Below are 140,532 nucleotides of genomic sequence, written 5' to 3' on the forward strand. Positions count from 1 at the left end.
CACTGCACAGACCTGGCAACCCTGTGCACTGCACACACACACTGCACCTGCCCACGCATGCACTGCACAGACTCGGCATCCCCGTGCACTGCACACACACACTGCACCTGCCCATGCACGCACTGCACACACTCGGCGTCCCCATGCACTGCACACACACACTGCAGCTGCCCACGCACGCACTGCACACACTCGGCATCCCCGTGCACTGCACACACACACTGCACCTGCCCACGCACGCACTGCACACACTCGGCATCCCCGTGCACTGCACGCACTGCACCTGCCCACACACGCACTGCACACACTCAGCATCCGCATGCACTGCACGCACGCACCTCACCTGCCCACACACACGCTGCACACACTCGGCATCCCCATGCACTGCGCATACGCACTGCACCTGCCCACGCATGCACTGCATGGACACGGCATCCCCATGCACTACACGCACGCACTGCACCTGCCCACGCACACACTGCACACACTCGGCATCCCCGTGCACTGCACGCACGCACTGCACCTGCTCACGCACGCACTGCACACACTCGGTGTCCCCGTGCACTGCACACACACACTGCACCTGCCCACGCATGCACTGCACACGCACAGACCCTCGCTGCTCCACCCTGCCCACAGCCGCGCTGCACCCTGCGGACCGTGCACCCACGGGGCCTGCAATTCAGCCGCGGTGCCCCGTGCCCACCCACTACCCCAAGACCACCCCATGGGTACGGGGACTGCGTGCCCGCGACATCACCCCTGCAGGGGCACGGCCCCCAGCCCCTCACGTCGCAGGTACCTGCGCAGACAACGGCAGCATCCTCCCGGTGCTGGCAGTTGGTGACACCCCAGGGGGAAGCCGGGCACTCCAGGAGGGACGACTCATTCCCTTGGCACCGCACATCGTCCAGCCAGATGGGCCCGGTGCCCTCGCCAAAAAAAGCTGCTCGGGGTGCGTCGAGGGCGGCCCCGCAGCCCAGCTGCCGGCAGACCACCGCCGCGTCCGGCAGCCCCCACAAGTCGTCACAGACGGTGCCCCAGTGCCCAGCGTGGAAGATCTCCAGCCGGCCGGCGCAGCGCCCCGTGGCCCCCACCAGCCGCACGGAGAGGCCCCCTGGGAGAGAGGCTGGGGTCAGCGCCAGCGTGGGCCCCTGGGACCCACGGGTGGGGGGGACCTCTGCACACTGTGCCCGTGCACACCTCACCTGTGCACACCCTACCTGTGCGTGCTGTACTCGCGCATGCTGTACCCATGCACACCCTACCTGTGTGTGCTGTACCCGTGCACACTATATTTGAGCACCCCCTACCTGTGCATGCTGTAGCCGTGCACACCTCACCCGTGCACACCCTACCTGTGCACACCCTACCTGTGTGCGCTGTACCCATGCACCCCCTACCTGTGCGTGCTGTACCCGTGCACACTATATTTGAGCACACTCTACCTGTGCATGCTGTATCTGTGCACACCCTACTGTGCATACTGTACCCATGCCCACCCTACCTGTGCACACCCTACCTATGCATGCTGTGCCCGTGCACACCGTACCTGCTGTACCCATGCACACTCTACCCGTGAACACGATACCTGTGCGTGCTGTACCTGTGCACACTATATTTGAGCACCCCCGACCTGTGCATGCTGTACCTGTGCACACCTCACCCGTGCACACCCTACCTGTGCACACCCTACCTGTGTGCGCTGTACCCGTGCACGCCCACCTGTGCATGCTGTACCCGTGCATGCTGTACCCATGCACCCCCTACCTGTGCATGCTGTACCCATGCACACTATATTTGAGCACACTCTACCCGTGCATACTGCACCCATGCACACCCTACCTGTGCATGCTGTACCCATGCACGCCCTACCTGCTGTACCCATGCACTCTACCCATGCACACCCTGCCTGTGCGTGCTGTACCTGTGCACACTATATTTGAGCACCCCCTACCTGTGCATGCTGTATCCGTGCACACCTCACCTGTGCACCCTCTACCTGTGCATGCTGTACCCGTGCACACTATATTTGAGCACACTCTACCTGTGCATACTGTACCTGTGCACACCCTACCTGTGCATGCTGTACACACGCACACCCTACCTGCTGCACCCATGCACACTCTACTCGTGCACACCCTACCTGTGCATGCTGTACCCGTGCACACCTCACCCGTGCACACCCTACCTGTGCATGCCGTACCCGTGCGTGCTGTCTGTGCACACGCTGTAGCTGTGTGTGCTCTACCCGTGCACACCGTACCCTTCCATGCTCTACCCGTGCCTGCTGCAACCTGCACGTGCTGTACTCGCACACGTCATCGCTGTGCGTGCTCTGCCTGCGCACACACCTGTACACGCTGCACCCGTGCACGCTGTAACGGGTGGCTGGGTGACGGTGGGCGGCGGCGTGGTGGTCCAGGGGGGCTCGGTAGTGCCCGGGGGCTCGGTATTGCCCAGGGGCTGGAAGCGGTGAGCTGTGGGGAGCAGCAGTCAGGCGAGGGGTCCCCAGCTCGGCCCCCCTCTCTCCCACCCCGCCCGCCGCAGCCCACCTGAGCAGACGGCGCTGGCATCCTCTTCGTGGGCGCAGACGTGAGGACGCCAACCCCGGTGCCGGCACAGGGCCAGGCGCTCCTCGGTGCCCCGGCACCGCAACCCGTTGAGCCAGATGGGACCCGAGCCCTCTCCGAACCAGGCTCCCGCCGGGGCGGCCAGGGCGGTCCCGCAGCCCAGCTGCCTGCAGACCACCGCCGCGTCCGGCAGCCCCCAGTCGTCGTCGCAGACGGTGCCCCAGCGCCCGCCGTGCTGCACCTCCACCCGCCCGGCGCAGCGCCCAGGGCCCCCAGTCAGCCGCACCGGGAACGGCCCTGGGGACAGCCCGCGCTCAGGCCTCGGGGCCAACGGCGCCCACCAACACCCGCTGGGACCCACTGGGACCTGCTGGGAGCCCAGCACACACCGGGACCCACTGGGCTCCTTTGCGTGCACTTGGGACCTGCTGGGACCTACTGGGAGCCCTGCACACACTGGGACCCGCTGGGACCTCTGCGCACGTTGGGACCCCCTTGTATCCTTTGCACACACTGCGACCTGCTGGGACCTACTGGGACCTACTGGGACCTACTGGGAGCCCAGCACACACTGGGACCCACTGGGACCTCTGCGCACGTTGGGACCCTCTTGGATCCTTTGCACACACTGGGACCTGCTGGGACCTACATGGACCTACTGGGAGCCCAGCACACACTGGAACCTGCTGGGACCTCTGCGCACGTTGGGGCCCCCTTGGATCCTTTGCACACACTGCGACCTGCTGGGACCTACTGGGAGCTCTGCGCACACTGGGACCCGCTGGGAGTCACCCAGGACACACTGGAACCCACTGGGAACCCTGCACACGCTGGGACCTGCTGCAACCCACTGGGATCTTCTGCACACACTGGGACCTACTGGGACTCTCTGGGACCCCTGTGGGCTCCAGCGACCCCTGCACAAACTGGGACCTACTGGGACCCACTGGGACCCCGGCACATACTGGGACGTACTGGGACCCACTGGGATCTCTGCACACTGGAACCTGCTGGGTCCTGCTGGGACCTACTGGTAGCCCTGCACCCACCGGCACCTGCTGGGACCTTCTGGGACCCCAGCACGCACTGGGACCCACTGGGACTCGCTGAGACCTCTGCACACTGGAACCTACTGGTGGCCCTGAACCCACCGGGACCTTCTGGGACCCCAGCACACACTGGGACTCACTGGGACCCCTGCATACCGCCCCCCCCCCCCCCAGGGACCCCTTCACACCCTGGAACCTGCTGGGAACCACTCAGGACCTACTGGAACCCACTGGGAACCCTGCACACAATGAGACCCACTGGGATCCTTTGCACAAACCGGGACCCCGGCACATACTGGGACCTGCTGGGAGCCCAGCACACAGTGTGACGTACTGGGATCTTTTGCACAAACTGGCACCCACTGGGATCCCTACCCACACTGGGACCTGCTGGGATCCTTTGCACCAACTGGGACCCACTGGGATGCTTTGCACACACTGGGACATCCTGAGCCCCACTGGGACCTGCTGGGATCCCTGCCCACATTGGGACCCACTGGGCTCCTTCGCACACCCTGGGACCCACTGGAAGCCCTGCACACTGGGACCCCAGCACTCACTGGGACCCCCTGGGAGCTCTCCCTCACTGGGACCTAATGGAAGTCACTGGGCCAGCCCCTCCCTTCTCCCACTCCCCCACCTCCCCCCGCCCCCCCACCCCAGTACCTGTGCTGCGGGGTCCCAGCAGCCCCACTGGAGACCATGCAGAGAGGATGAGTGAGGGGACCCAGGCGTCCAGGCACCTCAACCCTGTCCTGGGATCCCCAGACCAGTGCCCAGTGCCCAGTTGCCAGCGCCCCATGCTCTGCCCAGCACCCAGCATGGCCCACGGCGCCCAGTGCCCTTCCCAATACCCAACGCCCAGTTCCCGGTGCCCTATGCCATGTCCAGTGTCCAGCGCAGCCCACAGCGCCCAGTTCAATTCCCACTGCCCAGTGCCTAGTTCCCAGCGCCTCACATCCTGCCCAGTGCCCAGCACAGCCCATGGTGCCCAGTGCCCTTCCCAGTCCCCAGTTCCCAGTGCCCCATCCCCTGCCCAGTGCCCACCATGGCCCATGGCACCCAGTGCCCTTCCCAATGCCCAGTGCCCAGTTCCCAGTGCCCAGCACAGCCCACGGAGCCCACTTCCCAGTGCCCCGTGCTTTGCCCAGTGCCCACCATGGCCCACAGTGCCCAGTGCCCCATGCCCTGCCTAGTGCCCAGTACAGCCCACAGTGCCCAGTTTCCAGTGCCCAGTTCCCAATGCCCCGCACAGCCCACAGTGCCCAGTTCCCAGTGCCTCATGCTCTGCCCAGTGCCCAGCATGGCCCATGGTGCCCAGTGCCCCGTGCCCTCCCCAGCGCCCAGCACAGCCCACGGACCCCATTTCCCAGTGCCCCCGTGCTTTGCCCAGTGCCCGCCATGGCCCACGGTGCCCAGCACCCTTCCCACTGCCCAGTTCCCAGTCCCCCATGCTCTTCCCAGTGCCCAGCACGGCCCATGGTGCCCAGTGCCCCATGCCCTGCCCAGCGCCCAGCACAGCCCACGGACCCCATTTCCCAGTGCCCCCGTGCCTTGCCCAGTGCCCGCCATGGCCCACAGTGCCCAGTGCCCTTCCCAGTGTCCAGTTCCCAGTGCCCCATGCCCTGCCCAGTGCCCAGCACCACCCATGGTGCCCGATGCCCAGTGCCTGCCCCCCTCCCACAGTGTCCCACAGCCCCAGCTGGGCGCAGTGCCCCATGCAGCGCCCAGCGCCGTGTCCAGCCCCTTTGCAGTGCCCTGCCCAGTGACCCCCCCCACCAGTGCCCAGTCCTGTGCAGTGCCCGGGACAGTACCCAGACCGCTCCCCCGCGCCATGCAGTGCCAGTGCAGTGCCCGCTGCAGTGCCGGAGCCACGTCCAGCACTGTGCCTGCGCAGTGCCAGTGCCGTATCCAGCCTCCCCTCCCAGCACCCACACTGCACCCGCGCTGCAGCCGTGCCATATGCACACCCGGCCCCCGTGCAGTGCCCGTGCAGTGCCCGTGCAGTGCCCAGCGCTGTACCCAGCCTCCCCTCCCAGCACCCACACCATACTCAAGCCATAGCCGCGCCGTCCGCACACGCAGCCCCACACAGTGCCAGTGTGGTGCAGTGCCGGTGCGGTGTGGTGCCAATGCAGTGCCAGCGCAGTGCCCAGCGCTGTACCCAGCCTCCCCTCCCAGCACCCACACCATACCCAAGCCGCAGCCGTGCCACGCACAGGCTGACCCCGTGCAGTGCCCGCGCAGTGCCAGCGCCACGTCCAGCGCCGGTGCAGTGCCAGTGCAGCGCCCGGTGCCGTACCCAGCCTCCCCTCCCAGCACCCACACCATACTCAAGCCATAGCCGCGCCGTCCGCACACGCAGCCCCACACAGTGCCAGTGTGGTGCAGTGCCAGCGCGGTGCGGTGCCAATGCAGTGCCAGTGCAGTGCCCGGCGCCGTACCCAGCCTCCCCTCCCAGCACCCACACCACACCCGTGCCGTAGCCGTGCCGTCTGCCCACCCAGCCCCGCGCAGTGCCTGTGCCGTGCAGTACCAGTGCAGTACCAGTGCAGTACCAGTGCCGTGCAGTGCCAGTGCAGTGCCAGCGCAGCGCCGGCGGTGCCACCGGGCTCACCAAGGAGCAGGAGGGCGAGGGCCATGGCGGGCCGTGGTGGCGATGGGGGCGGCGAGCGGGAGGCCGGGCCGGGGTGGCCGGGCCAAGGATGACTCAGTCGGTCCGACGGGCCGGGGCTGGGCTGGGCCGGGGGCCCGGGGACCCTCGGGGCTGGGGGAGGGGGGGGGGGGGGGTTGGGGGGGTGTCAGGGTGTCCCGTTTGTTGGGTGTCCCCTGCCCCGGTGGGGCTCGGACGGGGCAGCTGGGGGTTAACGCCGGAGCCACGCGGCGCCCAGGGGACACACTTGCGGCGCCCACGCGTGTGCACGTGGCCTCCCGGCGCCCCGAGACACACGTGCACACGTGGCCTCCCGCCTCCCCGACACGCGTGGGCACGCGTCCACCCGCCGCCCCGACACGCGTGCGCACGTGGCCACCGTCCAGCCTGACGCGCACGGGCACGTGGCCTCCCACCGACACGCGTGCGCACGTGGCCTCCCGCCGCCCCGACACGCGTGGGCACGGGACGTGCTGCGGCAGGTGCACACGGGAACGGGGCACACGCAGCCGCTGGACACTCACGTGTGCACAGGTGGGCACATGCATGTACATGCTCACTTGCACACGCGTGTTCATTCATACCTGCACATAGATGTGCACACGCATGCACACACATGCGCACACAGATGTACATATGCACACACACACTTGCACACAGACGTGCACATATGTGTGCACACACATGTACACGGGAATGGCACACGCAGCCGCTGCACACTCACACGTGCACGCTCACTTGCACACACACTCGCACACGCGTGTTCATGCACACCTGCACAGAGATGTGCACACGCACGCACACTCGTGCACGCACATGCGTGCACAGATGTACAAATGCGCACATACACACACTTGCGCACACACTTGTGCACATGTGTGCACACACACATACCTGTGAACACACGTGCACACAGGAGCACACGTATGCACTCGTGTGCACATACATGGATGCAGGCAGACACATGTGCACGTGTGCACACACACACAAGCACGTGCGGGCATACACACGTGCACATGCACACGTGCGCACACACACAAGCACATGCAGGCATACACCCAAGCACACACGTGCACACACACACACATGCACACACACAAGCACGTGCGGGCATACACACACGTGCACACGCACACACATATGCACACATGTGCACATGCACACGTGCACACACACACAAGCACGTGTGGGCATACACACACGCGCATACGTGCACACGCACACACGTGCACACGCACACACACATGCACACATGTGCACACGCACACACACATGCACGTGCGGGCATACACACGCACACACACACGCACACACACATGCACACACACACGCACACACAGGCATACACATACTGGGAGTCAGTGGGGCTGTACTGGGGCAGCTCCCGTGCCGTACTGGGGACACTGGGGCCATACTGAGGGTGAGCTGGGCTATCCGACAGGTCACAAGCTGAGGGGGGGAGCGGTGAGTGGGGCAGGGTTCGGGAGGTGCTCCTTGGGTGCAGGGTTCAGGGTACCCCTGTGTCCCCCATCCCTGGCCATCTTTGTCCCCCAGAGCCCTCCCAGTGCTCCCAGTAACCCCCCTACTACCGCCCTCCCCCCGCAGTGCTCCCCCCATGGACGCTCCCGCACCCCCACGCTGCCTATGGACCCGCCCAGGCCACGCTGCAACGCGCAGGCGCCGCCCTTCACCCCGCCCCCTCGCCATCGCCGCCGGGCAGCCAGCCCACCCCTGGCAACGGCCTCTGTCCTCGCGACCGGCCCCGCCCCTAGCAACGGCCATTCCCATAGTGACAGCCCCGCCCCTAGCGACGGCCTCCCCACTAGCGAGGCCCCTTCCCATAGCGACCAGCCCCGCCCCTAGCAACGGCCATTCCCGTAGCGGCAACCCCGCCCCTAGCAACGGCCTTTCCCATAGCGACAGCCCCGCCCCCTAGGCACGGCTTCCCCCCTAGCGAGGGGCCTTCCCCATAGTGACCGGCTCCTCCCCCTAGCAACTGGCCCCGCCCCTAGCGACGGCCCATCCTTACACCCCCCCCCCCCCCCGTGCCTGTTGCCCCCCCCCGCCCCCCCCTCCGAGAAGGAAGAGCCGCACGGTGGGGGGGCGGGGCGGCCACCGTTTATTGACCACGCCCACAGCGGACCCAGGCATCCAGGGGCTCGACACCACCCCCCACCCCCCCCCCCCCGCCCAGCTCCGGCTCCGCAAGGGTGGCTGGGGAAGGGTCTCGGGGGTCCCATGGGGCATCCTGGGGGTCCCGGGGGTCCGGCCCCCCCCCCAAAGATGTGCATCAGTGGGACCCCGGGGCTGAGCCACCCCCAGCTCTGGCTCCACAGGAGGGGTCTGGGGGGATCCTGGGGGGTGTCGTGTGCCCACCCCGCCCCCCCTCAGAAGGTGTGAACCAGTGGGACACTGGGCAGCTCCGGAGCAGGGGGGCCCGTCCCCGCCGCCCCCCCACCGCTGCCACCCCCAGCCACCCCCCGGGCTGGGGTGGGGGGCTGCCCCCCACCACTGCCCGCCGGCACCGGCTCACCCCGGACCAGGAGGATCCGGGGGGGTGCAGCGGGGGGGGGCAGTTGGGCCAGTGCCTGCAGGCAGAGGCGGGCAGGTCCCCCCCCAGCCCCCCGCAGCAGCAGCACGGGGGGCAAACCCCCTGCTGACCCCACCACTGCCAGCCGTGGGGACAGGGAGGGGGACGGCCCCCCCCCGGCCACGAGCACCTCGGGGGGCTGCGGCTGGACGTTAAGCACCTCGGTGGCCTGGAGATGGACATTTGTCACCTCCGTGGGCTTGAGTTGGGCGTTGGGCACCTCCACGGTCTTGAGTTGGATGTTGGGCACCTCCATGGTCTTGAGTTGGACATTGGGCACCTTCATGGTCTTGAGCTGGATGTTGGGGACCTCCACGGTCTTGAGTTGGACACTGGGTACCTCCATAGTCTTGAGTTGGACGTTGGGCAACTCCATGCTCTTGAGTTGGACATTGGGCACCTCCACGGTCTTGAGCTGGACGTTGGTCACCTCCTCCATGGTCCCGAGTTGGACATTAGGCACCTCTGTGGTCTTGAGTTGGACACTGGGCACCTCCATCATTTGGTGACAGGCGTTGGGCACCTCAGGGGCCTGGAGATGGACATTTGTCACCTCTACTGTCTTCAGTTGGATGTTGGGCACCTCTGTGATCTTGAGATGGATGTTGGGCCCCTCCATCATTTGGTGACAGACACTGGACACCTCGGGGTCTTGGAGATTGACATCGGTCATCTCCGTTGTCTGGAGATGGACGCTGGGCACCTCAGTGGTTTGGTGACACACACTGGGTACCTCAGTGGTCTGGAGATGGACACTTGGCACCTCTGCAGCCTGGAGATGGACATTTGTCACTTCCATGTTTTGGGGATGGATGCTGGGTACATCAGGGGCTTGCAGCTGGACAGTGGTCTCCTCCGCATCCTGGAGATGGACGCTGGGCACCTCTGCGGCCTGGAGATGGACACTGGGCACCTCCACGGTTTGGTGATGGATGTTTGTCACCTCGGTGGCCTGCAGGTGGACATTGGTCACCTTCATGGTCTGGAGATGGATGTCGGGCACCTCTGTGGCTTCAAGATGGACATCGGGCACCTCTGTAGTCTGCAGCTGGATGTTGGCCACCTCCATGGCCTGGAGCTGGATGTCGGGCACCTCCGTGGCCTGGAGATGGATGTCAGGCACCTCTGTGGCCTCAAGATGGACACTGGGGACCTCTTTGGTTTGGAGAGGGACACTGGGGACCTCAGTGGTTTGGAGATGGATGTCAGGCACCTCCGTGGCCTGGAAATGGATGCTGGGCACCTCTGTGGCTTGGAGCTGGATGTCAGGCACCTCTGTGGCCTCAAGATGGACACTGGGGACCTCTGTGGTTTGGAGAGAGACACTGGGGACCTCAGTGGTTTGGAGATGGATGTCGGGTACCTTGGTGGTTTGGAGATGGACATTTGCCACCTCTGTGGTCTGCAGCTGGACATTGGGTACCTCCGTGGCCTGGAGATGGACATCTGTCACCTCCGTGCCCTGGAGATGGACGCTGGGCACCTCTGAGGGCTGTGGCAGGGCTTGGAGCTCGATGTTGGCGATCTCAGAGGGCTGCGGCAGGGCTTGCAGCTGGACATTTGTCACCTCAGCGGCCTGCAGCTGGATGTTGGTGACATCCAAGGGTTGTGGCAGGGCTTGGAGCTGGATGTTGGTCACCTTGGAGGATTGTGGAAGGGCTTGCAGCTGGACATTAGTCACCTCGGTGGCCTGCAGCTGGATGTTGGTGACCTCAGAGGGTTGTGGCAGGGCTTGGAGCTGGATGTTGGTGACATCCAAGGGTTGTGGCAGGGCTTGCAGCTGGACGTTTGTCACCTCTGCTGCCTGCAGTTGGATGTTGGTGACGTCCGAGGGTTGTGGCAGAGCTTGGAGCTGGATGTTGCTGACATCTGAGGGTCGTGGCAGAGCGTGGAGCTGGATGTTGGCCACCTTGGAGGGCTGCGGCAGGGCTTGTAGCTGGACATTTGTCACCTCACTGGCTTGGAGCTGGATGTTGGTGACATCCAAGGGCTGTGGCAGGGCTTGCAGCTGGACATTTGCCACCTCAGCAGCTTGGAGATGGATGTTGGTGATGTCCAAGGGCTGCGGCAGTGCTTGGAGCTGGACATTGGTCACCTCGCTGGCTTGGAGCTGGATGTTGGTCATTTTGGAGGGTTGTGGCAGGGCTTGGAGCTGGACATTTGTCACCTCACTAGCTTGGAGCTGGATGTTGGTGACATCCAAGGGCTGCGGCAGGGCTTGGAGCTGGACGCTTGTCACCTCCGTGGCTTGGAGCTGGACGTTTGTCACCTCGGCCGCCTGGAGCTGGATATTGGTGACCTCCAAGGGTTGTGGCAGGGCTTGGAGCTGGACATTGGTCACCTCGGCTGCCTGCAGCTGGACGCCGGTGACCTCAGGGGGCTGCGGCCCCCGTGGCGGCAGGACGCCACCGACGCCACCCCTCAGGACGATGACACTGGACCCCGCCGGGGTCCCCGCCACCGCCTGGAGCTGGACGCCGGGCAGCGCCTGCCCTGTGCTGGGTACCAACAGGATGCTCTGCCCGGTGGCGGGTGGTCCCGATGCCCGGGGACCCTTCCCCACCCGGGGCGGGGGACCCTCGGTGGGCAGGAGGGTGAAGGCAGGGGGCTCGGCTGGGGGGCTGGGGAGCAGGAGGAGCTTCCGTGGGGGTGCCGGGGGGCTGGGGATGAGCTGCAGGCCCTGGGGGGTCTGCACCAGCAGGAAGGTCTGAGCTTCGGGGGGGGATGGAGGGGGGCGGCGGGGGGTGCCGCGGGGCCCAGGGGCGTGGGTGCGGAGGTGACGCTGGAGGTAGGAGGCCATGACGAAGGCCTTGGGGCAGAGCGGGCAGCGGTAGGGGCGGGCGGCGGAGTGGGTGCGGCGGTGGAGCTGGAGGTTGGAGGAGTGGGTGAAGGTCTTGCCGCACTGGGGGCAGGCGTAGGGCCGCTCGCCGGTGTGGACCCGCTGGTGTTGCCGGAGGTTGGAGGTTTGGGCAAAGGCTTTGCCGCAGACGGGGCAGGCGTGGGGCCGCTCGCCGGTGTGGAGCTGGCGATGGCGGCGGAGGCAGGAGGTGTTCTTGAAGGCCTTGGGGCAGTCGGGGCAGCGGTAGGGCCGCTCGCCGGTGTGCTGCCGGAGGTGGTACTGGTAGTGGGACGCCCACTTGAAGGTGAGGCCGCACTGGGCGCACTCGAAGGCCCGCAGCCCCGTGTGAACCCGCTGGTGGATCTGGAGGAGGGAGGAACGCTTGAAGGCCTTGCCACACTCGCGGCAGGAGTAGGGCCGCTCGCCCGTGTGGTCCCGCATGTGGTACCGCAGCCCCGAGGAGCCCTTGAAGGCTTTGCCGCACTCAGTGCATTGGTAAGGGCGTTCTGGGGCGGGCTGGGGTGCCGCCGGGGGGTGAGGAGCCTCGGGGGGGACACGTGGTGGGACAGTGGCAGGGTGGCTGCGTTGGTGGCCCAGCAGCCCGGCCAGCTGGGTGAAGGTCTTGGGGCAGACGGCGCACTTGAAGGGCCGCTCAGCAGCGTGGCCGTGCCGGTGCCGGGCCAGCCCCGAGCTGTTCTTGAAGGTCTTGCCGCAGGTTGGGCAGCGGTGGGGGACAGCCGGGGGGGTCGCCGCTGTCACCGCGTGACTGCCTTGGTGGCCCAACAGCTCCTCCTCGCTGGTGAAGCTCAGCGGGCAGGCAGAGCACCTCCACAGCGTCTCCGGTGCCGCGGCGGGCGCCGGGAGGAGCGGCGGCATGGCGGCGTGGCCGGCGTGGCTCTGCAGGTGTTTCTGCAGGCAGGCGTCGGAGACGAAGGCCTTGCCGCAAGTCGGGCACTCGTGGGGCCGGGCGCCAGCGTGGGTGCGGCGGTGGAGGAGGAGGTTGGAGGAGTGGGTGAAAGTCTTGCCACACTGGGGGCAGGCGTAGGGCCGCTCGCCGGTGTGGACCCGCTGGTGTTGCCGGAGGTTGGTGGCTTGGGCGAAAGCTTTGCCGCAGACGGGGCAGGCGTGGGGCCGCTCGCCGGTGTGGGTGTGACGGTGCCGGCGGAGGCTGGAAGAGTTCTTGAAGGCCTTGGGGCAAGCGGGGCAGCGGTAGGGCCGCTCGCCGGTGTGCTGCCGGAGGTGGTACTGGTAGTGGGATGCCCACTTGAAGGTGAGGCCGCACTGGGCGCACTCGAAGGCCCGCAGCCCCGTGTGAACCCGCTGGTGGGTCTGCAGCAGGGAGGAACGCTTGAAGGCCTTGCCGCACTGGGGGCAGGCGTAGGGCCGCTCGCCCGTGTGGCCCCGCTGGTGGTAGAGGAGGGCGGAGGAGCCCTTGAAGGCCTTGGGGCACTCGGGGCACTTGTAGGGCCGCTCGCCCGTGTGGCTGCGTTGGTGGTGGGCCAGGCGGGACGACCACCTAAAGGCCTTCCCGCACTCCCGGCAGGCGTAGGGTTGGTCGGCCGTGCCGGGACCCCCAGCTCGGGACCCGGCTGGCCCCGCTGCTGGCGTCGCTCCCGCCATGCTGACAGCCCTGGCAAGGGACACAAGGAAGGGGGGGGGAGGCTGGGCAGGGCGCGACCCCCCGCCACCCCCAACGGAGGGACCCGGCCCAGCCACACGGACCGGCTGAGGGCGGGGGCGTGGCCTCAGCGAGAGGGCGTGGCCTCACCGGCAAGAGAGGAGTCGCCCCCACCAGCCAGGGCTCCCCTCCAGGCCCCGCCCCCGCCCGCCAACTTTCCCCTTCCAGGCCACGCCCCCGCCGTCCCTATAATCCCTCAGGCCCCGCCCCCGCCGCCCCTCCAGCCCCTTCAGGCCCCGCCCCCGCCCCGCTTTTCCCTTCAGGCCCCGCCTCCGCCGCCCCTCCAGCCCCTGCAGGTCCCGCCCTCGCCGCCCGCCCCGCGCAGGCGCCGCCGCCGCCGCCGCCCCGGCCCCACCGCCGCCACCGCCGCCGCCGCCCGCCGGTGCCCGCTCACCTGCCGGGAAGGGCGCGGGGAGGCGCCGCCGCGGCGGGGCAGGGCAGGGCCGGGCAGGGCAGGGCCCGTTCCGGCCGCCCGCCGCCGCACGCCCGCCCGCCCCCGCCGCCGCGCAACGACTGGGCCGCGCCGCTCGCGGAGCCACGCCCCCCCCCCGCCGCGCCGCGCGCAACCGAGCGGCCGGGCCGGGCCCGCGCGGGGGCTCCTGGGAAATGGAGTCCGCGGCGCCGCCATCTTGGAGCGGCGAGGGAGGGAGGTGAGGGGCGCACCGCGTGTCCCCGCCGTAACGGGTCCGGGTACCCAGCGGGTCACCGCGATCGGGGGCCGAGTGTCCGGCGGGCCGGGTGTCCCCCCCTGGGGAGCGGGGGGGCAGGAGGTGGGGGCTGATGGAGATTTGGGGGGCTCAGAGGCGTTGAGAGAACCTGGGGGGCAGGAGTTTGGGGATGATGGGGATTTGGGGGGCTCAGGGGTGGGGGGGACTGGGGGGGCAGGAGGTGGGGGGCTGGTGGGGATTTGGGGCAGCTGGTGGGGATTTGGGGGGCTCAGAGGGGTTGGGGGACTGGGGGGGCAGGAGGTGGGGGGCTGGTGGGGATTTGGGGCAGCTGGTGGGGATTTGGGGGGCTCAGAGTGGTTGAGGGGACTGGGGGGGCAGGAGGTGGGGGGCTGGTGGGGATTTGGGGCAGCTGCTGGGGATTTGGGGGGCTCAGAGTGGTTGAGGGGACTGGGGGGGCAGGAGGTGGGGGTCTGGTGGGGATTTGGGGCAGCTGGTGGGGATTTGGGGGGCTCAGAGGGGTTGGGGGACTGGGGGGGCAGGAGGTGGGGGGCTGGGGGGGATTTGGGGCAGCTGGTGGGGATTTGGGGGGCTCAGAGGGGTTGAGGGGACTGGGGGAGCAGGAGGTGGGGGGCTGGTGGGGATTTGGGGCAGCTGGTGGGGATTTGGGGGGCTCAGAGTGGTTGGGGGGACTGGGGGGGCAGGAGGTGGGGGGCTGGGGGGTATTTGGGGCAGCTGGTGGGGATTTGGGGGGCTCAGAGTGGTTGGGGGGACTGGGGGGCAGGAGGTGGGGGGCTGGGGGGGATTTGGGGCAGCTGGTGGGGATTTGGGGGGCTCAGAGTGGTTGGGGGGACTGGGGGGCAGGAGGTGGGGGGCTGGTGGGGATTTGGGGCAGCTGGTGGGGATTTGGGGGGCTCAGAGGGGTTGGGGAGACTGGGGGGGCAGGAGGTGGAGGGCTGGGGGGGATTTGGGGCAGCTGGTGGGGATTTGGGGGCTCAGAGTGGTTGGGGGACTGGGGGGGCAGGAGGTGGGGGGCTGGGGGGGATTTGGGGCAGCTGGTGGGGATTTGGGGGGCTCAGAGTGGTTGAGGGGACTGGGGGGGTAGGAGGTGGGGGGCTGGGGGGTATTTGGGGCAGCTGGTGGGGATTTGGGGGGCTCAGAGTGGTTGAGGGGACTGGGGGGCAGGAGGTGGGGGGCTGGTGGGGATTTGGGGCAGCTGGTGGGGATTTGGGGGGCTCAGAGGGGTTGGGGGGACTGGGGGGGCAGGAGGTGGGGGGCTGGTGGGGATTTGGGGCAGCTGGTGGGGATTTGGGGGGCTCAGAGGGGTTGGGGAGACTGGGGGGGCAGGAGGTGGAGGGCTGGGGGGGATTTGGGGCAGCTGGTGGGGATTTGGGGGGCTCAGAGTGGTTGGGGGGACTGGGGGGGCAGGAGGTGGGGGGCTGGGGGGGATTTGGGGCAGCTGGTGGGGATTTGGGGGGCTCAGAGGGGTTGGGGGGACTGGGGGGGCAGGAGGTGGGGGATGAATGGGATTTGGGGCGCTGATGGGGATTTGGCGGGGCTGATTGGGCTTTGGGGGCTGGGGGTTTGGGGTGGCTCGAGGGCGCTGTGAGAACTGGTGGGGCAGGGGTATGGGGAGGGTTGGGGGGAGGTGGGAGAAAGGGCTGAATGAATTTGAGGGAGGGGCACCTGGTGCACTATTGGTTGGGGGGAACTGGGGGGCTGGGAGTGACTAGGGGGGTTGGGGGGTCCCCCAGGGTACCCCTGGGACCTGGTGCCACTGGGATATAGGGTGGAGTCAGGAACAGGCAGGATCCCAGGACCCCTGTCACCCCGTCTCCTTTGTCCCCAGTCCTCCTGTCCCCCCAGTCCCCCCAGTCCCTTCTCCCACCAGCCACCCCCTCCCTGGGCCGTGGCACCGAGAACACAGTGATGGGTGCAGGACACGAGCCCCCCCCCCCCCCCCCCCCCAAGAAGCCCCTGGAGGGGGACAGCAGCCACCCTGGTGAGCGTGGCTGGGGGGTCCCCTTTAACCCCCTCCCCCACAACTTCCCCCCCATGTCCCTTGGGAGAAGCCCATCGCTTGGGCAAGTTGCCATCAGAAAGGGGGTGGGGGTCCCCTTGTTGCCCTCCACTTACAGCCCCCCCCCCCATCTTGCCCTTCTCCCCCCTGTTGTTGCCCCCCCTTGCTCACAGCCCCCACAACTGGGACCGAGGACATCGGAGCCACCAACATGTCATCTGTGTCCCCAGGGGCAGGTGGGTGACGGCGGGGGGAGCGCAGCATGTCTCTGGGGACCTGGTGGCCCACGTGTCCCTGTGCCTGTGGTGCCCCGTAGTCCCCTGGCGGGGGCTGGGGGAGCTGGACACGAGGCAGAGGACCCTCCTATGGGTGCTGGCCTGGGCCACCGGTACGGGGGGGCTGCCCTACACCTGCCTGCCCCACATCTCCCCCTTTGCTCCTGCACCCCCTCCCTGTCCCACATCCACCCCTGTTGCTCTCCTGTCGCTGCGTGGCCACGTGCATCTTCTCTGTCCTTATGTTGTCCATCCTTATATAGTCCTTCTAACATCTGCTCTTGTTTCACCCATCTTGAGATCATCCATTCTTTCATTGTCCATCCTTATGCACCCCCTGGCTTTGGTAATGGCAAGTGTCCCCAGCTGTGCCCTATAGATCCCTGAAAAGCCCCCCCAGCAACCATGGTCTCCTCCTGGTTCTTCCCAGCAGCCTAGATCTCCTCCTGCGTCTTCCCAGCAGCCTGGATCTCATCCCAGCAGAGGAGGAACTCAGGGAGACAACAAGGTCATTCACCTGGCCAGACCTCAGGATCAGAACGTGCTTCTGCCCACCTTCCCTACGCACGTGGAGCACGCCACGTGTCCCTGTCCTCCAGCCACCTCTGCACCCTTGGGGACCTCGCGTAGGATGCGAAACACCTGACCTGCCTGCGAGGCTGGAGATGATGCTGGAGGTGATGCTGGAGATGCTCCAACACAAGTTTCCCTGCCCACGTACACGTGGCATTGGCTGCACCAGCTGATTCAGTGGGCCATCTGAAACGCTTGCTCTTACCCCTGCTCCTCCGTGACCACCGGGGTGCCACCTTCCCTGGAGCAGGAGGCTTCTCCAAGCAACAGAAGCATTGGACAAGCACTTTTCCTTCCCCGTGAGGTGTTCCCTGCCTCCGACGGTGGCTACTGCTCTCGGTGCAACGTTTGCAAGAGGATCCTCGCCTGAAATCGGCACCCTGTGCAGAGGGGCAGCGCAGGAAGTGGTTTGAGACGCAGGCAAAGCGGGTACAGCAAGTTATGGCTTCATTTCTTCATTCCTTGGTGCCCATTTCTACCTCATTCAACCTTATTTTATTTTATTTAAACGACCTTCTACCCTCCATACGAAGGTGTCCCCCGATGTTTGCCACGAGGCATGCATTTCTGTGCCTGGCTGATACCAAGCGGCCACCACCAATCTCCATTGGCCGGCTGCGGGCTCCAGCTCACCTTCAGCAAAGCCCAAAACTGAATTCGTAGCTTAGTCAGAGCTTCGTTGTGGTGAACCCAAGGTTTCTTCCCGAGGTTGAATCCTAAAAGCAACCCCAAGTCGATGCCTGCCCCAGCCGTTTTTGACTGATGAGACTCCGTTGAAGTCCTCATGTCAACTGTGGAGACCCCACCTGAGACCTGGGTGAGCCAAAGAGGAGGGAATAATCACGAGGAAGATGTCAGCTTAAGCCGAGCAAGAAAGGAGAACAAGAGCTAGGCAGGAAGACGCGGTGTTTGGCATCCTCTGCTCAGCAGTTGATAACTGGGAGATCCTTGACTGACCTGCTGCCAGTTGTGGTCCCACCGGCATGTCTGCAGCCTCACCGCCCGTGTTTGCCTGTGGGGACAGAGAAGAGGACCTCTTGCAGATGGCCTCAGCAGGTTTGGGCCAAATTTCTGCTTCAGATCTGAACGAGATAGTAGCTGAAAGTGGAAGAGGCTGCTCTCCTTCCCCACCAAGAGCACCTGCTGCCTCTCCCAAGCCTCTGAGATGCTCCTGAAGGGTTGCCATGCTGGTGCCCACACCTGATCCACTGGTCTCAGCTCCCTTGGTGGGGCCAGACCTGAGCCTGCTCCTCATCAAGGCGATGGGCCATTTGATGCTCATCCATTTTCTTGTCCATTGGCTATGGAGTCTGTGTCGTGTAGGAGCAGACGCACTCACCGGGGCGAAGCTAAGGCCCTACAACCTACCCCTGCATCTCCCCCAGCCCTCCCCTTTCCCCTTCCGATGTCCTCTTGTGTGGTGGACCCATGGGGTGTCACCCACAGCAGCTGCAGCCAGAGGATGCTTACTGGTCACCAAGGATCAAGCTGAAAGCAGAAGTTTCGGTTCCCCTTCATCCACTGGACTCCACATGATGCAAGAGCCACCAGGGAGCCAGGGGATGGAGCAGTGCAGAAAGCGTCCTCTCCCAGCTGCCTTCATCGGGTCTTTGGCATATTTCTTCTCCAGCTGGTGATGGTGGACCTGATCTCAGCCTCTGCCAAGACTGCCTCTTCCTGCACCCCTGCCAGGCTTCTCCAAAACTCCTTTGCCGTCAGCTGGGCACCCTATGGGCGACAGACTATCCACCCATGCTGGGCTTGGGGCTGTGGAGATCCTCCTCATCCTAGCAGAGCTGTGTGGTGAGTGCTGTCTCATTTCCCCCCGCGTCTCCCTCTCCTCGATGCTGGTTGCACACCGCATTTCGGGACGTGGCATGCCAGAGAGCTGGCGCTCCTCTTCCTTTCCAGGTGGTTTGATGAAGCAACGCTTAGAGCAACATCCATGGTTTAATGGCTTTATAAGGTGCAGGCTTACAGCAACATCCATGGTTTCATGGCTTCACAAGGAGCAATGCCCATGGTTTCATGGGTGCTTCTGCAAGTAGGGTAGATGCAGGCCTGCCAAGCCTGGGTGCAACGAGCAGCTCTCCTCCAGCTGACAGCTGGAGGAGGCTTGATGCTCCCTCAGAAGTGCCAGTATCTTCTAGAAGGTGCATGCCACGAAGAGGGGAGAAATTTTTACAGCAGTAGAGACGCACAGCACATTGGGAATAAGCAGTGAGAAGTGGGGAAGGTGTAGAAACCATGTGCACTGAGTGTGTTGCTACCATTCCAGTAGCACTGACTATGGGCTATGGAGCTTGAATGGCCAAAAAATGAGGAGGAATGGGATTTACCTGCCCTGTGATGGGGAAGGAAATATCACAGTGTTGATGTGCTTGGGTCAGGGTGGTCTGAGGAAGCAGGATGGGTGCTTGCAGAAGATAAGGGAGCCCTTTGCTCGGCTCCATTCCTTACCCTGGGGTTGAGGCTGTTCATCCAGCAAAGCCAGGTTAGAGCCGTGGGTTCAGAGTCCCACAGAATCACAGAATGGTAGGAGTTGGAAGGGACCTCTGGAGATCATCTGGTCCAACTCCCCTGCCTAGAGCAGGTCACACAGGAACGCGTCCAGACGGGGTTTGAATATCTCCAGAGCAGGAGACTCCACAACCTCCCTGGGCAGCCTGTTCCAGTGCTCTGTCACCCTCAGAGTGAAGAATTTCCTCCTCATGTTCAAGCAGAACTTCCTGTGCTCCACTTTGTGCCCGTTGCCCCTTGTCCTGTTGCTGGGCAGCATTGAAAAGAGCCTGGCCCCATCCTCTTGACACCCGCCCTTTAGATATTTATAGGCGTTCATAAGGTCCCCTCTCTGTCTTCTCTTCTCCAGGCTAAAGAGCCCCAGGTCTCTCAGGCTTTCCTCATAGGAGAGATGCTCCAGTCCCCTCATCATCTTCGTGGCCCTCCACTGGACTCTCTCCAGTAGCTCCCCGTCTCTCGTGAATTGAGGGGCCCAGAACTGGACACAGCACTCCAGATGTGGCCTTACCAGGGCAGAGTAGAGGGAGAAGAGAACCTCCCTCCACCTGCTGGCCACACTCTTCTCCATGCACCCCAGGATACCACTGGCCTTCTTGGCCACAAGGGCACGTTGCTGGCTCATGGTCATCCCGTTATCCACCAGAACTCCCAGGTCCCTCTCTGCAGAGCTACTCTCAAGCAGCTTGACCTCCAGCCTGTGCTGGTGTGTGGGGTTATTCCTCCCCAGATGCAGGACCCTTCACTTGCCCTTATTGAACCTCATTAGGTTCCTCTCCGCCCAGCTCTCCAGCCTGTCCAGATCTCACTGAATGACAGCACAGCCTTCCGCTGTATCTGCCACTCCTCCCAACTTCGTATTGTCAGCAAATTTACTGAGGATACGCTCTGTCCCTTCATCTAGGTCACTGATGAATGTATCGAATAAGACAGGACCTAATACTGACCCCTGGGGAAACACCACTAGTGACAGGCCTCCAGCTGGATTCAGCACCCCTGATCACAACCCCCTGAGCTCTGTCCTTCAGCCAGTTCTCAACCCACCTCACTGTCCACTCATCTAGCCCACACTTCCTAAGCTTACCTACGAGGATGTGATGGGAGACAGTGTCAAAGGCCTTACTAAGGTCAAAGTGGACCACATCCACGGCCCTCCCCTCATCCACCCAGCCAGTCATGCCATCATAGAAGGCTATCAGATTGGTCAAGCATGATTTCCCCGTAGTGAATCCATGCTGACTACTCCTGATCATCTTCTTTTCCTCCATGTGCTTGGAGATAACAGCTAGAATGAGCTGTTCCATCACCTTCCCAGGAATGAAAGTGAGGCTGACTGGCTGGTAGTTTCCTGGGTTCTCCTTCTTGCCCTTCTTGAAGATTGGAGTTACATTGGCTATCCTCCAGTCCTCAAGCACCTCTCCACGACCTTTCAAAGATGAGGGACAGCGGCTTTGCAATGGCATCCGCCAGCTCCTTCCACACTCGTGGGTGTCTAGTTTACCTAAAAGATCCCTAACCCAATCCTTCTCAACCAAGGGGTAGTCTTCCTTTCTTCTGCCTGCTTCCGTTACTGCCAGAGGCAGGGATTCCTGAGGTCCAGCTTTAGTAGCAAAGACTGAGGCAAAGGTGGCATTCAACATCTCTGCCTTCTCCATATCCTCCATCACCAGGGTACCCGCAATGGGCCCACAGTTTCCCTGGCCTTCCTTTTACTACCAATGTATTTGAAGAAGCCCTTCTTGTTGTTTTTGACATCCTTGGCTAGATTTAATTCCAAGCAGGCCTTAGCTTTCCTCCTTGCATCCCTGCATTCTCTGGCAGTGTTTCTATATTCCTCCCAGGGGACTAGCCCCTTTTTCCACCTGTTGTAAATCTCTTTCTTTCCTTTAAGTTTTTCCAGAAGCTCCTTGTCCATCCAAGCAGGCCTCCTGCCTCCTTTGCTTGACTTCTTCCTCATAGGAATGCACCAATCTTGAGCTTGGAGGAAGTGCTGCCTGAATAGCAACGAGCTCTCTTGGGCCCCTCTGCCTTCTAGAGCCCCAGCCCACGGGATTCCTCCAAGTAGGTTTTTGAGGAGGCTGAAGTTGGCTCTCTTTAAAGTCCAGGGTTGCAATCCTGCTTATTGACCTGCTTCTTCCACACAGGACCCTGAACTACACCATCTTGTGGTCACTACAGCCAAGGGTGCCCCCAGCCTTCATGACTCCGACCAGTCCTTCTTTGTTTGTCAGTACGAGGTCCAGCAGCGCCCCTCTCCTCGTTGGTTCCTCCACTACCTGTGTCAAAAAGTTATCATCAGTGCTCTGTAGGAACCTCTTGGACTGTGGCTGCTTGGCTGTGTTCCTTTTCCAGCAAATATCACGGTAGTTGAAGTCCCCATGAGAACCAGAGCCTATGATTGTCAGGCTGCTTTCAGCTGGCTGTAGAAGGCCTCATCGACTTCCTTCTCCTGGTCAAGTGGCCTGTGGTAAACACACACAATAGTGTCACCCATATTAGCTTGCCCCTTAAATCTCACCCATAAGCTCTTGACTTGTTGTTGTTCCTCCTCTGGGCAAAGCTCAATACATTCCAGATCCTTCTTCACATACAGGGCAACTCCCCCCACCTCACCTGGTTGGCCTGTCTTTTCTGAAGAGCACATAGCCATCCATGACAGTATTCCTGTCATGTGAGCTATCCCACCACGTCTCCATTATTGCTGTGAGATCGTGGCGCTGCAACCACGCACAGATCTCTACCTCTTCCTGCTTGTTCCCCATGCTGCGTGCGTTGGTGTACAGGCGAGGTAATTGAGCACGCAGGTTTCCCTGGAGGGGTGGAGGAGGATCTACCATAGCTATACATGCCCTTGAGGCAGTTGGCCTTCTGGTTTTCTTCTGGAGAGGCAGCTAAGGGACACTTGTTGCTGCTCCGCTTGGTCCCTGGCACCTTCTGCTCTGACTGCAGAGTCTTGCTCAAAATCACTCCCACAAAGAGCCTGCAACTCAGTTACTCGTGCTGGTGTTGTGCTTAGGGATCACCCTGCAACCTGTGCAGAGTGAAGCATTTAAAAAGCAATTAGCCGTGCCCTTAAAAAGCAATTAGCAAAACATCTTAATGTATTTTGGCCTTCCTGGTTTTGAGGGACTGTATTCTCAGCTGGAAAAGCCTGGAGTTTGCTCCAGGGCCCGCCGCCATCTGTCCCTCTGAAAATGACTATAATAAAATTATAATTGTTCATGTCTGTCGCTTTTGCTGGTTATTCCCTGTTTCTTTTGGCCAACAAGTGTCAAGATGCTTTCCCAGCTGGTGCCTAGCTGGGGGGACAGTGGTTCAGGCTGGCTCACTTAGCAAAACTTTAGGCCTCAGGCTAAGCCTGAACCACTGTCCCCGCACCTAGCCTCTTCTTTTGGATGATTTGCCATTAACAGCTCCTTCCCTTTGCTCTCCGTTGTCACCAGTGTCAGGTCGTGCCAGCGTAAGGCTGGTGAATGGCCCTGACGCCTGCACGGGCCGGCTGGAGGTGTTTTACAATGGCACCTGGGGGACAGTGTGCGATGACCACTGGGACCTCAACGGAGCCCGCGTGGTCTGCCGGCAGCTGGGCTGTGGGACAGCGCTGTCGGCTGTCGGTGGGGCTCGCTACGGGCGAGGAGCAGACCCCATCAGGCTGGACAACGTACGCTGCACCAGGACAGAGGTGGCCCTTTCAGAGTGCCAGGCACGGGGAAGACGCCAGCGTCGTGTGCTCAGGTATGCTCATGGCTTACATCAGCCGCTGTGGACAACCAAAGGGTTAAACAGCAGGCAGGACAACCATTGCCCCTTCTTTTTGACTGGTAGCTACTTCTTGTTGAGTGGTTGCCCCCTGCTGTTGACTGGTTGCCCCTTCTCATTGACTGGTTGCCCCTTCTCATTGACTGGTTGCCCCTTCTTGTTGACTGGTAGCCACTTCTTGTTGACTGGTTGCCCATTGCTGGTTCACTGGGTGTCCTCTGAGTGCACAGTGAGTGTAGGCACCCAGCTCACAGATAGACACAGACATGTGGCCACTGGCCTGTAGGACCCTTAATTTTGAGCTACAGGTAGGTAGAATTGCTCCCTCCTTACCTAATTTTGTGAAGAATTAGCCTCTTCACACCATTGCTCCAGGCAATTTCCAAATGCTGTTCTCACCTTCCAAAGCTCTCCACATCTCCTGGCATCCAGGCTGCAGCTCCCTGGCCACTTCTCAGCCCAGCCACCTCCTGGCTTCACGGGGATGAACCCCTCCATGGGCACAGCCTGTCAGATGCCATCTGGGCTTGCTGAGCAGGAGACCCTGCTCCTAAGCCTCGCTGGCGATGGCATGCTCAGCAAAGACTCAGTGTTTTCTCCCTGGGGGTGTTTGCAGGGCCACCCACTCCAGGTTCAACCCGTACCAGGCTGGTGAACGGCTCAAGTTTCTGCTCCGGCAGAGTTAAGTCCTCCATAATGGCACGTGGGGCACCGTGTGCGACGACAACCGGAGCCTGACGGACGCCAAAGTGGTGTGCAGGGAGGTGGGCTGTGGCCAAGCACTGTCAGCACCGTTTGGGGCTGCCTTCGGGCAGGGATCGGGGCCCACCTGGCTGGACGAAGTGACCTGTGCTGGGACGGAGGCTGCCCTTGCTCTGTGCCAGGCCACTTCCTGGGGAAGCCATAACTGCCACCACGGAGAGGATGCTGGCGTTGAATGCACAGGTATCTCTTTGACTCCTGCCCCATCAGGGCTAGCAGCCAGGCTATCATAGTCTTTTTTTGGTTGTTTTTTTTTGAAGGAGGGGAGAAGTGCAGAAGACCTTTGAAACCGTCCTGGATGTAGATGTCCCCATTGCAGCCCTGCCAACAGAGGCAGGAAGAATCCCCTGATGGGCGAGTGTGTGCTGGGGAAGGGAAGAGGGAGCTTTGGAGGGGATGTCCATCCAGATGCCACCTGCCAGGGTGGGTGATGAGTTTGGGGAGGTGGTGAGCGCCTGAGGGGAGCCTGCTCTTCTCATTTTGTGTGGCCGACCTCCTCACCCTCCAGCCGTGAGGTTCTGGGATGATTGAAGGACCAGGCAACTCCAGCCCTATCGCCTCTTCTGGGACATCCAGATGTTTTTGGCGCTTGTCTCTTTTTCAGAACCAACTCAGGTCCGGCTGGTGAATGGTTCCAGCCGCTGCTCAGGGCGAGTCGAGGTTCACCACCACCAGCAGTAGGGGACGGTGTGCGATGACAGCTGGGACCTGAGCGATGCCGAGGTGGTGTGCTGGCAGCTGGGCTGCGGGCTGGCCGTGGCAGCCCCTGGCAGGGCTCTGTTTGGGCAAGGGCACGATCCCATCTGGCTGGATGAAGTGAACTGCGCAGGGACGGAAGGTGCCCTCACTGAATGAACCTTCAAGCCCTGGGGAGCCCATAACTGCAACCGTGGTGAAGATGCGCGTGTCATATGCTCAGGTAAGCCTGGTCCACATTATGGCTTCAGGGAGAAGGCTTTCTGTAGGTACACTTGCATCTAAATTCGGTTTGCTTCCCTCTCTGTTGTTTTCCTTCGGGTATAACACCATCTCAACAGTCAAAAATACTCAGGAGGTGAGGGAGCTCTGCTTCTGTAGGCATCATATCAATGGACTGTCTGGGTGCCCTCCTGCCTGTTTGTGGTAATCCTCTATCTGAGACCTTAAAACGTCCATTCTCAAGTGGCTTGCCACATCCATCATGCACATCTGCCCTGGATGTTGAAGTGCATGTGGTCAAAGGGGGCATTTGGCCATCGATGTTGGCCATGTGTGGCTGCAGGCTTCTCCAACCTCTATGTCCCAAGCTTCTGGACCTCTAGAAGTAGTCCAAGATGGACAGACACCCCCCCATCCCTCCAGCTTGCAATGGGATGCCAGCCCTGTCTTACCAGAAGACAAAATCTGGGTGACTTCAGGCAATATTTGCAAGGAGCTGCAGTAGAGCAGAGCAAACAGAGAAGCAGCATGGAAGGACTCTCCTCCTTGATGGAGCCAAACCAGTCCAGCCTTCATTTGACTGGAGTAAATAAATGCAGGTTTTTTAAGTCTTTCTTTGTTAGATGTGTTCTCCAAGGGAGTTGTAGTCACCCTAATAGACCTCCAAAGCACGCTTATGGTTTGGACATGGGTATCCAAGAGTCATCTTGGCTTTGCCCAAGGGAAATGCTCTCTATGAGGCATCCCACAGCGTTTTTACCTTCTCCTAAATACAAACGGGTCTTTCTGTTGCTTCTAACTGAATATGCTGATGTGGGTGGGGGAAGCATGATTTTGCACTCACACCTTGTATGGTTGCATGTCATCACCAACACCAGCAGGGCATCTACTTTAGAGGGCCGAGGGGCACCGTGGCCTCATTTATTCATTTGTCTCATTCCCCCTTTAGACGCCATGGAGCTACGGCTGGTGAACGGCCCGAATAGCTGCGCTGGGCGCCTCGAGGTGCTTCACAACCAGCAGTGGGGGTCCGTGTGTGACAACGGCTGGGACATGGAGGATGCCAAAGTGGTGTGCCGGCAGCTGGGCTGCAGCACTCCGATCTCTGCTCCGGGCTGGGCCAGGTTTGGCAGGGGCTATGACCCCATCTGGCTGGAGACAGTCAGCTGCCAAGGGACGGAGGCTGCCCTTACCGAGTGCAGAGCCAAGGTGTGGGGCACCCACAGCTGCCACCACGGGGAAGACGCCAGCGTGGTGTGCTCAGGTGACACCCCCCGCCCCACTGTGTTCCTCCCGCATGTACATAGGGAGAGCTGTGGCACCACTGAGCCATAGTTCCTCCAGAGGGCAAGAGAATAATCATTCCTTTGATAATAATGATAATAATGGTAATAAGGGCAGGGGATGCAAGGGGGATCCCACCACTGCTTCTTCTCCCATGTTCCCTGGCTCATTTTCAGCCCAAGTGGACAACCACTGAGCATCTCCATGGTGTAAATGACCATGCTGGATCCCACAGGAATCCCTGTTTCATGCAGATGTCACATCAGGGAGCCAAGAGTAGAGGGGGCCACAGTGCTGGGTGAGATCCCGTGCCCAGGACCATCTCCACCAGCCCTTCCTGAAGAACCCTTGTTGGTGTCCTTCTTTGTTCCAGACCCGATGGCCCTTCGGTTGGTGGACGGCCCACACCGCTGCGCAGGGAGGGTGGAGGTGCTTCATCAGCAGCAGTGAGGGACAGTGTGTGAGGACGGCTGGGACCTGCGCGATGCCGAGGTGGTGTGCTGGCAGCTGGGCTGCGGGGCGGCAGTCGCGGCTCCGGGCTCAGCTCACTTTGCCCAGGGGCGTGATCCCATCTGGTTGGATGAAGTAAACTGCACGGGGACTGAGTCCGCCCTCTCCGAATGCACGACCAAGCCAAAAGGAGTCCACAAGTGCCACCACAGAGAAGATGCTGGTGTGGTGTGCTCAGGTAGCTGCTGTTCCTCTGTTGATGAGCGTCTGGGTACCAACACTGCAGGAGCTCCAGGACCAGTTTTCCTTGTTTATATCTGATCATGTTCTTTCCACATGGGAATCCTCAAATCTCTGACCCTCATCAAGACAAATGCTGAGCATGTGGGGATTCATCCTCCATCTCACGTCCAGCACTTGCTTTCTCCACCACCACAAGGCGACACCTCTCTCTCATTCCATTTCAGAACCTACTGAGGTGAGGCTGGTGAACGGCTCAAGTCGCTGCTCTGGGAGAGTTGAGGTGCTGCACAACCAGCGATGGGGAAGCGTGTGTGATGACGGCTGGGACATGGACGATGCAGCAGTGGTGTGCCAGCAGCTCGGCTGTGGGGTGGCCATAGCGGCTCCACCCAGAGCTCAGATTGGGATGGGGTACGAGCCCATCTGGCTGGATGATGTGAACTGCACCGGCCCCGAGGCTGCCCTCTCCGAGAGCAGGGCCAGACTGTGGGGAGAGAGTAACTGCAACCACCAAGAAGATGCCAGCATGGTGTGCCTGGGTAAGCCACCTCATACTCCATCGTGGTGCAGCTCTGGAAGGAGCAACATTGGTACATGGATAACTCAGTGGAGAACCACCTCCGCTCTGCTCACATTAAGCCTCTTGCCTCTGTGTAGGAACCAATTTCAGGTTGTCTGAGAGCAGCAGCTCCCCTTGGCCACCATGAGGTCTTTTTCCCAGGAGAACCACCACCACATCAGTCCTCCACCACCACCTTGCTCTCGCCTATAACCTGGTCCCTCAGCTCTTCAGCTATGAGCATCCTTTTCTTTTTCATACACGCACGGTGCTAACGTGACACACACTGTCACTGTACCGTAAGGTCCATTGAACCTCCCCTCTACCTTGGGTCCATCTTCTCTGGTTGGACTGCCAGGATATCAGCATCTAGTGCCACTGTGATGCACTGGCCTCCTGCCACCACTCCGGATAGGGGTGGATCTCCCATTGAGCCCTGTGTCACCGCTGCCCCCTCCTCCTGAGTTTCTTGGATGCCTAAGGGCACCTAAAGTGGGATCAGATCCCTGTGTTTATGCCAGTGACAGTCTCCACATCACCTTGCAGGTGGCCACCGTTTGAGGATCCATCTTCCAACCCATGGGCCAGAAACACGTGTGTGTTTGACCTCCACATGTTTTTCATAATTTCAGAACCAGCTCAGCTCCGGCTGGTGAATGGCGCCAGCCACTGCTCCAGGAGGGTTGAGGTGCTTCATAACCAGCAGTGGGGGATGCTCTGCGACAACAGCTGGGACCTGAGCGATGCTGAGGTGGTGTGCAGGCAGCTGGGCTGCGGGGCGGCTGTGTCAGCTGCAGGCTTGGCTCAGTTTGGGCCAGGGTCCAACCATATCTGGCTGGATGATGTTGAGTGCACGGGGGCAGAAGATACCGTCTCCGAATGCAGGGCCAGGACGGGGGAACCCATTAATTGCCACCATGGGAAAGATGCCGGTGTTGTGTGCTCAGGTAATTATTTTTTTTTCTCAAATGTCATTGTTCAGGGAGTGTTGGGCTGCGTGGCCGGAAAGAGGGAGGGTGACTTTGCTGGTGACGTGGTCTCTTCTGAGCCTGGGTAGCACCAAACCCCACAGAAGAGCCAAGGTCGCTCTTCTGCGGAGGTCTGTGCAGCTTGTTCTGTGACTGATCTTGCTGATGAAACCCCGGGGGTGTGGAGGACCCAAGCAACCTGAGAAATACTGAGCACAAGAATCTGAGCAAAGCAATGAGAGACGCATGAACAAGCCTTCGAGGGGACGGGAAGAAAGAGGTTTTATTTAGGGTGAGATGTAGAGTTTGTTGCAATCCAGGAAACCACCAAAAGCTGCTGGATTGAGAGCAGGGTAGGAAGAAGGGACCCATCGTACAAAGACGTCAGTGATCAGGAAGGGAAGAGTTTTACAAATTACACTGCTTTTATCCTTTTCCAGCAAGCATGTCTGAATTTTCTGTATTTCAGCAGTTTTCTTATTGCATCTGATGTTAACTAAAGCCTAGCTTTAAATATCCAACGTCCCTGCGGTGTGTGGGGGTGTTCACTACAATGGCAGGACCAAGCATGTCCTTCTTAAAGGTCCAGGTTGCCAGTGACATAAAAGGAGCAAAAATGGGCAATGGCGATAGCCACTACAAGCAGCACAAGCATGGAAGGAGACCTCCAAAAAGGGTGTCCACCTTGTCCTGTTTCAGACCCCACAGCATTGTGGCTGGTGAACGGCTCAAGCCTCTGTGCTGGCAGAGTGGAAGTGCTCCACAAGCATCAGTGGGGAACCGTGTGCGACGACAACTGGGATGAAGAGGATGCTGCGGTTGTGTGCCGGCAGCTGGGCTGTGGGACAGTGGTCTCGGCCCCTGGCACAGCTTGGTTTGGGCAAGGGCGCAATGCCATCTGGCTGGACGACGTGAACTGCACAGGGAGGGAGGACGCCCTTTTGGAGTGCCTGGCCAGGCCATGGGGGACACACAACTGGGACCATGGGGAAGACGCTGGTGTGGTGTGCTCAGGTAATGTGGCCACCGTTGGTTTGGAAAAGGGTCTAGGCATGCCCCAATCCTGGAAAAATTCGAGGTCAGGTTGGATGGGGCTCTGAGCAACATGATCTAGTTGAAGATGTCCCTGCTGATTGGAAGGGGGTTGGACTAGATGACCTAGGGTCTAGAGCACAAGTCTTATGAGGAGTAGCTGAGGGAACTGGGATTGTTTAGTCTGGAGAAGAGGAGGCTGAGGGGAGACCTTATCACTCTCTGCAACTACCTGAGAGGAGGGTGTAGCGAGGTGGGGGTTGGTCTCTTCTCCCCTGTAAGTATCAATAGGACAAGAGGAAACAGCCTGAAGTTGCGCCAGGGGAGGTTTAGATTGGACATTAGGAAAAATTTCTTACCAGAAGGGTTGTCAAGCACTGGAACAGGCTGCCCAGGGAAGTGGTGGAGTCCCCATCCCTGGTGGTATTTAAACAACGTGTAGACGTGGTGCTTAGGGACATGGTTTAGTGGTGGGCTTGGCAGTGCTGGGTTAACGGTTGGACTTCATGATCTTAAAGGCTTTTTCCAACCTAAACAATTCTGTGATTCTGTGACCTTTAAAGGTCCCTTCCAACTCAAACTCTTCTATGCTGGTGTGATCTCCTTGCTCAAGCTCATAGAGTGCATGTCTGCCAGTGGCTCAGGAGGCAGAGACAGGGATGTGCATGCTGGAGAGCAAAGATGGGCTTTCATTCATGGTCATCAGTCATATGTTTGTAGACCCCACTGGAATTGTCTTGAGCACCATGGCCAGCAACATCATCTCAGGATGAGGGTTCCCGAGTATGCAGTCAGCACAAGTGGGAGGGGAATGATCCTGATTGTAGGAAATGTTACAATGAAAACTTCCAGGAGGAAAAGCTACAGCATGGGAATATCCTCCTGGCTGAGCTGGGAAGGTGAAGGCCATGGTTGGTGTTGGAAACACTTGTCCCAGCATCCAGCCTTGCCCTTCTCTTCCCACCTAACTTCAGAGAAACCTCAAGGCTTCTGTGGTCCCCTCAAGGCCAGTGGGAACAGAGAGGTATCTCCATGTCCTAAGAAGGATGTCTGCATCCAGTGAGTTATCCAGGACTGGATGCAATTGTTTGGGAGCCACCTGGACTCAAATGAACTCTCCTTGGGGAGAGTACCACGTGGGTGGTACATCCTGCTGGCACCTCTCTCTTAACTGGTCACCCAGGCTTATTTGAGAGAAATGAGTGACCATGGGATGTGGTTTGCAGAAGGGACCATTCTGCAATCATCCAGCCCTGGTAGGCCCACCAGGAATAAGCCACTCTGCTGACTGCCCTGCTTGGAGCAGTCAGAGCTTGGCAGCTTGAATGGCCTTGGCTTCCCCAGCGGTCCGCCCTTGAAACACAGACAGTCGTGGTGCAGCAGGCGGTGCATGGATGTGGGCGTTGAACATCCACGACCAGTGCAAAGGTGCTACAGCACCGTGGGCACCATGCCTGATGGTGACAGGGTCTTAGCAGAAGCTCTCTTTTTATCTCCTTTCCTGAATCATACGATGACAAAACAATGCAGATTGGAAGGGATCTCTGGAGAGCTGTGGTCTAACCTTCCACTCTTTATTAGACCAACTAGACCATGTTGTTCATGGCCTTGACCAGTGAAGATGTGAAAGTCCCCAAGGATGGAGATCCAAATGCCTTTCTCATCTTTGTTACAATAGTTAACCGTCCTCATGGAGGAAAAGAGTATTTTCCGCTGCTTAATAGGCATTGCCACAACGCACAGTGTGCCAATTTCCTCACGTCCTTGTGATGTCTGTTTGTCTCTTGAATTAGCTCTGGGTGAAAAGATGTTGGCTTTCTCCCCACAGGCTCTGTTACCATCAGACATCAGCCGTTGCCACTGCTCCCACTGCTGGTCTCGATCATCCCTCCAGTCTCGATGCTGGTCTGCGGGGCTCTTCTGTACCAGAGGAGGAGGCGAATGCAAAATAGGGCTCTTAATTCCCCCCAAGGTGAGCTCCACTGTGGGTGAAGAGGGCAGCAGAGTTTGCAGAAGTGTGTGGTTGGAAACGAGTTTTGTTCAAAACATTGATGTCAGCAGAGTTGGGGCAGAAGGTTGTTTTTTTTCCCTGTGGTTTGTGTTGAAAGGAACTTCCTTTTCTGCTTTGACCTTTTCCCATCCCTGTCCTCTTTCTTTCCACTCTTCCTCTTTCAATTTGACACCGTCTTCCCTGCTGGGTGACGGACACACTGGGAGGTGGGACAGCCCTTGAAGCCTCCTCAAACACTGCCCGCGCTTCCCTCTGCTGCCTGCGGTTCCTGAACGTCAAACAGGAGTTCTGTGAGTTCCTAGCTCCCCGTGGGCAAGGGATGTTCCACCTTTAGCCCGAGGGGTGAGACAAGACCAGGAATTGTGTCTGTTCCTGATAGTTTAGGGCTGCCATGGAGACTCTTGGAAAGTGGGGTTGAGCAGTTGGGGTTGCCAGTGTTGAACATCCACATGTTGCCTTGTTGAACATCCGTCATGTTGATGGAAAGGTGCTGTGCGTGGGCCAAATGCTGGGTCAAGGGTGGTTTCTGCAAAGCAGGCTTCATTTCTGAGTGCTGGCAGGGGCGATGGCGGTATGACCTGTGCTGCCACTGTTGTTGCTCCATCCAAAGTGATTTGTGCTGTCTCCAACGGAGCGAGCATCCCTGGCTGATCTTGTTAAAAAGGGTGAAATTCAGGCTGTGTGGGGCACAGTTGATTGACTCACTGCGCTTTGCAGGTTTTGTGCACATGGAGGAGCTGGTTGTCTCTGACACATCCATCTCAACGCCTGGAGAAGAGCAAGCCAAGGTGACTCCTGCTGGGGATGCCAACAAGAATGCTCAGCACAGCCTATGACCAGCCCAGACCTAAAACTCCAGGTGACGCAGCTCCATCCCTGCACACAGCTCATTCACCAAGGGCCCTGGACCACTTCATCTCACTCGATCCACCACCCACCTCCATGCCCACCTCGGTCAGTTACCCTGAGCAATACGAGACGTGACACGCACCGTGCGGCAGCAATGGTCTGCACGCAGAAGACATTTAATGCGTAGAAATTTAATTTTTTTTCCAAATTTTTCCTTCAAATTTTTTTTTTTGGTGCATTTTTGAAAATAAAAACATTCTCTAAGACTCGAGCAGTGTTTTACTGTTAGAGGGTTTTTTCCTTCTTTTTTTTTTTATAGCCAGACTGCAGTGAAGGCTGCAAAGTTTACCCTGAAGTATATGCCAGGGGCCTGTTTCCCTACATTGGTTAAGTTGAACAGTTCTGCAAACTCCACCTGAGAGCTCAGTTTAGGCCTCACGCAGGTATTTAGAGCCATCCAAGATGCCCCAATTCTAGGACGTTGATACAGGACTGGAAACGTGACAAAGGACCTCCAGCTCACTAGATGCAGCTGTATGGCGGCAGCTAGATCTCGCTGATCTCTTCCATCTGCTGTATTCCCGAACACGCTCCTGTGCCTTGTGTCCTTGGACACCAGTCTCGTGGGGCCTCTCAGAGGACAGGGGCTTCTTGTGAAGGGCTTGGAGGGCACGGAGGTGCAAGTCTGGTGGCAGGAGGGTTAAGAAGCTCTGTTGGTAGAAATAAGCGCTGGGTGCCACCGCGGCTCATGCCAACCCGAGTGGTATGGGACTACAAACAGCCGAGCAGGACCCCGTGCAAGCACCCTGCCGTGTGTTGGCAGGGCAGTCCTGCTCCTGAAGGACCAGGAAAATATATAGGTAGCCAACCAGAGGGAAACAGGCTGAGTGATGTGATAAATACAGAGGCTGTCGTGGGGTAAATGTATGAACACCTGCAAGGCAAGGGAAGAGAAGAAACGGGATGCACGCTGGGTCACAGGGGCTCAGAAGATGAAGTCTCGGAGTGCCCTGAGAGGACTGTCCAAGCCGGAAAACAGAAGATGGCTTGCACGATGTGTGGAAACGAGGAGTGCATGAAACCCCAAATGAGCCGAAAGCTTGGAGAACTAGTGAGTAAAAGCTGATCCTACAGCACGCAGGACACTTGGAAAGGAGGACTAGACAAGACTATGGCCAACTCTATGGCTGTGGTATATTCAGAGGAGCTTTTAAGGCTTGTGGAAGCACTTCTCAGACTAGTAACTCTGTGTGTTAAACTTGTAGTAAGCCTTGTGTGAACATTTCATAGTCCAGTTGATGGTGACGGTGGGAATTTTCAGTTAATACCTGCATGGATATGGGTTGGTCCTGGGCTCTATTGCACTACAAAGGAGTTGCCCAGGACACACACTCCCTAGTTTCTACCACTTTTCCAGGTCCTGTGCTCACTTTTCTGCTGTTCCCTCAGTCTGAAGGTCAATGGCATCAGTCTTCCTCATGCAAGGGGGCTTGGCAGTGGGTCATCAGGGATCCAAGCTTTATTCCTGAGAAGAGTATGAAGTTGATAGGAATTCTTCCTCCTCACCTTCTTCCATTTTTGGATTCACGTGTTTTCTGACATACCTTCACACTTTGTTCTTATCTGCCCACAAATCAATATTGCACCCGAACTGACTATACATGGGGCTTTTCCTCTGTGTTGGGTACTTTTTCTTTTTTACCCCTAAAACTGTTTTTGTCCAGATCCAGGCCTGCAAGCTAAGAATCGGTGAGCTGCTGACAGCCTTGGACTTTCCAGCATGCCCCATCTCTTATCATCCCATGCCAGTCCTCCACGCTGACTTGTGTGTTTCCACTTCTCCAGGCTTCTGCTGTAACACCAACTTTGTGTTTCTCCCTGGGTTTGAGAGCCCCAGGACACCCCTGGACGCACTCCAAGGGCTGCTTCTGGAAGGTGGTAGGAACTACAGCAGGGCTGGATCCTTCAAGCCTTGTCCAGTCTCCCAAAGCTATCTCAGAGGTCTTATCCCACTGGGCATCCAGCTCCTTGCACCATGACCTAGGGTATGCAACACATGGTCCCTTTCATGCTTCGGGAACACCCCTTAGTCAGCTGAAACACACCTTCTTTCAGGCACCTTGAGATGAAAACATACATCAGAATTAATAGTTCTTCCCCAGGCCACAAGGACATCCTGTGCTGACCCCTGCCTGCCTGGTCCTGCTCTCTCCTAATGAGCAGGATAATGGTCATTCCCCTAATGACCCCAAGGAGGGTAACAGAGATACACCCAGCAGGCTTTGCAAAGTTAGCTTTTCTTTCTTCTTGTTCCTAAAGCTGTGGCCCGGGGTTATGCTCTACCTAGGAAGCACAGTTCCCTTTTCAGCCTTTTCCTGGCATGATTTACAGGAGTTTAGCTCCAGAGTCCTCCCTTGCGTGGCTGGGTGGTCATCTCAGGCTGCTGCGGAGCCTCCCACTCCTTCATCTACTTTGTGGATGAGCCGCTCTGTTCCAGTTTGACACAACCTGGGTATTTGACCCAGGATGTTTGGTTGTCTCTTTGCAGAGGGCTGGGGGGTGAGACAGGAGATCCAGCCACCAATGTGGTGGGACAGGCAGTCCACCCGCCCCCCAACATCTTCTTGGGCACTAATTTTGACTCTACAACCTGCCCATCCTTCAGGTTGTGTTTAAAGCCCATGGAGGTGCCAAGAAAGGGTTAGGAGTGGGGCAGAGCTCTTTTTAAGGTTAGAAATGGTATCTGGGTAGCTGAGCGCATGCGTCTAACAGCACTGAGGGACATAAGGGCACCTTGCAACAAGGAACCGACACCCAGGCACAGATCTTCGAAAAATCCAAAGCTGGGGTGTGCTGAGCCTACACACATCTTCCAGCCTGTCCCTGCAGTCCTTTTCAGTCCCCTTTGCAAATGGGCCCTGGGGGTAACTCCGGTCCATGCCCTGCTGCCCCAGGACACTGACACTTCTGGCCCATCAGTCACACTGCCTTCTCCGTGGGGTGATAAATAAGGCGATGGCCCTTGCTAACACAGATACTTCTCCATGGGATATCCGTATTTGTGTCTCCTGAGTATCATTGCAGTGATGATCCTGATCTGCGAAAGAACTCCGCAATCCAAGTTGATTGTGAAGCCGGTCTGTTTATTACAGCTCTGCACCGCTGGGTGCAGCAAGGGTCAGGTACCCTAAGGATGCTTGCACCCCGAGCCGCGGTAATTGCCTCCTGTTTAAAGCAGCAGAACTTACATATTCACAAGATTGCTTCATCGCCTAGTACATATTCATCACTCCGTCCCGCTTCGGATGTAAATTAGATCTCCCCTTGCGCAGGCGCAGTCTTCCCCTTCGGGGGTCTCTTGGTGACCACATGCAGGAGGACCGTGCCCAGCTCCATCATCTCTGATGGCCAGGAGCCCACTTGGTCCAATGTCCTGGTCCCAGGGCTCAGCAATGCTGTGCTTTCCTTGCACCAGCCCCAGGGACTGGGCAGGCTCCTTGCCCCATAGCCATGTCTCCAGCCTTGGGATGCAAAAAACCCACAGGTCACCCCAGGGGCCCCATTGCACCCCATCCTGCTGCTTGCAGGTGACAAGACTGTTCACTGAAAACCTGAATCATAGTACAAGCACGGTGATATTCAGCACAAACTCAGGGGTCTCTAAGTTCCCCAAATTCCTTTAAACTGAGGACGAGAATCAGCGCAACCAGGGCTGCCCAAAATCTGAGCATATTGGCAGCTTAATCTCACCGCCGTTTCTGAACCACCCTCTTCTTATTCTTTATATTATGTGATACTCAGAGAATATAGGCTGTGCATTTTAGACGTGTGATGCCTTCAGCAACATGACTCTGGGACAGCCTCCAGCCAGAGCATGCTGTTCAATGTACACAACCCCTCGAAACGCCTTATTTTGGCAGGGGAAAGGAGGCTTCTTGCCCTCTGCAAGCACCCTGGGGGTGTCTCTGTATAGTGGGGGTTCACCTTTGGATACCTGCAAGATGAGGCTCGGCTTTTCCCAGGAGTGCAAACCTCTGTAAGCGAGCATTGCAAACGCTCCTGCTGCTGGATTCACAGCCTGGAGCTGGCTGGGGACCAAGGAGGTGCAGGTGAAATGGGACAGACGCAACTGGGAATGGGGGGAGCCTCCCAGCAGACATGGCTTGAGTGCTGGGGAGGCCCTTAAACCACTTAAAACCAGAGGGCAAAATCCTGGGGACGGCAGGGAGGAGGGGTCAGTGCAGGAGGAGGGATGAGTTTGTCCTGGGCAAACATAGGGCGCATTGCTGCAGAGGAGGGGACAAATCTGTTCTCTCACCACCCACAGCACCCAGCTCAGCTTGCAGCTCGCACTGGGACCATCACTGGTCCTAAGGCATACGCAACAGGCATGGGGGTTTTGGGATGTCGCCTCCTGTCCCTGCACAGCAATCTGGCTGGCTTCACCGGAGCAGGGCTCCTCATCTACCTGGTGTGCTTCTGTGGTGAGTGGCTCTTACATGGGGTAAGGAGAAAAAGGGGGTCAGTGATCTGCAGGACTGGGAGGACTGGGGTTGCAGATGGATGGGGCAAATCTTCCTTTGACCCACAAGCCTTTAAAAAGGAAGAGAAAGCAGTGGATAGGGAAGGAGATCTCATTAGCCGGGTATTTATCCTGGCCTCTGCGCTGCTGCCCTTGCACAGAGTAGTTGGGAAATGCTTGGAGCCTCACCAACCGGTGACAGTAAAGACCAGAAATTGCTTATTTGTGTTGGCCACCTCTTCAGGGCCAGCCAGTTTGTTTACAAAGGGCACAAAGTCCTCCTCCTCCCAGTGCAAACAGGAGCATTTCTTCTGCTCTGGGCCACGCAGACATGAAGGCTTTCCAGGAGGTGACCGACGGCGCTGCAAGTGGGAGGCCAAGGCGCTTTTCTTATTTTTGTCTGCCTCTGCCTGCCTCGTTTCGCATCCCCTTCTCCACGGTATGCTGCAGCATCTACCCAGACTCCAACCTAGGCATCTCACAGCGGCTGGGCCACACTGGTGCTTACTGCCATGGTGATTAAACACCTCATATTTACCTTTTTTGCTGCGGTTTCAGCCCTCCTCTAAGACGCAGCTCTGCTTGGCTAGGGGCCATGGGCTAATTTGCTGTGCAGGCCCCCTATCGCATCACGCAAATTGCTAATTAAAGCACCAGGTTGCACGCAGACAGATCTCCCCCTTTCCATCAGATGGCTGGCAGCTACTCCCTACATAGTTTCCCAGAGTTTTCAGACCAGCCAGCAGTGTTTTCCTTTTCATTGAGTGGGAATACTAAGCAAAAAGGTATCTGAGGCCCCTTTAAAGATAATTGTCTTTCAAAAACGGGGTTTGCAGAGCATTTTCTCTCCTGTTTTTTTTTGATTTGTCTTTGAGCCAAAGGAGAAGCACGTCCGTGGTTCACATAAGCCACTGCCATTTGCAGAGCATCCATTAAGCTTGTGCAAGCGACGCAGCCTTTCCTGCTCTCTGTATCCCTCTTGCAGACCCTGTTGCTTCACAGCGGGCTCCCCTCCGCCTGTCAGATGGCCCGCACCACTGCGCCGGCAGGGTTGAGGTCTTCTACGAGAACCAGTGGGGTACGGTCTGCGATGACCACTGGGACCTGGATGATGCTGCCGTGGTGTGCCGGCAGCTGGGCTGTGGCACGGCGCTGTCAGCCACGAGGGCTGGACATTTCGGGGCAGGGTCTGGTCCCATCTGGCTGGACGATGTCAGCTGCACAGGGTTGGAGGCTGCCCTGTCTTACTGCAGGACAAAGGGCTGGGGAAAGAACAACTGCCACCATGGTGAAGATGCTGGCGTGGTGTGTGGAGGTAATGCCTGAGAATGGCCAGGAGGAGACAGATTCCTCCTCCCCATCATCAACACGAGAGACAGGATGGTTTCCATGCCCTTGCCTCTCGTGAGCTACAATCAGCCAGAGAGCACTCTTTTATGGCCACAAACTATGAGGCTCCAAAAGCTTGGAGCTCCAAAAGCTTGGAGCTTTGGTGGCTGATCAAGGTGTAGGCGCTCATGGCAGTTAGGTGGATACTGGAGGCACCAGTGCCTGGATTGTCCCAGCACACATTGGCACACAGGCACGCTGAGCTGCCTCAGTTGTCGCCTCCACCTGCAAAGAGGACATGGTGCCCCATGAACACTAGGGAAAAAAAAACTTTCCTCCTTCTCCTATCCCAGCATCCTCAGGATTTCCAGCTACAGCCAGAAAGACCATGGGATGCTGGGACCACATGGCATCACCCCCATCCCAGTCCTGAGGTGGCTGCACATTGGTAGCCACTGGGCACAGCCAACGACCACAGAGGAGTGCAGAATGGTCCTGCAGAAACGAGGGGCAAGGGGGTTTTCATGGTGCACCTCTTCTGCCCCTCGTAGACTCCTCCAGCCACCCTACGGAGATCCACATCGGTCCTGCAGAGCTCCGCCTGGTGAACGGCCCGAACCGCTGCTCTGGCAGAGTAGAGGTGTTGCATGACCACCAATGGGGAACGGTGTGTGATGACGACTGGAGCTTCGCCGACGCCAGAGTGGTGTGCCGGCAGCTGGGCTGCGGGATGGCAGTCTCAGCCTACGGTAGAGCTCACTTTGGTCAGGGATCGGGCCGCATTTGGCTGGACAACGTTCAGTGCAGCGGGACCGAAGCTGCCCTGTCTGATTGCCTGGCCAGACCTTGGGGTCTCAACAACTGTGAGCATGGAGAAGACGCCAGCGTCGTGTGCGCAGGTAACATCGTGCTTGTGGACCAGGAGGAGAAGTTCAGCAGAGGATGCTCTGCTTCAGGGACTCGTACCCGTTTCACAGCTGCGGCCAAGGGCTGAGCAGCAGACACCTGGGTGGGTGACCTTGCCCCTCTTGTCCCATCTGCAAGAACATGCCACGCTGGCACTCTTTAGCGCACAGGTCCATGAAAGTAAGGAGCAGCAGGGATAATAGGAAGGGAACAACGCCCTTTGGGCAGCATGCAAAAACTACACTCACGTGGGCACAAAGGAGAGAGGGGAAGCACCGGACTGGGTGCTAGACGCTCCTAGAAAGGTCCCAACCCACCATACTACGGTGACCAGTAGGCCACAGGCTGTGCAAAGACGGGCTGGGAGGGGCCTGAAGTCTTTTTGAAGAAGGAGTAGTGGCAATGGGGCCCTGCAGAAAGTCTCTCCCTTTGGGGGGGTTGCTGCGGCCATGTGAAGGGTTCATGGATGGCCACCCGGGAGGACTAAAAAAAAAAGGATTCCAAACATTTATGGTTTACTTGCACTCACGTTGAACGTGCACGGGCTCTGTGGTTCCACAGCTGGTTTTGCCCGCACCTGAGATGTTTAGCCCCAAACTTTAGATATTGCTCAATGCCTCTTTGTGGACATGGGAAACCCCCCCCCTGTGCAAAACACAGCAGAGCATCCTCTGGCATGGGTCTCAGCATGGTGGCAAGACGAAGCGCCTTGGGCAACACCTGGTCTGACACTCCCCTTGTGTCTCGTGTCAGGAGCAGACACAGCCACCAACACACCAGCTCGTCTGCGCCTGGAGAACGGTCCCAGCCGCTGTGCGGGGCGTGTGGAGGTGCTCCAACACCATCAGTGGGGGACGGTGTGCGACAATGGCTGGAGCCTGGCCGAGGCGGCGGTGGTCTGCCGGCAGCTGGGCTGCGGGACAGCCGTCTCGGCACCGGGCTCGGCTCATTTCGGTCGAGGGTCTGGTCGCATCTGGCTGGATAACGTGAACTGCACGGGGACAGAAGCCACCCTCTCTGAATGCCAGGCCAGGCCATGGGCATCCAACAGCTGTGGCCACTGGGGAGACGCCAGCGTGGTGTGCTCAGGTGATCCACATTAGTCAGGATAAGTACCGTGCGGGCTGGGGTGCGGCATCAGCTCAACCGTGTTCCAGGTAGCCAGGGATGGGTGCCTTTACCCCACCTTGGTTTAAAAAAAATAGAATTAAATCAAGAGAAGGGTATGAATGCCACAGTGGGCGATGCTCTTCCCTGAGTCAGCACAGGCTGTGAGACCCCAGCATGCTCTTTAGGATGATTTTGTGTAGGAAGAGCAAGCCCTTCTCCTATCTCATCCCTTTCCGATAGCTCTAGCTACACAAATTCATTGGGCAATGCGTCCTACCACCTCCCATAGTCAATGTTGACCCCAGGACCCTGTCACAGTCACTGTTGACCCCAGGACCCTCAGCACCCTCCCATAGTCACTGTTGACCCTAGGACCCTCAGCACACTCCTATAGTCACAACTCTCTCCAGGACCCTCCTATAATCACTACTGACCCCAGGACTCTCCCATAGTGACTACTGACCCCAGCACCCTCCTATAGTCACTGATGACCCCAGGAACCCCCCATAGTCACTGTTGACCTCAGGACCCTCCCATAGTCACTCTTGACCCCAGAACTCTTTGTCAGGCTCCAAGCCCAAAGCTCTGGAGCTGTGACCCTGCTTTGTCCACCCCAATGAGAAGCAAACACCAAAGAAAAGCCCTGTGCAGCACCTTGCCCAGGCAGCCAGCGACTGTACGTGTGGAGAGATGCTCTGATTTTCCTGCAGCTTAGCACGTTGCAAAGCCCCACTGGAGCTGTGGCGGATGGTCAGGCATGAACGTGTCCCTTGCTCCCTTCACAGACGTGAACACTTCGAGGCAGCAACCAGTGCGGCTGGTGAACGGCTCGAACAGCTGCCTGGGGAGAGTCGAGGTCTTTCATGACCAGAAGTGGGGGACCGTGTGCGACGACACCTGGGACCTCCACGATGCTGCCGTCGTGTGCAGGCAGCTGGGCTGCGGGATTGCACTGTCAGCACCGGGCTCAGCTCATTTTGGGCCAGGGTTAGATCCCATCTGGCAGGATGGCGTTCACTGCACAGGCACCGAGTCCGCCCTCACCGAGTGTGAGCTGGGTACCTGGGGACAGCATAACTGCGGCCACAGCGAGGATGCTGCTGTGGTGTGCTCAGGTAACACCGGGCTGCGAGGACCACAGTGGGTGAGCCAGGAGGGTTGGTGGCCATCCAAGGGGGAGCTTGAAAGATGCTGGACCTGCTGTTCTACCCCAGGGCTGTGCCAGGCTCTCTCCTCTCTGCTCACTCCTCCCCATCCCCAGCGTCAGAGCAGAAATCAGCTTTCACCCAGCCACTTGGCTTGGAGTTGAGCAAAAATGCCATGCTGCCTTGGACAGGAGTTGTGTGCCTAACTCATACTGATTTAATCTAGACTATGTCCCTCTAGGTCATCAATGACAGCATCCTGAGATGGGCAAAGCCTTGCTTAAAAGATGATAATCCAGGCGTGCCTTTCCTAGGCACAGAAGTCCAGTGCCACCAGGGCGGTGGGTGCGGGTCTTCCATGAGCCCCATCTCACTGATACCAGTGAAGTTGCTTATTAATGCATCTTGTACAAGGGCATGGAGGGAGGCAACCCATACCTCATAGCTGGCTTGCCTTCAGCAGGACGCTGGAAAAAAATGCCTGGGAGGAACTCAGAAGCCCTCGTCACCATATGGGGTTGGAGAGACCACCTCACTTCCTTGACTCTTCCTTGCAGGCACAAACCCCTTGCGCGTGCGGGTGCAGGACGGCCTTGGTCCCTGCGTGGGGCGAGTGGAGGTGCTCTACAACGCTACCTGGTATGGGGTGTGCAGCAGTGACTGGAGCTTGCTGGAAGCTGGGGTGGTCTGCAAGCAGCTGGGCTGTGGGCCAGCCCAGTCGGCACCCGACGGAGCCCAGTTCGGCTGGGAGGGCAGCGGTGCCTTGCTGGAGGGGCTGAGCTGCTTGGGGAGCGAGTCACTGCTCCTGGAGTGCCAGCAGAGAGACCTTGGACCGGGGCCGTGCAGGCAGGGCTCGGCAGCCGGCGTGGTGTGCACAGAGCAGAAAGGTGAGCACTGGGATCCCCCGTCATCCGCTCGCTCTGCATCGGGGCCATCCGGGTGCAGACACATGGTGGGATAAAAGCTCCTGTCTCCACCCCAGTCTTGGCTCCTCTCAGGCAGGCAGAAGCATTGCCATAAACCTTTTCCCCAGGAGACATTTGGTGGGCAGGGTAGAGGCAGCGGCTGTAAGGCAGCGGAGTGGGATGAACTGGGTGAAGGTGTCTCAGCGGGTGTGGAGATCCGAGCATCCCTGGTGGACACGCTCTGTTGGCATCAGCCCAATGCGGGGGTGTCCACGCACCCACCATCCCGAAGCAGAGGGTGAGCTGTCACTCCTGCTGATGAGGGTCAGCCCCAGCACGCAGGAGGGCAATGAGGGAGGATGTTGCAAGTCCCCAAAAACATGCAGCAGAAGGGAAGTGTGAGAGGGGCAGAGAGGGTCAGGTCATCCAAATAACCCCCTCTGAGCTTCACTCTTCCTGCAGACATTATACAGGCCTGCTCGGTGCTGGCAGGCCTGCTTGGCACGGGGGCAATGCTTTGCGGGATCCTGTTGGTCCTGTACCTGTCAACGAGGTGTGGAAGACGGGTTGGACGCTCCCCAGGTAAGAGTAGGACAACAGCACGTCATGCACCTGGCCTGTTTGTGGAGCTGGCTGTGCTCCTGGCTGGCATGGAGGCACCCCAGCCTGGGGCTGGGGTCTGCACCCTGCGTGCATCACTCTGCTCCTTCATTTTGCAGACAAGTCGCTTCCAAAGAAGACAGAGGACACCGGGATGTCATCCAAGGCTTAGGCAGCCATGCTCCTGGTGTCGAAGGCAAGGCTCTCTCAGGACCCCAGAAGACCCCGTTGTGTAGAGCCAGAAAAGCAGAGCAGCCGCTGCGATGGTCAGCAGAGGGGAGCCCCTCTGGCAGAGCGGAGACCCCTGCCCTGTGTGCCCCATAGCCCCCAGCTCACTGCACTGAGCCTCTGTGGGTCCTAGTTCCCCCAGGCAGCACTGCAAAGTCCCTCAATCCCCAAGTAAGGTCTTCTCAGAACAATCCCTATCTGGTCCTCTGGGTAGGCTCCAGCATCCTAACCCCATCTTCACAGACTCCTCTTATTCACAGCCCTATGTCTGGTGTCATCACTATTCCCAGCCCTATAGCCCCCTATAATCCCTATAACACCCTGCAGACTCATGTGCAGTGGCACCCGCTGCCATCACCCTCACCGCATTCCCAAAGGGATCATACCTTCTCCCCTAATCTCCCACGGTAGTGAGGACTACTTCCTGACCCAGGAGCAAGCGAGCAGGGTGCTCTCTTGCACTGTACACAACCACCTTTGCAAAAGGAGGAGTGAACTTAAAAGCCCATCCAGAATAGGTTGAGAGCTCCCTCACCCGTTGTATTTATTCAATCCACTTTTGAATACCAGTAAAACCCCTGAAACCCAAAATAATGAGAATGCAGCATTATAGAGACTCAGCGATATGAGTGGTGAGGTGGAAGTGGTGGAAAAACAGGACCCTTGGTTATAGAGGGGTTGTCGATGACCGGGTCAGATACAGAAGACTCAAGATTGCTAATGTTGGGTGAGACACTGTCCTGGTGACCAACAAGGAAAGATCACATTCCTAATGGAGCAACCCATGGAGTCAAGTCTGAGCGCCAAACCATCCACCACTTTGGTGAAACCAGCAGGGGCAATGGTCAGAGGAATGTCCCAATGCCATGGGGAGGGAATGAAGGGACCACGGGCTTGACCAGGTTGTGATGAAGGTGCGCCTCATGAGCCATGCTGATCTCCGCAGAAGGGCATGGAAAGGAACAGTTGGTACGAGAGGCAGCAGGGAGAAGACACACATAATGAATGAGTCACAGCATGTATTTCAACACCCTTTAGGTCCAGTGTCCCACCTCTGCTTCCCTCACAGCCAGCAGCTTGCAGCTGTGACCAATTTGCATCTTGCTACTTGTCCTAAGCCCCAGCCACAGAGAACCCCTGGCCAGGTGTCTCCTGTCAACATGTGGCCACAAGGTCATCTTCTGCTTCTCCACAGACATCCATCACTCTTGGGACTTCAGGGCTTCTCATCCTCCTGCTGGCACCTGAGCCTTCTCATCTCATCATGCCCCAGCAGACTTGGTCCTCCAGCCTTGCCTGTCCCAAAGTTTACATCAAAGGCCCAGGGCTCCTTTTAGCTCTGGATAAAGTGTCCTCAGAATACGGGAAAACAGTGGCTTGGACCCAGTTTTGTGCAATAAAATATGTGCACCATTTGGAGAAGGTCTTTGCCATAAAGCTGGGATGGCTTGATGCTCTTCAGGCTTCCCAAATGCAGGACCAGCACCTGCTAGATCCCAGCTCAGGCCATGGGTTACTCTGCAGAGATGCTCTGCAGGGATGGCAGTATCTCAAGAAGGGGTTTCAGACTTCCCGGGGGGACACAACACCCAAATTCAAAAGGAGCAGAAGGGAGGTAGGACCATGACTCACTTCCAGAGCAGCTGTTTGTCCAAACTGTGAGAACAGCCCCAGCAGAAACACCCTTGCCGAGAGCTTCATCGGCCATGTCAGGCTATGACAGCTCACAGCATTTCTGTGCCAGTCAGTGTCGAGATTCTCGTTACTGCTGGCCTGTTTGTTTGCAAAGGAGGGGAACAAAGTCCTTTGGCTCACTGAGCCTTGGTACAAATGAGTACAGTCACCTTTCCCGACTGCTCAACTTTTTACGAGATGAGATTTGACTAATTTCCAGCCTAATTTTCACCCGCTCATTCTTGTACCTTTGTTTAGCACACATCTTTTTTTTTTTCCTTTTGGTCTTCTTCATCATAGTTCTGCATGTCTCTGGGGTTTGGGTTTCTCCTGTTTGATCTTCCTACAGGCAGTAATCTACTCTCTACTCTACTACCCCTCTCAGGTTTTGCCAGGCTGAACAGGTTAAACTCAGCCTGAGACCCTCCTGGCCATGCTGTCCTCTTCCCATCACGTGCGCCAGCTTTGCTTCTTATTTTTGCACAGACACGGGCAGAACCATCCATCCTGGTTCTAGCAGGGGTCCCATCTTTGCCCAATACAATCCCGATCCTCGATGCACCACCAGCACAGCACCCACCTCCATCTGAATGCTTTCATTCGGAGCAATGGCTGATGTTAATTTGACGACCCTTTTGCTAAACTCATTCTTTCCAGCGGCACGCTGCTCTGGCTTCAGCCCCTTTCCTTGCACAACTTCAGCGTGCCACCAGGAAGGGATGGGAGGACAGCAAATTCTTCCATTCTCTCAGTATCTTGGGACATGCCTGGAGAACCATCTGCATAACAGCAATCAGGAGGGAAACTGCTAATCAGAAAGGGACCCTTGGGGTCCTGCCACAGTAGGATAAGAAAGTGGCTGTTCCCCTTGTTTTCCAAATCCAGCTGAGCCATTCAAAGCATTGCAAGGTGGGTGTGAGACCATTTCGCATCACAGACAGTCTCCAGACTCGCCTGACGGCAATCGGCTGCAGTGCAGGTGCTGGCTCCAGCCTCCACAATAAAGCCATTTCTAGCATTTAGTAACCTATTTTCTTGCAGCAGGTGGCCCCTCACCCCCCAAAACCCAACCAGACACTTTCTAATGAAGCTAACATAGCTGTATTTCCCCAGTTCTGCACGTAAAGTCTTGATTTAGCTTGTCAAAAGCAGGTGTCTGGTAGCAGGATGCATCAGGGCAGCCGAGGTGCCCACAGGGGCTGGCGCGTACGAGACAGGACCCAAGTGTCGAGAGGGTTTAGTTTGTTCTGTGTTTTCCTGGAACAGCTCATCATTTCGCAAGCCGATGACAAGACTGGCCGCTGCATGGGGCAGCGGGTCAGCTCCTGGCAGAGCTTCACAGGAGGTGAAACTCCCAGAGGGAAGCAGGGCAGAGGAAGAGGAGGGCTCACTGCAGAAACCCCAGTTTGCCCTCCCAGTTGGCCAGTGGGACACCGGGCTCAGCTGGCATCTCTCACAAGGACAGTCCACTCCAACCTCCAGCCCGTGGCCAGGCTGCGAACATGGGGATGCCGGGTGGTTTCCATCCCTTGTCCAGCTGCCCCAGGAGCAGAAATCAACCTACCCACAGTGCGGCCAAGAGCACGGGGACCCTCCTTCTGATGGCGTGCCTTTGGGGTGAGTGGCATTCGCCTTCGCTGCTGACCACAGGGAGCCCATCGGCTCCTCCAGCCTGCTCAGCTAGAACTTCATGGAGCACAGCAGAGGGTGGTCGGAGGTCCTTCCAGGGTTTCACTTCGGGTCTGAGGCAGGGAGGGAATGGCTTGTGATGGCTTTGGAGGTGAGTGAAAGGGGTTTTATGCGAAGTTGTTACAGTCCGGAAAAGGTAGACTCTTACCGGGGCTGCTGATTCGAATACCCGTCGAGAGGTTAAGGCACAAGCGAGGCCATATATTGTCAACACCACTACAAAGTTTTATTTAGAGAGAGAAAGGGAGAAAGAAAGGGAGAAAGGGAGGAAGAGAAGAAGAAGAAGAGCACGCCGCAATAGTCACCACAGGGGATCTGTAGCATCTGGTGGTTTTTCCCGTCCAGCAGCGGTCCAGTCCAGGCAGGCAGGCAGACAGGTCTCAGCTCTGCTCCGCTCCGCTCCTCTTTTCCCCTTTCTGCTTCTTCTTGCTTCTCTCTTGCTTCCCTTTGCTTTTCTTTTTTCCTCCAGAGGCTGCCGAGGGTCCTTTTCTTTGTACCATAGTCCCAGGCCAATCTGATGGTGATGGGTTGCGATCAAGCGGTGAGATCATGTCCACGTGCCGATCACGAGTTGGAAGTCTATGCAAACCTCAATTACACAGCTTGCAAGCTGTAGTGCATAAGCTGAACAAATTCATGCCTTTAGCTGTTACTGCGTAGCAACAAAAAAAGATTTTCAGGAAGCCATGTCGTCTAGCCCAGGGTCCTACCACGCCTGTCACTATGGTGACTTGAGTCTCTCCTTCCTTTCCAAAACCACAAGGTACAAACATTATGTTGAGACAAACATAAAGTTCAGTGGTCCTAATTCTTACCATTCCAGTGGTCCTAATTCTTACAGAAGTCAGGAGCTCAGCTCTCTCTGCTGCTCTCCAAGAGCCATGCGCTGCAGGTCTACTTCTGCACGCATGGTTTTGTCCCATAATCAAAGGCTTGTGCCCCATAATTAAAGGCTTGTGAGCATTACAGGAGTGGAGGGAAGCATGCTTGATCCTCAAGCTGTCTCACAGCTGGCCACAACCTTTGCTTTAATCTTGGTTCATCCTGGACCATACGTGGCAAACTCATGGTATTGCAGCATGGAAGGGGCTTGGCCAAACCCAACAGCAGTGTGTGTTAACAGGGGTGGTTCCCCATACGATGGAGAGGTGAGCAAGTAGGGACTCACACCCCTGGGACAAGGCTGGGTGGCTTGTGGATGTGCAGCACAAGGAACAGAATAGTTTTGGGGCTAACAGGGCAGACAGGCAAGATGCTGGCAAGAGACTGTCCCTTCTTGTGCTCAGGCAGAGCCACAAGGAAGCTGCAGACCCTGCAGGTCCCTCATGCTGGTAGAGATTTCGTTTTAATTTCCAGGCTGATTGCTTAGGCCAGTTTGTACCGCTGCCTCTTGGAACTAAAATTTTGCTTTAACTCACTTGGGTTTCCTCCTTCTTCGGTGTTCTATTTGCAAAGAGTACGATCTTCCCACTTTTGGGGGGGAAATTCTGGTCCTGGAAAATTCAGTACAGTGTTTGCTTCTTCAACAGTCAGTATCTCCTTGCTGGCTGGAGACATCTGGGCTGGGACTTGTCCACCTAAGCACAGTCAATGCACATGTGACCAGGCAGTGCTCGCAAGAAACATGCCAAGAACTCTATCAGCTCTGCTAAGTCTCAGCTGCAGGGTTGATTTGTTGCTTATCACGGGGTAGCCTCATTGCTCCTAGTAAAATAAGGAAGGAGAGCAAAAGGCGCACGGGGAAAGGACGAAACAGAGGAGCCAGCCATCATCAGGACCATGCTCTTAGCCCAGGGACAGGAGAGCTTGCAAACTGGAGAACCACCCGCAATGCATCTGGTTCAACCTAGAAGTGAATTTTGAGGGGCAGCTTTGCAAAGACGCTTTATTGCAAAGACGCTTTATCGCGAAGATGCTTTCCTGCTCCCTGCCGCGCAGCCTGAATGGAAGAGCTGAGCCAGGCATGCCTGGACGCACTGTGCCACAGCTGCCCAGATGCTGTTCGTGTTTGAACGACCCAGGGATTTGATTTTTAACCTGTTTCCTCCTCTTTCTGGCTCCTGAGACTTCCCAGGTGCTACGTCTGGCCCCTCGCTTCCTGATGGTCAGACACACACACAGATCAGTGCCTGAGCACTTCAGAAATCATTATCCGTGGTCAAAAAGCTTATTTACACAACGCAATCATATCCCTCTTGAACTTCTTTTTTTTTTCTGCTGACCCAGCTGAGCTCTCCACATGATTAACATCCAGTTATGGCTCCTTTCTGCACCGTCTCCCTTCAGTTAGCACTCTGGCAAAAGTGTGCCTATGGGACCAGTGGCAATCTCACGCCGTGGGTCTTGCACATTGCCAAGACCCTTAGCTCAAGCATTTATTCACTCGTCCCTTCAAGCTTGCCAAGCAGCGGGACCCCAAGGCATTACCCCCTCTTGACAGCAAAGCTACGTCTTTGCTGCTGACCACTTGTACAAAAACATGCATGAGCTCAAATGCCCATCTTTTCTGCCTATTATATGAGCAAGAAAACAGCTCCTGGGGTGTCGGATCCACACTGAGGTTAAGATAGTTAAATTCAGGTGCAGAGATGGGGCTCAGCTGACTACAGATGCCCAGGGCCACCTGAGATGCCCAGGGCAGATGTGGGATGGTCAACACCACCTCTGAAATCCTTTTTGAGGGGACAGAGCCATCTCAAATGTGTGAGCAGCCGAGCCTGATCCACTCCCAGGATTTCACCTCCCCTCCTCTTTCCCCTCCTGGCTTTGCAGGCACAGCTGCTGAGAGCCCAGGGGGGTCCCTTCGCCTGGTGGGGGGCCCTGGCCGCTGCGCCGGGCGGGTGGAAGTGCTCCATAACGGGACATGGGGAACAGTGTGCGACGACGGCTGGGGTTTCCCCGAGGGCCAGGTCGTCTGCCAGCAGCTGGACTGCGGGACAGTGCTGTCGGTGGCACCAGGAGCTCGGTATGGAGAAGGGACGGGGAAGATCTGGTTGGACGAGGTCAGCTGCACCGGGCGGGAAAGGAACCTCTCTGAATGCCAAGCCAGGCCATGGGGGGAACACAACTGTCAACACGTGGAGGATGCCAGCGTTGAGTGCTCAGGTAGCCCAGGACAGCAGCCATCTGTCTGTGCACCACCTCCACCCCTGCATCCCTTCCTGCTGTACCGGTGGTGACGCACAACCATTCTCCAACTTGGGGTACCCGCAGACTCCAGCATCACCGCCCTAGGCACCCTCCAGCTGCTCAACGGCCCAAATCGCTGTGCCGGGAGGGTGGAGGTGCTCCACAACCACATGTGGGGGACAGTCTGCGACGACGGCTGGGACCTGGTGGATGCAGCGGTGGTGTGCCGGCAGCTGGGCTGTGGCACGGCGCTGTCGGCCACCAGCGGGGCTCGCTTTGGGAGAGGCCACGATCCCATCTGGTTGGACGAGGTGAACTGCACTGGCACCGAGGACACCCTCTTCGACTGCCGGGCCAGTGCGTGGGGGGAAAACAACTGCTTCCACGGGGAGGATGCTGGAGTGATATGCTCAGGTAACTCACCTTGAGTTGCAAGAGGGGTCAATGTCAGACTTTCAGGGTTTCCTAAGGGATCATGGGATGGCTCCTGCATCCCCCAAGAGTGCCTTTGCAGCTCTGCAGTCAGGTGCACGGGTTACTGAAGACCTACCCCAAAGCCTGGTTTGCCTTGGGGGCAACTAGGCTGTACAATGCAAAGCTTTCTGCCCGCGTAACTCACCCCTCCCAGTTCCTGCCCAATCAGCCAGGCCAGGTCTGTCTCACCCATCACCCACCATGTGGGGCTTCTGATGGAGTTTTTGATGTGTCTGTAGCTCAGATCTTTTATTTGGGCTGCACAGCAGGGAGCAGGAAAGTGCCTTTGAAATAAGGTGACTTTGCAATAAGGTGACTTTGCAATAAAGCACCTTTGCAATAAAGTGCCTTTGCAATAAGGTCCTGCACCAGGCCAGTATCAATACAGGCTGGGCGATGAAGGGATCGAGAGCAGCCTTGCCAAGAAGGACTTGGGGGTGCTGGTAGATGAAAAACTGAAGATGACCCAGCAACGTGCACCAATTGCATCCTGGGCTGCATCAAAAGCAGCGTGGCCAGCAGGTCGAGGGAGTGGATTCTCCCCCTCTACTCTGCTCTGGTGAGACCCCACCTGCAGTGCTGCATCCAGCTCTGCGGCCCCCAGCACGAGAAAGACACGGACCTGCTCGAGCGGGTCCAGAGGAGGCCACGAAGATGATGAGGGGGCTGGAGCACCTCCCCTGTGAGGACAGTCTGAGAGAGTTGGGGTTGTTCAGCCTGGAGAAGAGAAGGCTCTGGGGAGACCTTATTGTGGCCTTCCAGTGCTGAAAGGGGGCCTGTAAGAAAGAAGGGTGCAATCAGTTTACCAGGGCCTGTAGCGATAGGACAGAGGGGTAATGGTCCCTCCAAACCCAAACTATTCTATGATTCCATGATAAGGTGACTTTGCAATAAGGTGGCTTTGCAATTAAAGCCCCTTTGCAAAGCCACCCCCTCAAAATTCACTTTTAAGAAGATGCCTAGCATTGAGGGCACTCGGTCTCCAGTTTGGGCACTCACCGTGCACGCAGGAGGCTCAGGCTGGAGCAGAAGCAGCCGTGGCTCTCCCGGTGCACTTACCCTTGCGTGTCGTTGGCAGCTTCTCAGATGTCCGTGGCTGCCGATCTCCGCCTGGCCAACGGCTCGACGCACTGCGAAGGCAGGGTGGAGGTCACCCACAACGGCACCTGGGCAGCCCTGTGTGACGAGGGCTGGGGTCTGGATGAGGCTCGAGTGGTGTGCAGGCAGCTGCGCTGCGGGAGAGAGGTGTCGGCACCTGGCGGGTCGCATTTTGGGCAAGGACCCGGGCAAATGTGGCCCAACAGCGTGAGCTGCGTCGGCACGGAGAATGCCCTCTCTGCATGCAAGGTGAAGCTTCGGGGCAATGGCACTTGTCCCCATGGGAGAGAAGCTGGCGTGGTGTGCACAGGTAACCCCCTCGGGAGCGATACAGCGTGAGAAGTGGTGGGTCTTGGTCCATCACCTTGATTTTCCACCTCTGCAAGCAGCCCCGGACAAAGTGTCCTCTTTGTGGGTGTTTTCATCATGGGGTGTCGTGAGGTGTCTGGGGGGGATGGAGAAATTTTGGGCGTCGTCCCAGAGGGGTCGGTGCCAATGCCAGTGGGTGGGATGCTGCCGCAGTGCAGCTTGTAGCCTCTCGTCCCCTAGCCAGCAGGCACTGGGGGTCAGCCAGCTCCTTTTTGTGGTGATTAGACGAGCCTGCAGCACTTGGTGCAACACTCAGCGACCTGAGAAGGTGCCAGGGCAGTTTTCCTTACCAAGGGGTCACAGCGTGTCGGCCCTTCCCCACATTTCCCTCTTTCAGGTAACTCAGAGGGTGATCAGGTCCGACTGGTGAATTATGGCAGCCGCTGCGCTGGCAGGGTCGAGGTCTTCCATAACAAGCAGTGGGGGACCGTGTGCGATGACAACTGGGACCTGCTGGACGCCGAGGTTGTCTGCCGGCAGCTGGAGTGTGGGCGAGCGCTGTCAGCCCCCGGCGGGGCTCAGTTCGGGCGTGGGGATGGCATCATCTGGATGGACGAGACGAGCTGCACGGGGAAGGAGAGCACGCTGTCTGCCTGCCAGGCCCGGCAGTGGGGCATGAATAATTGCTACCATGGGGAAGATGCTGGTGTGGTTTGCTCAGGTGACCAAATCTCCTGTGGCATCACTCCACGCCACGCAGCGGGGTGTGGTGGGGCCGGGGGCGGGGGGAGTGTCATGATGGCAGGTCTGCACCCCCAGGTAAGATTTGGGATCAGCATCAGCAGCCAGTGGGGTTTTCCCGGGCCCTCCCTGCACCTCATGGTCCCATCGGAGGGCTGCTCTTCCCATCCCAAGGTGTTTATTTAAAGAAGAGGGAGGCATTCGTGCAGGGATCCCTATTTCTCACCCCTGCGGGAATCCTCCAGCTCCAACAACAGGACTGACTCATTGCAGGGAAGCTCATCAAAAGCAACCCCCCTGGCGAGCAGTTCTTGCAGGGAGTGGGGCTAGGGTCCAGGAGGATGCAGGACCAGCGAGGACCACCCTCTGCTCTGGTGCAGGGTGCTGCTGGGGGGAGTTTTGGGTTTCACCCCTCCTGTTCTCCCCTCCTCTGTGCTTTTTAGCACCTTGAAGAGGGGCTGGGAGCTTCATTGCAACAGGGTAAGCGTGGAGGGAAACTGGTGGCTGTCTGAAGGCATGAATAACCCTCTCGGGTGTTTGCAGACTCAATCATCCCTGAGCCGGCTCATCTCCGGCTGGCAAACGGCTCGCACCGCTGCGCTGGCAGAGTCGAAGTGCTTCACCAGGAGGAGTGGGGAGCCGTCTGCGACCATGGCTGGGATAAGCAGGACTCTGAGGTCGTGTGCCGGCAGCTGGGCTGCGGGATGGTGCTGCCGGCATTGGAGGGCGCAGACTTCGGCACCGGACCCCCACGCATCTGGCTGGACAATGTGAACTGCCAGGGGATGGAGACAGCCCTTACGAAATGCCGGGCGAGCCCGTGGGGAGAGAGTAGCTGTGACCACGGGAAGCACGCCAGCGTGGTATGCTCAGGTGGGTTTAACCACAGCGGGTCAGGATGCACCAGTAATTTCCCCCATCCCAGCTGGGAGCTTCACCCCACTTGCTGCTGGGTCAAGTACCCTTAAACCCTCTGAGAAGTTCCTCCAAGGTGGGGATGAGATGCTCAGGGTTCAGAGGTGAGGTGACCATGCAGCACCAGCTACATGCCAAAACACAAGGTCCTTCCTCCTCCCATGAAGCGGCTGGATGCTCTGAGCATATTCCTGCCTGTTTGCAGGCTCGGATGTTTCCAGCCTTGCCCCAGTCCGGCTGATGGATGGCCCAGGTCGCTGCGCTGGGAGGGTCGAGGTGTTTCACAATGAGAAATGGGGGACGGTGTGCGACGACAGCTGGGACTTCGCTGACGCCAAAGTGGTGTGCCGGCAGCTGGACTGCGGGATGGTGATATCGGCTCCACGGCGGGCTTCCTTCGGGCAGGGACAGGGACCCATCTGGTTGGACGATGTGCGCTGCATGGGGACCGAGGCAGCCCTCTCTGAATGCAGAGCCAAGGGCTGGGGTGTCCACGGATGTGAGCACGGAGAAGATGCCGGTGTGGTGTGCTCAGGTAACCGCCGCCCATCGTGGTGCTGGGAGCACCGTGGCAAAGCTTATCATGGTCCTGCTGCACTGGGGTTTAACTTGGCTTTCCCCTGTGGGGGTGCAAGGGCTTGCAACGCAAGCCAGCCTGGAGACCCTTTGCTTTCAAGTCAGCCCTTCGTGGTCCATCCTGGTAGAAGAGGGCAGCCATACACAGACATTAAAGGCCAAGAAAAGCAAATGTCTTTCCCATTGGCACAGCTACCACTAAAAATACGGTTTCCGGCATGCTTTTGGCTGATGTTATCACAAAACCTGGCAGTTAGCACGGGCCAGAGACCATTCCCATCAGGCAAAGTACAACGAGGCCACCTACTTCTTCACAGCAGAGCAGACTGCAATACAAGTGGGTCTTCTCCCATTATGGTCAGGGAGGACTCTCCAACACCTTTGGTCGAACCATTGGTGGATGTGCCCCGTGACGCTCAGAGCTGTGCGAGCCCCTGGGCCCACCTCCCATCCCTCTCTCTCCTCTCCAGCTCTGACTTTCTGCCAGAGAAACCCCGCAGCCCATTTTAAGAAGCTGGGGTCACTGGGCTGCAACCAGGTTGCTTAATACCAGCATGGACTTTGCTTAATATCTGGGTGTCACTGACTTGAGACAGCCAACATTGAATTCAGTCACCCCAGCACGGGAAAGTGGCATCTCACCCTAGTTGGGCTAAGAGATCCTACAGGAAAACCTATGCCCTTCAGGAGCAGCACCTGGAGGGCAGGTGAGGCACCCCAGGAGTCCCAAATGGCACAAGGATGCCTACGTCTTGGCGACTGGACCTTGCCCTATGTGTCTGCTTTAGGAGGGCAAACTATATAAGGTTCATTGACTGTAGTCTGGTCAAGCCCATGCTGATCAAGCCTTGGGTACCGCTTGGGCCACTTCACATCACACCTCAAAGGTCTGCCCTCTCTGTCGTTGCAAGAGCATCCCTGACCCCCAAGGCTGCTCAGCCTCTGGTATAAACCCATTGCTGGCAGCCGGAGGTTTCACAAGGCAGAAGGTATCTCCTTGACGTGTGTACGCTCTCTGATGTTATAGGATCGGGCATTTCTGACCTCGGAAACCTCCGCCTGGTGAATGGCTCAGACTCGTGCTCCGGGAGAGTTGAAGTGTTTCATGATCAGCGCTGGGGGGGCATCTGCGCCGAAGGCTGGGACCTGGCCGAAGCCAACGTGGTGTGTTGGCAGCTGGGCTGTGGGAAAGCACACTCGGCCACCGGGTCTACCCAGTTTGGGACAGGAGATGGCCTGATCTGGGTGGATGCTGTGGACTGCACTGGGATGGAAGCGGCCCTCTTCGAATGCAAGGTCAAGCTCTGGGGTACCAAGAGCTGCAAGTCAAGGGCACACGCAGGCACCATCTGCTCTGCAGCCGCAGGTCAGTGGCGGTGAGTCAGGGATCAGTCCTCCCCTGGGGGAGGCCATGCAGTGTGGCTAAAGCCCATCCAGCTCCTCCTTGTCCTGGCTCAACCACCCCTTATTCCTGCGGTCCCACCAGGAAGCACAAGGCGTTTTCCATTTCGAGGTCTACCAGTCCCTGGCTTCCCTCAGGCAAAGTGCTTGGAAATCCCAAGCCTAATCCCTGGCTTCCCTCAGGCAAAGTGCTTGGAAATCCCAAGCCTGAGATTCCCAGAAATCCCAAGCCTGTAAAACGCAGACTTTCCATCACATGCAAAGAGCCCTGGCACACCAGGGTTGCAGCTGCCCCTGTGGGGTTTTTTTTGATCCGTGGCTACCGCAAAGCCTCTAGTCCTGAGGGAGCTCCTTCTCTTCATCAAGCTGTTCCTTGCTCAAGTGCGCAATGCACTTGATGCCTCCTTGCCTGCTTGTCCCCATGAGGATATTCACGTGATGGGAGTTCCTCAGTAATTTGGCCAAATTCACAATCTACTGGGCGTGCTCCTCGCAGGCCTGTCCCAAAAGGTGTTCATGCATGCACACCCAGGGTGCAGCAGCAGCAGAACTGCTACGTGTTGGTGGAGACCTTGCAAGACCCCTTGCAAGGAGAGAGAGGTGCACTGTGTTGCCAGCCACTGGACAGGTAGGCGTTTCTGGCCAGCCTTTATTGTCCTCCGATTTTGTTTTTAGACTTGGACCTGGGGAGCCCAGAAGTCCTGCAGCTGGTGAACGGCCCCCACCGCTGTGCTGGGAGGGTGGAGGTCTTTCACAGCCAGCAGTGGGGAACCATCTGCGATGACAGCTGGGACCTGAGCGACGCAACTGTGGTGTGCCGGCAGCTGGGCTGTGGGACGGCCGTGTCAGCCCCAGGTTTATCTCATTTTGGGCAAGGATCTGGCCCCATCTGGTTAGATGGGGTGAGGTGCCACGGGACAGAAGCCACCCTCATCGAATGCCTGGTCAGTCCTTGGGGACAGCACACATGTAGCCACATGGAAGATGCCAGCGTTGTGTGCTCAGGTAACCCTCACCAGGTGCTTTCTCTGTAAGATGGACCAAGCCCCATCCTGCAGGCTGGGAACAGTTTGGGAACAAGCTGGCCAACAAATTGCCCAGATTGGTAGAAACCATGTTAAAATAACAGTGTTCAGAGGCACGGAAAAATATGATATGCTGGGAAAAAAGCAGCATGGCTTAAGACATGCCCCAGTGTCTGGCATCACTGGAGGTGTCCAAGATGTTTTCATGGGGTGAAGCACCTGCACCCTTTGGGAACAGCAGCTGGAGGATGCATGGGTGCTGCTTGAGTGGCAGCAGATGTGTCTGCGCCCTGCTCCAGCTCAAGAGCAGGCAGAGTGACTTCTGCTGCCGGCACTGTAAAATGCCAGGATGTGAAGATAAATGCAGAAAGATGCGCTGGAACCAGCTCCTCTCATGCGATACACCACTTTTGAGCTTGCTGCTACCATCTAGCCTTGGTCTTAGAAGGTCAACCTCCACAGACAGGTCAATGTGGCAGTGAGAAGCAGTCAGGACAGAGACAACCAGAAAAAGATCCTTTGCCATTTCCTTTAGGGCAAGAAGCAGGTAGTGCCAGGTGAACTGAAGTGCTGCAGCTTCCAAGCAAGTGGGAAGGAAAGCATGGAGAAATACCAGGAGGACCCTTGTGCATCCCTTCTTCCCAGCACGGTGTCCCTCAGAAGGAGACATGTGCTCTTTCTCCTGTCCCAGCCTCTGAACCAGGGTGCAACCACCCTCAGGGTGCAACTGGTGGAAGGGATGTTCTGCAGCTCCTTCAAAAACCCCTGTGCTCGCTTTGGTGCAAGTCCCTGATAAAGGGCAAGGGACGTCCAAGCTTGCCACAGCAACACCACCCAGACCTGCTGCAGGGATGTCCTGCCCTCTCCAACCCAGCAGGTGTTCAGCTGCACGAGCATATCCCTAATAATGCCCATTTTGGGGTATTTTTCAGGCTCAGGTGTCGCCAGCATTTCTAAGCTTCGCCTTGTGGGTGGTTTGAGTGAGTGTGTCGGGAGGGTCGAGGTGTTTCATAACAACGAGTGGGGGACGGTCTGCGACGACAACTGGGACCTGCGTGATGCAGAAGTGGTCTGCCGGCAGCTGGGCTGCGGGGTGGCCCTCGCGGCCCTCAACTCAGCTCCGTTTGGGCGGGGAGCCGGCCCCATCTGGCTGGACGACGTCAGCTGCACGGGGGAGGAAACAGACTTCTTCGACTGCCAAAGCAAGACATGGGGCATCCACAACTGCCACCACGGGGAGGACGCCGGCGTGACGTGCTCAGGTGAGAGCTGGGATGGGGCTGGCCGGAGGCAGAGCTCCTGACAGTACCCAGGGGCGGGCAGCTGGCCCCCTTTGGAGAAGATGCTGTGTGCAGGGCTGCGTAGGGGCTTCCTGCAGCTCTCACCCATGTGTATCTCGTGGACCTTCACCTCAAGAGCAAGGTCCTACACCTGGGTTGGGGCAACCCCTGATATCAATTCAGGCTGGGGGATGAAGGGATCGAGAGCAACCCTGTCGAGAGGGACTTGGGGGTGCTGGTGGGTGAAAAGCTGCACATGAGCCAGCAACGTACGCTCACAGCCCAGAAAGCCAATCGCATCTTGGGCTGCGTCAACATGGCCAGCAGGTCAAGGGAGGGGATTCTCCCCCTCTGCTCTGCTCTGGTGAGACCCCACCTGCAGTGCCATGTCCAGCTCTGGGGCCCCCAACATAAGAAAGACATGGACCTTCTCGAGCAGGTCCGGAGGAGGTCACGAAGATGATGAGGGGGCTGGAGCACCTCTCCTGTGAGGACAGTCTGAGAGAGTTGGGGTTGTTCAGCCTGGAGAAGAGAAGGCTCCAGGGAGACCTTATTGTGGCCTTCCAGTGCTTAAAGGGGCCTATAAGAGAGATGGGGACAGACGTTCTACTAAGGCCTGTAGCGACAGGACAAGGGGCAAGGGCTTTAAACTGAACGAGTGTCAATTTAGATTGGACATAATGAAGACATTTTTCACGATGAGAGTGGTGAGACACTGGCACAGGTTGCCCAGAGAAGCTGTGGGTGCCCCCTCCCTGGAAGTGCTCAAGGCCAGGTTGGATGGGGCTTTGAGCAACCTGATCTAGTGGAAGATGTCCCTGCCCATGGAAAGGGAGATGGACTGGATGGTCTTTAAAGGTCCCTTCCAACCCAAACCCTGCAGCCAGGCATCGCACCCAGGGTTTTGTCCCCCACCCAGTAAACCAGCAGCACCCGGACCAATGCCCAAACGCTGGCCCTGCCCTGCTCCTCCCTGGAGGCACGTGGGATGCTGCAGGTGGGGGGTGCTCCAGGGATGTGGGGTGCCCTCCAGCCCTGTGCCCACCTATTTGCCTCTCCACCAAAGCAGGAAACTCCAGCTCCACTGTCCTGCGGCTGGTGGATGGGCCACACCGCTGTTCCGGGAGGGTGGAGGTGCTCCACGCCGGGCAGTGGGGGACGGTCTGTGGCAACAGCTGGGACCTGAATGACGCGGCAGTGGTGTGCAGGCAGCTGGGCTGCGGCAGAGCTGAGGCAGCCCCTGGCCAGGCTCACTTTGGGCAGGGGACGGGACACATCTGGCTGGATGACGTGAGCTGCACCGGGAGGGAGGAGACCCTCACCCAGTGCCGAGCCCGTCCCTGGGGACAGAGTAACTGCAGCCATACAGAAGACGCCGGCGTGATGTGCTCAGGTACGTCCTTGCTCCTGCAACACAGGGTGTCGCGGGGAGGCCAGGAGGTGTCCGTCCTGCGCCTCGCTGCCTCTGGGGTGATGCCGCAGGAGGATCAAGCCCTTCCTGGGGCAGGGGATCCTTTCGCCCCAACACCACCAGGGACTGCCACCAGCACTGTGGTTATCCCCAACCCATCATGATGTTTCTGTGGTGCTTCCAGACACCAGCACAACCAAAACATCGACTGTTCGGCTCATGGACGGCCCGCATCGCTGCGCCGGGAGGGTGGAAGTCTTTCACGAATGGCAATGGGGGACGGTCTGTGACGATGGCTGGGACCTGAGCGCCGCGGGGGTGGTGTGCAGGCAGCTGGGCTGCGGGGTGGCCGTGGCGGCCCTGGGAAGGGCTCCCTTTGGGAGGGGGCTGGGTCCCATCTGGATGAGCATGGTCACCTGCATCGGGAGGGAGAACTCGCTCAAGGAGTGTCGGACCAGGCCCTGGGGAATCAGCCGCTGCACCCATGAAGAGGACGCTGCCGTGATCTGCTCAGGTGATGCTCATTCCTCTGAGGTCCTACAAGCACAGCTTGGAGCTCTGCAAACCCCCGCCAACCCCTTTTCCTCTCCAACCCAACTCCAGAAGCATTGGCTGCAGGAAGGAGATTTCAAGGGCACAGGGTCTCATCCCCTTGGCAGATCATGTTGGCCCCCATCTCCACACCCCAGTAGCCCATGGAGCTGCCCCGATCCAACTGCCCTTGGCCCAGATGAACAGGGAAGGGGGTGGGGAAAGGACATGGATACCCAGGTTGGGATGCAGGCTGCACCAAGACCCTGATGGGTCCTAATGAGGCTCCGTGAAAGGAGACTTGTTTCTCCCCTTCCCTATCAAAGAGACGGAGTGTTTTTCCCCTTCCCTATCAGAGAGATGGAGTCTGGAGGCCAAATTAGGTGCCTGGTGGTGCTTATGAAGCCCCAAGGGCCATGCCTGCCTGCACGTCTCTGCCAGGCAGCGCTCAGGCCAGGATCTGTCCTCCCATCCCACCATGGCTGGACATCTGCCCTAGGTTTGCACCCCAGCCACTGCCACCAGAAAGCTTCACCCTGGATATGCTGTCCTTGTCCTCAACGCCTGCTTCTCTGCCCGCAGAGCCGGCCAGGTCAGAGGTGGCAGAGGTCCGTCTGGCAGACGGACCTAACCGCTGCGGCGGGAGGGTGGAGGTGCTCCACGCCGGGCAGTGGGGGACGATCTGCGATGACATCTGGGACCTGAAGGACGCAGAAGTGGTGTGCAGGCAGCTGGGCTGCGGCAGAGCTGAGGCAGCCCCCGGCCGGGCTCGCTTCGGGCAGGGGATGGGGCACATCTGGCTGGACGACGTGAGCTGCACCGGGAACGAGGACAACCTCGCCCAGTGCCGAGCCCAGCCTTGGGGACAGACTAACTGCAACCACAGAGAAGATGCCGGCGTGGTGTGCTCAGGTATGTCCTTGCTCCTGCAATACAGCTCACTGGGGACGGAGGGGACAGGAGGGTCTATCCTGCATCTGTCTGCCTCTGGGGTGATGCTAGCCCTGGAAACGCATGTTTTTTGGGGAGGCAGCCTGGCAAAGTGTCACAGCCTCTTTTTGGCCAGGCTTGTCCCCAACCCAACAACAGGTTCCCACCCCATAACCAACATCTTATCAAAACCTTCACACCCCTCTCCCGGTGGCACAAGTGAGCCAAACCCTGTCTCGAGGGGACTGCCCAACCTCGAATCTCCAGCCTGGTCCACATGCTTGCATGGATGAGACACCACCATTTTCAGGCACGAAGGTGCAACTGAAGTCCATCCCTACAGCCACGCTCCTCTGGAAGGGCTGGTGGGATTGCATCTCATGCTGGGGGAGGCCATAATGACTCTGTATTTGCACTCTGGCATCTGGTTTGGGGATTTTATTTTTTTTTTTTTTGGTGAGGTGATGGGTGCCCTTTCCTCCTTTCCTAACCACATTTTTCCTGGCAGATGCCAATGTCACGGAGGAGACGCTGGTCCGCTTGGCCGATGGCCCGAACCGCTGTGCCGGGAGAGTGGAGGTGTTTCATCAACAGCAGTGGGGGACCATCTGCGACGACAGCTGGGATCTGAATGAGGCCAAGGTGGTCTGCCGGCAGCTGGGCTGCGGGACAGCCGTGTCGGCCCCGGGCCAAGCTCGCTTCGGGCACGGAGTGGACCCCATCTGGCTGGACGACGTGGAGTGCACCAGCACAGAGAGCACCTTCTCCCAGTGCAACCTTAGGAGCTGGGGACTCCATAATTGCAACCACGATGAAGACGCGGGAGTCGTGTGCTCAGGTGGTCCCCAGAGGAATGCTCAGATGACCCAAAAAAAAGGGGTTTTATCTGGGACAGGGAGGCTGGCAGCGCTGGTGGGATGTCAGTGATGGCAATGACTTTGCAAGGCAGCTGGGGGAGGGAAGGGTGCAGCAGGTACAGGCGGCACGTGGCACGCACGCCCACCCTTGCGCACCCCTCTCCCTCTGCCAGCGGGGTTGGAGAGACCACCTCACCTCCTCGCGCTCTTCCTTGCAGGCACAAACCCCTCGCGCGTGCGGGTGCAGGACGGCCACGGTCCCTGCGATGGGCGAGTGGAGGTGCTCTACAACGCTACCTGGTACGGGGTGTGCAGCAGCGAATGGAGCTTGCTGGAAGCTGAGGTGGTCTGCAGGCAGCTGGGCTGTGGGCCAGCCCAGTCGGCACCTGACGGAGCCCAGCTCGGCTGGGAGGGCAGCGGTGCCTTGCTGGAAGAGCTGAGCTGCTTGGGGAGCGAGTCACTGCTCCTGGAGTGCCAGCAGAGAACGACTGGTCCGGGGCCGTGCAGGCACGGCTCGGCAGCCGGTGTGGTGTGCACAAAGCCAAAGGGTAAGCACCGGGGTCCTCCACGCGGGTGGGGGGGGGGGGGGGAAGGTCCCAAGGTGAGAAGAAAGTGGAAAGGTGGCACATGTTCATCTCAGCAAGATCTTGAGGGCCTTTACTGGGGGATGCGCCTCATTTTCTGTCACCCTTGGGAGCATCAGAGGTGCTTTCCTGACCCCAAAACACACCCATCCCTCCCATTTCTTCTTGGAGCCCAAACTTCCTTATCCCCCCCCCTCAAAAATCCCCTGGGCTCCCTCCAGGACCAGCCCTCGTTTCTCAGATAGGTTGTGATAGAGCTGGGACAACTTTGAAGGATGGAGGAGGGTGAGAAATAGGCCTGTGCCAGATGTAGCACCCTGAATCTGAAGCGGGATGAGGTACCAGAGAGCTGATGGAGGTTGTAAGAGCAGCAGGGACATGGAAGGTCGCTCTGATCCCCCCATCCCATCATCCACGCAGGGAAATGGGTCTTAATGTGAAGCCTAATGAAGGAAAGCCCATCTCCACCACCAGCTGAGCTGCAGGGGGGAGGTCATGCTGTGTTCAGTGTTAGGTTTTCTTGCACGCTGTTACTGGTCTTGGCTGGAAATGGGACCCCAAGTCCGCTTTCCCCATAACCCCAGGGGCTTCGTCATCCTGCTCGGTGCTGATAGCGCTGCTGGTCCTGGTGATGCTGCTGAGCGGGGTCCTGCTGTGGCTCAACCTGAAGAGGAGGTGCATGGCAGCAGCCCAGGCTAGAGGTGACAGTCCCATCCCTGTGTCCCGTGTTGTGTGTGTGTGTCCCCATAACTCACTGCCCCCGCTCCAGCCACCCCAAAACCCAGGGGGACGCAGAGACGGGGATCAGCTCAGCAGCTGCCAGAGCCCGGTCACAGCCTGGTGTCCCCTCCATCTCACAGCCCGCCAGCACCCCACGGACCAGAGCACTTCAGGAACATCCTTCCAGCCCATGGGGGCCATCTACCTCCCCACCAAGGCAGAGGCTCCCGAGGACGCCGACACCGAGACGACGCAGCTCATGAAGGAAGACGCAGCCCCCTGATGCCAGCCCCCCGCCAAGCTCATGCCACGGGGGGTCGCACCGGGCTCCCGCGGCTCCCCCTTATTCCCTCATCTGCTTTCCTGAAGACTGCAAAGCAGCAGCTGACAGGCAGGACATTTCCAAGGCAGCCAGTACCAATGACTTCTATCAGGAGCCCCGAAACAGCCACTCAAGGGGCACCTCCCAGTCTGGTGACATTTATTTAACCCACCTTCACACCCTCTGAGCAGCCCCCGTGGCTCAGGAGGAACCCCATGAACCTGGCAGCCGGTGCAAGGCTGAGCTAAAGGAGCAGAGGAGCAGAAGGAGGGGTGCAAATGAATTAAAAGGGGGTCCCCAACCCTCTAGGTGTGATGCACGTGAGTGCTGGGGGGTGGGGTGGGACATGAGCTGCTTCTGTGCTCCTCTGCCACAGCTTCCCCCAGACCTTGGATGGAGGTAAGTCCCCCCAGGTGCCAGAGCTGCAAAGCCCACAAGCCCAAATACTCAGCTGTCCTCCCTGGATGCATTTTGGGGCAGACACGGAGCCCCGTTTTCCTTGCCCTGTGCCCCCAACCTGCGACCATCCCCGTGGGGAACCTCCCCGCTGAGGTTCATGAGGGCACAAGACACGCTTTTGCCTGGTAGCTCGTGGTTCTCCACTGGCACCCCATGCCTAAAAGCATCCCCGTGCGGAAGGACCCCAGTCTCAGCCTCACCTCGGGGTCTACCAGGCTCACAAACTAAGGACTGTGCTCCCAAAGCACCTGGGATGACGGGAGGGAGGCCAGAAGGCCCAACAAGCAGAGGTCCCAACAGCAGGAGACGGCATCTGCCAAGGCAACCAATGCCCTCCTTGCCAGAGACTGAAGCAAACGTGGGTACACTGTGCCTGCCCCTCTCTCCAGCTTCCCCAGGGACGAATGACATACCAAACCCAAAGGTTTTTCTACATTTCTCCTTTTTTTCCTGTGACGCTTTAGAGGGGCTGGAGAGCACTGTCCCCAGATTAGGAGCTCCTTGGAGTCCATCACATTCAGAAATAAGCTGAAAGCCCTCCATGCGAGCCCCCATGCTCCTCACCCCAGGTGAAGCTGTACCCTAGATCCCCCCTGAGAAACTCCAGGAGCTCAGCAGGTGCTGGAGGAAACATCTCGAGATGGACTGGAAAAGCTGGGCAGTGCCAAGAGGGGAGCAGGGGGTCTGCAGGACATCCAAGCAGCACAAAACGTGAAATAAATGCCTCCAGCAGTAAAGCCATCCTTTTCCTGGCCAATTACCAAGCTGCTGTTGGCCATAAGGTCATCGGTTGGTGACCTTATCCATTGCTTGGTGACCACCATCGCTTGGTGATCATGCAATGCATGATCCCAGCACATCAGAAAAGCCTTAACTCCAACACAGGCATCTCCGGGAGCAACCACGCTGGGGCTTGAACCACCCGAGATGGTCCTCTCCCCCCATCAGAAGTGCAGCAGCTCAGGAAGGTAAACCTCCCACAGGGCAGGATGGGGATTGCCCAACCATGAGAGCACAGAGTCTGGCTACCACCTACCCAGTGCCACCTGAGATGCCTTCAGTCACCCCTGACACTCCTGGCAGGGCTGGCATGTGGGATATAGGGACTATAAAAGATGCAAGCTCTCCTGGAAGAGGAGCTAAAGGCCAACTGGGTACCCCAGATCACCTCTGATGGCCTCAGCAGTTGAATGCAACCCCAAATCTCCATCAATTGCTTGGACAACCCCTCCCTGCCACCCCAGGGACACGTGGACAAATGAGATCCCACAACGGGAACCTGTTGAAACGTGTCCACCACCGGCTGCGCTACAGAGGACGTTCAGGGACAGGCTCAACCCCGAAATCAAATCACAACCTCACGACCCACAGCCAGGAACAGCCTTACAAAGAGGCCAGAGCTGCCCCAGTGCTGTCTCGAGGGCTGAAATGGAAGGAAGTTGGGAAGCCGTGAGGCGAGAAGACCAACACGACCAGGAGACCCACAACCACCCTTGCAGGTGGATCCACCAGCCCAAATCCCAAAGACAGCTTGCTGGCCCATCCTGTAGCCATCTGTGGGGCACAGGCTCAGCAGAGCCAAGTGGGATCCGCCCCACATCTGGGACTCGGCAGGTCTCTCCTTACCGCATCTGGTGGCCAGGTGATCTCCCACCCACGTCTGAAGGGCACTGGGAGAAGGTACTGGGTGGGAAGGAGGCAAGACCACCAAGGACTGAACCAGCACCAAAAGTTCATGTCAAGACCCAGCCGGACACGGCTGGGAGCAGCAGGCAGTAAGAGCGAGCCGTCATTAAATAACCATCCTGTAATTAGTGTGCCGAGTGCCGAGGAGCACGCGCAACCCACCCCCCAGTTCCCAGCGCTACAGGGACCGTACGAAAAGGGGGGGGGGGGGGGGGGGGGGGGGGTAATGAGGTGGGACCTGGGATCTCCAGGAGTCCAAGGGACAGCACAAGGGCATCAGCACGGGTGAGGACAGGGCGCTCGTCTCTCCCTCGTGAGCAAAGGTCCACGTGCCACCCTCCACCCAGCAGCCAAGGTGGGGGGACAAATCCAGGCTCCGGTGGCAGCACGGGGGTAGCTCCGGGAAACGAGAGATGAGGAGGAGGATGACGCAAGGGGCCGGTCGGGTCTCGCTTGCCCGTACCTCATCCAGGTTCCTGCCTGGAAAGTCCCAGCAGTTGGAGAACTCGCAGCACTGGGCGTCACTCGCTGAGGCTCCCAAAGTGGACGGCAGCAGCATGTTCCCCCCCCCCCTGCTTTTCTTCTGCTCCCTACCAGCCCCACCAGTGCCCTGGGGCGGAGGAAAAGGGGGGGGATTAACCAGGTCATTAGCAGCAGCATGAGATATGGACGGGACACTTGAACCCAAAAAGGCTTCAGGGAGAAAGAGAGGTGCCCGCTCCTCGCTCTTCTCCGTGATCCTTTCCACTACCCGTACCATCGTCGTACCTCCCTCCCAAAAAAACAGGCAAGTCTGTCCCCCGTCGCAGGCAACAGCGTGCCCCAGCTCCCTGGGAGCCCCCAGCCCAGGCTGAGCCACGCTCACTGGGATGACTGGGGGAAGAGGGATCTTAGGACAACTTCGGGGGGGCGGGGTGGGGGGTGTCTCAGCCCTCCTCCCCGCACAAGAGCAAATTAGAGGGCTCCGGACCACCCACCGGTGGTGTGCCACAAGCCACGGCACGCGCGCCAGGAGCTTGCAGCTGCCCTGGCCCACCGGCTCAGCGAGGGACCCGCTGGGATCACCCCCACGGAGGGAGGAGGAGAGCACGGTGTGGGTCCAGATTTGGCGGCGAGCTGGGGCTCGGGAGAAGCGCCGCAGCTTTTCGGAGGTCCACGCCGGTCCTCGGGCGCACGTACAGGGGTCCCCCAGCCTGGGGCTCGTCTGCTGTCAGCGGTGGGCGCGTCGGCAGCGCCCTCACGGCCGCCACCAGCTTGGCAACACGGGAGCTGTGCCGACCGCGCCGGGGCTCAGCCGTCGCGGTGCACGCGCTGGTGTTGCAGCAGGTTGGAGGGGTGAGCGAAGCCCTTGTCGCAGACGCTGCACTTGTAGGGGGTCTCACCCGTGTGCACCTTCTCGTGCACGGCCAGGTAGGCCAGGTCTTTGAAGAACTTGTGGCAGAAGCTGCACTTGTAGGGCCGCTCCTGGCTGTGCACGCGATGGTGCTGGAGGAGCAAAGAGGGCCGGGCGAAGGCCTTCCCGCACACCTCGCACTTGTAAGGGCGCTCCCCCGTGTGCGCCCGCTCGTGGATCACCAGGTAGGACGACTGCTTGAAGGCCTTCCCGCAGGTTTTGCAGACGAAGGGGCGCTCGCCGGTGTGCACCCGCTCGTGGGAGGAGAGGGCGTTGGATTGCTTGAAGCCCTTGCCGCAGAGCGGGCAGATGAAAGGGCGGTCGCCCGTGTGCACCCGCTCGTGCACCTTGAGGCTGTGCCCGTAGGTGAACTTCTTACCGCAGACCCCGCAGACGTGGGGTTTGTCGTCGCAGTGCTGGCGCTGGTGGAGGAGGAGGGCGTTGGAGGTGGGGAAGTCCTTCCCGCAGTCGGCGCACTTGAAGGGCTTCTCGGCGCAGTGGGTGAGGGCGTGGCGCTGCAGCTCGTAGGGGGTCTTGAAGCTCTTGGCGCAGCGGGGGCAGCGGAAGGGGCGCTCGCCGCTGTGGATGCGCCGGTGCTCCTGGAGGTTGGAGGAACGCTTGAAGCGCTTGCCGCAGAGCTCGCAGCGGAAGGGTCGCTCCTCCGTGTGGACCAGCCGGTGGCTTTTGAAGTCCGAGTGGCGCTTGAAGGAGGCCTGGCAGAGGTCGCAGCGGAAGGGACGCTCCTCGTTGTGCACCACCTCGTGGCTGAAGAGCTCCCAGGCCCGCTTGAAGGCCTTCTCGCAGACACCGCACTGGAAGGGCTTCTCGTCCACGATCACCTCGCGGATCTCCAGCTCGCCGACGCCGCTCGCTACCCGCTTCGGGTGGGCCGGCAGCCCCACCGCCGCCACCTCCTCCAGCTCGCCCACCGCACTCCCCAGCACCAGCTTGGCAGTGGAGTAGATGCCACGCTCGTCGATCAGCTGCACAAAGTCCGGCTTGGGACGAGCATCGCCGGGAAGGGGCAGCTCAGGGGAGCAGGACCGAGACCCTCTCTCCCCCTCCTCCTCCTCGCTGCTCCGCAGCGCCTCCTCCAGCCCGTTCTCCATCGCCCTCTGTCTGAAGTCACCTGTCCGACCCCAGATCAACCGCAGCCTCTTCCCCCGGGAGGGTCCTGGCTCTTCGGTGACCTCCCCCCGCCCCGGGGACGCGGGAGCCCGGCTTGTCTCAGGCTTCAGGCACAGCCTGTGCTTCTGCCGGCACGGCCGCAGGTCCCCTGGCGCCTGGTGGCACGGAGAAGCCCCCTCGTCCTCAGCCTTCTGGCAGGGCCTGCCTGCACCCCGAGGGGTGAGAGAGCCCTGCCCGTGGCAGCACGGCCCCAAGTGGCACGGAGAAGCTTGTCCTAACGGCTCCGGGGAGCCTTCCCCCAGCTCTTCTCTTGGCCGCATCCCGGCTGCATCCTCCTCCTGTTCTTCTTCACCTTCAGGCCCATCTCCTTCGGAAAGGGGGGAGAGCCTCTGGGAAAAGGGGGGCTCGCAGGTCGGAGAACCCGGCTGCCCTTCCATGGCAGCCCCTGCAAAAATGAGAAAGGAGAGAGTGTGAGAGGAGCAACAGGCTGGAGGGAAACGATGAGGGAGGAGGCATGAAGGTGAAGACGTGGGTGGCAGCAGCACAGAGCGTGGTCAGAGAGAGATACAGATATATGGGAAGGAAGGGAGGGAGGGAGGGAGAGGAGGGAAGGGAAGGAGAGAGGGAGGCAGGAGAAAGACGCCACAAAACCTGGCATCACCAGTCCCTCTGCCCTTCAGGGGATCGAGGCCACGGGCAGGCCTAGCGCCAAACAGCCCAGATCAGCCCTTAAAAGCCTTTTTACCCATGAGCCTGCTACTAGCACCCAAAAGCAGCTGCTATTCACAGCACGGAGCGATTTGCTTCCTTGCAGGGCCTGCTCAGTCACCTGGCTGGAGCAACAGCAGAGGAACCAGCCTCAACCACGTCCCCAGCCATCACGGGCCACACCGGCTGGCCGGCAGCTTCCAGGCAGGGGTTTGAAAAGCTCCTCGGGGGCCTACGCGACCCCTCGTCTGCGACAAGCTGTCAGCCCCGCCTCGGGCAGAAGCAGTGGATGCGTGGAGGGATTCAGCCCCCAACTCCTGAGGATTCAACACCATGACTTGGCTCCGGAGCATATCCAGGGTTTTTTTCAGACCACCCTCTCGACAAATACTCCTCTCAGTGTTTTTTCCAAGCTCCATCCAAGCCCACTGATGTCTCTGGAACCTGTTCAGCGGCTGCACAGCTTGATAAGAGACACCAGGCTCTGATATCCACCTCGGGGATCCCCCTGGGCTGGATTTGCTGTCCCCATTTGGGACACCCCATTTGGTTTAGCCGAGGGAGGGGAAGAAAGCTAAAAGCACGATCCACCTCCCAAAACCCCACGTGAAATCACATCCCACGAGGGCCTGATGCACAGACAAGAGCGACCAGCTAGAACAAGCTCTTTGTGGCAAAGAGCTAAATCCAGGCGGTTCGTTCTCACCTCCCCTGGCCACAGACACGCCGGTGAGAGGCAGCAGGGTGGAGGGGACATCAGGAGCGGCAGATGCTTTTAAGAGCCTCCAAGCACCACGTTGCACAGAGGAGAGCGCTCCCACCGACCCGACGCCAACACGGCGAGGAAGCTGCCGCACAGCCGGACGTACAACTGCCCTGAAGGTGCCCGAGAAGGGCCTCTGGCGGGTGCCAGCACAGAAAACGGCTGCCAGAGAATAAAAGCAGAAGAGAGCGAAGCTACAGGCTGGGAAGGCCGAGTGCCAACACCTCCCAAGGCAGGATCAGCGCTGGAGACCTGCCGGCGCAGCTGGACCCCCAAAACCTGATAAACTCTGGGCACAAAGACCTCGCCAAGTCTGCCCAAGGCCACCAGCCTGCGCTGGCAACTGCAACGGGGTATGTAGTTTGGCATAAGTTGGTGGCTGCTGCGAAGGGATGGGAGCCCGCGGGATGACAAACAGCCAGGGACGCGACGGGGTCTTTCTGAGGGGTTTAAACCCCCCCCCCCTAGCGCCCTGATACCAGTGGGAGCCCATGACAGGTGGGGTTGGAGCTTCAACCAGGCAACTTCAAGGGAAGGCACAGGGGTGAGCTACGAGCGAACGAGCAAAAGGCCACTAATAACCACTCTGAGCCCATTAAAGCTTGACTAAAAGGTGCTCCAAGAAACCCTGCTGCTCACCCGCACCTCCCGCCCCCGACCGGGTCTCAAAGCGCCGAGAAAGGAATTCTCGGCCAAAGCGAGAGGGTTTCCAGGCACGACGTGGTCTCGCTGGCACAGAGCGAGTGACGTCAGCCCAAAGGGTAACGCAGGAGCAGCGGGATGGGACACGGCGATAAAGCAAAGCTGGGGAATCCCACGTTGAAAAGGGAGGAGAGGAAGGCGACAGTCAAATATACTGGGAACAGAAAAGGGTGACGGGGACGGCACGTTGAATAAATGAGAAGGCCAAAAGTAGAGAAAGCCAATAAAAACCCCAAACCAGCAGAAATCCTTATTTAGATGAACTGAGACGACCACATTTTGTCCCCTCACAAGACACTCCCATTGCTGTTTAAGCAGCCTGGCCCCGACTCTTTGCTGCACAAGTAACACTGGAAGCTCAGAAAAGGGCTCAGAATTACCCTCTCCCAGGGCATTTCTGGGATGGATTTGTGCCATTTTTTGGCCAGAACTCTCATCCGGAGGCTGTGGAGCCCTTCAGGGTGAGGCATCAGGGTGACCCTGAGCAGGGGGATCCAAAAACCCCCCACAAGCAGAGAGGAGAACGAACCTGCTGTCTCAGGTCCCCCTGCTCCCAAATCCAGGTGCTAAAAGAGGGAATCACCAGCGTGGGTGGAAAGGGACGGTGCAGAGCAAGCTGGGAGTGGGACATGGACACAGAGGGGCACATCTTGCAACGGACACAGAGGGGGAGACTTGCAGGAGCAGGTGGCGAAGAGCCCCAAACCCAGCCTTTTGTTGGAAACACGCCTCCCCCAGCTCCGAAAAAGCCAAATATTAGGGCTGCCTTTGCTGTTGTCCAGATACCCAGCACATCCCGGCTGACTTGCCGCTGTGAATTCAGGCAGGATGATAAATTTGGCGTTTTCTGGTGCCACATAACGGCTATGCAAAGTCACCAAGGGGTTGCCCTACCTGCCACAGCACTGGGTATGGCTACGTGGGAGCCCCTTGAGGCCCGACGTGGTGGTGGTGGGGATGTTAATTGGGAGAGGAGTGGAACAAGACACTGGACTTACTGGGGGCCAGGAGGGTTTTACCACTGCCAGCTGGTTTAAACCAATAGGTTTCGGAGAGGCCTGCTTTTTGGGGAAGGGATTAAAGTGTACAGGCACCACCCACGGGCCTCGTAAGCCAGAGGAACAGAAAGAGGCGAAGCAAGAAAAGCACAAGGGTGGCAAAGCGACATCTTGGAGGGAAAACCCAGCAAGAGTCTGCCAGAGCGGAGCTTCGACGCGCAAACGCAGAGAAGATTCGAGGGGTTCAGCCCGAGACAGGCGACCACGATGGTGCCAAAACAAGCTTACGTGCTCCTAAAAGGCAGCAGGAGAGGTATTCCCCAGGGCGGCAGCGCCGTGGCCGAGCCGAACCCTGGTGAAAACGGCTTTGGCGAAGACCGGGTGACGGCGAGTTGCCATTGCGGAGACTCACGGGACCGATCGGGGCGACCGGTGCTACCCACGGAGCGAGAGCTGGGGGTATCGAGCGTAGCCGCGAGGGAATCGCTGCCCGCAGGCTCTAAATAAAAGCAACAAAATACGTTGGGAAGGGAAAAAGAGTAATTTCGGCGGAAGGATGGGGCCGGTGAGGGGAGCGAAGAGGCAGCGAGCGGCGGCGGAGGAATTCGCTGCAGCGGAAGAGGATCCGACCGCAGCCGCGTGGGAGCCGCTGGGCCAAAAATACACCGGGTTTTTTTGCCCCCTCCCATGGCGTCAGTGACGCCCCCAGCCCGCCCAGCATCCCCAGTGCCCATGGGATGGCCAGGAACCCCCTGGCAGCCTGGCCCCTCACCCGCTTTCCACCCCTCAGGTAGGCCCAGCGTGGCCCAGTTTTCCCCCAGTATCCCAAGGATCCTCCCTGCATATCCCAATATCCCTCCCCGCGCCCCCAAGAACACCACAAGCCCTCCCAGCACATCCCAGTCTCCCCTGGTGCCAACCCAGATACACCCATCACAGCCACCTCTCAAAACCCATTTACAACCAGAAACTCCCAGTATGACCCAGTCACCCCCTAGTATCACACAGACCGTCTCATCTCTTCCCTCCTCCCATTACGACCAGACTGCCCAATACACCCCAGTCTCTCACAATACTAACCAGACCCTCTCACTTCATCCCCTCCCTCACCTCCACTACAACCGGATGCCCCCAGTATGCCCCAGTATCAACCAGACCCTCATCCCACTGCCCTTCCCCACCCCATTACAACCACACCCTCCCAGCATTCTCCAGTCCCCGCCAGTATCAGGCTCTCTCATGTCACTGACCTCCCCCCTTCCCGCATTCCAACCACACCACCCCAGCACGCCCCAGTCCCCTCAGTATCGGGCTCTCTCATCTCATCCCTTCCCTCCCCCCCATTACAACCAGACTCCTCCAGTACGCCCCAGTCCCTCCCAGGATCAACCAAACCCCCTTATCTCTCTGTGCTCCACCACCACCACTACCACCGCACCCTCCCAACACGTCCTAGTCCCCCCCAGTATCAACCAGTCCCTCTCATCTCACTGCTCTGCCTCCTCCCATTACAGACACCCAAGTACTCCTCAATCCATCCCAGTAACAACCAGTCCCTTTCACCCCACTGCCCCCCATTACAACCAGATACCCCCAGTATTCCCCAATCCCTCCCAGTATCAACCAGCCCCTCACCTCACTCCTCCCCCTCCCCCCATTTACAAGCACACCCACCCAGCATGCCCCAGTCTTCTCCCAGTACCAACCAGACCCTCTCCTCTCATTGCCCTCACCATTACAAGTAGACCACCCCCCCCCCCCGGCACGCCCCAGTCCCCTCCCAGTATCAACACGTGCCCTCGCATCTCCTCCCCTCCCCCATCCCATTACAACCAGCCCCCCCCAGCACGCCCCAGCCCCCCCCCCCCCCCCAACATCAACCAGACCCTCCCCACTACCACCGCGGACCCCCAGCCACTCCCCAACGCCCCCTCCCCACCCGGTACCACCACCACCACCCCCCCCCTCCGCTCGCCACAGAACCCCCGTGGGCTCCCTCCCTCCCTCCCTCCCCCCCGCCCGCCCCTGGCCCAGTATTCCGGTGGATCCCCCCAGCTGCTCCCTCCCCGCGGGGGATGCCGCGGCCCGCTCCCCCCTTCCCCCGGTGCTGCCGCCCCCGGGCTCACCGGGCCGGGCCGGACCGGGCCGGGCCGGACCCCGACGCCGCCGCCGCCGCCGCCGCTCCCCCCCCCCCGGCCGGTGCCGCAGCCCAACGCCTCCCCCGGAGCCGCTTCCGGCCGCGCTCGCGCGCTGCGCGGCAACGCCACTTCCGGAGGCGGGGCGGGGGCGGTGGAGAGCGCGCACGCGCGGAGCTGAGCGGAGAGAGGCGGCGCAGGCGCGGGGGGCGGGGGGGGCGGTGCCAAGGGGGGCGGGGGGGCGGTGCCAAGGCGGGCGGGGATGTGCGCATGCGCGGGGCTGCACCCTGGAGCGGGGGGTGGGGGGCACACGCGTGTGTCAGGGGGGACGTGCGGGTGTGGGGACACGCGTGTGGGGGTGGGGGGGACACGCGTGTGCAAAGCGGGGGCACACGCCTGTGTGGGTGTGGGGACACGCGTGTGCAAAGCAGGGACGTGCCCTGAACACGCGTGTGCGCGTGGGGACACGCGTGTGCGGGTATGGGGACACGCGTGTGGGGGTGGGGGGGACACGCGTGTGCAAAGCGGGGGCACACGCCTGTGTGGGTGTGGGGACACGCGTGTGCAAAGCAGGGACGTGCCCGGACCATGCGTGTGCGCATGCGGACACGCGTGTGTGGGTGTGGGGACACGTGTGTGCAAAGCGGGGACATGCCTGGAGCGCCCATGTGGGCATGGGGACACACGTGTGCATTTGGGGACACGCATGTGCAAAGCAGGGATGTGACCAGAGCATGTGTGTGCGCGTGGGGACACACTTGTGTGGGTGTGGGGACACGTATGCACAGGAGGACACATGTGTGCAAAGCAGAGACATGGCCAGAGCACATGTCTGGGGGGGGGGGGGCACACATGTGCATTGCAGGGATGTGCCCAGAGCACGTGTATGCGTGTGGGGACACGTGTGTGCAATTTAGGGAAGTGCCTGGAGCACATATGTGGACATGGGGACATGCGTGTGTGGGTGCAGGGACACGTGTTGCAAATGGGGACACGTGTGTGCAAAGCAGGGACGTGCCCGGAGCACATGTGTGGGCATGGGGACACGTGTGTGCAAAGGTAGGACATGCCCCGAGCATGAGTGTGCACATGGGGACACGTGTGTGCGGCTGTGGGGTTACATGTGTGCACACGGGGACACACATGTGCAATGCAGGGACGTGACCGGAGCTCGTGTGTGGGCATAGGGGCACATGTGTACACATGGGGACACGCGTGTGCATTGCAGGGATGTGTCCAGGGCGTATGTGTGAGTGTGGGGACACGCGTGCACGGGCGTGGGGGCACGCCTGTGCAATGTGGGGACATGCCTGAAGCACATTGAGGGAGCCAAACCCTGACAGTCCCTGACCGAGGCCTCACTGTGACACATAAAAGCTTTACTCCCGTATTTTTGTTTAATTTCGCTGGAGTCTTTGTTTTCCTGAGTTTTCCTTCCCCCACAAGGATGGTTTTAGCCATTTGCTGAGCAAAGTTGATAAATAGGGAACATCTTGCCTGACTTCGAGGAGATAAAGCTCCAGATATCAAGGAGAAATTAAGGAGACAAAACTCCAGATATCAAGGAGACATCAAGGAGACAAAACTCCAGATATCAAGGAGACATCAAGGAGACAAAACTCCAGATATCAAGGAGACATTAAGGAGACACCAAGGAGACAAAGCTCCAGACATTAAGGAGACCCGTCTAGTACAGGACAGATTGTTACAAGAGGTTGCATGTTGTGCTCAAGAAGGAGGATTCAACTCGAGGACAGCATGAGGAAGACTTAAGAATGCCAGGAACTCACCACCATGAGACTGCCCTTCTCAGGAAATCTGATGAATATGTATGATTTGTGTGGGTATGAACTGATGTGTTTTGCTAGCCCGGAGGAGCACTCATGGTGGAACGATCCCCAGCGCTGCAGTAAAGAATGGCTGCTTGATAACCCCCTGTTGTTGTTGAGTTTTCACCTCGGAATCCTTACCCAGCTGCACCGAGCCTCCCACCTCAGTGAGGAGCGTTAGAAAGCAAGGGGGTTTGGAAGCTCCGAATTTTGTATCAGTTGGGTCACCGCCCTGTTGCAAATCTGCAGTGGGTAAGAAAAACTTCTCCACACAAAGTTAGAGAAGCAGAGGCGTCCTTTATTAACGATGTGCACCGGGGACGTGGGATCCTTCCCAAAGATGTGCGCCTGCACGTTGCAATCAACAAATATTTATATATTAAATTCATGCATATTCAGTCTATACAATGCATATTCATTATCATTCTCTCGATGATTGGTTCTTCTCCCTTCTGATGCAAATTAGCGCGCAGCCTCTGTCTCAGTCTTCTGTTGTTCCCTTGTGAGTAGGGGGTATAATTTGGGTAAGTGGTCCGTGAGTCGGAGGTCTCGACCACTCTTGAATTGACCAGGTATGATCAAGGAACATGTCCTTGGCTCGTAGGCTCTTGGCTCGTACCTACTTTGGTCGTGATTCAAAGATTATACGCAATGGGCACCATAATAAATCCTGTTTTGCAGACATCTTGGACCATAACACATTATCCTTGTTTCTTAACGACTAACAGATCATTGGTTAATGAACACCTTAGGTCTGGGACTTTACAGGGGTATGCTAGCAGCATTGGCAGTACAAATTGTATTTTATATTTGATCATTTATTCCATTCGAGACTTATCTTCCCAAAATAATCATTAGTCTCTCCTACTAATATCCACTGATTAGAATTCTTGATATTGAAATCAAGATGGAAAAAGTAAGGGGATTTCCAAGCAGTATCCTAAAATCCTAAATCTGGTGATTTCTGCAACAACCCTGCTAACCAAACTGCGCCTTTGGGATTCACCACAGGGGAGCTCTGAGCTCCCACCCAACCCTGGGACTCAAGATAAAGCAGCGACACAGACAATCATTGTTCATCCTCAGGGAAATGTTTTCCAGGAGCTCGGATACTTGCCCTTGGTTTGAAAGAGCTGCAAGCGATTGAGATGTCCCCAGCTGGAGGATGCAGCTCTCTGAGCCTGGCAGGAGGCAAAGCAAACCATGAACCACAAACTGTACCGAGCAGGGAAATAAAAGACGCAGGAGCTGGTTGAAAACCCACACTGTGTTTTAAAAAATAGAATAAAAATAGAAAAAAAAAACCAAAACAAATCAAATGGAGGTTGCAAATAACCACAGTCAGAGGAGGTGAAGGAGGTCCTTGGAGGTGCCCAGTGCAATCCACCCAGGCGAGCAATGTCTCCCCATCTCCCCAGGTTGCTTGGACCTTCTCGTGCTGCAACGCAATCTGCTGCCTCCTTGGGATCCCGCGAAGGACTTGGTTTGGGGCACATGGTGGAGGTTGCGGCATGGTGACGTGGTGACATGGACCTCTTTGAGGCACATCCCAATGGAGGACCACCATGCCAGTCACCCTGGTGGGCTGCAGCTTTGAGGCACCTAAATTTGCCACATTCCCTTTATGTTCAGTGGGGAGGGGTGGGAATCACCTCCCCAAGGGACCCGATGCTCCTCCTCACCCCATCTAGACGTGGAGCTGCTCCCCATCATCGACGGGCACCACCAGGTGCCTCCAGAGAAGACCCAGAGCTTGGCTGATGCCAAGACAAACCACCTTTTGCCATCTCAACCTTTGATCAACCATTTGGTGCCTCCCCAGGGTGTCTAACCAGTGCTTCCCATCCAGGTGAAGTCAGAAAAACCACCGTTCCAAAACCGATATTAATATTTTTGCTGCTTTAGTTATTTGTTTCTAATTTTCCACCCAACTGGCGACAAAGTCCTCCTGGAGATGCAGTGGCAGGGGAATTGCCCGGGCTCCTCAAAAGCGTGACGTGTTTGATTTCTGTTCCACTTTAGCACAAATGGGTTTTCTCTGATGAGACTTCACTCCTCTGTCACTACTTTAATTAATTTTAAGGTGATAACTTTTAATTCATGAACTAATTTTAATTCATTCTAAATCGCTGCGGATTCTGGTTTGGGGAAGAAGTTTGAGAGTTCTTTCCAAAACCTTAGTGCTGAAGAAATTACTTTATTCTGTTCCTACCTCAGCACTATGTTTTAAAAGGCTCGCATGCATTCATTCGTTTTTCACTTTATAAAATTGTCTAATTGCTATTAATTCTGGCGTGACAAGTTTGATTTGGAACTGTGGCATGTTTATACCTTTAATACTTGACTATAATTACAGGCTTTTCCTTAAAGCTTAACTTCAATGCCCTGGCTGCAGTTTAAAATAATTTCTTTGCCTTTTTTTTTTCCCCCCAGTAGCATGGATGGGTGTTTTAAAAACAAAACTTAAAAATACCTAAAACTTAATATATTAATTTTGGGGTTTCTCTGTGTCTTAACTAACCAAACGTCGCTTAGAATATTTTAATGCCTTTTAATAGATGAAATATGTATTTCTAAAATACAGACGTTGCCGTTTTGTAACGAACAATTCATCCACACCAAGGTGTTTACAAACGTATTTGTCATCCAATTTTTAATAATTATTTGGGCCAGTATACTTACTTTTTTGGAGCTAGGCAAGCCCACAGTTATTTACTACCTGTTGATTATATTTATTAACTGTGGATCATAAAACACCAGGTAGATTTCTTTTAGGTCTACATTCTGAGAAATGTAGATACCCACTTGGATTGCAAAGAAAAAAAGAAGTAAAATTGTTAATGCTTTGAGGTTTTTCGTTTTGCTTACCTTGTTCTTAACTGGAAGCAAGGAAGGTGATGGGTAATCCCAAGGGTTAATTTAATTTTCCACCTCTGATGCTAACACGGCGGGTTAACATTCCTCTTTGAAGTGTTTAAACATTTCTTAATCCAAATTTCTGTCCTGTTTGCTTGGGAAACAAGGCAGGATGAAAGGGAAATTGTTTCTGTAGTTGGTTGTCTTAAAAAAACAACTGTCCTGTGTGCTCAGAGCCAATATTTACCTCTCAAACACTCCACGCACAGACTTCTTTTTCAGTCTACTTTTATCAGCACTTCATGTCACATGAAATTTTCCAATAAATGGTCCTCTTGAGAAAAAGCAAAACTCTTGCTGCATTCCTAGGGGAATATTTAGAAAATACTTTCAGTTTCACAGATGATCACGTGGCTGCCTTATTTACGAGAAACGTTGGTTGCTTCCAGTTAGTGGTATTAAACATTTCTGTCCTTGGATTGACAGCGGACCATATAGCGCCTCCATGGAGGAAGAACTTCTCCTCTTCCTCCCCTGCAGTGCAACCACAAAGGTTTTTAATGAAAAAGAAGATCTGCCCCATCCCTTCTTGCTGTAGCAGCAGCTCTGCCTTTCCTGGAAGGACTTTTTTTATTATTATTATTAATGAGCCACTTTAATAATCCATTTTTTAAATGGATTTGTCAAGTTTACCGTGAAATTTTCTGGGGAAGGATCTTCAGTTTAAGGAAATTGTTTAATAGTGTATTTGGAGGACAAGGGAGAGGGTTAGGTGGGAATTCAAAGGGGCGTGGGAGAAAAGTGGGGTTCTTAGAGTTCAAGACAGAGGACACAGGACGCCAGCTTCCCACCCCACCATGCTCCAAAAGGACCTACACCGGTGTGCGCCCGCCAAGCCCACCCACACCACCTCGGGAAAGGGATGCCCGCTGGGCTTTGCATCTTGTTAATCATTGCTTCAGAATGGTGACATAAGGGCAGAAAACTTTCCCCTCCCCTTTTTATTCTCCTGGCACCTCTGAGGACCTGTAGCTCCTGGAACAGAGCAAAGGTGGGTTTTGGGCACCAGGTAGGGCTCCCATCTTCCCCCTGCCCACCTGGCTGGCCAGAGATCCTGCAGCGGTGGCTGCTTGACACCCCTCCAAGCTGTGAGGGCAGGTAAACATGCGGGGCAGCAAGGGGAGAGCGACGGGAGGTTGATCCATTAGCAGGAACTGGGCCCTAGAGCTCCTTAAGTGCCCTGCGAGCCAGCAGCCCCCTGTCCACGTAACCTGCTCTTGAGGTAGAGTCCCCATGAGGAAGGACCAGGGAGTGCCCGGGTGGGTTATCCCATAATACACACCCCCTGGTATCGGGGGTATGGGATGGCTGGGCTCCTGTTTGGGACCCGCTGTGAGGTTTCTTGGCTTGGAGTCCGCACCCTTGCCCTGTCTCTCTTCCCGCCCCATCATAGTGGTGCAGAGCTGCAGCACCTCATCCCCGTCCCCACCCAGGCGTGATGCCGGTCCACTACGTGACGTACGAAGGTGTTAAGTTCCCCCCTGCCTACAACTCCGAGCGCAGCGCGAGTTTCGCCAACAACGAGTTCCTGGTGCGGGACGATGACATCTTCAACGTCACCTACCCCAAGTCTGGTACGAGGGGTGGACAGAAGGGCTGGCCAAGGGTGGAGAGGGGCAGGAGAGGGGTGAGGGCTTTGGAAACATCTCCAGGTGTTGTTCACAAGGTGAATCTTTTGTGGTGGGGAAGAGGGTTGTCTTTTAGGCGGGGGGGGGGGGGGGGGTGTTACCACAGTGGTTGTGCATGGGCAGGGCAACACCATCTCTTGGAGGTGCACAGGCTCAGTGCTGAGGGTGCTGCTGACCATGGAGCTGTGGCACAGTGAGGTCCTCTCCTCCCAACCCCCCAGCAAGGTCCCCTGCCCTGCAACTCTGCTCTCCCTCGAGGCACCGTGTGGATGAACGAGATCCTAAGCCTCATTCGCAGCCACGGCTGCCCCATCTGGAGCTGAGCCGTCCTCAATTCTGACCCCATGCCTTGGTTCTCAACCCGTCTCGGTCTGGTGTCAGCCCTCAGCTACCCCCCACCTTGCCTGCTGACCTACCACCTCCCCAGGCACATCTTCCCCGAGTCCTTCTCCCATTCCAGGGCCAAGGTGGGACAAGCAGTGATGCAGAGCTTCAGGGGGAACAGAGGGGCTGGGAAGACCATTGCCCATGATCTGAGGAACCTTGGAATGAGGGGACATTGGGCAAGGACCTTGGCGTTGACCTCGGAGAGTGGCGAGTGTCCTCCACGCCCTCCAGATGGAAATATGCAGAGCCCCATCTCACATCCTGCCCCTCTTGGATGTTTTAGTCTCCAATGGCTCTAGGGGACTTGTGTATTCATGGAGACCCTCGCCCAAGGTCTGCGTGATGGGATCTAGCCCAGAGCTGGTCCTTGGGTGGCAGAACCCTCCATTTTCAGATCTACCCCAGTGCCAGTGCCTGCAAACCCCCTTTACCCACTGGGAGCGTGTCACTCCTGTACGCACTCTACCCAGGTTGTTTACACCCTACGGGATCCTCGAGATGTTGTTGTCTCCTACTATTACTTCTCCAAGATGTGCAACAGCTATGAGGATCCCATGTCCTTCGAGCAGTTCCTGAGGGACTTTCTGGATGGAGAGTGTGAGTGTGGTTTGGGGCTTACTCAGGGCACAGGCGTGGGTGCGTGGGTGAAGTCTTCCATCGCCTCTGGCTCAAGGGTCTTTTGCTACTGTCCCCTGATGATGGCTATGAAGCTAGGCTTCCCACAGGAGAGAGGTGAACAGCTCAGGAGGAAAGCAAAGCGTTTCTGGAGAGACACACAGGTCCACAAAGCCCTGTTGTGCTTTGAAGCAGGTGGGAAGTAGATTTCCCTGCCTTCTCCTGCAGATGTCTTCAGGAGGTCTTGGCCAAGAAACCCTATAAAGCCCTAGCAGGACGTTACCCATGAGCCTTGCACACCTCTAGCCTCAGCCTCTTCCCACTGTCGTGGTGGCTGGAGAAGAACCCGTTGCTTAGCGGCAGTTGCAGCTGAACCTCCCAGTCCCACCTGCTCCCTGGACATCATCGCTCTGTCCTGCATCGTGGCTGCCCTGCTCCCAGCCTTGTGTGAACCTTCCTTGGCCTTGCACATCTCCTGCCCTGCCTTACTGCCTTTTGCCTCCCAGCAGTGCCCCATGGCTCCTGGTTCGAACACGTCCGAGGCTGGATGGAGTTGAAGGACACAGAGAATTTCTTCTTCATCACCTATGAAGAGCTGAAGCAGGTGGACACCTAGGGAGACCCTCCAGCTCCAAACACGCTGGTGTGTCACAAGCCACTCGGTGGTAACAGGCTCCGTCTGTCCCTCCAGGACTTGCACAGCAGCGTGAGACGCCTCTGTCAGTTCCTGGAGCAGGATTTGGATGACAGTGCCGTCTCCTCAGTGGTGCAAAATGCCTCCTTCACGGGGGAATCCCGATGTGCAGCTCCATCCTGCTCCCCTCAGACATCCTGGACCAGACAAAGGGCCAGTTTCTGAGGAAGGGTGAGCACAGAGGAGACCCATCACAACACCTCAGGGAGAGCCTCCCGTCAGGTGTCCTCCCCCATGAGGACAGCCAGAGCGAGGGTGTCTTGGAGAGCCGTATCACAGTGCATTTGGGTCTGCAGAATGGGGTCTATAGAATCATAGAATCATAGAACAGTTTGGGTTGGAAGGGACCTTTAAAAGTCATCTACTCCAACACGCCTGCAGTGAGCAGCGATGTCTTCAACTAGATCAGGTTGCTAAGAGCCGCGTCCCACCTGACCTTGAATGTTTCCGGGGATGGGTATATTCACTATATTCATCAATGACTTGGATGAGGGAACAGAGTGCACTGTCAGCAAGTTTGCTGATGACACAAAACTGGGAGGAGTGGCTGACACCCCAGCAGGCTGTGCTGCCATTCAGCGAGACCTGGACAGGCTGGAGAGCTGGGGGGGGAGACATGTAATGAACTACATCAAGGGCAGGTGTTGAGTCTTTCATCTGGGAAAGAACAACCCCATGTACCAGTACAGGTTGGGGGCTGAGCTGTTGGAGAGCAGCGAAGGGGAAAGGGACCTGGGGGTCCTGGTGGGCAGCAGGATGGCCATGAGCCAGCAACGTGCCCTCGTGGCCAAGAAGGCCAATGGCATCCTGGGGTGGATTAGAAGGGGTGCAGTCAGTAGGGTGAGAGAGGTTCTCCTCCCCCTGTCCTCTGCCCTGGTGAGACCCCATCTGGAATAGTGTGTCCAGTTCTGGGCCCCTCAGTTCAAGGACGGGGAACTGCTGGGAAGAGTCCAGCGCAGAGCCACGAAGGTGATGAAGGGGGTGGAACATCTCCCTCGTATTGAGAGGCTGAGGGAGCTGGGTCTCTTGAGCTTGGAGGAGAGGAGACTGAGGGGTGACCTCATCAATGTTTATAAATCCGTAAAGGGCGAGTGTCAGGAGGATGGAGCCGGGCTCTTCTCGGTGATGGCCAATGACAGGACAAGGGGCACCGGGTGCAAGCTGGAGCACAGGAGGTTTCACATTGTGGTGGGTTGACCCTGGCCAAAATGCCAGGTGCCCACCAAAGCCGCTCTGTCACTCCCCCTCCTTAACTGGACAGGAGAGAGGAGAGGAAAAAAAAATAACAACAGGCTTGTGGGGTTGAGATAAGGACAGGGAGATCACTCAGCATTTACCATCACAGGCAAAACAGACTGAACTGAAAGGAAATGTGATTTATTACCAATTAACTCAGAGAGGAGTAATGAGAAATAAAACCAAATCTTAAAACACCTTCCCCCCACCCCTCTTTCCTTTCCCGGGCGTAACTTTGATCCCGATTTTCTTCCCTCCTCCCCCCCAGCGGCACAGGAGAAAATAGGGAATAGGGGTTGTGGTCAGTTCATCACACTGTTGTTTTCTGCTGCTTCTTCCTCCTTAGGGGGAGGACTCCTCACACGTTTCCCCTGCTCCAATGTGGGGTCCCTCTCACGGGAGAAAGTCCTCCATGACTTCTTCAACATGAGTCTTCCCACGGATTCAGTCCTTCATGAACTGCTCCAGCATGGGTCTCCTCCATGGGGTGCCATGCTTCAGGAACCAACTGCTCCAGCGTGGCCCACCCCCCATGGGGTCACTAGCAGCAAACCTGCTCCAGCGTGGGCTTCTCTCTGTCCATGGGCCACAGGTCCTGCCAGGATCCTGCTCCGGTGCAGGCTTCCCACGGGGTCACAGCCTCCTTCAGGCATCCGCCTACTCTGGCGTGGGGGCCCTCCACGGGGCGTAGGCAGTCATCTGCTCCACCGCCCACGGGCTGCAGGGGGACAGCCTGCCTCACCGTGGTCTTCACCACAGGCCGCAGGGGAATCGCTGCTCCGGCGCCTGCAGCATCTCCTGCCCCTCCTTCTGCACTGACCTGGGTGTCTGCAGGATGTTTCTCTCCCATATTCTCACTCCTCTCACTCGCAGCAATTCCTGCTGCGCAACAACTTTTTCACTCTCTTAAATACGTTATCACAGAGGCGAAAAACGCTGTCGCTGATGGGCTCGGCCTTGGCCAGCGGCAGGTCCGTCTTAAAGCCGGCTGGCATTGGCTATATCCGACATAGGGGAAACTTCTAGCAGCTTTGTACAGAAGCCACCCCTGTAACCTCCCCGCTATCAAAACCTTGCCGTGCAGACTCGTTACACACATTAACATAAGGAAAAACTTTTTCCCTGTGAGGGTGACAGAGCAGTGGGACAGGCTGCCCAGAGAGGTTGTGGAGTCTCCTTCCCTGGAGACATTCAAAACCTGCCTGCGTGATCTACCCTAGGTGGTCCTGCTCTGGCAGGGGGGTTGGACTAGATGATCTTTCAAGGTCCCTTCCAACCCCTGACACTCTGTGATTCTGTAATTCTGTGATGGGTATGGTCTCTCATTTCAGACAACCCCCTTGGGGTAGTAGCTGGGCCCAAGAGCGGAGCCTCTCCTCTTGTGCAGAGCAGAGAGGGGGGCTACGTGCTGGGCTGGACTCTGAGCCAGAAATGCTTCTTCCTCAGGCATCTGCGGGGACTGGGAGAACCACTTCACAGTGGCGCAGAGCAAGACGTTCACCAGGATCTACCAGGACAGGATGCAGGGCCTGAACGTGACCTTTCCTTGGGACAGGCATTAGGATTTGTCCCTACCTGAAGCCAGTTAAGCACTGGGTACAAACCAGCCACCGACAACAGGGGTAACTGGCTGCTGTTGGACAGAGCGTCTTGTACCCAGGGCTACAAATGGTACTGAACCTCGGCATGCAAGCCATTAATTTGCACCGTTTCTCCTTGGGAAAGCTTTTTCTCCTGGGTTGTGCCTCTTGTCTTTGTTCCATCCCTTGACTCTTTTTTGCCTGAGGCAGGCTCTGGGGTCTCCCAGGGTAGGACCCACCTCTCTGCCCTTCAACACGTTCCTCTTCTGCAGGCAGAGGAGAGTAGCACGCACCTGAGAGCCCACAGATGAAACACATCCTGCCTGTCACATCTACCTGCCAGGGCTTCTTGTTTGGGAGCTGCAACCAGCTGAAATGTTCTCTTGGGACTGCTCATCAAACAGAAGAGCAGTAAGGTAAATGGAGAGGACCACTTGAAGGCAAGCAGTGTTTTGGGTGCTAGCCCAAATGGTGAGATAGATAGTATTAATCATAAAATGTGAGTAAAAGCAGGGCTGGCTGGCTGCCAGACCCCAAGCACCTGGACGCCCAGTCCATCCCTTTGCACGGGATGGGTTGAAGAGCAGGATGGCAAAATATCCCATCCACTTTCCAAGCCAAGAATGGGAACTCTTCCAATGCACAGGACATGTCCAGGACAGACATGCACGCTCAGCTCTAGGGCCAGGGGCGCTGTACAAGAGTTTAGGAAAGGGCATGCAGCCAAGACAGCACTGCCATCCCACCTCTCTTGATCCAGCCTGGTAGAGCCTAAACCAGGTGATGGGTTTCAATGAAGCAAGGCCAGTTGTGGAAGACGCGGTGGGATTTAGAAGCACAGCCTTGTCCTTGTGCTGAAAGAGGTGTAGCGCAGGATGGGGTCTCCCTAGGGACCACAGCCAAAAGCATCCGAGATAATCAGACTTCTCCAAGATTTAGATGATTATCCCCACAGAGAGGCTTTGGGGAACGAAAGAAGGGGAAAGACCTTTGTGGACCTTGGCCAAGAGATGGCTCTGTGGTTTGGTGTGCCTCAGAGCTCTCAGGGAAGACCAACTCCTTCAGCTGCCAAAGTCCTGTTTGTAATTAATGACAGCCTTACTTCCTGATAGAGGCAGCCAGAGACACCAGAGCATGGCTCCAGGCTTGGCAAGACACTGTCCAGAGAGGGAAAGTTGTCCCAGGGACAGTGAGCGGTGCCACGGTTGGCACGTCCATGCTGAGGTCTTGAGCAATGTCCCAGCCAGAAGGTGACCTGACATTACAGAAAAACTCTAGCCCTGTTGGCTCTGAAGATGAGGCCATCTTAATTGCACACCTACTCATGGCCCACACATTCCACCCAATGACTAGCAGGTCAGGAGTTGAGAAATGATGAGAAAGAGTGTGGGACAAAGCGTTAGAATGTGCCCCCCAAAACCACAGTCAAAATTGTTTCCTCTTATATAAAGTGCAGTCAAATGACTCCGTTCATCTGTTATGGTCCAAATGTCTGAGTGCCTTATTGAAATGTTTGCATTCAAGCTATACATGGCTCATTCTACACCCAGCACAACGTTTCTCTCCCTCCATCCTGCTAAAAATTTGAGGTTTGAGTCAACGCCTCAGCAAGGCTTTGTAAGACCAAATACTGTGGAGCCTTGGTGCAGCAGCCCTGCCTGCAGCCTGAAGTATGGGGAGGGGAAAAAGCCAAGGTAAAATGAGAGTGGGATGTGGGAATGGATGTGGACATGGAGAGCTGTCAGGTCCTCAGGGACCCTGGCACAGGACTTTTCGACAAAGGAACAGGCCATGTTCAATGTCTTGCAGAGGCCAAAATACTGTTTTGAAGTACGTGTATCAATTAAATCATCAATAATTATGAAAGGAACTCTGAATGCCTACTAATCAAGTAGGTGCCGACACTGCAGCCACCCAGGGAAGGGCTCATTTGTCTAAATATAGGCAGTCGTCCACTACAGAAAATTTCTAGTCTCTGTTTATTCTTGTGCCATGTTTATAACCTGTCTTAGATACTACGTGGTGACTCCAGCATCACACAGTGCGCTTATCCCACCCATCTTGCCTTTAGAGACAGCAGGGTATCAGACAGAGGCCAGGTGGGACGTGCTATGGTACGTGTGAAGGCTTTCCATCAAAGATGAGACCACTAAAGGGCTTTGCTGGCTTTGGGAAACAATGTGCCTTGTACGTCCAGAGTTACTCAAACTCCTTTTCAGCAGAAGAGCCCAAAGAAAATACAGCAAGTACAGCTGTTCTAGCAAAAGGAGTTCGGTTTGTGGTTACACTCTTGCCTCCTAATTCACTCTTAAATGCAGGGCCCTTGTTAAGCCATGGAAAGTAATCTCTGTGGTCAGGGAACGTGTTTTTATGGCCTCCAGAGGGAGAATGCAAACAGAGCGTGCTTCAGTTCTCTTTGTGTCTCCTCGAACACGTGGAGAGCATCCTTCCCATCTTTACACATTTACACCTTCTCACATTAGATCAGCCAGCTGCGGCTGTAAATTTTACCTTGCCACAGGGCACAGGCGTCAGGTCCCAGACACAATATCACTTTGTCCACCAGTTTCTCGCTTGCTCCCTCTGTGTTTACACTGTACATGTGCTAATCCTATCCCACCTTCTCTTCTAGACCGAAGCATGTGTTTTCCCCAGGTAAAGCCAGAGCCCAGCAGAGGGACAGTTCACACCAGAGCCCACCCCAGACAAGCCATGTAGAGATGTGTCGGGCTGCTTTTGCCTCTTTCAGCTCCAGCTCTGTTGTAGCCAGCTCTGCCCTCCCCATGCACACACTTCCCTGCTACTCCCCAGTGTACCCAACACATCTCGTCTTCATGCTATAGAAAACAACTCTCTGCCAGGCTTAAAAAAAATAATTCCTACTACCTCAATCGTTTTGAGCTGAAAAACAGTACAAATATGTCCTCAGGCACGGAACAAAGAGCCCATCCAAACCGAGCACCATGAAGAACAAGGTTAGTGAGTGCGCTTTGTGTGGTGCTCACTCTCAGTGGTGTGAATGTGAGCTGGTTCATGTCTTGGCTGCGTGGAGTGGTCCACAGAGCCACGTTCAATACAGCAGGTCTGATGATGAAAGGATACATGGTTGAGTTTTCACCCTAGGAATGCTGGTGATATTGAAGCTTGATGAACACAGCAGGTCTGATGGTGAAACTCGACAAATGGTTGAGTTTCCACCCTAAGAATGCCAGTGATACGATAGCTTGATCCCAGCCTGCCTGAGAAAATGATGATGTTGTTAAAAGGCAGCATGGGCACTGCTTACCTTGGAAGAGATTGGGTGCCTGGTTAAATGAACATCAGGTCTTTGCAGCTCCATGTTGAGAGCTGACTGACAGGGAAGGTGCTAAAGCAGTCAAAGTCACAGCCTTCCCTGTTGTGCATGCACAGGACCAGCATGTGGCTGAAGAAGAACGAGGAGATTTGAGTTCTCTTCACTGTCCTGAGGAGAGGGACTGGGCAGGACTGTGTTTTCAACAGGTCAGCAGGGAGAAAAGAGGAATTTGGTTTTGAATTTTTGGGCACTCCAAGTAAAAGATGCTGTGAAACTCCAGAACATTTCAGGAAAGCCACAGTGGACGTCAAAACTTGTTGTATAGCACAAGGGATACCACCCCATGCAAGGCCCCTCATGCACAGTCAGTTGCTCAAAGCCTCCCTACGTAGTCAAAATTACACTTTGATCCACTTGGATCTTAAGAGAAATGAATGACCAAATAAATGAGTGGAAGAGGAAGAGAGAAAGAAAGAGGAAGAGAAGAATAAGGGAGGGAAGGAAGGAAAAGAGGAAGGAGGAGAGGAAGGAAGAGGGAACAGGGGAGGGAAGAAGAGTGGGGGGAAGGAAAGAACTCTGATGAGTTTTAGAGGATTCAGTCTAAAATCTGTTCCTTGAGCACAAAACTGAGCACGAAGCAAATACTTCTACTTGTAGCCACCTTGCAGATAACATGCAAAGTGTTATGAATAAACACGGCTTTATTGGGATTAGCTATCAAGTGAGGAATCAACCATACAAATACCAACCAGGAATTACTGGCCAGACTCCCTGCAAGCGGGAGGAACCCAGGATCAGTATCAAAGCACCACACGCTGTGGCTCAACAGCCTGTGGGTATTGCGAAAAAAGCAAACCTCACCTGAGACTTCTGGAACAGGAGGTCCCCCCATGTACGAGATGTCTCTGTCTTTTCCCAGGAGTGCTGAGGTCTCTGCTGCACATCAGTGGGTGGGTGGGTGGGTGCATCAGCTTTCAAGAAGGGTGTTGGCCAACTGTTGGCCTGCTGGAGGCTGGCCAGAAGGGAGGCAGCAACAGCTATCTAAGCATAGAAAGCAGGGCAGAGATGGAGAGACCGAAAACATCCTCAATAAGCAAAACTGAAAACTAAGCAAAGAGATGAGAACAGTCTTCAAATGCTAAGATGCAGAGCCCATCTGTGCTCTCTCCTACAAAGAAAGACTGAGAGAGTTTGGGTTGTTCAGCCTGGAGAAGAGAAGGCTCCGGGGAGACCTTCTAGCACCCTTCCAGTGCTTAAAGGGGGCCTGTAAGAAAGATGGGGCCAATCTTTATAGCAGGGCCTGTTGAAATAGGACAAGGGGTGATGGTTTTAAACTAAAAGAGGGCAGGTTCAGACTAGATATGAGGAAGAACTTTTTGCGATGAGGGTGATGAAACACTTGAACAGGCTGCCCAGAGAGGTGGTAGAAGCCCCATTGCTGGAAACATTGAAGGTCAGGTTGGACGGGGCTCTGAGCAACCTGGTCTAGCTGAAGATGTCTCTGCTCGCTGCAGGGGGATTGGACTAGATGGCCTCTAATGGTCTCTTCCAACCCAAACCATTCTACAATTCATCTGCCCTCAGCTGGGTGCAATGCTCTCCTCCACCATACACAACTTTGATGCTGGATTTAATATGGACCTGACTTAGACTCGGATTGATGCATGTCTTTGAGAAGGCCGTAGTCCTTGGTAACCTGAGATTTGTATTTATTCAGGGCTGCTTTTCTGGCCCACCACCTTCACCTTTCACCTGGTGGGCTACTGCTGCAAAGAAAACACTTGCTACCTCTACCCTCATTCACATTCCCAGTGGGTTGTCACCCACTCTTACCCTCCATCTGTGCCAGGGATGTTCTCTCCTTGTCTGTCATCTCCAGAGGGTATCTTCACACTCTTCCTTGGCATGAGGAAGACAAAGGAGGTGTTGCAAGTAGTCCCTGGGTTGTACAGTCTAAGCAGAGGAGTACCTCAGAGCTGTGCAAGCTCTTGTCTGTCCAACGCACACTCCCTGCGATGAAAGATATTCCTGTGTGTCTTCAGCAGTTAAGCATGTTTTCTGTGTGTTCGGCTGAGCTGCCTGCCTCTGAGCTTCCTAGAGACCGTGCTGGGCAATGGTCCCATGGGCCAGCCTTGCCCAGATAGCTAGTGCAATTGCAAAGAGGGGGTCGAGGACTTTGCTGAGTGGTGCAGTGCAATTCTCCTAGCATCACATCACCTCCCCTTCAGGATATCTGCCTCCTCAGCCAGCCCTGGGGCATCTTCCCCCTTAGACATCTCCAGTACAGGTATCTGAGTCCAACACCTGACTGCAGCTGCTTCCTAGGCGTGCTTGATGATCTCTGCTGAGCACACAAGGTATCTAAAAGCATTTTCCAGATAGACAAGTTAGCACAAGGTAGATCCCACCCATGGTAGCAGCAGCATCATATCCCTGCTCAGCCGTGTGATTACCTGGGTGACTCAATCTTGTAGGGGACCTGGGAGCCTGGCTGTCCTGTCCAGGGACAGACCATCCTGCCGCTGGCACATCTGACTTTGTCAAGACCGGGAGGAGGTCTCACGCCAACCAAAACATTAACTGGATTGTGAACACACAAAAACCTTGCCAACAAATTTCACAAAGCCTTCCTGTCTCTTGGGACAAACATGGGAGAAAAACTGAAAAAAAAACCTTCCCCTTTTGGAAGAGGCTGCTTTCAGCAGTGGGAAAAGGTTTCGTGCATGAACAGCATGGGATCATACCCATTTTCCCAGCTAAGCCTGAGCACCGATGCCCTATTCCTGCAGCTGCCTGAAGCCAGTCCTGGAAGGCAACTTCCAAGCCCTATCTCCCCCTGTCCCTGCCACTGATGGTCCAGAACCAGATGTCCTGAGAGGATTTGTTTGCTCAGCCGATTCCCGAAACTGCCCGGTTGCACAATCCTGCCGCTTACGAGATGCTCATGGCACAGGAATCACTTCCTGGCAGAGGCTTGGCTTTTTGTGCTTGCTGAGCACCTGCCACAGGGTGGAGGTTTTTGGAGTGGAGGGGAGGAGCTGTGACAAGGGGGACTTCTCAAATAGCCAGTCCCTTGGGTGCATGTCCTGCTTCCCCCCTGCCCTGCTCTCCCGTGCAGACGACAAGTGCACAGTATCTTTGCTACCAACATGAGGCTTATCCTCCTGGCATGTCTCTGGGGTAAGTGAGGTGGGATTTTTTTTCTCTTTGCTTTTGGCATCTCTTTGCCAGTGGTTCTCATCTTCCACTATTTCTTCTTCCACAGCCCGCAGCACAAGGCAAATGGGGCATTGCAAGTGTTGCAAATCTGCAGTGGTGAGAAAAACTTCTCTACACAAAGTTGGAGAAGTAGAGACGTCCTTTATTAATGATGCGCACTGGGGACATGGGATCCTTCCCAAAGATGTGCGCCTGCACGTTGCAATCAACAAATATTTATATATTAAATTCATACATATGCCGTCTATACAATGCATATTCATTATCATTCTCTTGATGATTGGTTCAGCCTCTGTTGTAGTCTTCTATTGTTCCCTTTTGAGTAGGGGGTATAATTTGGGTAAGTGGTCCATGAGTCGGAGGTCTCGACCACTCCCCGAGTTGACCAGGTATGATCAAGGAACATGTCCTTGGCTCGTAGGCTCTTGGCTCGTACCTACTTTGGTCATGATTCAAAGATTACACACAATGGGTACCATCATAAATCCTGTCTAGCAGACATCTTGGACCATAACACATTATCCTTGTTTCTAACCATTAATAGAGTATTGGTTAATGAACACCTTAGGTCTGGGACTTTACAGGGGTATGCTAATAGCATTGGCAATACAGATTTTATTTTATATTTGATCATTTATTTCGTTTGAAACTTATTTTCCCAATATAATCATTAGTCTCTCCTACTAATATCCACTGATTAGAATTCTTGATATTCAAATCAAGATGGGAAAAGTAAGGGGATTTCCAAGCAGTATCCTAAAATCCTAAATCTGGTCATTTCTGCAACACAAGGAACTGAAGATCAGTGGTGTGTGATCCATACCTGATAGCTGAGTGTGAACACTCAGATCCCCTCAGATGGCACCCGGCAGCCACAGGTGGACAGCTGGATGCTGCCTGACCTTGGCACCAGTGCCTAGACACCTCGGGATGTGTCTCATTTTGGAACTGAATCCCAGCCCTCGTGAGCAGGGACAGCAGCACACAAGGTGGTGTTCTCTGCCCCTGTTTCTCTACTGTGGTTTCCCTGGCCTGTGTGGGGTCACAGCATCATGGTTTGGGTTGGAGGGGAACCTTTAGAGGTCGTCTAGTCCAACCCCCTGCAGTGGGCAGGGGCATCTTCAGCTCGATCAGGTTGCTCAGAGCCCTGTCCAACCTGACCTTCAGTGTTTCCGGGGATGGGGCATCTACCACCTCTCTGGGCAGCCTGTGCCTGTGTTTCACCATCCTTACTGTAAAAAAGTTCTTCCTTGTCTCTTCCTTTCTTCCTGTGTGTCAGGGATGAGACCAGACCTGGTGGCAACGGGCAGAGGCACTGAGCGTACAACTGGAATTTACAGAGAAGGGGGATGACCTTTAGGCATCTCAGCCCCTAGACCTTGAAAATAGCTAAAAACAAACAAAAGGCAAATGGAAAATAGTCTTACCTGGGCAATAACACTAATGCTTGTCCTAATGCTTGTCCCAGTGTCAGCAGTTCTGCCTGTGCCCAAAGCTGTTGGTTAATGCTTGGGATCTTGCCAGACTGCTGCATTTAGGAGCAGAAATTGTTGTTTGTGTTGAGCTGTTCTTTGCTGTTGACCTTCTACAGTGGGCACAAAGTCCCATTCTCCCGAGTTTCCAGGAAAAACAGATCCTGGCAAGTTTTTCCTCAGGCTTCATGTCCCAGGGTTTGTCTCAGCCTCTAGTTAATCCTCAGGGAAATCTTCTGAATGGGAATAGCCTCTTCTCGTTAGTCTCCAGAGGCATTCCAGCCTGAAGGCGCTTCTTCCTACAACCCATTAGCAGGCCCACAGCTGTTCCCATGGCATTTCATTGCTGCCAGTGATGTCTGCGGGACTGACACCAGTCCTGGGGTTAATTTTGTCTGGTGTCTGCCTGAAGTTCAGAGATGGCAACGCTGCTTCTTGGTCCGGCCCTGACCGAAAGGAAAAAATAAAAATGCCGTGCTGCTTGCCACTCATCACATTTTCAGCAGTTTCCGTCAGCGGTGTACCTCTTGCCTGGCGGTTGGTAAGAGCTGGGTGTCACATCCAGAGTCTCTAGGCAGAGGCAAGCACCTCCAGCCCCAATTTGACTCTCTGCCCTGGACACCAGCAGTAGGATGAGATTGGTATGGATCAGCCATGACTCAGCTCTTTCCACTGGCTGTCACAGGAGCGTAGATAATCTAATCTAATCTAATCTAATCTAATCTAATCTAATCTAATCTAATCTAATCTAATCTGCCTGGACACTGACTTTCAGGTGACTGAATCCGTACAAGAGGAGTTCCAACTGCTCTGTTGTGGTATTTTCACATTATCTGCCCAAACCAATTTTTTTTTTTGCCGGTAGACTTTTTTTGTTTGGTTGGTTTTTTTCCCCTTCTCTGATCTCTTTATCAAGAAAGTGCCATGGACGTGCACTAGGATAGGCAAAGCCCATTGACAGCTGGCTTTGGGAGTCAGAGAGCGATGATGGGCTCTAACAGAGCTCACAGAGTCTTACCTCCTGCCTGGTGTTTTGCTGCCCTGAATCTCTGCACTCTGCAGAGTTCATCAGACTCAGACTAACGTCCTGTTTTTCTTCTGTTTCAGCTTCCCTTGCAGGAGTCCTGCTGGCAGGTCAGTATTTGTAGTGGAGAGTGGAGCATAAGTCAGCACACACAGCTATCATAAAATGTCATGCAGAATTGTGCTATGTCTGATCTGGAGATTTAAGTGTTCTGCTCGGGACCAAGAGAGCTTGGTCTGAAACCTATTTCTGATCTTCTGTCTGTAAACCACATTCTCCTGATTAGACGATGGAGAAGACCTGACTCTATCTCCTGTATGCTCTGTGAGGTGCAGCTGGTGGCTGCTGGAGATCTCTGGGTGAAAGGAGCAGTACTGATCCAAAACATTGACAAAACAGCTGCTCATTTTAGCAAAGTTAAGCCAGGAGTTGGGGTATCCTCGATGCTGGGGTCTGATCTCCATGGGATGGAGGAATGCCTGGTGTCCCCTTGGCTCTGTGAGCCAGTGTGGAGGTGCCTCAGGATTTCAGACCCTAGAACTTTTCAGTCCATGAATTTCCCCGAGTACAGCACCCCAGATCTGTGCAAAGGGACAATGATATCTGGATTTTGTTCTTGATATTAGGGTGGCCAACTGTTGTGATCAGAGGTTTGGCAACTGGAGCTGGGTTTTGAGAGGGATTGTGTGTCCTGGTGGGTTCAACAACAGGAACAGGACTGAGTAGGTCCTTTCCACTCCCGAGTGCTGACTGTCTGTAGGTCCACAACAGCACCCAGTAATCACTTCCAATAGCTTCCCTTTCCCTTGGGGAATGGGTAGAAATGTCTCAATTCTTTCCTCCCTGCTTCCAGTCCTTATAGCAGCATTTGCTGGGAGACACTGGCCTTAACTACGGGGAAACTTACCCAGAACCTGAATGCTGGGGTAGGTTTTGGGGGAGCCACACCTCTCCCTTTACAGCTGAAAATGAGCCCTGTGATTTGTATCTCAAAACAGACTTATAGTCCCGCAAACACCTGCTTTTTTTGGCCATTCCCAGCTCAAAACCCGGTTCCCAACCACCAAAGATTTGGGATGCTAGCATATCCTGAACTTTTCTTCCTCCTGGTTTGGCAATAAAGGCAGCCTCACTGGGGAAGAAGACCACTCTTTCTCGTTCCCTGTCTTCACCCTGGGGTGTTTGCTTTCTCCAGAAGATGTAGACACAAACGAACGTGAGATCCGTCTGGTGGGTGGCCCCAACCACTGCTCCGGGAGAGTTGAGGTGCTTCACGAGGATGTCTGGGGAACCATCTGTGATGACCAGTGGGATTTACGGGAGGCAAAGGTCGTGTGCCGGCAGCTGGGCTGTGGGACGGCGCTATCGGCCCCTCGGGAGTCAAAATACGGGGAAGGGAAGGGCCAAATCTGGCTGAGTGATGTGAACTGCAAAGGGACAGAAGCGTCCCTCACCGAATGCAAGGCAAAACCATGGGGAGACAACATCTGCAACCACGTGGAAGATGCCAGTGTGGAGTGTTCAGGTAATCCCCAGGTGTTTTCTACCTCATGCTACATTGGCCCTTCTGCCTTAAATAAGCCAGGGTACAATTTCTGACCCATCTAATTAGGAGGTCAGAATGCAGAATGACTTGTTCAGCTCCGGCTTCTTACCCTACTTGGCCCAGAGAAGTTGCATCCCATCCTCTGGACCTGGAACAACCTGCAGAGCTGGGAGAGGACAGATAGTCCCCTCCCTCCCCTGACAGCCTCCATGCTGATATTATTTTCCCTTCAGCTTTTCTTCTCAAGCCAGAAGTTAGGAAGGGAGCCTTTGACAGGTATTTGGATGAGCGGAGACAGTTTTGGTGCATCATGAGAGATTCTGCTTTCTCTAGGTGGTCAGGGGCACAGAGACTTGCCCTAAACCTTCTCCCTCATTTGTTTTTGGCAGGAGCAGAAATACCTGAGCCAGGGCCAATCCGGCTGGTGGGAGGCCCGAACCGATGTGCCGGGAGGGTTGAGGTGCTTCATGAAGAACAGTGGGGCAGTGTGTGCCATGACGACTGGGATCTAAATGACGCCCAAGTAGTGTGCAAGCAACTGGGCTGTGGGGACGCCGTGCTGGCCCCCATTGCTGCCAAGTTTGGACGAGGAACTGACACCATCTGGCTGGATGATGTGAACTGCACAGGGATGGAAGCTGCTCTCTCTGAGTGCCCGGCGAGGCCATGGGGGGACCACAATTGTTACCACGGGGAAGATGCCAGTGCAGTTTGTTCAGGTAATCCTTCCATTCTCCTGCTTTTGCCGCCAGCCATGGATTAGGGTGTCCTCACAGTCAATGTGGGCACCACCTTGGACGGGAACAAGGGCTTCCTACGGAGCACTCTCCTACGGAGACGGTGCTAACCTAATAGTCCTGCTGGTGGCCTGGGGTCCTCACACCATGGAAGAGGTCTTCAGTCTCGGAGATTTTCTCCTCTCTGCTCACTGGGGTGCTCTGTGGTCATTCTTCTTCAGCTCAGGCTTGAGCTTGAGAATGCTGTTGTGCTTCTTGCTTGGACAATTGCATGTCGTATGAGGAGAAAGCTATGGAGAAGATGCTGCTGTGTGCAGGGCAGGGCAGGGATACTCAGGGAAGAGGGGGGACACACACCAATGCACATCCTGAGCATGCCCTCTCTGGATGTGTCTGCAGACTCGGGGATCACCGTCTCCGCTTCAGTCCGACTGGTGGGTGGCCCCAACCGCTGCTCTGGGAGAGTCGAGGTGCTTCACAAGGGCGTCTGGGGGACCATCTGTGATGACCAGTGGGATTTACGGGAGGCAAAGGTCGTGTGCCGGCAACTGGGCTGTGGGACGGCGCTATCAGCCCCTCGGGAGTCAAAATACGGGGAAGGGAAGGGCCAGATCTGGCTGAGCGATGTGAACTGCACAGGGACAGAAGCGTCCCTCACTGAATGCGAGGCAAAACCGTGGGGAGACAACATCTGCAACCACGTGGAAGATGCCAGCGTGGAGTGCTCAGGTAACATCCCCTCTGTCCCCCATCCCACACGTGCTAGGCAGTAGGATGGGCAGATTCCACCACACACATGACCCCTGCCTGGATCAGGGCTGGGCTGGTCCTGAGCCCTGGTACAACTCTGTGACTGTCTGCTGATGGGAACAAGAGAGGGATGCAGCTGATTAATGCATCCCATCACTGGGTGCAGTGCTCGCCCAGTGACCAAGAGGATACGTGTATGTAGATGACCAAGGAGCAGCATTAAATCCTCTCCTACCTGAGACTGTTCTTGTCCCTTGTCCCACCTCTGGGCTGCAGGGTGATTGGCATCAGCAGACTCCTTGAAGCAGACATACAGTACAGCCTGCGGCCATCCATGAAGGCCAAGAAAGCTTCCTGGAGCACCTCCCCTGTGAGGACAGGCTGAGAGAGTTGGGGTTGTTCAGCCTGGAGAAGGCTCCAGGGAGACCTTAGAGCGGCCTTCCTGTGCTTAAAGGGGGCCTACAGGAAAGATCGAGAGGGACTCTTTATCAGGGAGTGTAGTGATAGGATGAGGGGCAATGGCTTTAAACTGAAAGATAGATTTAGATTAGATATTAAGAATAAATTCTTTACTGTGAGGGTGGTGAGACACCAGAACAGGTTGCCCAGAGAAGCTGTGGCTGCCCCCTCCCTGGAAATGTTCAAGGACAGGTTGGATGGGACTTTGAGCAATCTGGTCTAGTGGAAAGTGTCCCTGCCCATGGCGGGGGCGGGGGGTTGAGCTAGGTGATTTTTAAGGTCCCTTCCAACCCAAACCATTCTGTGATTCTGTGATTCCTCTTGCCCTTTTCCCATAGCCCTGGCTTTTCTGTCTCCTTTCCCACCCAGAGAAGCCCAGCCCCTGCTGTATCTCCACTGTGCTTAGAGACACCTGAGTCTCTGTGGAGCAGGCAAGCTTTCCACTGGTGGTGGGGTGTGTAGGATGCTCTCTTTACATTTATTTTCTGGTCATTGGTGCAGAGGTGGACATTCCCGAGCAGGGGCCCATCCGGCTCATGGATGGCCCAAACAAGTGTGCTGGGAGAGTCGAGGTGCTCCATGAGAACCGGTGGGGCAGTGTGTGTGACGACCGCTGGGACATGAAGGACGCCAAGGTGGTGTGCAAGCAGGTGGGCTGCGGGTCACCGCTGTCGGCTCTGGGAGATGCCCAGTATGGGCGAGGGTCAGATATCATCTGGCTGGACGATGTCGAATGCAAGGGGACAGAAGAAAGCATCGCTGACTGCCAGGCCAGGCCGTGGGGTGAACACAACTGCTATCATGGAGAGGACGCCACTGTTGTTTGTGCAGGTAACTCCCCATCACTGTGTTGCAAATCTCTAGTGGTGAGAAAAACTTCTCTACACAAAGTTAGAGAAGCAGAGACGTCCTTTATTAACGATGCACACCAGGGACGTGGGATCCTTTCCCAAAGATGTGCGCCTGCACGTTGCAATCAACAACTATTTATATATTAAATTCATGCATATTCAGTCTATACAATGCATATTCATTATCGTTCTCTCGATGATTGGTTCTTCTCTTCTCGCTTCTGATGCAAATTAGGGAGCAGCCTCTGTCCTAGTCTTCTGTTGTTCCCTTGTGAGTAGGGGGTATAATTTGGGTAAGTGGTCCGTGAGTCGGAGGTCTTGACCACTCCTCGAATTGACCATGTTTGGTCAAGGAACATGTCCTTGGCTCGTAGGCTCTTGGCTCGTACCTACTTTGGTCATGATTCAAAGTTTATACACAATGAGCACCATAATAAATCCTGTCTAGCAGACATCCTGGACCATAACACATTATCCTTGTTTCTAACCACTAATAGATTATTGGTTAATGAACACCTTAGGTCTGGGACTTTACAGGGGTATGCTAGCAGCATTGGCAATACAGATTTTATTTTATATTTGGTCATTTATTTAATTTGAGACTTATTTTCCTGAAATAATCATTAGTCTCTCCTACTAATATCCACTAATTAGAATTCTTGATATTTAAGTCAAGATGGGAAAAGTAAGGGAATTTCCAAGCAGTATCACTGGTGCCTAGCAGGTTTCAAGTTTCTCTAGTTTTTAGACTGTAACCACCTGGTGAGGTTTTTATGATTACAAGTCTCAAAACACACATACACACTTCTGACATCCTAAATCTCGTGATTTCTGCAACAACCGTGGCATCTGACAGGGTCAAACTCTTAGCTGAGCCAGCAGACTGCACTGCAGGGTACAGAAGGGGAATCACAGGGCAGGAAGGCTCCCCCTAGCTCAGAATAATTCTGGTGGAGGCAGGGCAATAGATACAGCAAGAAGCCATAAGGAATATAGAGCATCTGGTTAGGATGGGTGTAGTGGGACCAGCTGGTGGGAGAGGGGCATTGGCAGAGCAGATGCAAACACACTGGTGACAATCTGTCTATGGGGTGGATCCTGCTGTGGAGATGCTGACAAGGGGGGGTTATATAGGGCAAGGCTCCTAAAGGGCAGAAATAGGGAAGGTGGGGCAGTTTCTGGGGCAGGGAGCAACAACAAGAATCTGTGGAGGCAACGGAGTCTGGGGCAAGATGCCTCTGTATCAGTACAGCATCAATACTCGGTAAATGTCTAAGTTGGACTCTCCGAAGCTCTTGGGAGCTGCGTTGCTGACTTCTCATGCCTTGTTTCTTGGGAGAGAAGCTTGGATAGGCCCTGCATGGGTGAAGGGAGGAATCCCTGGGGGGCTTTGGCTGGTTTCGTTATGGAGGAGCAGGGCTGTAGGGGCTTGGATTTCAGCTGGCTGCTGCACAGGTTCATGCTGTCAGGACTGGGTGCTGCAGTCCTCTGGATCAAGCAGTGCATTGTGCATCAGGGTCAGAGTCTGAACTTCATGAAGTCCTCTCCTGGCTCCCACGGGGCCCTGTCCACAGCTCAGATGTTGTATTCCTGGCAGCCCCAAATATATAGATATAACCCGACCTGCTGACCTTCTTCAGGAGCAGAGACCTTGTCCCTTCTAGCAGGCAATTCTGGTATCAGACAGTTCCTGGGAGTACATTTTGCTTTACCTTGCTCCCTTTCTCTGCAGTTAACGAGAACCTGGAGGAGTCAGAAGCACCGTGAGTGCCAGACTGGCCCCACTGGACCATGCAGGAAGATGGGCCAGCAAGATTCAGCTAAGAAGACGAAGGGCAGGGATGTTGCAGAACCATCAGTGTGCCCTAGCAGCATCCAGCATTTGGCAAAACCGTTCTCTCTCATCCTTTGAAGGATCTACAAACTTGGTTATAACTGCACTGATGGAAAAACCCAGCTCAACACATTATTACCACTGAAAAGCAAACATCACAAAGTATCAATAAAGTTCCCCTAAAACCGAACATCTGTCTGTCTCATAAACTGCTCGTGGACCTCTGCTGCTTGAGCATGTATCTGGCAGGGAGCTGTTGGTCCAACATGATGAATATTGATTCGATGAGTGACTATGATGAGTATTGATCAAAACGGTATGGCAGCGCACCATTTCTCACGTCTGCAGAGAAACGTTTGCCTCCACTGACATTCAGACCAGTGACAAGGGCAGCCGTAAGAGCCCTGGGATGTGAACATTGCACCGCACAAGCTTATCTCTGAAGATAAGCTGCCTGTCCCACCCTAGTGGGAGAACTGCACCCCTTAGGGAGAAGTTCACCCCTTTTCCTCCTTCACTTTTCCCACCACCCAGCTGGTGGATAATTTCCCGTTTCAGCAATGTCTGATCAAGACTTAGCCTCCAACACAGATTTTTTTGTGATTTGTTGCTTTCCAAAAAGCAACGCACTTTGTGCCTGTCAGCACAACACAAATTCTTTAATCCCAATGAAGAGAAGAGCAAAGGTCTTTAGCTCAATATTGACACTGGGCATCTCCAAATTAGTTGGCCACATCAAGCTGGTTTTACGGGAAGGGCAGAGGACTATGCCCTCTCCCTCACCTCCCCCCCAGTCCAGTTCACCCTGTTCTGAATCAAGCCTAAGCAGCTCATATCATCGTGGTTTTAGGAGGCGCCCTGGTTCAGTCTGACTCTGGGGAGGGCAGAAATGAGGTGTAGCTGGTGGTAATCTGACCTCAACGCAAAGCATCACACAGACTCACACGAAAAGGAAGTTCACGTATATGCCTACATTTTTATTTTTATTTTAAACAGATGAGAAGAGGCACAGAGATTGTTTAAGGCTTGGAGGGAATATCTCAGAGGGCCACGAGGTTCAGTCTGTCTTACTTAGGAGAGGGCAAGCTATGTGAGGACTTCGGTGCAGTAACTGGACACTTCTGGGGGAAGGGTGCTGGCGACCCAAAGCTGTCCAAGCCCATACAGCCAGAGGATGAATTGGCATGGGAACTGTATGGCCTATTGGGCAGGAAAGGCATGCTAGTGTGAGACACTGCAAGAATTCAAGTTGACTTCAAGTGCCCAACACTGTTCTCCAAATATTCCTTCCACCTCTGAGAGAAGATGCCTGGAAACTTGTCTTGTGGAAGGAATTGCGGCCAGTGGGACCATGCGCAGGCATCCCCAAAGGTGATTAGACACAACGTCACCCAAAGGTTCTTCTACAGCTAGGGGAGGAAGAGGCATTCGAGGTGATTCAGAGGGTAGCTGGGCCGTCTTGCCCCGTGCAGTTTGCTATCGCTCTTCATTAACTGAATAGGTTCCCAGTGCGAAGATGCCTCTGATTTGGGCACATCAGTTGGGTGTTTGCATTTGAGTGTGACAGTTCTGAGCCTCTGCTGTTTGCTTCTGTACTGCATGCTCTTTGGACTTCAGAAATCACTCTTGTTTGGGTTAAATGGAGGTTGTACTCATGCTGGCTGACAACATCATCTTTCTTCTCCACTCTGGGGAGAACATCTGGGAGGTTTAGGTCCCACCTGGAAGGCAAAAGCAGCTTGCTTTAGCCTGACAAGCCACTGAAAGTTACTAGTGAGCATATAATACATAGTGATATTTGAAAAATGCAAATAGGAAAAATGTGACATGGAGGGATGGGAATCATCCCTCAAAACACCAAGCTCCAACTCTGCAACTCCAACGTCACCCTGTGGTACTTGTCTAAGACAAGAAGGTTAGACTGGGAAAGAACAAAGAGCCACCAGCCCCAACATCCAGCCTAGAAGCTTAGTATCGACTAATGCCTAGTAGGATGAGACATTGGTGAAGGTTACCTGAGCATACAACGCCCGCATCTTCTCCGTGATTACAGTTATGGACACCCCAAGGCCTCGCCGCACACTCAGAGAGGGCTGATTCTGTACCAGAGCATTTAATTTCATCCAGCCAGATACGGCCAAAACCTCTCCCAAAATAAGCTGAACCTGGGGCAGACATGGCCATCCCACAGCCCAGCTGCTGGCACACCACTGCAGCATCTCTCAAGTCCCAGTTGTCATCACAGATCGTGCCCCACTGCTGGCCATGAAGCACCTCAACTCTCCCGGCACAACGACTGGGGCCATTCGCCAGCCGGAGCAGAGGCACTTCTGGAGTACCTGCACAAAAAGCAACCAAGAAGGATAAATGCACACAGTTCGCTGCACCTGAACCCTGCTGATGCGTTGTAGGGGACGAGTGCCAATGAGGCTGTCCCATGGATGAAGAACAGATGGCTAAAGAGGACATTTTGGCCATCCATTTAGGGTTACCCCAAAGTCTGCGTGGCTCTGCATTGCCCACAGACTGTCAGAAATGTCCCAGTTAGGACTGGGAGTGGCATTTCTGTCTCCCAGCCAGTAAGACGTGCTAATGCATCCCTTCCAAGCAGGCATGTTTCAGATGGTTTGTGTGAATCCCTGCCAACACTACAGTGACATGGGACGCTGTGCCTGCTCTGAATAAATAGCAATCTGCTGGTCTGAGCTCTGAAATCAAAATCTAATGTTATCTACAGTCAAATCCCGCAAAAATTGAACAATTTAAGAGCCTCCAATTAGATGTCTTTTCCCATTTGAGATGCATTGGGGCATCCTTGCCATCCTCTAGCTATAGTGTTGGAAGGGTGTCAGTCTCATGGCTCCAGGACCATATCAGCCAGCCCCACATAGATGTCTGCATACTCTTAGGTGTCTTATATGGCATGGGAGACCTACGGCCAGGAACACGATGCGTGCTCAAATAAACCAGGTCACATGTGTGAAGCTTTGGAATGTCCATCAGTGAACAGACTGTCCAATGCCCAAATTCATGAAACTTTCTTTTGGCCTTACACATTTTACTCCAGTTACTGCAATATTCACCATATGCTTTCTGGATAATTTGCTAGGAGAAAGCAGATTACGGTAATGTATCCTAATAGACACTTAATCTTCCTTGAAAATTCTCATAGCTGGTAAAGACAGCTGTTTTGGACAATAAATGGTCTTAAAAAGCATCAGCCAACCTTTTCCTGCACTGAAGCAGTGTGCCAAATAAAATTAGCCAAAAGAGGAGGTTAAAATTAGGTTTTTAACAAAGGGTCTGTCCTGTCCATAGCTGAGAACCCAGCAGTGGGTGACAGCATTTCAACCAGCTCAGCTCAGGCATGTACTTTGCTATGTTCACGGTGGGGGAGATGACTCCTCTTGAAAGAGCATTTTGTTCTCCTGAAGTTTCTCAAAGCTTTTGATGGAAGGAAGGGCGGAAGGTCTTAAGGAAAGCTCTGCTAGCTTCTCGCTCTGACATCCCAGAAATGTAGAAAAGAATGAGTAAAAGTTGAGAAAACAGAATGCCTGATTTTAAAGAAAATACTGGGATTGTTTAGGATTACCGTGAAAGTATATTAGCCCAGGTTTTCCAGACTGGATAAAGGTCTGCTGGTTTGACCTCATAGCTGACCTTGCTTTAACTGATGTAGAGAACTGCTGTCGTCCCTTCAACCTGAATTATTCTACGAGCTTCTCAATTGCTTTAACAAAGCAAGAGGTTTCTTCAGAATTGCAGATTGTAAGAGACACTGGGTTGAAAACTGAAAAAGCACTTAGATACAAGGGCTGCAAAGACACATTCAGTGTTTTCAGCTTTCTAAAATTCTCTATAAATCCTGAAATGGGACATTTTATTACTTCTCGTGATAGCATGAAACAGACTTCCCAATCAACCAGCCACCAAGACTTGCTGACAACACTGCTTAGTTTTCCTGTGGTATTCATGTAACAGTGTGGACTCAGAGGTGACTCTCTGTATGACACCACAAGCCTGTACCTCAGCAGAAATGAGATATTTCTGGGACTTTTCCAACCCTGGAAAAGTCTTGGAGCCTTTATTTGCTGAGGTGCTGGATACAAACCTTGATACAGCCACCAGCTTGGGGCTTGCTGATGGTGACTCCACGATTCGGGATCAGTGATGACTGCTGACCATGGTCAGGCCATGAGTGTTGTATAAATTACATAGGAATGGGTTTATATGCCATGGTGGTTAATAGGACTCACTAGGAGCATCATAAGCTCAAAGAAGACCTTCCATTGAGGGTGAAAACATTTCCCCAGCATGTTTTGCCAAAACCATCGAGACTCAGACACAGAGAGGGGCTTACCTGAGCACACCACACCAGCGTCTTCTCCATGATTGCAGTTATGGGACCCCCAAGAATTAGCCTTACACTCAGAGAGGGCAGCTTCGTTCCCTAAACAAGCCACATTGTCCAGCCAGATCGAGTCACGCCCTTGCCCAAAATGAGCTGAACCAGGGGCTAACAGCGCTGTCCCGCAGCCCAGCTGCCTGCACACAACACTGGCTTCAGCTATATCCCAGTTGTCATCACACACGGTTCCCCACCGCTGCTCATGAAGCACCTCGACTCTCCCAGAACAACGATTCGGACCGTTCACGAGCCGGACAGCAGCTGGTTCTGCAACACCTGGATCAAAACACAGTGGCAAAGTGTTTGAGGAGCGTTGTAAAAGTTGTGGACATGGGTGGTGATCAGCAGAGCATGTGAGCTTTGCCACCTGCATGAGGTGGCACCGTCTCAGAGCCCATGTGTACCTGCAGTAGATTACTACTAGAGCGAGCCCCAAGCAGCTGAACTCTTGGCTCAGGCCCCCAGGTAATCTGCAGATGGTGCCAGTGCCATCATGGGCTACCCAGCGCTCCCATTTTCTGCAGAGGTCAGGGCAGGTCAGGGCAGGCCAGGGCAGCCTGTCTCCTTTGGTTTTCCTCCTCAGATCACTTTCCCAGGAATATTCCCCAGCCATGGGGGGCACAGGTCTCTCTGTCACGATGCTGAACTGCTCTAATCCTGAGTGGAGAGGGCCCTTTACCTCGTTCCTCAACACAATCCTCCCACACATCACTGGTGACAGCACCTGGGCCTGCCTTCTCCCCACTTGGCCCATACTGTGGATGGGATTTTAGCCACCTGAATACACATGCCCATTTTGGGACCCAGTTTATTCTGCCTGGCTTCCAGCTGCTGCTCCAGAGGAGCACCGGGTGCTCCCTCATATTCCCCAGCACTATGCAGGTGCCTTGCATGCCCTAAGAAATCTAGAGTAGCGCTGGATTCACTCCTTATGTATCCCATCTAAAAGCAACACCATGCTAAAACGTGTGCCCCCGGTCCACAGACAACTCCTCCCGAATCTTAGCCCCCATTGCACCCCATGTTTCACGGCATAACAGTACCTGAGCAGATCACACCAGCATCTTCTCCATGGTTACAGTTGTTCTCTCCCCAAGACCGTGCCGGGCAATCAGCGAGGCCCGTTTCAGCCCCTGCACAGTTCACATCATCGAGCCAAATTTGCCCGGTTCCTCGTCCAAACCCAGCAGAGCCAGGGGCTGAGAGTGCTGTCCCACAGCCCAGCTGCCTGCACACCACTTGAGCATCTGTCATATCCCAGCTGTCGTCACAGACGGTTCCCCACTGCTGCTCATGAAACACCTCGAGTCTCCCAGAGCAACTGCTTGAACCGTTCACTAGTCGGATCGGGGCTGGTTCTGGAACACCTGAACCAAAAAGGTAAGAACCAGGTCAGTTTTATTCTGGCAAACTGGTTCCTGCTAGCCACGTCAGCAAACGCACTGTGTACCTGTTGGCTTTGTACAACCTGCAGTGACAAGCAGCATGGAGAAAGAAGGTTCAAGGTGGTTGTTTTCCCTCCTCTTGCCCCAAAAGTCAAGGAAAGGCGCTGACCAAAACTGAAGAAAGGAGATGTATTGATGGATCTCCCCCCAAAAGTGCTTGAAGCCTTCTTTCCCCCTCTGTCTTTGACTAGAAAGATACCAGTGCCCAGATAGCAAGTGCAAGAAACCCCACTGACTGAGGAAAAGACATTATCAAGGAAGTCCTCTTTAGACAACTCTGCAAGAAAACTGGGATATGATTCACTTCAGCTAGACTTGGAACCCTTAAGCGTAAACTTCCAGGGGTGATTGGCTTTCCCGAGTGTTGGTTGCACCATCTGAGTTGCCCAGGGAATCGCAGACATCCCAATGGGAGTGGTAGACTTGATGCGGGACCCAAGGGTGCCCTTCTGGATTTGCAATTAGAGACTGGGTGGGATATAGTGGGACATCTCAGATGACACTAGACACCTATGTTTGGGCAGCTGAACCTCACTTTTACAGCTCTGCAGAGGACCCTTACTACCCTTTATTGTCGATGGAAGGAAATGAGCACTGTTGGGTTGCAATTTCTTTAACCTGCTTTGGCCATCTGCATCAGGATGGGCCAAATCCTGCCATTGCCTGCATTGACTCAGTCCTCACTGGCTGCAAAGGGACAGTAGGATGTTTAATTCAGACAGGCATCTGTGTTTAGTCAGTGAATCCACAGGGTGCTTTCAAGGTGCGGGCAAGTAACCAGAGGAAAACAGTTTATCTCCTGCAAGGGCAAGGCAAAAGTTCACCACTTCTGGGATGTAAAATGATCATCTAGAGGATGAAGAAGCTTAAAATTGTGTCTCAGAAGGGAAATGGGAAGAGGCTGAGGCAACAGAAAAAGGATGGAACAACCTTAACAAAAGGTAGATGCAAAGAATAAATGGTAGTAATGCACAGTGCAAAGAGACAAGAGGGTGTAGAATAAATTCCGGGTAACGGCAGTGAGCTCAGGGTTTCCTGCTAGTGGCAACAAAGTACAGTGCCGCAACACTTTGAGGAAATCTGTCTCAACTGTGGAGGTTTCAGAGAAGACACTAGAAAAATTGATGAAAAAAGGTCTTGTGAAGGTGATTCTACCAGGTGAGGAAAGAGAAGAGGTAGATTAAGCGGGTTTCTGGAAGTTTTTTTAATATTCTTGTCTAGAAGAGGAAAGAAAGAGAAAAATGGGGAGTGTATCTTGATTTTTCAAGTGTGATATGTTTATCGGGCTTGTCACTGGCAGCAGTAGAAGAGTCCAAGTGACTCTACACGCTCTGTGACAGGGTGAGTCACACCAATCCTGCAATGCCACCAGGTTTACTGGCAACTCACATGGGAAAGAGTTCCAATTTTAAATTCTTCTGCACAGACAGCAGCAGGCTGGACTGCAGCACCGCAGTGTTATGATTAGCTTTTGAATGGGAAGGAGAGGGATACACTGAAGGATTTACCCACAGGCCCATTTGAAGCACTTTCTCTGCCCAGTGCGTATGGTTTTAGAGTCATAAAATGGGAAGAGGGTACCCTATCGCATTTCAAACATCCCTCCACATAACCCAAAAGTCGAGCAGATGGTGGCAAAAGATTAGACTTACCCAAGCACACAACACCGGCGTCTTCTCTATGTCCACAGTTATGGACTCCCCATAGACTGGTTTTACATCTGGAGAGGGCACTTTCAGTCCCTATGCAGTTCACCTCATCCAGCCAGATTGGGCCAGATCCTTCTCCAAAATAAGCTGAGTCCTGAATGGATAGGGCTTTCCCACAGCCCAACTGCTGGCAAACAACTTCAGCATCACTTATATCCCAGCTGTCATCACATACGGTTCCCCACTGCTGGCCATAAAAAACTTCAACTCTCCCACTGCAACGATTTGGTCCATTCATTAACCTCAGTGGAGCTATTCTTGGGTTGTCTGATGAAAAAAACAAGGGCAAGGATAGATATAAATTAAGTTGCCATTTGCTTGGTTGAAAATAAGATGAAATGTATGTGGGACTAATAACATCCAGGATGTATTTATCCAGTTGCCTAATGCTGGGATACATTCTCCGGTTCTAGTATTGAGAGCTAAGTGGACAATGGACTGTGTATCGAGTTCTGCAGTGTATAATTTAGAAATCCAAGTCAAGGAAAGCACACAGCTTCTGTTTACAACAACAGCTACACACATGCAAAAAAAAAAAAAAAAAAAAAAAAAAAAAGAGGAATTTTTAACAGATCTCCACTATGATGAAAGAGAGCTCACATCCCAGGTTCAAGACACTTGAAGACAGAGTCTGCTGCTGGGGTGGTACAAAAATACCACTCTTGTCAAGAGGAAACGTTTCCCGTCATGCAGATAGACACAGAGAGAGGCTTACCTAAGCACACTACACCAGCATCTTCTCCATGATTGCAGTTATGGGACCCCCAAGAATTAGCCTTACACTCAGAGAGGGCAGCTTCGTTCCCTAAACAAGCCACATTGTCCAGCCAGATTGGGTCACGCCCTTGCCCAAAATGAGCTGAACCAGGGGCTAACAGCACTGTCCCGCAGCCCAGTTGCCTGCACACAACACTGGCTTCAGCTATATCCCAGTTGTCATCACACACGGTTCCCCACCGCTGCTCATGAAGCACCTCGACTCTCCCAGAACAACGATTCGGACCGTTCACGAGCCGGACAGCAGCTGGTTCTGCAGCACCTGGATCAAAACACAATGGCAAAGTGTTTGAGGAGCGTTGTATGCCTCAGAGCTCTGTGGAGAGGGCATACCCCCTCCTCCCAGGGGTCTTGTGCCAAAAACAATTGCGGACATGGGTGGTGATCAGCAGAGCATGTGAGCTTTGCCACCTGCATGAGGTGGCACCGTCTCAGAGCCCATGTGTACCTGCAGTAGATTACTACTGGAGCGAGCTCCAAGCAGCTGAACTCTTGGCTCAGGCCCCCGGGTAATCTGCAGATGGTGCCAGTGCCATCACGGGCTACCCAGCGCTCCCATTTTCTGCAGAGGTCAGGGCAGGCCAGGGCAGCCTGTCTCCTTTGGTTTTCGTCCCCAGATCACTTTCCCAGGAATATTCCCCAGCCATGGGGGGCACAGGTCTCTCTGTCACGATGCTGAACTGCTCTAATCCTGAGTGGAGAGGGCCCTTTACCTCGTTCCTCAACACAATCCTCCCACACATCACTGGTGACAGCACCTGGGCCTGCCTTCTCCCCACTTGGCCCATACTGTGGATGGGATTTTAGCCACCTGAATACACATGCCCATTTTGGGACCCAGTTTATTCTGCCTGGCTTCCAGCTGCTGCTCCAGAGGAGCACCGGGTGCTCCCTCATATTCCCCAGCACTATGCAGGTGTCTTGCATGCCCTAAGAAATCTAGAGTAGCGCTGGATTCACTCCTTATGTATCCCGTCTAAAAGCAACACCATGCTAAAACGTGTCCCCCTGGTCCACAGACATCTCCTCCCGAATCTTAGCCCCCATTGCACCCCATGTTTCACGGCATAACAGTACCTGAGCAGATCACACCAGCATCTTCTCCATGGTTACAGTTGTTCTCTCCCCAAGACCGTGCCGGGCAATCAGCGAGGCCCGTTTCAGCCCCTGCACAGTTCACATCATCGAGCCAAATTTGCCCGGTTCCTCGTCCAAACCCAGCAGAGCCAGGGGCTGAGAGTGCTGTCCCACAGCCCAGCTGCCTGCACACCACTTGAGCATCTGTCATATCCCAGCTGTCGTCACAGACGGTTCCCCACTGCTGCTCATGAAACACCTCGAGTCTCCCAGAGCAACTGCTTGAACCGTTCACCAGCCTGACTGGAAGCAGCTTTGCAAATCCTGTGTTGAGAAATAAAGAAGTTCTCTGTTGTATTTTGGTCTCTGCTGGCAGGGTAGAGCGCTGTGCTGCTCAGCCCTGGATTGCACCAGCCTGGCATAGACAGACATTGTTCATTTTTTCATATCAGCTCAGCAAATCCTTGCAGCAATTTCCGAGCGGCGGTCTCCAGTGGACCTTTCTTGTTGACTAGCCCCCGTTAAAATCAACCATCTCTGTTTGAACCATTAACTCCTCAGAAGACGACAGTTTTGCCTGCAGCCTGTTATTGTGGTGGACCAGACTAGGGCGAGTAGCACTGGGCTAGCTAGCTGAGCTGCGAAGGGACCCATGGACTAACACGGGTCCGGGAGCATCAGGTCGCCTTATGGTCTAGGCTGTGATAAGGACTCCTAGCATCCAGAATCAGAATTTTGGTAAAGCAGAAATAGTTGGTTGAGGACTGCTAGTGTCACATGCTGAAGTGTTCTAGCTCTGGTGTTGGTGAACATCAGGTATCTGGTTCTAGGATCTATGAGAAAGGCCAGACGAATCTCAATGGAGGTGCCTATTTTCTTCACGGATGTGAAGCCAGCCCACACTGTTAGATGGAACATCTGCATTTTTCACATCTAAGGTCTGAGATACAAATCTCTCCTCCACAGACTGCGCAGCTGCTGATGGGAACTGCTCAGGACTGGCTGGGCAGAGCGATGGACTGGAGGACCTACAGGCATCCCTGACAGATGTAATTTCCTGAATCTGTGTGAAGGAAGGGGAACAAGAAGAATGGTAGCATTTGAGACCCAGAGCTGCCAGCCATGAATGGCTTGGGCAGTAGCTGACTTAATCAGCAAGAAGATCCCTCCTGCTCCAGATGCTGTTCTCTCTTGCACTATAAGAAATGCAAAATTATTGGGTTGAAGAGTAGCTGAGCTGAGAAAACACCGCAAAATAAGTGTTTCTTCTGTCTGCTGTAGCAAACTGACCTCCAGAAGCAATTCATGAGAAAGACTTCAATGAGGAAAGGGAGGTCAGAACTGTCTATAGGTTTAGACACATCTTTTTCCGAAGCACTTCTGAAGCATTCTGTGTCACTTTCTTTGGAAGAGCTATTTGTCCTGAAGGACCTGACCCTCAGGGTCTGTCTGAAAGGGTCGCTCACAAACAACTTCCCCCGTGACATGCCACGAGTGATGGGTACCTGTACAAACCACGCCAGCATCTTCTCCATGCCCACAGTTGTGTCTTCCCCAGGGAGAGGCTCTGCACTGGGAGAGACCAGCTTCTGTCCCTCTGCAGCTGACATCATCAAGCCAAATGGAGCCAGATCCTTGCCCGAAGGAAGCCCTGTGGGGAGCTGACAAGGCCTTCCCACAGCCCAGCTGCTTGCACACCACTTCTGCCTCGTCCAGGCCCCAGTCATCGTCACACACAGTTCCCCAGCGCTGGCCATAAAGCACCTCGACTCTCCCAGAGCAGTGGGTCAACCCATCCACTAATCGAAGCGGGGCAGGTTCTGCAAAGCCTACAGGGAAAAAAAAAAAGAAAAAGAAAAAAAAATCAGGAGAGTATCTGGTGCAGAGTCTGATGTATCTGTTCTCCACCTGGCAATGAACGTAGCATCTCTCACAGTTTTGCATGGGAAAAAATTGCGTGAAGAGGCAACACAAGCACTTCCTCCACCATCACAGCATTAGATGTACAGCAACAGATTTTACAAGCTTAAATACACTTGGGATTGAAGAGGGCAAGCCCTGGTCTTGCTGAAATGTGGATGTTCAGTGCTTTTAAGATGCTTTAGCCTCCGTCTGCTGTTGCAAGGGGTTTCAGCCAGACCCTTATAAATGTCCCATGTACCTTAACATGCACCAGAAGGTGCTAGATACATAGGGGTGCCAGGATCACTCTCATACTGTCTCTTCAGCCTCGTGTTAATGCTGTTTTTACCCACAAATCAATGAACAGAAAGTCTATTTCTCAATATATTAAGACCCTACAAATACTGCAAAACTGCTACAGAGGAAAGACACTAATTAACGCCTCATTACTGGAAAGGCAGGTGTAAACCAACTCTTCTTCCAGTGTTGTCCAAGCAATCAGCATATTCATAATAACTGTCCCACGAGCAAAGGCCTAATGGTAAACCTGCTGTGGCATATGCTGCTTCTTGCTTGACCAGACAGCTGGTGAACTGGGAAGGACTGGGTGGCTCTGGGGATCATGAAGGGAGACTTGGCGGTGTAACTTTGGGGCTCCAATTACACGGGAGGACCTGATACTAATAGGATGGGAGGGACAACAGGGTCCATGGGAAGAATGTCACTTAATGCAAGAGACTTTGGGGAACTATGTCTACTGGCATGAGGGTGGGATAGTGGGGATGCCAAAGCCACTGCTCTCTGCATCAAGAAAGGATGCTCTACCAAGGCGTCTACTGGCCATGTGTGTGGGGAGCCCTACAAGTGTCTTTTAACAGTGGCTTATGTGGTGGTGGATTTTAATTAAGGAGAAGAGGCAAGACCACTCCAGACTTTAAGGGACGAGACATTAAGGAACGAGCTATTAAGACTCGAGATGAGACACTAAGGCTCGAGACATTAAGGCTTGGGACATTAAGGAACGAGCTATTAAGGCTCGAGATAGAAATGCTTGGACCTTAAGGGATGAGCCAGTGAGACTCAGGACTTTAAGGGACGAGACATTAAGGCTTGAGACACTAAGGCTCGAGTCTTTAAGGCTTGGGACATTAAGGAATGACATATTAAGGCTCGAGATGAGACACTAAGGCTTGAGACATTAAGGCTTGAGACATTAAGGAACGAACTATTAAGGCTTGAGACAGTAAGGCTTGGACCTTAAGGGATGCGCCAGTGAGATCCAGGACTTTAAGGGACAAGACATTAAGGAACGAGCTATTAAGGCTCGAGATGAGAGGATGAATCATATTTTATCTTACACTTCTCTTGGGTGTTGGGGTCAGCGCTGCTCCAAAGGGAACAGGGCCTCCTATAGCACCTCCAGCATCTCTCCACACCCCACAAAACCCACTTGTGTCATGCAGAGTGGGATTTACCTGAGCACACAACACCAGCATCTTCTCCGGGCTTACAGTTATGGCTTCCCCAAGGTTTTGCACTGCATTCGGAGAGGGCAGCTTCAGTTCCGTTGCAGGACACATCATCAAGCCAAAAGAGGGCAGGCCCTCTCCCAAAGTAAGCTGAGGAAGGAGCAGATAGAGCAGTCCCGCAGCCCAGCTGCCGGCATACAACGTCAGCATCAATCATATCCCAGCTGTCATCACAGACAGTTCCCCATTGCTTTCCATAAAGCACCTCCACTCTCCCAGCACAGCGACTTGCACCGTTCACTAATCGCAGCTTAGCTGTTCTTTTAATTTCTGCATTAATAAAAGGAAAAAAAAAACCACAATAACAAAAGCAGAATTAGGGATTGCACATGGAAAGATTGCCTAGAGATCAAAGACAAGGAAAGATCCCCACTAGCACTGCCCAGGACTTGACAAGGTGAAGCCTGATGAGAATCAAGTTCTGTGTCTTCTTCTGTGGTTTCAGAGCTCAGAATTAGAGAGATAAATAGCACAGACTGGGAAACCCTTATGAAACAGGGCTGTGCAATTCCAGTGATGTTACTCCAGGGGTGGTGACTTGCTACAGATTAAGACACCCACATGTCTTATAGACCTGTTAGTGTCTTCATGTGAGATGGATGTTGAGATTCTAGTTAGTCAATGACGTCTGTGGAGCTGCTCAGCTGTCAAAATATTGGCATTTGATTCAAATGCCCAAATAAACATTCAGCAGCGTTTGTGATGCTGTAGGTATTCCCCCTTAGGGTCACCCTTAGGGCCTGTATCTCATCTTCCAGGTTGTGTCAGATGTCCCAGGGCACCTCTAATTGCACTTGGCAACTCTGTGTAGGGAACTGACTCCACCCTAGATTTCCATTGCTGCGCAGGAAGACACCCAGCCCTAGTGGTGACACCTGCAATTTAGACATAAATATGTCTGGGTCTGAATACGGCCCTGAACGCCGTTAGTTCTAGATCCAACTAGCAGGATGTACGTTTGGAAATTTGCTTCGTTGTTCAGTGCTGAGTAGAGCAGTGTTTGGGAGGGCAATGAGCAGCCTGTCAATCTCCCAGTCCTCTTTCCACCACCTGGAGTCCATGACCAGCTTGATTAAGCTTTACTCCTCAGTTAACCATGATGTAGAGGGTAGGGTACACCTTCAGACCTTCCTCACCCGGTTCCTAGAGCTCAGCATTCATTAGCACCATGCTATGACATCCAAGTTAGGAGCAGCTTGCAGATAAGTGACCCACAATTGAATTTGTCATCCCAGTCCCGGACAGTAAATATTTCCACCAGGAGAGAATATTGTCGCAAAATACAAATGGAAAGAGGCCGCATAAATGCTCAACTTCCCTGGCGTATTTCAGCCATGAAATATGTACATGGAGAGCACGTGCATCCAGGTGGGGATCTTTCAGCCTCCTTGCCCATTAACTTCATGGTGATGGCATAAGAGGCAAAAATAATGTGGATCAGGGAAAAAAAAGAACTATGATCTCTGTTCTGCCCTGGTAACAGAACAAGCACAACCACCACCCACATTGTTTAACTGGTAGAACTGGGCTGGAAAACATTGCCCTGGGCATGGTACAGGCCAGTGCCTGAAGCAGCCATCCCCACCCTGATCCCTAAGAGTAGCACTGATGGAGAAAAAAAAAATAATTTGCAAACAGGCTTAAAAACCTCCGTCTACACAGCACGGCCTCCTGGGGTCACACGGGGAAGGGAGTAAACGTGAGTTACCTGAACACACAACGCTTGCATCTTCTCCGTGATTGCAGTTATGCTCTCCCCAGGTTCTGGTCCTGCAGGCAGTAAGGTTGGCTTCTCTACCGTCACACTCCACGTCATCCAGCCAGATATGTCCAGTTCCTTGACCGAAGCGAGCCGAGCCAGGGGCTGACAGTGCTTCCCCACACTCCAACTGCTTGCACACGACCTTGGCATCCGACAGATCCCAGCTATCATCACACACAGTTCCCCACTGCTCTTTCCAGAACACTTCGAGCCGCCCCGCACAGCGGTTTGGGCCGCTCACAAGTCTGACGGGAGCTGAGTAGGCAACACCTGAATCCCAAAACAAGCCAAGGTGGAAAATGGGCGTGAGCCAGGTTTTGGCTGATAGTGAGGAATGCAACATCGTGCAGGAATAATGCCATTTTGGGTCTGTCCAGGGAAGGATTGCTGAAATGCTCACCACTTTTTTTTTCCAGCAGGAACGTTGTAAGAAAAGCTTACTGGCTAATTAGTGCTGTAAATTTCTCACACAGACGGCGGCAGGACCTCTGACACATCTCTACATTTAGGACATTTCTGACCATGGGATTCCTACTAATATGTCCCTCCCAGACATGGGCCAGGTATTCAAAACCTGGGATGAGAACTCATCATTTTCAGCCGTGGAACAGTCCCAACACACCCTCCTACATGGTGTGTGATGGCTCCACACCACAGAAACCCTATGCTGTGCCCTCCACACAATCAGGAAGATGAGAGGAAAACCTCAGATTATGATCTTTAGGAAGATGGAGGTCCCAGAGTAAATGCCTCCACACAACCTGAGCTGCTGTAGCACCATGGGTCTCGGGTCATCCCTCCCCACCGTCATTGTGCAGCTCCCTGCGCAAGACCATGAATGTTCCTCCTGAGGTCTGCCACTCTCCTTGTGTTGTGCAAGTTATTGAAGGAAGATTTCAGGTCACTTCTGTGAGTACAAATCAGGATACTCATATCCTTGACCAGAACGCTTGTCAGAACTTGGCTAGCCAGATCTCGCTCACCTGGTGGCATGTAGAGCACAGTTTGCTCACCTAAATGAAAGACTCTAGTGCCATTTGTAGACCTGCACCCTCCAGAGCAGTAGTTGGAGTCTGGGACTGAGAAACTAGGACAACTGAAATGGCTTAGGCACCTACATTAAGGCAACGGCCTACAGTCCATAGGATAGGATTCACCTCCCAGCTACTGACAAGTTGCAGTGTTGTCCGTGCTAAACAACTGGACTCCCATACAGTGCAGAAAAGAAGGTATTTACAGTCAACATCCATCCATAAGGGAGGAAGATTTGAGGTAGAGGAAGGCCTCTTTCTCTTTGTGGGTGCTACCGTTGGGATCTAAGCCTGGCAGAAGATGCTGAAGATCCCTCCGTATTCAGAAAAGCCCTGTCAGACACTTAAACCGTTTCTACATCTTCAGTCCTGGGTGCTGCTCCCCACAGCCTTTGTACACTTAGATCAGAGGTTTTAGAGCAAGGGTTGCCACTAAGGCTTGCCAGGTCCACTCTTCTATGCTGTTGGAAAGCACAGATATTTTTCTAACAGACTTTAAATTCCCAGGTCATCCTCCTTGACGCTTTGCAGATCTGGCACAGCCTTCACTTCTTCCTAGCCCCTGAAACAGCCTCAACTTGTACCAGGTTTTGTTAAAAACCGACAGCGCTCTTTCGGGATAATCCTTATCCCACTCTTTTACTAATTTTGGTTTAAGTTATTGGACTATGCTGATTTGCAGATCATAAATGCAGCTGCATTAAGCACTGTCTCTGACAGGGAGGTCTGCTGTGCTTATTCACTCTTAGGTCTTGGCTCCAACACAGACTGTGACTCTAGGGTGGAGGAAAAAACCAGGACTACATTCTGGATTACACGAATCAATCAAAGGAAACACTGTCTTTATGCTTGCATTTGTTTGTTCCCAGGGTTTGCCTCTGTATTTTTCCATTGTTAATGCCTCTAAATCTCTAGGTGACCTTCAGAAGCCAAGTGATCATCTCTGCTACTGTCCTCTCTTGTCTCAGAAACATCAAGCCCTTTTCCAGTGCTAGGAGTTAAAACCCAACCTTCCTGGATCTTCAGTCCTCTGTTCCAGCCATGAAACCCATTTCCTTGCCAAGGCTGAGGATACGAGTGGGGTCAGTCCATCACGAGTCCCATTTATCTGGCCGTATCTAGAACCCTGTTCTCCAGGAGCAAAGGAGAAAACTTACCCCAAAGACATGCCAAGAGGAAGAGCACAGTTTCCATCCTGGTTCCAGCAAAGGCAGCCAGGCTCCCACAGCGGGTATCTCTGGGTGGAAGAAGATTTCCTGCTGGTCCCGTGCTAGCAGCAGAGACCTCACACAACCCAGCTCCTGAAGGCCTGGTTGGTACGGTAGAGCAGGAAGATCGTGCTTGTAGGAGAGACAGTCAAGTGGCTGGCTGGGGAGGCAGGAGAGAAGAAAGACAGTGAGGACCAAGACGGGAGGTAGATGACAAATATTCCTTACCCTGACTCCTCCCCCTAACTGGCCTCTCCTCTTCACCTCCAGTGCTGCCCCCCCTCCCTCCTGTTCCTTGCATCTCCCTGTGTGACTTCAGTCCTACATGCTCTTCTGTTGATCAACATATTAAGGGAAAAATAACCCCTGCTAGAGAGTCCTGAATATTTTCTCCTCTCTTGTTGCTTTGGAAAAAAAAAAGGAAACTGTTTCTGGCACTTCTAAAACTGCCATTCTCCTGGCAGGACTAGCTCAGGAACAGGCAGTGCCCTAGGAGGACTTCTTGGAGAAGGCAGGAATGATCTCTGTCTGCCTGTTACTCTGACTATTAAATGCTGTCTAGGAACTGGGAGCATGCAGAAAACAAGAAAGGGTTTACTGTGAGGGTGGTCAAACACAGGAACAGGCTGCCCACAGAGGTTGTAGAGTCTCCATCCTTGGAAATATCCAAAACCTGACTTGATGTTGTCCTTGACAACCTGCTCTAGCTGACCCTCTGTTTGAGCAGGGGGCTGGACTAGATGAGGAAGAAGAGGTCCCTTCCCACCTCAGCGAGCCTGTGGATTAACTCCTGCCTGAACTGGGGGACAGTAAAACACAGTCTCCGTGTAGTGGTGGTGGGGAAGGGTCTGTTAGGAACTGGATGGGGCCACATCCATGAAGTCACTGTAAAACCACTTGCAATAATGAGAACTCCAGGATCAAAGAGTGCAATGTGAGACATTGACCCATGACAGGGATACAGTATGCGCAAGTAAGAGGTTGAAGTACAGAGCAGAAGACAAACATGGCCTTTGGAGAGATATGGCTTGCAAAGAGTTTTCTTAACATCATCTCGGATAAATAACACTGGCAAACCTACATTTCTGGTATTTAATACTGGTGATGAAAATAATGTTTGTTTTCAGAAAAACTTTAAGTTAGCCTGAAGTTCACTTGTTTACAGGACTAACTCTTCCCTTAGAGAAGTGTTTTTCACTGGTATGCTCCTGGGGAAAAGCAGACTTTCTGAGACCTACAGGGCCAAACTCACAGTCACCAGTTCAGATTCAGCCTGATGAAGGTGAATTCGATGACATGGGACCAGTTGTTTTCATGGACACAGATTACGGATGAATTTTTGGACATCTGTGATGGTATGATTGGCCTTGACTCTGGAAGATGTCCAAGATGAACACTTGGAGGCATGAGGAACAATATAAGGTGCAGGGCCTGTCTGATTGCCTCGTTATCTACCCTGCCCCTGTCGAGAAGTTTTTGGCTCTATCATCTTTAGTGGTGACCTTCAAGTGATCCTAAGCTGCTATCTCATCATCCTTTGCTTCATCTTCTTCAGGAAAAACAAACCAAACTCTTTGGGCTTCTCCTTGTTGATCATGTGCTCTAGGTCCCTGGCCATGTTGGTAGCTCTTACCTGTCATGGAGGCACCCCCACAGCAGCCAAGAGCAGTCACTCAGAACACCCCTACAGACCTGAGCAAACCGCAAACCCAGGGGCCAGGCAGAGGCACTCAAGAACAGACAGACTCAAAATTGGGATTTATTCTGACCAAAGTTAGCTAATGCTCCGACAGACCAAAGTAGTCCAGATGTCAGTTGGGAATATACCACCACACAGCCTGACTTAAGAATTCCTAAGTTTTTTTAAACAGGCCTCTGAGAAAAATGATCCAAAATCTGCATGCATTCATCCCCTAAAAGGGAGGAAATCTCTCTTTTAAGGCTTCCCAGAAACTGGAATCACTCACCCAAAGGGGTGAGGGCTCACTCAAGGCTATATCCAGCAGTATTCACTCACCAAAGGTGTGGGGAGGGTGAGGGCGCTCAGTCCCGGGAAGTTTCCTCAGGCAGCGTCCTGACCCCAAGGGAGAGTCCCCGACTGCAGCCCTGCTGCTCCAAGGAGGACCAGCTCCAATTGGCTATCTGGAGGGGCTCCATTTATACCCAAGTCGAGTCTGACCTGTGGTCAGTTCTAATGCAGGGAAAACGAAAGGCAAACAAAGGGAACAGGTTTCAACAGCTGGAAACCCCCCATCTTTGTGTGCTTTGTCCAGTCTCCAGAAAGACCTGATCTTTATCGGGTCTTTAGCAAGCCCCGGTTGTTTTCAGGTCAGGGTGGGTGCACCTACCACATTACTTTTGAGCCAAACCGTGGCACAGACCAAGGCTGAATCCAGAAACCCTTTAGGTCATAGCATAGGTATTCAGGTCATCCAGTTTGTTTGGTCTTTCCTATTTTTTTCTCTCTCTGTGCATTATGGGAGTGTGGAAGAGGAGGAAAGAGAAAGGACATTTTGTGTCATATTTGCACAGGAAATGTGTCACAAGGTGAATCTTACTGAATCACGTACCATGAAGAAAATTGAGCAGATGAGCTGGCAACTGAAAGGCTGCAAGAGGGACAGAGATCATAACCCAAGAGGAGAGAGCCCATGAGATATTGGAATATAATGAATAAATTTTATCTGCTGTGGACAAAATACCAGCAACACCTTCCATGTCTCTGAAGGGAGCCACTGATGCCCAGATCTTTGTCAGAGGTGCCAGTGAGTCTCCCTGCTCTGCCTTAGTAGTTCACATTTTCAATCAAGATATGTCTTTCTAGAGTAGCGATTGTTCCTTCAGCTTGCGTTCTGAGCCTGGTATTTACTATTTGCTTCAACTTCAACAGGCTTTGTAGTTCCTCGTTTACCCTTCAGCCCTATTCCTATTGAGCTTTAATATAACTCTGTAAGTCTTCTTTGTCCCTGGTTACTGGAAACAACAGGTCTTTGGCCAGGCACTGGTGCATCTCTGCGTTCCTCTACTCCTTTATCTCGCTCTGCTTTTGGAAGCATCCAGCCTTGGCGTATTTCCCCTCACTGTATTTGAAGGAGGGGAGTCTGCTGCATTGCTCTTTCCTAAAGTCTTCTAAAGAGCATGTAACACAATTTGTTCATGCAAAGCCGTGCTGCAGCATTGATGTAAATCTGCAACATTGACAGGATGGGAAGGAAAGGAATATGGTGCTAGGCATAGCATGAGCCATATGTGGCTTGAATGCAAGTGTTTGAACAGGGCACACAGACATTTGGAGCACAGCATGTGAGCGAAGGCATTTGACTATAGTATATAAGAACAGAGCTGTTCTCTAAAGGAAGAAAAGACAGGAGCTGAGGGCAACCACACCACAGGAAAACCAATGAGCTCACCACAGGGAACGGTCACACATCACCAGAAGAGCAGAGAAAGGTAATGAGAGCAATGGGGCCTACCAACAGTACAATAATTGCCCAGAGAAGCTGTGGATGCCCCCCTCCCTGGAAGTGCTCAAGGCCAGGTTGGATGAGGCTTTGAACACCCTGATCTAGTGGAAGGTGTCCCTGCCCATGGCAGGGGGGTTGGGAACGAGATGATCTTTAAGGTCCCTTCCAACTCAAACCATTCTGTGATTCTGTGATTCTACGATAATCATCAGGTGAAGACGAGGTAACGAGCCAGCACCAAGGTCAATCCGGGAAATGCAAGAACAACACAGGAACAGGCACACCCACATCAGAGCTCAGGTAAGGATTGAATTTCCAACCCTGAGTTTACCCTGAGCTTAAATGGAGCCCCTGGGCGTAAGTGTAGGCTCCAGGCTTGGGCAATTAAGACCTATGAATGCATTCAGCATCCTGACAATAAAAGAGAGGAAAAAATTAGTCCTAATTTTGGTGGGTTTAGAGACAGTTAAATCTTACAGTTTTATATCTCTTCCTTTATGTCTTAGCTCCTGCCCTAGTGGTCATTGGACAGAATGTGTTGGCCATGAGCAGGTGTGCAATAAAGGTGGCCTCATCTTCACAGCTAAGAGGGTTAGTAGGCTTCCTTTTCATCAGGTTGCCTTCTGGCTGGGACATTGCTCTAGATTTCAGCACGGATGGGTCAACCCCACTGGCAAGGAGGGAAGGCATTGCCACCTGGCCTAGGACAACTTTCCTTCTCTGGACCGTGTCTTGCCGAGCCTGGAGCCGTGCCCTGGTGTCTCTGGCTGCCTCTGTCAGGAGGTAAGGCCGTCACTGATTACAAACAGGACTTTGGCAGCTGCACCACTGCAAGCAGCTGGGCTTCCCTGCGGGCTCTGTGGGGCTCAGGGGCACACCAAACCACAGAGCCATCTCTTGGCCAAGGTCCACAAAGGTCCTTCCCTTTCTTTCGTTCCCCAAAGCCTCTCTGTGGGGATAATCATCTAGATCTTGGAGAAGTCTGATTATCTCAGATGCTTTTGGCTGTGGTCCCTAGGGAGACCCCATCCTGCGCTACACCTCTTTCAGCACAAGGACAAGGCTGTGCTTCTAAATCCCGACGCGTCTTCCATAACTGGCCTTGCTTCATTGAAACCCATCACCTGGTTTAGGCTCTACCAGGCTGGATCAAGAGAGGTGGGATGGCAACGCTGTCTTGGCTGCATGCCCTTTCCTAAACTCTAGTACAGCGCCCCTGGCCCTAGAGCTGAGTGTGTGTGTCTGTCCTGGACATGTCCTGTGCATTGGAAGAGTTCCCATTCACAGAATCATAGAATCATTAGGTTGGAAGAGACCTCTATGATCATCAAGTCCAACCATCTACCTAATACCACCATGCCCACTACGCCATGTCTAGAAGTGCAACATCAACATGTTTTCTGAACACCTCCACGGATGGTGACTCCACCACCTCCCTGGGCAGCCTGTTCCAACATTTGACCACTCTTTTGGTAAAGAATTTTTTCCTAATGTCCAATCTAAACCTCCCCTGGTGTGAAGTTCTTGGCTTGGAATGTGGAGAGGATATCCTAGGAGCACTAGTAGTCGTACCAGTGGGTATTTGTGTTTTGCAGGATCAAGTCAGGGGTTTTTGTAGCTTTCTGACTGCAGGAGGCTTTTCTAATCTTTTTTTTTTTTTACAGTATTCTTCATCGTCAAGGGAGAGAACATCTCTTTTTTTTTGTTTTTATAAAAAATAAAGACATGTAGACACTTGACCTTAGGGGGACACCACACCATTGATTTTTATTGTCTGAGCTGCCCTATCTACTATTTTGTTTTCTTTCATGGAACCTGTAAGGAGCTTCTCAGACCGCTGCTGTTCCTACAGGCCCATGATCTCTCCTGCTTGTTCTGGTGGTCTGAGCTCCCTTGCTTCCACCTGGGAGTGCTGCAAGGCTGCCTGAGCTCTCTTCTGCCTCTCCTCTAAACCCCATTAGCTCCTAGATTGTCGCTCCTTGCATGGCTACATGTGGCACAGCTCAGGGTGACTGGAGCATTCAGAAACCCTTGCCTATCCCTTCCCATTTTAGCTGTCTCTCCTGGCTCCTTGAGAATTCCAAACTTTCAGGGCAGGTGTTGCTTTTCCTCAGTTTTTCTGTCTTGGATTGCTGCTTGTGCCTTTTGCTTCCCAACTTTTCAGCCAAACTTGAGGTGGCTGCTCGAGTTTGGCTTAGCCTCTTGCTGAGGCCACCCTGACCTTCTGTTGCAAATCAGCAGAAGTAAGAAAAACTTCTCTACACAAAGTTAGATAAGCAGAGATGTCCTTTATTAACAATGTGCACTGGGGACATGGGATCCTTTCCCAAAGATGTGCGCCTGCATGTTGCAATCAACAAATATTTATACATTAAATTCATGCATATTCAGTCTATACAATGCATATTCATTATCATTCTCTCGATGATTGGTTCTTCTCTTCTTGCTTCTGATGCAAATTAGGGCGCAGCCTCTGTCCTAGTCTTCTGTTGTTCCCTTTTGAGTAGGGGATATAATTTGGGTAAGTGGTCCATGAGTCAGAGGTCTCGACCACTCCTCGAATTGACCATGTTTAGTCAAGGAACATGTCCTTGGCTCGTAGGCTCTTGGCTCGTACCTACTTTGGTCATGATTCAAAGTTTATACACAATGAGTCCCATAATAAGTCCTATCTAGCAGACATCTTGGACCATAACACGTTATCCTTGTTTCCGACCATTAATAGATTATTGGTTAATGAACACCTTAGGTCTGGGACTTTACAGGGGTATGCTAGCAGCATTGGCAGTACAGATTTTATTTTATGTTTGATCATTTATTTCATTTGAGACTTATCTTCCCAAAATAATCATGACTCTCTATTTTACTAATATCCACTAATTAGAATTCTTGATATTCAAATCAAGATGGGAAGAGGAAGGGGATTTCCAAGCAGTATCCTAAAATCCTAAATCTGGCAATTTCTGCAACACTTTCACTGAAATACTTTTGGTATGTATATATTCAGCCTCTTTGTGGCTTTTGCTGATTTAATGCATGGCTTTATGGTCACAGCCTGACAGGGACGTTTGTCAGTGGGACGCTACAACAGGCAGGGCTCAGCCTACCGGCTCTCGCTGGCTCAGCCCAAGTGCGAGGGCTCCGCAAGAAGCTCAGCATCTGCAGCAGGGAGATCGGAACCACCTGCTGTGTCTATGTGGTTCACCTAATAGGATTATGAGAGTGTCTTTACAAAAATATAGTAACATTTACCCAGGCTGGTACAAGATACCTCAGACCTAAAGAGTCAATAGATAAGGAGGAGAGTGGTTTTGGAAGTACATGGCACTCTTTATCCAGAGGAGCCATGTGTTTAGTAAGTAATAAGACTAAGACAAGGAGATCTTGACAGAGATACGACACTATTCACCAGGTGCCGTGTATCTCAGCAATGAGAGACCATCGGGAGAACTCACCAGACTACAAAGATCTGTTAGATAAGATAACCTGAAAGAAAAATCATTAAAAAAAAAAAAAAACCTCAAGGGAAGTCTGAACTTTTCAACTTTAGGAAACAGTGTGCAGGCTTAATAGGCTTATTAATATTAAGGAGATGCATAATTATATGATAATGAAACATACGATGCATGATGCAAAGGGGGGGGCACGTTAAGGGGCAAAAATGTAGTATATGTAGTAGGCCGATCGGGAATTCTGTGCCTTCCTAGTACCTTAGCCAGTGGGGAATGGGAGAGGGTCCTATGCGGCTGGGAAATTAGGATAAAAAGGAGGCTGCGACCCCAGCAACTTTGAGAGACCCCACAGGATATGCCCAGTGGACTCTCCCTTTATTCGAATAAAGTTTATTTTTACAGGACTCCTCTGCCTCCATTGTGAACACTGACCACTGGTGCCAGGATTTTCCGCACACACTCGACTGTGATATTCGCACACTGCAGCCTTGCCGATCCAGTAGACGGAGTGTTGCACTCGCTGGTAAGAACCATAGGTCTTGTGTGATAGTCAAGGCTTAATTGTTCTGCAACTTCGGCAGTTTGATGCATTAAATAGTTCATGAAAGTGTTAAGTTCTATAGTGTAATTGCAAAAACATCTTTAAGTAGACATTAATTTGTTTACAAAACCTGGCTTTGCACACAGAAAGGACTTTGATTAGTGCAAATTCTCAATCCTTTGTATTAAAACACCATGTTCTAATGCATACACTTTTTTGTTTGACATCAGTCGTTGCAAACATTAAATCCTCAGGCAAAGTAGGGAAGGATTTTCTCTATAAACATCAGTTTGTACAGGTGATGAAAGTTACAGGAACTGATCATCAACAATTAGGACTGTTGGAGGTATGTCCTGTTTGCTAATGAATAGATTTTGATGAGGCTGCCTAATTGCTGACTGAGATAAGGCAACTATACAACTTCAAGGGCTAACAATGGCCCAACTCTTATGACTTGTTTAAGTTTGGTATCAATAGTTATGACTTCTTTTTTTTTTTAGGGCTGTAAATTTCATTTGCTTTTTCAGTTGAGTGATATTTTCAACCAGGTTTTGATGACTGACAACTTTCTCTAACTTCAAGTGCAGTCATCTTCTTATCTACAAGATAATGTGATAGATGACTATGCAGGCAAATAGTATTGTGGTAGTATTTGATCTTCTCTTCCACTTGAGGAAGTTACCTATGGAACAAATTGCTCATCTTTTTAACAAAGGTCTCTAGGTAAGTATTAATTCCAATTAATTAATTTAGTCCTCACTTCAAATACATAACTTAATTTCTTCAGCCCAGTTACCTCCAATTCCTGAAGCATTAACACCTCTTAGTGTGTTCTTTTGTTTGAAACCCATTTCCCCGTTAGTTCTGCTACTGAATTTGCTTTAAATATCTCTACCTCACCTACGTTTGCTTTGAAGAAATACTCACAATTTACCCAAAAGCTCATCATTCTTTCAGATGAGATGGCCTTTCCTCTTCTTGATGTTCTTGAGGTATCTTGCTGATGCCTTAAATTCCTGAGAGTAGAACTGCAGTGGAGAGGGTAATTTCCTGTGCTCAAAGAAGTAAATATTTTCTCTGTCCAGGTGAATAGCGTGTGAATTCCTCCCTGTTCTTCCAGCATCAGCCTGGTGAGGTGCCTCAGGCCTTCTCTGTTGCAGAACAGACCTGTCATTATTCATTACAGCTCTTGGAAAGCTTCCAACTAAGGAGTAAAACTCTGCAGAAACTAGATGGGTCCTTCATTCTTGAAGCATATCTTGGGAGAAATCAGCAGTGCCACATCCTTTCCATGAGCACCTTGCTTTGGGTGAGGCTCTGGGGCTCTTGTTGCTTAGGCCTCCAGCAGTCACAGCAAAAACCCTCTCCCCTTCTGTGCTGAGAGGTTTAATCCTCAAAGGAATAACTAGTGCCCATCTGGAGTCAGACTCTTCCTGGGGATGTGTTTGGATGATAGCAAATAAAGGCCAAAGCTATTCAGGGCGTGAAGGAGAAAGCTGTCAATAAGGAGCTGCTCAAGGATGTAATTGTACCTACACAATCTGTTTAATCCTTTTTTTCCCCTCTGAGCACTTGGAGGGCCTTCCTGACCAGCATGGTGTCGCTCTAATGCCTCATGGATGAGGACTATGTGTAGATGAAGACAATGAGGACTCATCTGTGAGATCTGCAAGCTGGAAACGGGATGAGGGAGGAGAGACCTGTACGTATTTGCCAAAACTTCAGAAATATCTCTCTGCAAACCACAGCCCATTCTCAGTCTCTGATGAGGATGATACCACGAAGGTAGTTGGTACTAGGATGGGGAGAAACTTTTAGCCAGCACTGAAGAAAGGTCCTGGACAAACAGTGAGGGATAATGTTTGGCTGGAGTTTGTCCAGACCATTCACCACATCAACACTTCACTTTTGTTATCCAGCAGCTCATTAGTTCCCAGACTCCATTAGTAGGTCTCTGCCCATTTTTATGCGTCGACTTGTGATCCCTCTCTTCTCTGAGTGACGTAACTTGACTGACATCCAAAAACAGTTGTTGGAGGAGGTCACAGCAGGCACACAAGAGGTTAAGTTGTAGGATAGCGGGGACGGAAGGCAGGGTGCTCCTACTCTTGGCTGATGTGTCACCCAAAGGCAAGATCTTGGTTGTCTAGCCTGGTCGTGGATGAGGTGAGCTTTCCTCAGGCTGTAAAGACTTTCTAGGAGGTACCTGTGTCTTGACTGACCCTTTTCTACGTGAATGGGAATCTGTGATTGGGCTGTCTTGTACGCAAAATGAATGGAGTCCTTCACACAGAAGTTTTGCCCTGAAACGAAGTCGAAGAGTTTCTTCCAGCTGAAGAGAAAGAAGCTCCTCGGGGGCTCGTCCATGCCCTTCGTGCAAAAGTCCTGCTTGCAGATAGCACAGCACAGCCTGGAGGTACCAGGGCAGAAACCCAGGGATGAGTGGCTACAGACACAAGCTCCAAATCCTGTTGGGTCAGAGACCTGAAGGTGTTCAAGCTCTGGACCTTCACTTCACTGTACATCATCACCAAGTATTTTGACAGATGCCCAGCTACAGCGCATTTTTCCAACTTCCCTTGTCAGTACATTTACACATGTATATGTTTTGTAGCATTAAAAAAAAAAAAAAAAAAAAAAAGAAATTAATGGTGAGACACTTAATGGTATCATAATTTTTGGTATTAAGGGCTTTATTGGAGCAGGTAACATAATTCCGAAAGCACATTTGATCACAGAACAATAGACATTTTAAAAAATTCATGCTTTATGGAGAATAACATTTTCTGTCTTGGTCATCAGGGATGTGCAGTTGTAGCGACTGGGGGATGAAAGTGAACAGTTCATAAAGGGAACTGCAAATCTCTGGGGAACATAAACCATTTGCCAGAGATAATCCGAAAGCTTCCCTTCCTATAGAAGGAAAAGAAGGCTCTTCTTGGTGTCCAGATGCACAAAAGGCAGAAGTACTGGAAAAAGGAGAGCTCACCTTTTGGCTCACACCGAACTCCCTGCAGCTCCACCGAGTTCGCAGCTCCCTCTGGTGGGATGACGCTTTCTTTGTGTGGAGTATTTCGCCAGACACAACAGCATGACTTTAGGCTGTTTGACCACCCTTTCCCGTGACGTTTCGCTTCCTAAAACTCCCCCTCTGCTATGTGTTTTCATTGAAGGGGTTTGGGGGGTTTTTGGCTCATGGAAACCTAGGTATGGTTTAGTGGGCATGGTGGTTTTAGGTCAACGGTTGTGTTGCAGAAATCACCAGATTTAGGATGTTAGAAGTGTGTGTTTTGAAACCTCACCGAGTGGTTACAGTTTAAAAACTAGAGAAACTTGAAACCTGCTAGGCACCAATCCCCTTACTTTTCCCATCTTGATTTGAATATCCAGAATTCTAATTAGTGGATATTAGTAGGAGAGACTAATGATTATTTTGGGAAAATAACTTTCAAATGGAATAAATTATCAAATATAAAATACAATTTGTACTGCCAATGCTGCTAGAATATCTCTGTAAAGTCCCAGACCTAAGGTGTTCATTAACCAATAATCTATTAATGGTTAGAAATAAGGATAATGTGTTATGGTCCAAGATGTCTGCTAGATAGGATTTATTATGGTGCCCATTGTGTATAAACTTTGAATCATGACCAAAGTAGGTACGAGCCAAGAGCCTACGAGCCAAGGACATGTTCCTTGACCAAACATGGTCAGTTCGAGGAGTGGTTGAGACCTCCAACTCACGGACCACTTACCCAAATTATACCCCCTACTCACAAGGGAACAATAGAAGACTAGGACAGAGTCTGCGTGCTAATTTGCATCAGAAGCGAGAAGAGAAGAACCAATCATCGAGAGAATGGTAATGAATATGCATTGTATAGACTGAATATGTATGAATTTAATGTATAAATATTTGTTGATTGCAACGTGCAGGCGCACATCTTTGGGAAGGATCCCGTGTCCCCGGTGTGCATCGTTAATAAAGGACGTCTCTACTTCTCTAACTTTGTGTAGAGAAGTTTTTCTTACCACTGTAGATTTGCAACAGTTGGACTTGATGATCTTAGAGGTCTATTCCAACCTAATGATTCTATGATTCTATGACACAAAAAGAATGCAAGACTTCCAGAGGTCGGGGGTGGTTTCATGCAAAGTATTTAACATTGATTTATACATAGAGAGAGAATGCTGACAGTTTGGGGAGGGCACGTATTTTATCTTCTAATGTTAAAGCAAGTGAGGATCTGGATGCCAGATTGCAAGTAGGAAGGCTTTTTTCCTCCCCAAAGAGACCTCCTCCAGCACATACAATGTCAAGCTCACATTGTCACTTAGCAAAACCTACTATCCCCCTGCCCCTTCCTCACCCTGGTTCTTCCTTCTATTAAAATTAGTTCAGGATGGGAGACAATCTACCCCCCTGCTTACCTCCAGGTCTTCTAAACCAGTTCCTGCACAAGCACTTCGGAGCAGGGCTAAGGGAATCATCAGGTAACTACATGGATGGTAAAACAATGCATATTTTACAACCCAGTCAATAATAGTAATTCTTTTTCCAGCAATTATTCTGCTTTTAGATTAACTGTAATTTGTTGGCCAGCCCTACTAGTTTCTTGGGGTCTAATTTCCACAGCATTATAGAAAGCTTCTGCTGTCTGAAGTTTTTGAAGTGCTGTTTACACTTCTTTTTACTTATCATAGAGTATTTGACCACAAATAGTATAAATCCCCATCCCCACCCATTTTTATTTTCTTTCACTCTTGCTGTACTGCATTGCAAAGGTTAATAGGTAACCTTGGAAATAAAAGGGTTAGTTTTATGGTCACAATTGCAGCGGCTGACAGGGTCCAAAGGTACCAGCAGCCTTCTGAGCATCACCAGCGGATGTAAGCACCCACATGCAGATTTCTTTAAGGAGCAGCTGCTTTTCAGGGAATCCAGGGTGGTGTTATTGAAAAAAAGGTTTGTGTTTGTGGCGGTTTGGTGTCTGGCAGGGTTCTGGCAGTGAGGGAGGGGGCTACAGAGGTGGCTCCTGTAAGAGGCTTCAAGAAGCTCCCCCGGCTCCAATTTTGGACCCGCCAGACCAGTGGTGCCTCTGTGAACAACTCTTTAGGAGTGAAAGAAGCGGTTGATTGCGGTCGCTTGGGTTGGTCTGTTTGTGTTGGTGAGCGAAGGGGGATGGGAGAGAGACAACCATGCAGACACCCAGGTCAGTAAGGAAGGAGAGGAGGAGGTGTGCCAGAGCAAAGATTCCCCTGCAGCCCATGGTGGGGTGGTGGCTGAGCCCCTGCAGCCCACGGAGACCAGCGGTGGCCCAGAGGTTGTCCTGCAGCCCGCGGAGGACCCCAGGCCGGAGCAGGGGCCAGGCCCGAAGCAGAACACAACTCCTGCCACGCTGGAGCTGCCCATGGGTGGGAGGGCGGCAGCCCCGGGAGGGACCCGCGCTGGGGCAGTTCATGGGGAGCTGCGGCCCCACGGGAAGGACTCGCGTTGGGGCAGTTGGTGGAGGAATGTCTGCCATGAGAGGGACCCCGTGGTGGGGCAGGGGAGGGCTGCGAGGACCTCTCTCCCTGAGGACGAAGGAGCAGGGAGACATCTTGTGCCAGACAGACTGTAACCCCCATTCCCTGCCCCCTGCGCTGCTGTGGGGGGAAGATGGAGCAGAGCTGAGCCTGGGAAGACCAGAGGGGTGGGAGAGGTCTGTTGGTTTTAAGACCTCATTGTATCTCCCATTATCCTTGATGGTGGCAGTTGTTTGTATCAAATATATGTTTTTATCCCCAAGTTGAGGCTGTCTTTTGCCCGTGACCATAACTGGTGAGTGAGTGCTCCCTGCCCTTTGTCTTGACCCTCAAGCCTTGGTTGCATTTTCTCCTCCCCATCCCTCAGGGGACAGGGTAGAGGTGAGGGAGCGGCTGCTGCGTGGTGCTTTTGTTGCCAGCTGGGTAGGCTCAAACCATGACAGTGTTTGTCAAAGCAGTGGTTTATCTGGCTGCTTCTCTAGGGAAGAGCTCTGAATGTTCTCTGAGCCCACTGTTGCCTGCAGGTTTTCTTTTGTGCTGGGTTAGCAGAGGGTTTGGGTGTTAACCTCAAAGATCTGGGCATTATCTTTGCTGAGCTCTGCTTTGTGTGTACTTTCGCATGGTGAACTGCTGCTTAAGAGAGAGAAAGAAAACCCCCAAACCTACCTTTATATCTATCGATCCTGAAGCCAGACTTAATGTTAGGTTTGGCTTTGGGGTTGAGTAGGGTCAGATTTAGTGGAGAGAAATCCATGCTCTGAGATGTGGATGTACAGACCCTTTGGGAAGCCCCAGACGAGCATTGATAGCGTCTAAAGGGCACGGATCCCTTACTCCACTTCTCCTTTTTGTTGGTTTTTTTTTTTTTTCCCTGTGGTGTATTGTTTTACTTTCATTTTTGTTCTTCACCCTTCTCTTTGACCCTATTTGTAGCTTGTGTGCAGCATTTTTCTTCCTATTCAGGGTGTTTGCTGCAGTCTTTGCATTTGCTACACGATGTTGGCATTGCAGTCTCACCGGAGTACCTGGCAGGCACTTTAAGCCTTGCTGTTTGTTTTCATGGCTTTTTTTCCTATTTGTTTTGCAATATGTTGTGCTTTTTCTTTTCTATTCATTTTGATTCTATTTCAGTTCTATTCGATCGATCTAATTCGATCCTATTTTCTTGAATCCCAAGCGTCTCTGTTCTTGTAGCTCTATCAAGCTCAGCGATAATGCAAAACCAAAGTGAAAAAAATTCTGTAGTTATCTTGGAAGCAGAGGAAAACCTGAAGGTGATGTGTGAAGGCTCAAATAAAAGAGGAAATTGTGAAAAAAGTTTTAGAATGTGTCAAAATCTCACATTCTTAAGGGCTATAGGAATGCACTATAGTGTGCCTCAAAGATCAAAGAAGTAGGACGCATACTATATATTGTTAACTTAGCTAAGTGTTAGGCTGTTACCATAATTTAGTTTCCTGGTTTCCTTTTTACTAGCAGTGAAAAAAACCAGCCACCTCCAGATCATGATGTATTTTCTCCTCCTGTGAAAGTACGTGGTGAGAAGTTATTAGTTGCCATAATTATTACAACAAGTGAAAACTCTGAAAATCCTTAGGGAAGTTTGGATGGGCCATGACTAATGAGAGATTCCATTTTGTACTACAAAGAAAGTGTGTGGTGGGGAGGAGAGAAGGAAACCCATGATCTACCTGGACATGTGGTGCACTTCAAAGCAGAGCTTATGTTTTTTTCTATTCAGGTTTTAATTGTTATAGTACGCTATATATATTTATATATGGGTTTATATCTATGCATGTAAAGAGAGAGGGAGAAAGAGTGCGTTTGGTTCCATAAATCTTGGAAAATTCTGCTTTAAAATGCTGGTTAATTTAGAAACTTTTATTTCTACTTTCATTAACAATATTTGAGGAAAAAAATGGTTATAGTATTTCCAAAGTGAAATATTTGATTTAGAAAATACCACTGTGTCCTTATTTTTGTGGGGTTTGGGTTTTTTTTTTTAAGCAGAATTTATGTTCTGGGCTTTTGTATTTGTATCATCTTTGCCTTTTCACTCCAAGGAGCCATCTCAAATCCTGTTACTGCTACTACTAATGAGATACATCTGTCCAGCTCAGGAATTCCTCATTTCATATCCAAAGACTATTATCATTGTGAGAGTGTCTCTGTACAGACGATAAGAACAATCACAGGACTTCTCTGGCCGCCAAATCACTCCGCAGGTTCATCTGGGTTGCAGCAGAGCATGTGGGCAGTGGACACAAGCAGGCAACAAGACCTTGGAGTGAACCTGGGCATGATGTAACTCAGCTGTACAGGACCCCATGTCATTTATTTTGCATTCAAACATAGACTTTTCTCTTCCACATAGTTATGGGGCTCTTGGTCCAGCCAACAGCAGTCATCTTCACCTTGGTATTGGTATCTACACACCATCCCACTGCAGGTAATTTTGCTCTGTAACGGGCTAATTTCGCTCTGTACTAAACTCATTTCAGAGACTATGAATAGATTTGAACTGATGCCCCCTATGGCTTTCTTCTCCACTGAAGGAGATCCAGATTTAGAGGATTTCTTTGGATTTCATGTGAACACAGATGTATGTTCTGGGATTCAGTGTGCTCAACTATAGGCATTAAAATTGAGCGTCTGAGTGCTATTTTTCTAAGGTGCGTGTACAGCCAATAGGAGAAAACGGGCCCTCCCAGAGCGTAACAACTCGTTTATGTCAGATTCCCATCTTCCCAGGGAATGAATTGCTCTGTAGGGAATGCAGTTTCTCTAGAAGATGATTGCCTCAATGAGACACTTATTTTTTCGGTGGCGAAAATCTGGTGAGATGAACACACCTAGATAACCTAACGTTGTCAGCGCTGCAAAGGGAGGGGGTAGGTTATTTCGACTCGCATGATGTGCTGGATGCTGGTCATTTAAAATGGGGATGGCTTTTAACAACTTGTCTTTCAAATGCATCTATGTGCTTTTCTTGATCCTCCAATTTGCAGCTGCCGCTACTGATCAGAGCTGTGGGAGGATGTGCTGATGTCATAGGACAAGGGCTGCATCTTCAGAGGGGAAGGCACCTGTAGGGCATCTTAAATGCAAAACTTCTCACAGAACTTCTTCCCCCTTAGCCTTTAAAACCACTGTGATTGCTGAGCACAGCTCACCCGTTTGTCACTCTCTTCTGCAGGTGGTGGTCATGATCCGTTGCTTGTCTTGGATGGTTACGAGGACAATGGTATTCGACTCAAATGTTTCTCTGAGAGGTTGTTTGCTGAAGTCCAGGTGTTGTGGACAGATGGTGGAGGAGACAATGTCACTGGGACTCCTGTCACCACCAGCACCACCACTGCTAAAGCCAGCAGCTCCATCGTTCTGAAACCAGGATCTGGAAAATCTGTGTCCTGCAAAATAATTGATAAGCTGCTGAAAACATCAACAGAATCTTCAGTTGTCATTGCAGGTGAGTATGAGATTGTGTTCTTGTGGACTGGGAGGAAAAATAGTGAGCTGATGCATACAGGGCAGATTGCATCAGGAACCCAAATTTCTAGTGGAATAGAATAATCAGCTTTCACAGTTTTCTTCTGTGATACTTCTTGGTCTTTGCACTGAACCACGATTAGTTTCCATGGGCAACTCCCAAAATATGATAAAAACACTCCTCCATGGGTGTGATGCCATCTGCGAGAAATGAAATCTTGTTATCAGGTGGTGCCTCTTCTCACTTGCAGGGACAGAGGAGGCTGTTCCAGCTTTCTCTCTCATTTTCTTCTGCTGCTGTTTCTATTGCTATAACATCCGATGCAGTGGTTTACACAAATCACTGATGGTGCTTTGTAAAATAGTCGAGGGAAGTAAAAGTCCCAGTGAACTGCTCCTACAGGTGTCTAAGAATGAAATTTAGATCCAAATTCATTTTGTCACTGTAGGCATGTAATCAAAGTATAAAGGTGATAGTTCAAAGAAAGTTGTAACTGATCGTCTGAAATAACTTGCAGATGTCTTCTTTCCTGCCACCTCCCCTTGGCTGGCAGCTTTTGTCGTGATCCTGCTCTTGAGCATATTCCTGGTTCTCTCTGCAATGTATAAATTCAGAGGTAAGTTCCACTCTTAATGGCGAAGTGATAAATGCTTCATACAATCCAGTTGAAAGACAACATCACCGTGTCCAGAATTACGTGGGTACAGGATTATGAACACTCACGCTTGTGGTTCTTCAGACATAGCTTTTTACTGTATTTTTGCTTTCCTTGCTTATTCATTTTTAAGCATCTCTCAACTACTCCAACATCTTGGGGTATAAGCCTCTATAATCACATTTGCCAATATGAACTGACCTATTACTGTAGGGAAATCAACTTAATCTCATTATTGAAATAATGATTCTTGTGAATAACTTGAAATGTTAGTGTACCCAAATATATCCACTGGCTTAACTTATTTGCAAGTTATTTTATTGCTTTATAAGCTATTTTCTAACTAAGACAGTTCTACCACACAAATCTGTTGCCAAGACAGCTAGTCAAGTCTGCATTTTTTCTGCTTTCAGCATCATGACTTTTATTCATTAAATTCTGTATGATTTCTCATTATTTTAATGGAAGATACAAGCATATGCAAATCAAGAAATTTTGAAAACACGTTTCTTCCTTACCAAACATGACCACCATGAAATATGAAAAGTTTCACTTCGAAAATCTTCAAGCAAGAAGAAAGTAACATAACATTTTCTTTCTCCCTACCTCTTTCTTCTCTCTGTCTCTCTCAGAGAGCAATAAGACAACTGCTCGTGAAAGTAAGTCATATTATTACCATATTTAAAAGTCATATTAATACTATATTTCATCATGAACATCTTGAAAGATATGTGCAACAGTAGAAATGTTGGCCAGTGGTATAAACCGCGGGGCTAATTACTTGTAGTCCTAAGGTTGTATTATTACAGACTTCAAAAGATTGGGGTTTTGGTTGACTCTATCTACCTGTAACCTCCAGCTAAGGTGCCTTTGGGGAGTAAGTCACCACAGCAAGACTGGCCCACTGCTGATGAGAATTGAGGATATTCTTGCGTCCCACTTAATCTGCAGATGTTGAAAAAGTGGTAAAAATCTTCTCATATAGGTCACCTTTTGTGCAATCACCTTGGCAGGTTTTCTTTCCCCTGACCCACTGTCTATCTAAAAATTTACCAATTCCAGAAAAATGACTTTTGGACAGTTCTTCAAGCTGTCATGTCACAGAATCATAGAATGGTAGGGCTTGAAAGGGACCTCTGGAGATCATCTAGTCCAACCCCCCTGCTAGAGCAGGTTCACCCAAAGCAGGTTGCACAGGATTGCATCCAGGCGGGTTTTGAATATCTCCAGGGAAGGAGACTCCTCAACCTCCCTGAGAAGCCAGTTCCAGTGCTCCGTCTCTGTCAAAGGAAAGAGATTTTTTTCCTCATGTTCAGGTGGAACTTGCTGTGCTCCAGTTTGTGCCTGTTGCTCCTTGTCATGTCACTGGGCACCGCTGAGAAGAGCCTGGCCCCATCCTCTTGACACCCGCCCTTTAGATATTTAGAAGTTGATAAGGTCCCCTCTCAGTCTTCTCTTCTCCAGGCTGAAGAGCCCCAGGTCTCTCAGCCTTTCCTCGAAGGAGAGATGCACCTGTCCCCTCATCATTTTCGTGGCCCTCCACTGGAGTCTCTCCAGTAGTTCCCTGTCTCTCTTGAACTGGGGAGCCAGAACTGGACACAGGCTTCTCAAAACAGTAGAACATTTTCTAGTGCCTATCGGCGAAAACGTGATAGAAAGACTCTTCGGACACCCCAAATACCATGTTGGAGTGTGGTTAAAGCTGCCACGTGGATGTCATTGAGCAGGGCATAGAAGCAGCAGCGTGCTCTGCCTGGAAGCTGTGCCTACAGACCAGTTTTTCCCTGCCAAGACCCACTCCACCTTTCAGTAGATATAAAATTTTTAATACAAAATTTTGTTTCATGTGAGAACCGGAGGTACTTATAAACAGTTTTTTCTAGTTTCTTTTTAATTTAAAAAAAGAAGTCTTAAGAAAAAGAGAAAACTATGTAGCGTCTTTTAGATAGCTTGCATCTTTCATCTCTCACCAGCGACGAAGCAAATCAGGATGAGTTCAGAGGAGGAACTCAGCTTATTCCTCTGAATTGTACATGGAGCTCTTTTATGCTATAATGACTACAGAAACAATTTTTTAGAAATTAAGCTTCCTAGGCTAAAGATAGCCTTTGTAAACTTCTGGAGAATCTAACTTATTGTCCTTGAAAAATACCACATGCTAGGGAGTTATTTTCTTTTTTAAAAATTAAAATCTCTTGTTTATCTGAATATTTACATCAATTTCTGAACAGTTTAATCTTCAGGATAAGATTATTTTAATTTTTTTAGGACTTCTGACCTATAGAAGAAAAGCAGAATAAATCTAGTGGCTGTTTTATACTGATGATAACTCTAAAGGAAAGAAAATACCCTTTTTTTGAGGGAGTGAACTGCTGCCCAGGAACTAAACTCATAAATTTGCACACAATCAAAAATGTTTTGGAATTAAAATTAAAAAAAAAAAAAAAAAAAGTGTATGTGGGAGCAAATCTATGGAGACTTCTATTAAATTCGCATCCAGTCATCCCTGAAACACTTCTCATCCATTTTGCAGAATTTTGCCACCTGTCAGATGATAAGTCAGTGTGACTTGTGAAGTAAAACTGATTATATAATAAATTATCACAGAGCAGAAAATGTCTTTTTACTATGAAGATGCTTGGATACTGGCACAGGTTGCTCTGGAGAGGTTGCAGCGTCTCCATCGTTGGAGACATTCAAACTGCAGCTGGACACAGCCCTGGGCCAACCCTGCTTGAGCAGATGGATCTCCAGAAGTCTCCTTCCAACCCCAGCTCCTCCATGGCTCTGTAAAGCGTGACCTTAGCTGCCGGTCCCCGAGTGGCTGTGAGTTTGAGACAGCAGAGAAAACAATGTGTTTTGTGCTTGATCTTTGTATTTTTATTTCAAATATGCCAACAAACTGGCTTAACTTGAGGAAACAAGGGTTTTATTTTTGTTTCAGTCAATGCCTGTATTGTACTTGTTTAAATAGAATCTTTAAAAATTTACTTTTTAAATCTATTTACCTAGTATGAAATAAAACTAATAATTTATGTGTATGTATATACACATTTAAATACATACATACAACTATATAGGCAGACAGCATCCTGGCTGGCATCAGAAATAATGTGGTCAGCAGGACCAGGGAGGTGATTGTGCCCCTGTACTGGGCACTGGTGAGGCCACACCTCAAAGGCTGCAAGAAAGTCATTGAGGTGCTGGATCTTGTCCAGAGAAGGGCAACGAAGCTGGTGAAGGGTCTGGAGAACAGCTCTTATGAGGAGCGGCTGAGGGAATGGGGGTTCCCTCAACCCCCAGCTCCCTCAACTGGGATTGTTCAGCGTGGAGAAAAGGAGGTTGAGGGGAGACCTTGTTGCTCTCTACAACTGCCTGAAAGGAGGTTGAAGTGAGGTGGGGATCGTTCTCATCTCCCACCTAACAAGTGATAGGACAAGAGGAAACGGCCTCAAGTTGTGCCATGGAAGGTTTAGATTGCACGAGGAAAAATTTCTTCATGGAAAGGGTTGTTGAACATTGGAAGAGGCTGCCCAGAGAAGTGGTTGAGTCACCGTCCCTGGAGGGAATTAAAAGACATGTAGACATGGTGGGCTTGGTAGTGTTAGGATAAAGGTTGGACTTGATGATCTTAAAGGTCTTTTCCGACCTAAATGATCCTATGATTCTATACAGATCGTTGTGGCTTAATCGTTTCTGTTTAGTCTTTAAACCTGGATGTTAAGTGCTTGAAGAATTCTTTTTAGGATATAAAATATTTCTTTGTTCACAGAAAATGCACAAAATGAAATTCAAAAAGGTAAGCGTAACAGCTTTTTTCCAGTGATTTCTATCTATAAATCTCTCTGGTCCTTTTGAACCAGATAAAAGCTGAGCTCAGGAAATATTAGAGACTGTTTTGCTTTTGTACAATAAAATAAAGAAAAATCATTGCAATACCTTTTATATTGACCATTTGAAGATATTTGATGCCCACTGCAAAGAAAAGGACTGATTGATCTATGGTTGGTATTTTTTGCTCAGTATTTCAGCTTGCAAACTGTTCCATTGGTTAATTCAGGTAAGTTAATATGTTCTTAATTTGGGATCATGGTTTGTGCTGAATTTCAGACATAATAAAAGACAGAATTAACCTCTAGATTTTGAAAATAAAAAAAAAATAGTTTGTTGATCTTTTTGTAAAGACTGGTTAGGACTGCATTGTACAAAAGTAGAACAAGAAGATTATTTTTACTGTGAAGAACAAGTGAGCTAGGTGTGCAAAGTGGGCCAGAGATGTAGTAAATCCAGTGATTTTTTTTGAAATTTTTAGTAATCCTTATGGTACCATGGAGAAACACCAATTATAGCCTTTAGAAAGCCATATTGAAGATTATCTGAGCACGGTTCTGTTGTTTCAACATAAGTAATAAGAACCATCTGCAGATGGGTGTGCTAATGCCATTCAATCACATATTAAGCCATCCAATCACACACTAAAGCCATCCAATCACACCTTCATTGAATTACTAGTTTTGGTTTCTCCCCTTAGTTCAGTCATCTAAAGTACTCCATTTTATTGAGGTGAATTTCTTGACCAGTCTTTTTGTTCCCACCTTAAGAGAAGGTACCAGCATAACGAAGCCAATAGCTGTGTCTGCCATAAAGCAAGGGAACATCGGGCCATTCTTATGAAGCTCAGAACATTTAATTTTATCTTAGCTCTTGCGATACAGAACGCAGTGGAACAGATAGAAAATGCAACATCTTTTTGTTTAAAAAAAAAAAAAAAGGAACGGAAATGGTGGTTTAATATTTAAACATAATCTCTTTCAGAGTTAGATCAACTCAAGAAGGAATTGGGTAAGAGCATTTTTTTCGCTTCCTTGTTATGTTGGTTTTGAGTATCCTTTGCTTAGAAGAGTATTTCCAAAAGTTATTGTATCATGAAAGAGGGCCCATATTGAAAATGTCCTTCCAGTCTAAAGCTAGAGTTTTCAATTAAATTAGTAACAGATATTATTATCTTCAATGTCACCTGGTTTTAGCCAGTGGATGCTAAGTATGCAGTCTAAGCCAATAATCTAGACTCCTTCTACAGGATGGGTATCTTTAGAGGACAGTTTGTTCCCCACTTATTCTGAAATTATGTCCTGAACTTAATGCCAAGCCTCAGTTCCCTAAGCGAACACATTCTTTAACACTGAAATTCTCAGTCATCTCGGAAATTTTGTGAGTTTTTTGTCTCGAAAAATGTAACATTCTCTGCTTTTTCTGAGTTTGTTGCTTTCTTTTTCAGCTGAGGAGCAGGCCCGCTTTCAGAAGGGTAAAATAACATTTTTTGCCTACTCTGCATTTAGGACCACACTCTATTCTTTTAACCATATGCTGAAAGATGCTTTGCAGGTGACCGTTCTAATGAAATAGTGGTGGGGTTTATGCAATTTTGAATACTAGAGTTGGAAAACACTCTCAGAACTTCACATTTGCAAAGAATTAACTCCCCTATTGCAACCAAAAAGATAATCGCAAAGTTGTGTTGTGTGTGTGTGTACACAGTCTCTCTCTTTTTATCTATAGGTAAACATCTATATATCTATAGGTAGAGAGTATATATAGATATTTATATCTCTCTCCACAGATATATAAAGTTATTTTTCCATTGCTAGAAAATACTGAAGTGGAACATCTTATTTATGGCATCTCAGAACAAAATAATGACTAAAGCACCTGATCACAGCATTAAAAAGAATATAAGGGGGAAAAAAACAGAATCACAGAATGGTAGGGATTGGAAGGGACCTCTGGAGATCGTCTAGTCCAACTCTAGTCAAACGAGCACAATTCCTGTTGAGCATTATCTATGTTCATATATATAATAATAAAAGAGCAGCTGTGGCAAGTTGTGTCCCCCCAACTGAAGCTAAGAACCACAACAAGGATAACGGTGGGGTTTGTCTGTGTACAAGAGACAAATATGATCTCAAGCTTGCCCTCTCTCATGATGCTCTATGAACTGTCAATACCCTTGGGTGCTATTTGTTCTGAATTACTCCCTGATTCTTTCTGATATTTTCCTTTACTTCTTTTGTCATGTCTTATGTTCAGGAGTATTTGTGCAACACATTATTTAATAGCAGAGAAAACTTAAATATTTAACAGCAGAGAAAACTTAAATAACGCATGTCTATTATTCTACAAAGATAAACAGATTAATCATATATATATATTTATATATTTAAACAGATGCATAAACAAATTATTAAACAGATTAATCCTATATGTATATAGATAACCTGTCTATTAGTATTCAAAATGCACAGTGAGTGTACGATAATTTGCCTGGTTTAGTCATCCTAACTTTCAATTTAATTTTGCTTCCTTGTAGAAAATGAGGATACGTTGATTAAAATTGGTAAGGATATTAAGTTAACTTCGGTCCTTAAAAATAATTTAAATTATTTGTGATTAGAAACACCATTTTGGAACTGAACCCTGGCACCGTTTGAGGGCTGTCACAGCACTGCATTCCCGGCCACCCTGAGATTTATCTATCCCTAAAAAAAAAAAAAAAGAAAAGTCTTTTTCTTTTCTTGGGCTCCAGAATGTCTGTTTCAATAACCAGGGAACATAGTTTCTGTCCTTTAAGGCTTTATTTTTTGCTGTAGCTGAGTAGAAAACAGATTTCCCTTCCTACTAACAAACTGATATATTTGAAAACAAGGGGGGGAAAAAAACGCCATCTTTTATACTCATTTTGACTCTTGGCCTTGTGAAGCTGCTGTTTGTCACCTGACGGGGTCTGGAAGCAGGGCCACGGCTCCTGCATGTACCTACAGGTGATTCAGCTCACCTAACTGGTTAGGGTCACCTAACTCAGGTCTGGGCACTGAGGCTCAGGCAGTATGCTTGGCTCCCCCACTGAGAGGTGGAGGCGTCCGAGAATAGTTTCAGCTAGGTGGTCGAAACAGCAGAGAAGAAACGCTTGCTGATGTGCCGTTCCTTTTCTCCTGACTCTGCACAGAACCCAGATGACTAGCTTAGACATCCTCTACCCCTCCAAAGTTAAGCTAGCATCCTTTCCTGAGTCCTAGGCCAGGTCGTACTCAAGTGAGGTAGTATGGGAAAGACTTTTATCAGCACAGATATGCTACAGAAGAGCCTTGCGGTGCATGAGGATAATATATCCTTCTGTCCTTTTCAGAGAAAGTCCAGAAAGAACTGGGTGAGTTGAAAGCTGAAAAACCAATTTTATCAAATCTACACCCCTCCAACACCATCCTGTACTAAAATTAGACATATTACCATTCTGCAGTAATTTTAGTAAACCATTCATTTCTTCTCTTGCAGAGTTCAGGAGAGCTCGTAGCAAAGCAGGTAAGCCACATCTCACCTGCCGTTAACCTCATGTTGCTTCCTGCGCATACCGGAGTCTATCCCTTGTGTTACAAAAAAACTCACAGGCTGTCAGAATTCGGGGAAATTTTGCAGCCCGTTCCTTGAAACAGGCACCCAGGTTTTCTTAGGCATCTCCCGTACACACACACCCAGGTTTTCTTAGGCATCTCCCGTCGGCACAGTTCTGGGTGTCACGAGTCGGGGTGAATCGTTTCTGTACCAACCAGGAGCTTTTTACACCTTGAGAGACTCAGCTTTGCATTTTATTCCAAAAAAAAATCAGGCTGTCAGATGGCTCTGACGAGAGTGCCTGGATCTCCTCAGTCAGAGTAAAGATGAATTAATAAAGGCACAGTGAGGCCAGAGAACAGGCATGCCCTGCTGGATATGATATTGAGTTTTTGTCTGACAAGTGCCCATCATATATTCCTGGGGTATTCGGTTGGGGTTTTTTTTA

The 140,532-nt window shown here is 53.3% G+C and overlaps 6 protein-coding genes across 6 annotated transcripts; 3 read left to right on the plus strand and 3 right to left on the minus strand.

Moving 5' to 3' along the window:
- Positions 1 to 6,849: 6,849 nt before the first annotated feature.
- Positions 6,850 to 18,213, minus strand: LOC147412805 (uncharacterized). Its single transcript, XM_086481002.1, has 7 exons — positions 18,154 to 18,213; positions 17,549 to 17,728; positions 16,235 to 16,397; positions 13,950 to 14,130; positions 8,809 to 13,334; positions 7,628 to 7,724; positions 6,850 to 6,859 (listed from the first exon to the last, which is right to left on the minus strand). The coding sequence occupies exons 1-7, from the start codon at positions 18,211 to 18,213 to the stop codon at positions 6,850 to 6,852; spliced, it is 5,217 nt and encodes a 1,738-aa protein (XP_086337128.1).
- LOC104351258 (scavenger receptor cysteine-rich domain-containing protein DMBT1) lies at positions 17,953 to 62,639 on the plus strand. Its single transcript, XM_086481003.1, is given in 38 exon segments — positions 17,953 to 17,971; positions 18,546 to 18,718; positions 22,876 to 23,134; positions 23,136 to 23,167; positions 23,823 to 23,873; positions 23,876 to 24,136; positions 24,177 to 24,185; positions 24,558 to 24,881; positions 25,821 to 26,147; positions 26,529 to 26,852; positions 27,073 to 27,399; positions 28,043 to 28,354; positions 29,051 to 29,403; positions 37,792 to 38,104; positions 38,712 to 39,017; positions 39,790 to 40,126; positions 40,936 to 41,249; positions 41,837 to 42,166; positions 42,278 to 42,482; positions 42,647 to 42,766; positions 42,904 to 42,980; positions 49,148 to 49,480; positions 49,589 to 49,918; positions 51,057 to 51,386; positions 51,783 to 52,106; positions 52,670 to 52,999; positions 53,247 to 53,576; positions 54,645 to 54,993; positions 55,515 to 55,618; positions 55,694 to 56,023; positions 56,982 to 57,326; positions 58,393 to 58,716; positions 58,919 to 59,248; positions 59,848 to 60,177; positions 60,704 to 61,033; positions 61,271 to 61,600; positions 62,221 to 62,337; positions 62,497 to 62,639. Coding segments are annotated over 37 exon segments (9,663 nt in total). The 5' UTR covers positions 17,953 to 17,971; positions 18,546 to 18,645.
- A 3,474-nt stretch (positions 62,640 to 66,113) lies between these two features.
- On the minus strand, positions 66,114 to 67,781 carry LOC104351635 (uncharacterized). Its single transcript, XM_086481004.1, has one exon. The coding sequence runs from the start codon at positions 67,779 to 67,781 to the stop codon at positions 66,114 to 66,116; it is 1,668 nt and encodes a 555-aa protein (XP_086337130.1).
- Positions 67,782 to 78,875: 11,094 nt separating this feature from the next.
- LOC104349876 (sulfotransferase 2B1) lies at positions 78,876 to 83,517 on the plus strand (the record flags this gene model as incomplete). Its single annotated transcript, XM_086481005.1, is given in 7 exon segments — positions 78,876 to 78,969; positions 79,282 to 79,490; positions 79,881 to 80,007; positions 80,535 to 80,629; positions 80,717 to 80,819; positions 80,822 to 80,890; positions 83,402 to 83,517. Coding segments are annotated over 7 exon segments (813 nt in total), but the record flags the coding sequence as incomplete, so codon positions are not given.
- Positions 83,518 to 84,769: 1,252 nt separating this feature from the next.
- LOC104343130 (scavenger receptor cysteine-rich domain-containing group B protein-like) lies at positions 84,770 to 98,655 on the plus strand. The gene is made up of 9 exons (XM_009946932.2): positions 84,770 to 84,891; positions 85,548 to 85,634; positions 89,949 to 90,010; positions 92,629 to 92,655; positions 93,741 to 94,070; positions 94,481 to 94,810; positions 95,228 to 95,557; positions 96,539 to 96,868; positions 98,621 to 98,655. Exons 1-9 carry the CDS (start codon positions 84,770 to 84,772, stop codon positions 98,653 to 98,655), a joined length of 1,653 nt encoding a protein of 550 aa, XP_009945234.2.
- Positions 98,656 to 99,808: 1,153 nt separating this feature from the next.
- Positions 99,809 to 115,556, minus strand: LOC104341877 (scavenger receptor cysteine-rich domain-containing protein DMBT1). The gene is made up of 12 exons (XM_086481006.1): positions 115,520 to 115,556; positions 113,269 to 113,601; positions 111,516 to 111,839; positions 109,644 to 109,967; positions 108,139 to 108,462; positions 107,000 to 107,323; positions 106,228 to 106,551; positions 104,174 to 104,497; positions 103,083 to 103,406; positions 100,888 to 101,061; positions 100,061 to 100,131; positions 99,809 to 99,922 (listed from the first exon to the last, which is right to left on the minus strand). Exons 1-12 carry the CDS (start codon positions 115,554 to 115,556, stop codon positions 99,809 to 99,811), a joined length of 2,997 nt encoding a protein of 998 aa, XP_086337132.1.
- Between the last annotated feature and the right edge of the window lie 24,976 nt (positions 115,557 to 140,532).

The sequence above is a fragment of the Leptosomus discolor genome, unplaced genomic scaffold (genome assembly GCF_034619465.1).
Source record: "Leptosomus discolor isolate bLepDis1 unplaced genomic scaffold, bLepDis1.hap2 HAP2_SCAFFOLD_27, whole genome shotgun sequence".
In the NCBI taxonomy this organism is placed as follows: Eukaryota; Metazoa; Chordata; class Aves; order Leptosomiformes; family Leptosomidae; genus Leptosomus; species Leptosomus discolor.

Bases quoted from the DNA above. Each gene is read 5' to 3' on its own strand.
- LOC147412805 (XM_086481002.1), bottom strand. From the start codon at position 18,213: ATGGACAAGAAAATGGATGAGCATCAAATGGCCCATCGCCTTGATGAG. The intron at 14,131-16,234 runs GCAAGGGGGGGC...CCCGCTCCCCAG, and splicing joins CCCAGTTGTGGGGGCTGTGA to GGGGGGACACCCGGCCCGCC. The intron at 7,725-8,808 runs GTGAGCCGGTGC...TCCCCCCCTCAG, and splicing joins CCGGATCCTCCTGGTCCGGG to CTTGTGACCTGTCGGATAGC.
- LOC104341877 (XM_086481006.1), bottom strand. From the start codon at position 115,556: ATGGAAACTGTGCTCTTCCTCTTGGCATGTCTTTGGG. The intron at 107,324-108,138 runs GTACTGTTATGC...GTTTTGATCCAG, and splicing joins TGCTGGTGTGATCTGCTCAG to GTGCTGCAGAACCAGCTGCT. The intron at 100,132-100,887 runs GTTCAGCTTATT...TTCCTCCCCTAG, and splicing joins GATGGCCATGTCTGCCCCAG to CTGTAGAAGAACCTTTGGGT.
- LOC104351635 (XM_086481004.1), bottom strand. From the start codon at position 67,781: ATGGAAGGGCAGCCGGGTTCTCCGACCTGCGAGCCCCCCTTTTCCCAG.
- LOC104343130 (XM_009946932.2), top strand. From the start codon at position 84,770: ATGTCCCAGCCAGAAGGTGACCTGACATTACAGAAAAACTCTAGCCCT. The intron at 92,656-93,740 runs GTCAGTATTTGT...TGCTTTCTCCAG, and splicing joins TGCAGGAGTCCTGCTGGCAG to AAGATGTAGACACAAACGAA. The intron at 94,071-94,480 runs GTAATCCCCAGG...TGTTTTTGGCAG, and splicing joins TGCCAGTGTGGAGTGTTCAG to GAGCAGAAATACCTGAGCCA.